This window comes from Rhinatrema bivittatum, chromosome 19 (assembly GCF_901001135.1).
Source record: "Rhinatrema bivittatum chromosome 19, aRhiBiv1.1, whole genome shotgun sequence".
Taxonomy (NCBI): Eukaryota; Metazoa; Chordata; class Amphibia; order Gymnophiona; family Rhinatrematidae; genus Rhinatrema; species Rhinatrema bivittatum.
Genome location: NC_042633.1, coordinates 21,241,680 through 21,370,977, shown reverse-complemented (window position 1 = coordinate 21,370,977; position 129,298 = coordinate 21,241,680). Strand labels below are relative to the sequence as shown.

The 129,298-nt window shown below is 51.5% G+C and overlaps 3 protein-coding genes across 9 annotated transcripts in view; 2 read left to right on the top strand and 1 right to left on the bottom strand.

Annotated features, from left to right (window-relative positions):
• The first annotated feature begins 12,624 nt into the window (after positions 1-12,624).
• On the top strand, positions 12,625-94,157 carry CCDC114 (coiled-coil domain containing 114). Of its 6 annotated transcripts, XM_029584371.1 has the most exons (17): positions 14,328-14,430; positions 14,750-14,823; positions 14,990-15,109; positions 15,657-15,756; positions 25,872-26,061; positions 26,385-26,507; positions 26,675-26,788; positions 27,096-27,163; positions 33,330-33,517; positions 33,624-33,758; positions 34,285-34,367; positions 34,531-34,699; positions 51,532-51,692; positions 52,084-52,187; positions 53,373-53,466; positions 79,825-79,845; positions 93,210-94,157. In XM_029584371.1, the coding sequence occupies exons 4-17, from the start codon at positions 15,725-15,727 to the stop codon at positions 93,231-93,233; spliced, it is 1,506 nt and encodes a 501-aa protein (XP_029440231.1). In that variant the 5' UTR covers positions 14,328-14,430; positions 14,750-14,823; positions 14,990-15,109; positions 15,657-15,724; the 3' UTR covers positions 93,234-94,157. The 6 variants fall into 6 exon arrangements, 5 of the variants coding, with proteins under 5 accessions (XP_029440227.1, XP_029440228.1, XP_029440229.1 ...); XR_003853541.1 differs by lacking the exons at positions 14,328-14,430; positions 14,990-15,109 and adding an exon at positions 12,625-12,710 and having other exon boundaries at positions 53,329-53,466; XM_029584367.1 differs by lacking the exons at positions 14,328-14,430; positions 14,990-15,109 and adding an exon at positions 12,625-12,710.
• Positions 94,158-110,813: 16,656 nt separating this feature from the next.
• Positions 110,814-118,573, top strand: MYADM (myeloid associated differentiation marker). Its single transcript, XM_029585387.1, is given in 9 exon segments — positions 110,814-110,961; positions 116,175-116,330; positions 116,333-116,421; positions 116,423-116,443; positions 116,445-116,753; positions 116,756-116,800; positions 116,802-116,834; positions 116,836-116,883; positions 116,885-118,573. Coding segments are annotated over 8 exon segments (993 nt in total). The 5' UTR covers positions 110,814-110,961; positions 116,175-116,185; the 3' UTR covers positions 117,188-118,573.
• A 5,010-nt stretch (positions 118,574-123,583) lies between these two features.
• Positions 123,584-129,298, bottom strand: part of LOC115081195 (beta-2-glycoprotein 1-like) — a 10,313-nt gene continuing 4,598 nt past the window's right edge. For both annotated transcript variants that reach the window (XM_029585719.1, XM_029585720.1), the window contains exons 5-8: positions 125,429-125,505; positions 124,591-124,770; positions 124,109-124,306; positions 123,584-123,761 (exon numbers count right to left, since the gene is read on the bottom strand). In XM_029585719.1, the coding sequence (XP_029441579.1) occupies positions 123,697-123,761; positions 124,109-124,306; positions 124,591-124,770; positions 125,429-125,505 (520 nt within the window). In that variant the 3' untranslated portion in view covers positions 123,584-123,696. The remainder of the gene's footprint in view (positions 123,762-124,108; positions 124,307-124,590; positions 124,771-125,428; positions 125,506-129,298) is intronic.

The following is a 129,298-nucleotide window of genomic DNA, read 5'->3' as shown; positions in this document are numbered from 1 at the left end:
TGGGATCAGTGTGTGTAAAGGAGACCTGCCTGTATCCTCAGGGCTGGGATCAGTGAGTGTAAAGGAGACCTGCCTGTATCCTCAGGGCTGGGATCAGTGAGTGTAAAGGAGACCTGCCTGTATCCTCAGGGCTGGGATCAGTGTGTGTAAAGGAGACCTGCCTGTATCCTCAGGGCTGGGATCAGTGTGTGTAAAGGAGACCTGCCTGTATCCTCAGGGCTGGGATCAGTGTGTGTAAAGGAGACCTGCCTGTATCCTCAGGGCTGGGATCAGTGAGTGTAAAGGAGACCTGCCTGTATCCTCAGGGCTGGGATCAGTGTGTGTAAAGGAGACCTGCCTGTATCCTCAGGGCTGGGATCAGTGTGTGTAAAGGAGACCTGCCTGTATCCTCAGGGCTGGGATCAGTGTGTGTAAAGGAGACCTGCCTGTATCCTCAGGGCTGGGATCAGTGAGTGTAAAGGAGACCTGCCTGTATCCTCAGGGCTGGGATCAGTGTGTGTAAAGGAGACCTGCCTGTATCCTCAGGGCTGGGATCAGTGTGTGTAAAGGAGACCTGCCTGTATCCTCAGGGCTGGGATCAGTGTGTGTAAAGGAGACCTGCCTGTATCCTCAGGGCTGGGATCAGTGAGTGTAAAGGAGACCTGCCTGTATCCTCAGGGCTGGGATCAGTGTGTGTAAAGGAGACCTGCCTGTATCCTCAGGGCTGGGATCAGTGTGTGTAAAGGAGACCTGCCTGTATCCTCAGGGCTGGGATCAGTGTGTGTAAAGGAGACCTGCCTGTATCCTCAGGGCTGGGATCAGTGTGTGTAAAGGAGACCTGCCTGTATCCTCAGGGCTGGGATCAGTGAGTGTAAAGGAGACCTGCCTGTATCCTCAGGGCTGGGATCAGTGTGTGTAAGGGAGACCTGCCTGTATCCTCAGGGCTGGGATCAGTGAGTGTAAAGGAGACCTGCCTGTATCCTCAGGGCTGGGATCAGTGAGTGTAAAGGAGACCTGCCTGTATCCTCAGGGCTGGGATCAGTGAGTGTAAAGGAGACCTGCCTGTATCCTCAGGGCTGGGATCAGTGAGTGTAAAGGAGCACCTGCCTGTATCCTCAGGGCTGGGATCAGTGAGTGTAAAGGAGACCTGCCTGTATCCTCAGGGCTGGGATCAGTGAGTGTAAAGGAGACCTGCCTGTATCCTCAGGGCTGGGATCAGTGTGTGTGAGGGAGACCTGCCTGTATCCTCAGGGCTGGGATCAGTGTGTGTAAAGGAGACCTGCCTGTATCCTCAGGGCTGGGATCAGTGTGTGTAAAGGAGACCTGCCTGTATCCTCAGGGCTGGGATCAGTGAGTGTAAAGGAGACCTGCCTGTATCCTCAGGGCTGGGATCAGTGTGTGTAAAGGAGACCTGCCTGTATCCTCAGGGCTGGGATCAGTGTGTGTGAAGGAGACCTGCCTGTATCCTCAGGGCTGGGATCAGTGTGTGTAAAGGAGACCTGCCTGTATCCTCAGGGCTGGGATCAGTGAGTGTAAAGGAGACCTGCCTGTATCCTCAGGGCTGGGATCAGTGTGTGTAAAGGAGACCTGCCTGTATCCTCAGGGCTGGGATCAGTGTGTGTAAAGGAGACCTGCCTGTATCCTCAGGGCTGGGATCAGTGTGTGTAAAGGAGACCTGCCTGTATCCTCAGGGCTGGGATCAGTGAGTGTAAAGGAGACCTGCCTGTATCCTCAGGGCTGGGATCAGTGTGTGTAAAGGAGACCTGCCTGTATCCTCAGGGCTGGGATCAGTGAGTGTAAAGGAGACCTGCCTGTATCCTCAGGGCTGGGATCAGTGTGTGTAAAGGAGACCTGCCTGTATCCTCAGGGCTGGGATCAGTGTGTGTAAAGGAGACCTGCCTGTATCCTCAGGGCTGGGATCAGTGAGTGTAAAGGAGACCTGCCTGTATCCTCAGGGCTGGGATCAGTGTGTGTAAAGGAGACCTGCCTGTATCCTCAGGGCTGGGATCAGTGAGTGTAAAGGAGACCTGCCTGTATCCTCAGGGCTGGGATCAGTGTGTGTAAAGGAGACCTGCCTGTATCCTCAGGGCTGGGATCAGTGTGTGTAAAGGAGACCTGCCTGTATCCTCAGGGCTGGGATCAGTGTGTGTAAAGGAGACCTGCCTGTATCCTCAGGGCTGGGATCAGTGAGTGTAAAGGAGACCTGCCTGTATCCTCAGGGCTGGGATCAGTGTGTGTAAAGGAGACCTGCCTGTATCCTCAGGGCTGGGATCAGTGAGTGTAAAGGAGACCTGCCTGTATCCTCAGGGCTGGGATCAGTGAGTGTAAAGGAGACCTGCCTGTATCCTCAGGGCTGGGATCAGTGAGTGTAAAGGAGACCTGCCTGTATCCTCAGGGCTGGGATCAGTGAGTGTAAAGGAGACCTGCCTGTATCCTCAGGGCTGGGATCAGTGAGTGTAAAGGAGACCTGCCTGTATCCTCAGGGCTGGGATCAGTGAGTGTAAAGGAGACCTGCCTGTATCCTCAGGGCTGGGATCAGTGAGTGTAAAGGAGACCTGCCTGTATCCTCAGGGCTGGGATCAGGGTGTGTAAAGGAGACCTGCCTGTATCCTCAGGGCTGGGATCAGTGAGTGTAAAGGAGACCTGCCTGTATCCTCAGGGCTGGGATCAGTGTGTGTAAAGGAGACCTGCCTGTATCCTCAGGGCTGGGATCAGTGTGTGTAAAGGAGACCTGCCTGTATCCTCAGGGCTGGGATCAGTGAGTGTAAAGGAGACCTGCCTGTATCCTCAGGGCTGGGATCAGTGTGTGTAAAGGAGACCTGCCTGTATCCTCAGGGCTGGGATCAGTGTGTGTAAGGAGACCTGCCTGTATCCTCAGGGCTGGGATCAGTGTGTGTAAAGGAGACCTGCCTGTATCCTCAGGGCTGGGATCAGTGTGTGTAAAGGAGACCTGCCTGTATCCTCAGGGCTGGGATCAGTGTGTGTAAAGGAGACCTGCCTGTATCCTCAGGGCTGGGATCAGTGGGTGTAAGGAGACCTGCCTGTATCCTCAGGGCTGGGATCAGTGTGTGTAAAGGAGACCTGCCTGTATCCTCAGGGCTGGGATCAGTGTGTGTAAAGGAGACCTGCCTGTATCCTCAGGGCTGGGATCAGTGTGTGTAAAGGAGACCTGCCTGTATCCTCAGGGCTGGGATCAGTGTGTGTAAAGGAGACCTGCCTGTATCCTCAGGGCTGGGATCAGTGTGTGTAAAGGAGACCTGCCTGTATCCTCAGGGCTGGGATCAGTGTAGTGTAAAGGAGACCTGCCTGTATCCTCAGGGCTGGGATCAGTGTGTGTAAAGGAGACCTGCCTGTATCCTCAGGGCTGGGATCAGTGTGTGTAAAGGAGACCTGCCTGTATCCTCAGGGCTGGGATCAGTGTGAGGGAGACCTGCCTGTATCCTCAGGGCTGGGATCAGTGTGTGTAAAGGAGACCTGCCTGTATCCTCAGGGCTGGGATCAGTGTGTGTAAAGGAGACCTGCCTGTATCCTCAGGGCTGGGATCAGTGAGTGTAAAGGAGACCTGCCTGTATCCTCAGGGCTGGGATCAGTGAGTGTAAAGGAGACCTGCCTGTATCCTCAGGGCTGGGATCAGTGTGTGTAAAGGAGACCTGCCTGTATCCTCAGGGCTGGGATCAGTGTGTGTAAAGGAGACCTGCCTGTATCCTCAGGGCTGGGATCAGTGATGTGTAAAGGAGACCTGCCTGTATCCTCAGGGCTGGGATCAGTGAGTGTAAAGGAGACCTGCCTGTATCCTCAGGGCTGGGATCAGTGAGTGTAAAGGAGACCTGCCTGTATCCTCAGGGCTGGGATCAGTGTGTGTAAAGGAGACCTGCCTGTATCCTCAGGGCTGGGATCAGTGTGTGTAAAGGAGACCTGCCTGTATCCTCAGGGCTGGGATCAGTGTAGTGTAAAGGAGACCTGCCTGTATCCTCAGGGCTGGGATCAGTGTGTGTAAAGGAGACCTGCCTGTATCCTCAGGGCTGGGATCAGTGTAGTGTAAAGGAGACCTGCCTGTATCCTCAGGGCTGGGATCAGTGAGTGTAAAGGAGACCTGCCCGTATCCTCAGGGCTGGGATCAGTGAGTGTAAGGAGACCTGCCTGTATCCTCAGGGCTGGGATCAGTGAGTGTAAAGGAGACCTGCCTGTATCCTCAGGGCTGGGATCAGTGAGTGTAAAGGAGACCTGCCTGTATCCTCAGGGCTGGGATCAGTGAGTGTGAAGGGAGACCTGCCTGTATCCTCAGGGCTGGGATCAGTGTGTGTAAAGGAGACCTGCCTGTATCCTCAGGGCTGGGATCAGTGTGTGTAAAGGAGACCTGCCTGTATCCTCAGGGCTGGGATCAGTGTGTGTGAGGAGACCTGCCTGTATCCTCAGGGCTGGGATCAGTGTGTGTGAGGGAGACCTGCCTGTATCCTCAGGGCTGGGATCAGTGTGTGTAAAGGAGACCTGCCTGTATCCTCAGGGCTGGGATCAGTGTGTGTAAAGGAGACCTGCCTGTATCCTCAGGGCTGGGATCAGTGTGTGTAAAGGAGACCTGCCTGTATCCTCAGGGCTGGGATCAGTGTGTGTAAGGAGACCTGCCTGTATCCTCAGGGCTGGGATCAGTGATGTGTAAAGGAGACCTGCCTGTATCCTCAGGGCTGGGATCAGTGAGTGTAAGGAGACCTGCCTGTATCCTCAGGGCTGGGATCAGTGAGTGTAAAGGAGACCTGCCTGTATCCTCAGGGCTGGGATCAGTGAGTGTAAAGGAGACCTGCCTGTATCCTCAGGGCTGGGATCAGTGTGTGTGAAGGAGACCTGCCTGTATCCTCAGGGCTGGGATCAGTGTGTGTAAAGGAGACCTGCCTGTATCCTCAGGGCTGGGATCAGTGTGTGTAAAGGAGACCTGCCTGTATCCTCAGGGCTGGGATCAGTGTGTGTGAAGGGAGACCTGCCTGTATCCTCAGGGCTGGGATCAGTGTGTGTAAAGGAGACCTGCCTGTATCCTCAGGGCTGGGATCAGTGTGTGTAAAGGAGACCTGCCTGTATCCTCAGGGCTGGGATCAGTGTGTGTAAAGGAGACCTGCCTGTATCCTCAGGGCTGGGATCAGTGTGTGTGAGGGAGACCTGCCTGTATCCTCAGGGCTGGGATCAGTGTGTGTGAGGGAGACCTGCCTGTATCCTCAGGGCTGGGATCAGTGTGTGTAAGGAGACCTGCCTGTATCCTCAGGGCTGGGATCAGTGTGTGTAAAGGAGACCTGCCTGTATCCTCAGGGCTGGGATCAGTGTGTGTGAAGGAGACCTGCCTGTATCCTCAGGGCTGGGATCAGTGAGTGTAAAGGAGACCTGCCTGTATCCTCAGGGCTGGGATCAGTGAGTGTAAAGGAGACCTGCCTGTATCCTCAGGGCTGGGATCAGTGAGTGTAAAGGAGACCTGCCTGTATCCTCAGGGCTGGGATCAGTGTGTGTAAAGGAGACCTGCCTGTATCCTCAGGGCTGGGATCAGTGTGTGTAAAGGAGACCTGCCTGTATCCTCAGGGCTGGGATCAGTGTGTGTAAAGGAGACCTGCCTGTATCCTCAGGGCTGGGATCAGTGTGTGTAAAGGAGACCTGCCTGTATCCTCAGGGCTGGGATCAGTGAGTGTAAAGGAGACCTGCCTGTATCCTCAGGGCTGGGATCAGTGAGTGTAAAGGAGACCTGCCTGTATCCTCAGGGCTGGGATCAGTGAGTGTAAAGGAGACCTGCCTGTATCCTCAGGGCTGGGATCAGTGTGTGTGAAGGAGACCTGCCTGTATCCTCAGGGCTGGGATCAGTGAGTGTAAAGGAGACCTGCCTGTATCCTCAGGGCTGGGATCAGTGAGTGTAAAGGAGACCTGCCTGTATCCTCAGGGCTGGGATCAGTGTGTGTAAAGGAGACCTGCCTGTATCCTCAGGGCTGGGATCAGTGAGTGTAAAGGAGACCTGCCTGTATCCTGTAAAGGAGACCTGCCTGTATCCTCAGGGCTGGGATCAGTGTGTGTAAAGGAGACCTGCCTGTATCCTCAGGGCTGGGATCAGTGTGTGTAAAGGAGACCTGCCTGTATCCTCAGGGCTGGGCATCAGTGAGTGTAAAGGAGACCTGCCTGTATCCTCAGGGCTGGGATCAGTGAGTGTAAAGGAGACCTGCCTGTATCCTCAGGGCTGGGATCAGTGTGTGTAAAGGAGACCTGCCTGTATCCTCAGGGCTGGGATCAGTGAGTGTAAAGGAGACCTGCCTGTATCCTCAGGGCTGGGATCAGTGAGTGTAAAGGAGACCTGCCTGTATCCTCAGGGCTGGGACCAGTGTGTGTGAGGGAGACCTGCCTGTATCCTCAGGGCTGGGATCAGTGAGTGTAAAGGAGACCTGCCTGTATCCTCAGGGCTGGGATCAGTGAGTGTAAAGGAGACCTGCCTGTATCCTCAGGGCTGGGATCAGTGTGTGAGGGAGACCTGCCTGTATCCTCAGGGCTGGGATCAGTGAGTGTAAAGGAGACCTGCCTGTATCCTCAGGGCTGGGATCAGTGAGTGTAAAGGAGACCTGCCTGTATCCTCAGGGCTGGGATCAGTGTGTGTAAAGGAGACCTGCCTGTATCCTCAGGGCTGGGATCAGTGAGTGTAAAGGAGACCTGCCTGTATCCTCAGGGCTGGGATCAGTGAGTGTAAAGGAGACCTGCCTGTATCCTCAGGGCTGGGATCAGTGTGTGTAAAGGAGACCTGCCTGTATCCTCAGGGCTGGGATCAGTGTGTGTAAAGGAGACCTGCCTGTATCCTCAGGGCTGGGATCAGTGTGTGTAAAGGAGACCTGCCTGTATCCTCAGGGCTGGGATCAGTGTGTGTAAAGGAGACCTGCCTGTATCCTCAGGGCTGGGATCAGTGAGTGTAAAGGAGACCTGCCTGTATCCTCAGGGCTGGGATCAGTGTGTGTAAAGGAGACCTGCCTGTATCCTCAGGGCTGGGATCAGTGAGTGTAAAGGAGACCTGCCTGTATCCTCAGGGCTGGGATCAGTGAGTGTAAAGGAGACCTGCCTGTATCCTCAGGGCTGGGATCAGTGAGTGTAAAGGAGACCTGCCTGTATCCTCAGGGCTGGGATCAGTGTGTGTAAAGGAGACCTGCCTGTATCCTCAGGGCTGGGATCAGTGTGTGTAAAGGAGACCTGCCTGTATCCTCAGGGCTGGGATCAGTGTGTGTAAAGGAGACCTGCCTGTATCCTCAGGGCTGGGATCAGTGTGTGTAAAGGAGACCTGCCTGTATCCTCAGGGCTGGGATCAGTGTGTGTAAAGGAGACCTGCCTGTATCCTCAGGGCTGGGATCAGTGAGTGTAAAGGAGACCTGCCTGTATCCTCAGGGCTGGGATCAGTGAGTGTAAAGGAGACCTGCCTGTATCCTCAGGGCTGGGATCAGTGTGTGTAAAGGAGACCTGCCTGTATCCTCAGGGCTGGGATCAGTGTGTGTAAGGAGACCTGCCTGTATCCTCAGGGCTGGGATCAGTGTGTGTAAAGGAGACCTGCCTGTATCCTCAGGGCTGGGATCAGTGAGTGTAAAGGAGACCTGCCTGTATCCTCAGGGCTGGGATCAGTGTGTGTAAAGGAGACCTGCCTGTATCCTCAGGGCTGGGATCAGTGAGTGTAAAGGAGACCTGCCTGTATCCTCAGGGCTGGGATCAGTGAGTGTAAAGGAGACCTGCCTGTATCCTCAGGGCTGGGATCAGTGAGTGTAAAGGAGACCTGCCTGTATCCTCAGGGCTGGGATCAGTGAGTGTAAAGGAGACCTGCCTGTATCCTCAGGGCTGGGATCAGTGTGTGTAAAGGAGACCTGCCTGTATCCTCAGGGCTGGGATCAGTGTGTGAGGGAGACCTGCCTGTATCCTCAGGGCTGGGATCAGTGAGTGTAAAGGAGACCTGCCTGTATCCTCAGGGCTGGGATCAGTGTGTGTAAAGGAGACCTGCCTGTATCCTCAGGGCTGGGATCAGTGAGTGTAAAGGAGACCTGCCTGTATCCTCAGGGCTGGGATCAGTGTGTGTAAAGGAGACCTGCCTGTATCCTCAGGGCTGGGATCAGTGTGTGTAAAGGAGACCTGCCTGTATCCTCAGGGCTGGGATCAGTGAGTGTGAGGGAGACCTGCCTGTATCCTCAGGGCTGGGATCAGTGAGTGTAAAGGAGACCTGCCTGTATCCTCAGGGCTGGGATCAGTGAGTGTAAAGGAGACCTGCCTGTATCCTCAGGGCTGGGATCAGTGAGTGTAAAGGAGACCTGCCTGTATCCTCAGGGCTGGGATCAGTGAGTGTGAAGGAGACCTGCCTGTATCCTCAGGGCTGGGATCAGTGAGTGTAAAGGAGACCTGCCTGTATCCTCAGGGCTGGGATCAGTGTGTGTAAAGGAGACCTGCCTGTATCCTCAGGGCTGGGATCAGTGAGTGTAAAGGAGACCTGCCTGTATCCTCAGGGCTGGGATCAGTGAGTGTAAAGGAGACCTGCCTGTATCCTCAGGGCTGGGATCAGTGAGTGTAAAGGAGACCTGCCTGTATCCTCAGGGCTGGGATCAGTGTGTGTAAAGGAGACCTGCCTGTATCCTCAGGGCTGGGATCAGTGAGTGTAAAGGAGACCTGCCTGTATCCTCAGGGCTGGGATCAGTGAGTGTAAAGGAGACCTGCCTGTATCCTCAGGGCTGGGATCAGTGAGTGTAAAGGAGACCTGCCTGTATCCTCAGGGCTGGGATCAGTGTGTGTAAAGGAGACCTGCCTGTATCCTCAGGGCTGGGATCAGTGAGTGTAAAGGAGACCTGCCTGTATCCTCAGGGCTGGGAACAGTGAGTGTAAAGGAGACCTGCCTGTATCCTCAGGGCTGGGATCAGTGAGTGTAAAGGAGACCTGCCTGTATCCTCAGGGCTGGGATCAGTGAGTGTAAAGGAGACCTGCCTGTATCCTCAGGGCTGGGATCAGTGTGTGTGTAAAGGAGACCTGCCTGTATCCTCAGGGCTGGGATCAGTGAGTGTAAAGGAGACCTGCCTGTATCCTCAGGGCTGGGATCAGTGAGTGTAAAGGAGACCTGCCTGTATCCTCAGGGCTGGGATCAGTGAGTGTAAAGGAGACCTGCCTGTATCCTCAGGGCTGGGATCAGTGAGTGTAAAGGAGACCTGCCTGTATCCTCAGGGCTGGGATCAGTGAGTGTAAAGGAGACCTGCCTGTATCCTCAGGGCTGGGATCAGGGTGTAAAGGAGACCTGCCTCTTCCTGAGGACTTGGTTCAGTGAGTGCATTACATAAAAGAGGTCTGCCTTTTTCCTCGGGCTGGGCTCAGGGTGTGCAGTGGGTAAAGGAGACCTGCCTGTATCCTCAGGGCTGGGATCAGTGTGTGTAAAGGAGACCTGCCTGTATCCTCAGGGCTGGGATCAGTGTGTGTAAAGGAGACCTGCCTGTATCCTCAGGGCTGGGATCAGTGTGTGTAAAGGAGACCTGCCTGTATCCTCAGGGCTGGGATCAGTGAGTGTAAAGGAGACCTGCCTGTATCCTCAGGGCTGGGATCAGTGTGTGTGAAGGAGACCTGCCTGTATCCTCAGGGCTGGGATCAGTGTGTGTAAAGGAGACCTGCCTGTATCCTCAGGGCTGGGATCAGTGTGTGTAAAGGAGACCTGCCTGTATCCTCAGGGCTGGGATCAGTGTGTGTAAAGGAGACCTGCCTGTATCCTCAGGGCTGGGATCAGTGAGTGTAAAGGAGACCTGCCTGTATCCTCAGGGCTGGGATCAGTGTGTGTAAAGGAGACCTGCCTGTATCCTCAGGGCTGGGATCAGTGAGTGTAAAGGAGACCTGCCTGTATCCTCAGGGCTGGGATCAGTGTAGTGTAAAGGAGACCTGCCTGTATCCTCAGGGCTGGGATCAGTGTGTGTAAAGGAGACCTGCCTGTATCCTCAGGGCTGGGATCAGTGTGTGTGAAGGAGACCTGCCTGTATCCTCAGGGCTGGGATCAGTGTGTGTAAAGGAGACCTGCCTGTATCCTCAGGGCTGGGATCAGTGTGTGTAAAGGAGACCTGCCTGTATCCTCAGGGCTGGGATCAGTGAGTGTAAAGGAGACCTGCCTGTATCCTCAGGGCTGGGATCAGTGTGTGTGTAAAGGAGACCTGCCTGTATCCTCAGGGCTGGGATCAGTGAGTGTAAAGGAGACCTGCCTGTATCCTCAGGGCTGGGATCAGTGAGTGTAAAGGAGACCTGCCTGTATCCTCAGGGCTGGGATCAGTGAGTGTAAAGGAGACCTGCCTGTATCCTCAGGGCTGGGATCAGTGAGTGTAAAGGAGACCTGCCTGTATCCTCAGGGCTGGGATCAGTGAGTGTAAAGGAGACCTGCCTGTATCCTCAGGGCTGGGAGCATTGAGTGTAAAGGAGACCTGCCTGTATCCTCAGGGCTGGGATCAGGGTGTAAAGGAGACCTGCCTCTTCCTGAGGACTTGGTTCAGTGAGTGCATTACATAAAAGAGGTCTGCCTTTTTCCTCGGGCTGGGCTCAGGGTGTGCAGTGGGTAAAGGAGACCAGCTCTCAGACTGCACGTATAGACCAACCAGCCAGGAAAGGGCTCACCAGGCTTCCCTTTCTCCATTCTCCAATCCTGCAGCCCCTTCCCTTGCCTCTGTGTGACCTCGGGTACAAAAGCAGGGAGTCTGTCTCTCAAGTTCTCCCCTTCCTTGAAACTTGCCTTTCCAATTGTCCTCCCTCTACCTTGGTGCTTTTCCTATATTTATTTGGATTCTCTGGATAAAAATAGTCATTAGTTCATTCAAGAGACGGGAGGGAGGGTTTAGGTTGTTTAATAGCAAGTGATGTGTTTGTGATATTCGCCAGCTTAACTATAAAAAATATCTTGTGAGTATGCAATATATATATTGCACATATATAGAAAAGCAGGGGGGATTGGGTGGCAAGCCTCTTCTAAACCTGTATCATTCCCTCTTAGACTTCAAACTGTACTAAGCCTACATTTGACATGCATAGAGCTGCTGCCACCATAGGTGAGTCTATAGAAGTGAAAAAAGTGACCATTTTCATATATAAGGGGGCAGCCTGGGACCTGGGATTTGCTCTAGGCAGGAGATCTGAAGAAAACCTAAATTGGCGAGGAGTGCTTCGCTCCTTTAAGAACATAAGAGCTACCATACTGAGTTAAACCAAAAGGGTCTCTCTGACCCAGCATCCAACAGCGGCCACAGGGGCAAGGAAAATGGGGTACACTTGGAGGTGTCCATTTTCTGTTTGATAAGAAGTGCTTTAAGCTAAGTTTAAGTGTTCTCATCTGTTATCTGTATAAGTTACCTGTTTTATACGACTAGTTCCCTGTAAAGCGCTACCATGCCAAGTTCATGTTTCATGTAAACCGATGTGATGCTCAGAGTGTATGTGGGTATAAAAAACTTCCAAACAAATAAAAAAATAAATAAAGTGCTGGGCTGGACCAATGGTCCATCAAACCCGGCGTCCTGTCTCCCACAGGGGCCAGGCCGGGTCACTTGAAAGTATCTGGCAGAGCCTAATGGGGAGATGCATTTCTTGTTTACTGCAACCCCACGCCTGCTTGGCTAATAACTGTTCAGGGACCTGTCCTCCAGACCCTTATCCAAAACTATTTTAAAACCAGCTATAGTAATAGCCTTGACCCCCATCCTCTAGCATTAGCACTAATCATGGTTGCAGGAGAGTACTGGAATACCCTTGACGGGTGTGTGCCATAGCCTAGGTCTTAACGTTCAAAAATGTATTTCAAATCTTTCCTGCTGCCTCGTTGAAGCCCGGTGTGCTCCAGTTTTCAGGATAATCAAGGTGCACTAATTGAACTTGGTTGTTACACTTGGTATCCCTGAAGTGACTCGTAGCCGTGTGCATCATTTACGAGCCAGCCTTAGGTCCTTGGCTACGACGGTGCTGCCTCTCGCCCGACCCTACCCTAGTGCATGTCTTCGTTTCTTGGCTTCTTCAAGCTCCCTTAGGGTGGCCAGCTCAACCCGGCCATCCCGAAGAGACTGATCCACTTTCCTGGTTTTGCCCCCACTTGCCTGCAGGAAGATGTTCTTCCCCCGCCCCCCACCCCCAAGGAATGCAGGCTTTGGAGGTGGTAACCCTAGTGACGCTTAACATGCAAACCCCATTAAAGGCATGGCTCAGGCAAATACATTATTATTATTATTATCATTATATTAAAGAAGTATTTAGCTGAGCTGCCCTTCCTGTACTTTTGGTTTTGCTTTTATTTAGTTTTTTATTTTGGTGTGTTATTTCTTTGAATAAATGGAAATAAATATGCAAAGGAAATTTCGTATAACAAAAAGAAATCTATACTATATATATATATAAAAAAGGGAAATAAATATCTAACAAATAAACACCACTATGTAACGTTGCCAAGGTAACTGGCCTCCACCCACCACCGTCTGACGTCATGACGCAGGCGCGCCGGGAACGAAGGCAGAGAGAAGGGGGCGGAGCTGGGGAAGCGGGCGGACAGGCGGGGGAGGGTGGAGCTATGAGCAATTCAGGCAGGCATAGGAGAGAAGGGGAAGGGGGAGGAGCTCGAGGAGGAGGTGGAAGAGGGGGAATGGAGGCGGGGCGGAGGAAGGGCGGAGGAAGGGGAGGGGGAGGGTGTGCGCACCGCACATGCGCAGTGAAGAGTAGCTAAAAATGAGTTACAGCAGGCCTTCAGCGGTCCCTAGGAGGTGAGGAAAGGGGTCAAAGGTCGTGGAGAGGATGAGGTTATAAGAGGGGGGCGCATGTCATAGGGAGGAGGAGAGGGGGGAGGTCAGCCAGGTATAGGAGGAAGGAACAGAGGACACTGAGGTACAGGAGGGAGAGAGGGAGGGGAGGCTGAGGTACAGAAGGGATGGAGAGAAGAGGGGAGACTGAGATACATGAGGGAAGGAGGGAGAGAGGGAAGGGACACTAAGTTACAGGAGAGGGGAGATAGCTACAGGAGGGATGGAGAGAGGGAAGGAGGAGGTACAGGAGAAAAGGAGAGAGGGAAAGGATACTGAGATAGGAAGGAGGAGAGACAAGTATAGGAGGGATTGAGAGAGAAGGAGATAGATATTGGGAAGAGGAAGGAGGAGGTATAGGAGGAAGGGAGAGTGATTGAGGTAGAGGAGAGAGGGAGGAGGAGGACACAGGTACAGGGAGAGGGTGGGGATACCGAGGTACAGGAGGGGAGAGAGGGAAGGGAACAGAAGTACAGGAGAGCTGGAGAGAGGAGATAGCTATGGGGGAGAGGAGAAGGAAGGAGAAGGTACAGGAGGAAGGGAGAGAGACTGATGTAGAGGGAGGAAGAGGACATAGGTACAAGAGGGAAGGAGGGAGAGAGGGAAGGGACACAGGTACAGGAAGGATGGGAGACAAGTATAGGAGGGATGGAGAGAGAAAAAGATATTGAGGGAGAAGGAGACTGAAGAAGGGAAGGAGAGAGGGAAGGGACACAGTTACAGGAGGGAGGGGAGACAGGTACAGGAGGGATGGAGAGAGAAAGAGAAAGATATTGAGGGGGAAGAGAGGGAGGAGGAGACTGAAGAAGGGAAGGGACACAGGTACAGGAAAGAAGAGAGTCAGGTACAGGAGGGATGGAGAGAGAAGGAGATAGATATGGGGGGAAGGGGAGAGGGAAAGAGGAGGCACCGGAGGAAGGGTGAGAGGGAAGCTAGACCGATGTACAGAAGAGGGGGAAGGAGGAGGAGATTGATGTGAAGGAGAGAGGTTGATATTCCTAGACTGGTTTTCGGAGCGAGGCACAGGAGGGAGAGGGGGAGGCCAGTATCTGGGCTGAGGCTCCAATGATGTTTGGGATGCAGTTCAGGAGGCAAGCAGTGTCCATAATGAGGTTCAGACTGAGGTACAGGAGGGAGGGTAGTGTGCATGGTGAGATACAGAGAGAATCTGACCACTGGTTTTTAAGCCAAGAGAGCAGAAGTCCTCTGAAGGAGGAGACAGGGAAGTCTCCCCTTTCTGTGACAGTGAGGGGGCCCTCTTTAATGCAGGCATGTGAACTGGGAATGTCAGAGACCTGTCAGATGGTACTGGCAGCGGCTGGTACCGCAGTGCATCTGTGGATCTGAACTTCCAAACTTCCTCCAGTATAGTAGGAAACTGGGGATGAATGGGGGGGGGAGAGAGCAGGCTGATGCCCTGGAGCTTGTTGAAAGGTCCTGCATGCCACTTTTTGCCTGTTGCTGGGCTAGTAACTGAGCAACCTGGGTCCCTCTGCTTGCTTGCTTCCTTCCCCTGGTTGCCCAGTGAAGGCAGAGGGAGGTGCTCTGTTTCCTGGAGATGGTTACTAACAACTGCAGTGCCAGCAGCGCTTCTAGCAGCCAGAGAGTGGTGAGGGAAGGGGAAGTGGCCTGCTGGGGCTCGGGCGGGCGGCTTGCACACCTCAGCTCTTCCCAGCACCTCAAGGTACCATTATTTTTAACCCAAAGTGTGTCAAACTATTACCCAGGGCTGCATCGATTCTTCCTGTTCTTAGCACAGGAGTTACCTCTATAGGAAGGGAGATACAAGTATGGGGAGGTGTGTGTGATGGGGAGGGGGGGGGGGGGGGGAGGGTTGGGAAAAGGCGATTTTATGAGGGGAGAGCTCTTGTAGCAGAGATTTCTGCCACGGGAAGGGACAGCGTGGGTGGCAGCTTCACACATGCACATAGGAAAGGTCCAGCAGGGCCAGAGAGCTGTATCTTCACGCCTAAATGTAAAATGTGTTTTATTTCTCGGCCCAGAGCGAAGATGCCTCACATCCGCCCTGGATCCAGCCTGCACTCCGAAGCAAGTGAAATGGACTTTGACAGCATGGGTACGCCTTTTCCTTTGTGATCCCGATAGTCTCCAGAAGACCCGGCGGGGCCCTATGGCACCATGGCACCCCATGTATCGTGAGGTTTCTCCAGGGGCACCCCCCCCCCCCCCGCCTCTCTCGTTCTGTTCCTGAATCCCTTGTCTACCGCCCTCTTTTATTTCAGCTGCCCCTGCCTCCTCGAAAAGAAATGTTTCCCCCCCTCAGCCTGGGAGCCGGATGGCGGAGGGCTTGTGAAAGTTTCCAGCCCGAGGGCTCCACCGGCAGCCGAGTTGCGCGGTAGAGGGTAATCTCATCCCTTTTAGGCTAGAGCCGAAGGAAGGGTTCACGAGCAAGTTGGCAGGAGAGCACTTTTTATTGGACTCGCCTCCCTCCCACCCTCCCCGCAGCTTATTTTGTGAATTTATTTCGTGCTTGCTTTTGCTTTTCCCACACTATATCTTAGCTTTCATTCCCTGCGAGGCTTTTCCCCGTCTCCTGACCGCCGCGAGACACGAAATCCTCAGGCGGAAGCCGCGCCAGCCTGCTGCTGGACTTGTGGAGTCTTTGGCGCTCTGGTGGGAGGGAGAAAGTCTCTGGATTTAATGCCCACCTGTTCCCCCCCCCCCCCCCATCCCGCCCTCCCCACCGTCCCGCGTCTCCACGCTTTTCTTGCTAGCCCTTTCAGTGGCACCTGCAGCATGCCCGGCCCACTGCCACACGTCTACCGTCCTTTCATTGGAAAGGCGTCGCATGATCAAACAGACACATGGAGTTTATAAACACCTCAGAGAGCGATTACAAATGTTCTTTCTTTGTTTTGTTTGCCCTCCTTTTGATTCACGCCGTGGTAGCGGAGACCGACCTGGCGAAGCTCCAGTGTAAGTTCCGGCTGAAAGAAGGGGACCGACAGGCGTACAGCATGGAGTCGCAAGACCTGATACGGAGGCAGCTGTGCGTAATGGACCCCCTTCCTCTCTCTTGTCATTCTCCCTTTCCCTCCCCCTCTGGGCCTTCTGTGCTGGTCAGGTGGCGTCCCATGAGTGGGCATGGAAGTCCCTTTAATGCACGCTCCCTCCCGCCCCTATTTCTGTCCAGCCCAGTCATCGTGGCGACAGGTCCCTGGGGCCCAGGGGATACCGATCACTCTGCAACCCTGAAGTACCTTGAGTCTGACCATTGGGTGCCACCATTGTTTCCCCCCCCCCCCCCCCCCACCTTTCTTTACCACTTTCTCCCTCCACCTCCTCAACTTTACATGTTCCTGTTCATACCCAGATCAGTCCAGACCAGTGGGTTTATGCATCCCTCCCAGCAGATGGAGGCAGAGAACAAAACTCTCAGGCACTGCTACATAACCTCGTGGGCCACCTGCAGTCCCTCAGTATTTCTCTGTCTCCAGCAGTTGGTAAAGGTGTAAAACCTGCAGTCTGAGAGAAAGAAAAAAAATGATATTAAGAAGGCTAGTAGAAGATTCAGAAGAAGCTCGCTGAGGTGTTAGGCTCCTTGGTGGACCATCCCTCAGGTCAAGCTGGGCGTCCGGGGGTTGGGAACCCCTGTCAGTTGCTCGCCCACATCGTGCCGGTGATCTTGATAGCCAGGGGACTGGCTCCCTTAAGACTGCCGAAGCCCCTGTCTGCCAGGCCCCGGATCCAGGAAAGTATTCCTGTTTGGATTTTGGCTGTTTTTGCCGGCAGGTAAAGTTTTTGGGGGGGGGGGGAAAAAGGAGGGGCAAACAGCTTGAGAGTTGGGGGGCAGGCAGCACGGCCTGCAGCGGTGCAGGAGCCTTTAAGCAGCGGGAGCTGCTGGCTGGGGCAGACAGTGGGACCTATTGGGGCAGGGGGAGGAGCTCGAGAAGGAGGCGGAGGGTGGGGCAAGGAGGCGGGGCGCAGAAAGGGGAGGGGGAGGGTGTGCGCACTGCACATGCGCAGTGAAGAATAGCTAAAAATGAGTTACAGCAGGCCTTCAGCGGCCCCTAGGAAGTTTGGTTTCCTGCACGCCACTGGGCCTGTGATTAGGTCTCCCTGCGGCGGCAGCCGACCTTTTCCCCGCATGTTGGTCGGCACGGAGGATATGAGAGGCGTGGCTCCGGTGAATGCTTAAGGTCAGCCATTTGGGAGACCGTGTAGCATTCGGCAGTGCAGGTGCACACGTGATGGCACCAGAACTGCTCGTGGAGACCTGCCATGCATGTGACCTGTGGGCAGTGTGATTAAAATCCTGCTCCCTCTGCGCGGACTGCGCTTCGGGAGAGGAGGGTTCCTCAGGGGGCACTAAGCGTCGGAGTCGTCTCCCCCCGACCTCCGGGGGTGGTGTTGGCGACGGCCACGGGAGTCGGGGGGGCCTCCGGGTCACGGCTGCGCCCGCGGGAGGCCATGGACAGGCGTCCGTTTCGGCGGAGGTGCCTAGAGACTCTCCCACCTCCTCTTCCTCCGGTGGATCAGGAGAGTCCGGATAGAGAGAAGGACTCTGACACAGTCTAAGACAGGGGCCTGATTGTATGATTTTTTGCCGGAATTTGTGCTTCTGATGCACAAAGCCTTCCTAGCAAGGAAGGGGGCGAAGGATGCGAGATGGGCTCCCCGCCCTCCCCTGTGCCAAAGAGGTCTAGGAGGGCCGTGGATTTGCTGCAGCGCTTGGGTCTGCCTCGTGCGGAGCCTGCATTGGACCTCAGTGATGGGGAGGAGTCGGATGATCCTCAGGATAACCCTTTGGCCCGTCGGGTGGATCCGGATGCTAACAGGGTGATGGCACCCGGGACAGATCCCGATGTGGTTAAGGATGATCTGGATCAGGATGATTGCCCGTTCCAGAGGGAGATGATCCCAGAGTGGTTTGTTTATTTAAGGAGGAACTGCGCCCTCTTAGTCCCCAGGTGTTGGAGGAATCGGGGGTTAAGGTGACTCAAGAGGAGTCGGATAATGAGGGCATTAATCCAGTCCTGGATGGACTACGGGGCCCTCTGAGTGCTTTTCCATTGCCTAAGAAGATCCAGACGTTGGTAAACTGGGACTTCCCAGAAGCGGGCCTCAAGGTGGACAGAGCTATGGTGAAGCTATACCCTCTGATGGAGGAGACTTTGGAGATCCTTTGGGTGCCGAAGGTGGACACTGCAGTTTCGGCGGTCATTAAGAAGACGACTAGCCCGGTGGTAGGTGCGGCCACTTTGAAGAATGTGCAGGACCACAAGTTGGAGATTCAACTCGAGCGCAATTTTGAGGTTTCTGCGCTAAGTCTACAGGCAGCGTTGTGTGCCAGCCTAGTGCAGAGGGCCTGCCTGTGTTGGGTGCAGAAGGCCCAAGAGCAGACTTCTGCAAGGGATAGCCCTTTGCAGGCAGCCCGCTTAGAGGCCGGAGTTGCGTATGTAGCGGATGCTCTGTACATTTTAGTTCGGACGTTGGCCAGGAGTATGGTTTCGATGGTGGCGGCCTACAGGCTTCTATGGTTGCACAATTGGTCAGCAGACATGTGGTCTAAGGCTCAGCTGTGTAACCTCCCCTTTAGAGGGAAGCTCCTGTTTGGGGGGGATTTGGATAAGTTGATGAAGACATTGAGAGAATCGAAGGGTAACAAGTTGCCTGAGGATAAGCGGACCAGTAAGAAGGCCCTTCCCCCTCAGTCGAGGTTTAGGGATTCGCGGAGGTTTCGCTCAGGCAGAACCAATTCCAATGCTTCTTCGAAGTCATCTGGCGGTTGCCAAATGTTCTTTTGTGGAGCTCGCAGAGGTTTCAGAGATGGTGCTGGTCAAGGGGCCAGTGCTAGAAGGTCAACGCAATGAAGCCAGGGGCCCCACTCCTGCGTAGAAGCCGTAGGGGGCAGATTGTCCAGCCTTTACGAGGACTGGGCCAACATTACGCTCTCAAGCTTTTTGTGGCCAGTCAGGGAGGCCTTTCTCGAGTCTCTTATGGTTTCTCGAAAAAAGCGGGAGGCTGTGTGGGGGATGCCTCAGAGACTACTGGATTTGCATGCCAAAGTGTCCGTGCCACGGGAGGACCACATTCAGAGATTTTAGGTGCTGGATGTTGAACGGATCCGGGCTTAAACACGCTAAAGGTGCAGGCAGGCTTTGCTTAGCCAAGTGGTAGGTTGTGGCAGTGATTCTTTTCCCGCGCGCATAGGCGTGTGCGCACATTCTCACCGCAAGGCAGTTGTGTGCGCAGGGACCTGTGCATGTAAAGCCGCGGCTTAGATTTGAGCGCGTATTTGCGTAGGTACTTGTGTGCGTATGAGCGTGGCCTAGGCGAGCGAGTATTTATGCAGGTACTTGTGCATTTATGACCGCAACCTAGCCTTTAGCACGTATTTGCGCACATCCTGGAGGGATGCGTGCATAAGCTTGGGTAGCGTTGGTGTGCACGCAGGAGGTCGCCTAGAGCCGAAGTTCAGGAGAGCTAGGTGTCGGGGACGAACAGGTCCACGTTGCCTTGCTGTCTGTGAGGCTTGCCATCTGAGAACAATTCAGTCCTCTCTCTCTCTCTCCGTTTGTGACAGCGCTGTTCAGATGCTCAAAGTGATTTGATTTCTACAACCTTTGCCCAGGTTGGGACATCCCCTCGGCCTATGGCGTCTCTGGAGGGGAGTAGAGTGGGAAGTGAGGAGCAGTCAGTTCTCCTCCTCCCTTGTTCTGGATGGCAGAAGCTTCCCTGAGAGAGAAAGGTTGGAGAGAGCAAGGTTGGGCCTATGGGCTCCAGTATAGATCCATCCTCCTCCTGGGTGGAATGTTTCCAGGGCCTGCAGACCTTTTCTGTAGGAGCGCCCAGCGAAGGCGAAGCAGCCTACTATGTAGGGATCGTGTGCTCGGGCCTCCCATTTGTCAGTTACAGCGGGCAAACACCGCAGGGGGGCTGTCCCTGGCAATGTTCAAGGGGATGTGGATCTTGAGACATCAGAGGATTTCGATGGGGATTTGGCTTTCTCACCTCTAGAAGAGGGAAATATTACATCTGACTGAGAGCTGCATCAGACTCTGCTGAGATTTTTTTTTTTCTTTTTTCATAGAGAAGGCTTACTGAGTTTGTTGACTCAGACCCTGAACACGCTCATTGTAGCCAGAGGTCAGTTTAGGTTAAGCATCCTATTTCTCCAAGGACAAGCAGGATAGTAGTCCTCACTCACAGGTGACATCATCAGATGGAACCCGGCACAGAAAACGTTTGTCAAAGTTTCTAGAAACTTTGACAGACACACTGAGTATGCCCAGCATGCCACTAACCATGCATCCACTGGGGTCCCTCTTCAGTCTCTCTTTTTCTGTGAAGCTGAAGCCTTGAGGCCATGGAGCTTGCACTTTTTCTCTGAGAAATCACATTTTTTCTTCCTTCTCGCGTTCCGCTGGGTCCCTCTGTGTTTTTGGGTTTCGTTTTTTTTCCCTCATTGCTCTCAGTAAGTTTTTCTGGTACTTTGCGGTCGATTACCGACTGTGTCACCTCCCGGTGGCTGCTGGCCATCGACTGCATATTGCGTTCTTTTTTTATCTGGTGTCCGGCTTTCGCCGATCCCCCCAGTGCCCCCGGACCATGTCCATTACAGACCCCCACGAGGTCTGTGTCCTCTGCCTGGAGGCATCACACTATGTCCATGGGTGCGATCTTTGTGCCCAGATGACCCCTATGGGCCGTCGGGCGCATTTAGACAAAATGGAAAAGCTGTTTGGTGCTAAGAAATCAGATCCGTCGTCAGCGTCCAGGACTTCTACACCGCAAGGGAAGGGAGTCTCGGCATCGATCCTCTCCGCTACTGATCCTCAATTCTGAAGTAGGAGCAGGGGACCAAGCGAGGTCAATCTCTTCTTGATCAAGGTCGGGTTCCTCCCTGTCTCTGTCGGGCCCAGGGAAGGACCGAGGTGAGCACCAATAGACGTCAAGGAAACACCGACACCGCTCATCCTCTTCGAAGTCAGACCACGGGAAGGTATTGACTGTGTCGGTGCCTCCCCCAAAGCGGTCTCGTGCGGAGGAGGTGCTACTCTCCGGACCTCCCAAGGGCTCATGGCAGTCCCCACCGATACTGGTGGAAAGTTCAGTTCCTTTCCTCCTCAAGCTGTTCAATCCTCGGCAGCTTTTGAGGAGGAGTTAGAGAGGCGCGTGCGGTTAGCGGTCAGCTGGGCCTTGCAGGGCATCGAGCGTCCAGTTCCTCCGGTACCGTCTCCAATGCAAGAGCTGACTCCATTGGTGCTTGTGCTTCTCTTGGAGCAGCTGGACCTGCTGCTTGGTGTCTTACCAACACAGCCAGCTCCGATGCCCTGAACCCCTTCGCTGTTGAAGGGAACATTGCTGCTGCCACCACTGGTCCCCATCCCAGTGAGCGACTCCTCAGATGAGGACGGTCCATCGGGGTTGACGGTGCCTTGGCCACGCACGGCACCCAGCAACGTCTAGCACTCCAGCCCCATTGGGACTGATGCTCTGGTGCCATCGATGTCTCTGACGCTCCCGAGGCCGATGGATCCGTCGGTGCCCATGCGATTTTGGATCCTGGCAGTGCCCTCTGTTCCGTCTTCGGTTCTGCCGGTGCCCCCGCGACACTCTGGCTTGAGGCTCAGGGTGCAGGTGGGAGCTCCACCCACCGTGTCTCTGGACGTTTAAAGTGAGGGGGAAGCCCCCTATGATCCCTGGGAAGGAGAGGCATCTTTTTCATCTACTGAAGAATTGAGGGACTTGCCTTCGGAACCCTCTCCACCGGAGGAGAGGCGGAAATCCCCTCCAGAAGATTTTTCTTTTGCTGGTTTTGTTAATACCATTGCAGAGTCGGTGCCTTTCCAGCTATTAACAAAACAGGATTCTTGTCACAAGATGTTGGAGATCCTGCAATTTCTTGATGCTCCTAAAGAAGTGATGGCTGTTCCAGTTCATGTCATCTTTAAGGAGCTAGTCGTCTGACTGGGAACACCCCCATTTCCATTCCTTCTGTGAACTGGAAGACGGATGCAGTCTATCTGGTCCAGCCCTCCACAGGGTTTGTGCGCCATCAGCTTCCTCACGACTTTGTGGGGTGGAATCGGCCTTAAAGAAGCAAAGAGACTTCGGACTGATGCCTCGCCCCCCCCCCACCCCCGGGCCAGGAGCACAGAGCTCCGGACACTCTCGGACACCGGGTATTCCAGGGCTCTATGTTAGCAGCTAGGATTGCTTGCTATCAACTCTATATGGGGCAGTACTCCAGAAACCTGTGGAAACAAGCCTAAGAGTTGGGGGAATGCCTTCCGCAACAATTTCAGGAGGACATCCAGAAAATAGTTCAGCAGGGCCTGGACTGTGATAAACACGAAGCCCGCTCTGCGCACGACGTGTTTGAGACAGCCATGATAGTTGCTGCAGCAGGCATTGGGGCTCGTCGCATGGCTTGGCTATGCGCTTCCAACCTGCGCCCTGAGGTGCAGGACCGTCTGGCAGATCTGCCCTGTACAGGGGAGAACCTGTTCGGGGACAAGATTAAAGAGGCGGTTGCCCAGCTGAAGGACTATCATGAAACCTTTCAACAGTTGTCAGTCAGCACTTTGAACACTCAGCCCTCCAGCAAAAAGCCTCCTAGGCAATATCCAAGACTGCCTTTGTACCGGCCATGCAAGTACTGCCCACTAGCCTCTAGATCGAGACCTCAGCGGGCACTGGCAAGACCGAGGGCATGGCAACCTCGTATGCCGATTCCAACTCCTGCTTTGCCGCAAAACCCAGTCCCGGAATTTTGACTGGCGGCCAGGGGATTTGAGCCAGCCAACCCTATCCCAGGGTGCTGACCCCCCAGAGGTGGATGCTTTTACTCCACACACGAGGGAGTTGGATGTACGCAGGGCGTTATTAAGATATCTGAAGGTTACTAATTAATTTCGAAGATGGATCATCTTTTTGTCCTATGGAGTGGTCCGAAAAGAGGTCTTCAGGCATCTAAGACTACCATTGCGTGGTTGCTTAAGGAGGCTATTGGGTCAGCCTACATTTCCAGGGGTCGTCTGGTTCCTGAGGGATTATGTGCTCATGCGACGTGCTCTCAGGCTGCTTCGTGGGTAGAGGCTCAGTTTCTCTGCAGGAGATATACAGGGCAGCAACTTGGAAGTCGCTGCATACTTTTGCAAGGCACTATCGTCTGGATGTGGGGGATACAGGTTCTCAATCCTTTGGTGAGAGTGTTTTGCGAGCGGGACTCTCCAGGTCCCACCCAGTATAAGGAGCTTTGTTACATCCCAGGAGACTGATCTGGGTATGTTCAGGGAAAGGAAAATTGGTTCTTACCTGCTAAGTTTTGTTCCTGTAGTACCACAGATCAGTCCAGAACCTGCCTGATCTTTGGAAGAGGAGAGTCATTCGCTCAGATTATTTTCTACTTTTATAAATGCAGACTGTTAAAAAAAAAAAGAAAAGTTATTTTGGAAGTTTTTTGGAGAGTTCCCACTGGAATCCGTGATTGGAAGAGTTTCATCTTCCTCTTCCGTTAGAGGGGGAGCTAGGGACAGTTTCATGGTGGCTTACTTGCAGAACCATCGATGCAAGCCTCTCTTGATGGAGGGGGTTGTGTCAAGATCAGTCGGCGCAGGGCTAGTGGTCAAAATGGAAGGCCTCATGGTCTGTCAATCGATTAGAGATCAGAGCGGTGCATTTCGCATTGCTTGCCTGTCTGCCAAGGTTATGCGGTCATCCAGTACAGATCCTATCGGACAATACGATGACAGTTGCCTTCATCAACCGTCAAGTTGGAACCAAGAATCAAGCGGTGGCTCGAGAGGCCTGTGAATTGATTCTCTGGGCAGAGCAGCACTTGGAGTGACTGGCAGTGTCCTACATCACCGGAGTGGACAACGTTCAGGCGGATTTTCTCATTCCCGAGGAAAGGGAGTTGTCGGAGGCAGCGATGCATCTCATTTATGGAAGATGGTGTTATCCCCATATGGACTTAATGGTGACCAAAGAGAACACCAAAGCATTGCTGTTTTACAGCCAGCAAAGAGAACATGGTACGCAAGGAATGGATACTCCGGTGCTGCCATGGACTCGAGGAATTCTTCTCTATGTCTTTCCTCCGTGGCCTCTGGTGGAAAGGGATTACGGTGGATGGAGAAACATCCAGGTTATGTGATCCTGGTAGCTCGAGAGTGGCCACGTTGACCAGATCTGATCAACCGCTGATGTTCGGACATCAGTCGATTCTTCTGTGCCAGGGCCCAATATTTTCAGGTCAAGCGACTCACTTCTGTCTTACGGCTTCGTTTCTGAGAGGAGACGACTGAGATGGAGAGGATACTCCAAAGCAGTTATTTCCAACTTAATGCAGGCTAGATTGACCTACATCCTTGATGTATGTGCAAATTTGGAGGGTTTTCGAATCCTGTTCGGCTCTTGATGGAGTGCAGCCTCAACCTGTTCAGGCTACGATGTTGCATATGTTGGTTTTTCTACAGGAAGGTTCTGGTCAAGGGACTGGCCTATAACTCTATGAGAATCCAGATAGTGACATTGGGTTGTCTCCGGGGTAAGGTGCATGGGTATTCTCTGTCCACACATCCGGATGTTATGCGTTTTCTTTGGGGAGCTAAGAACTTGTGTCCTCAGGTGTGGAACATTTGTCTGTCTTGGAATCTGAATCTAGTCCTTAGAAGATTGAGTGAGGCTTGGTTTGAACCACTAAAAACGGCTACAGTTAAAGCCTTGACTCTTAAAGTGGTTTTCTTGATGGCTATTTGTTCAGCCAAGAAAATTTCGGAGCTCCAGGTGTTGTCGTGTCGAGATCCCTTCCTACAAGATATCTGATTCGGGGGAATCTTTATGCCTGGTGCCTTCTTTTCTGCCTAAGGTAGTCTCTGTGTTCCATTTTAGACAGTGGAATTTCCAGCTTTTCCAGATTTGGATTCCCCTACGCCTCACGCGGGGGAGCTTAGGCTCCTAGATAGGAGGCATGCATTATTGAGGTATCTAAAGTTCACTAATGATTTCCGTAGATTGGATCACCTCTTTATAGATTGGATCACCTCCACAGAAGAGAGGTAAGGAGTCTGAGGCTACAATTGCACGATGGCTGAAGGAAGCCTTCAAGTTGACTTACATTTTTAAAGGGCTCCCACTGTCGGGGTTTAAGGGTGCACTCGATGTGTTCTCAGGTGACCTCCTGGGTTGAGTTACAACTGGTGTCTCCGCATGAAACTTGCAGGGCGGCTACTGGGAAATCGTTGCGCACTTTTGCTAGGCATTATCACTTGGATATCGGGGCTCCAGTTTCCATGTACTTTGGTGAATGTTCTTCGAGCGGAACTCTGCAGGTCCCACCCGAGTTAAGGGGAGCTTAGGTGCATCCCAGGAGTCTGGCCTGATCTGGGTATGTTCAGGGAAAGGAAAATTGGTTCTTACCTGTTAATTTTCCTGTAGTACCACAGATCAGTCCAGAGACCTGCCCATTTACTGGGGGGGGGGGGGGGGGGGGGGGGGCGGGGAGAGGCCGCCGCTCGTACTATTGCTTTGCATATAGTGCGGAGTTGTTGGAGGTTTTCAATGCTGATCGCTTATGTTAAATTTGGGAAATGAGTTTTCTATTGTCTTTTTGGGTAACTTCACCTTCTTCTGGCTCGTTGGAGGAGAGGGAATTTGCTTAGAGGTTTATGGTTATTGCTCTCATTTTGGCTTGGGCGCAGGTCAATACTGAGGGACTGCAGGTGGCACACTGGGTTATGTACAGTGTCCGTGAAACGTTCTCTGTCTCCATCTACTGGAAGGGAGGTGAAACCCAGGAGTCTGGACTGATCTGGGGTACTACAGGAACGAAAATTAGCAGGTAAGAACCGATTTTCCTTTAGGTGTGCTCCATCAATTTTGGACAATTTGAGCATCTGAAGCTCCCCTGGCTGTCACCCCCAAATATTTATGCAGCAAATAAGCCCATCTTCCCATCCCCCAATATGTATCCAATCCAATATTGATACGGCGGCTTAGATATCTAGAGCCAATTTGAAAACGTGTCTCGCTGTTTCCCCTGCACAAATGCTTTCCTTCCTCTCTTCCACTCCTGGGAGGTTGCTTTCCCTTCCCTCGTGCATGCTTGCGCAGACTCGCCTTTCCCATCATGAATCCTGGCCTCCTCTTTCCCAGGACAGAGATACAGGCGCTGGAGAAGGAACAGCGGGAACTGCAGAAGAACCTGGAGGTGGCAGGCAACCGGGGCAACCAGCTGAGGGACCAGGAGAGCCAGGACACCCTACGCTCCCTGCTGGAGCAGAAGGACAGAGTGGAGGAGCAGCTGAACAGGGAGATGAGGTTTATTTCGGACCTGGAGCGGGAGGTGAGGAGAGCTGCTGTCCGTCCTCCGACCCCCCCCCCCCCCCCATCCAATGCCATCTATCCACCCTCTTAGATACAGTAATAAAGCGCCAGAATTGGCATCCTCAGCAGAGGTCCTGAGGACAAGATAGGCACTGAGAGGGGGGGCAGATTCTCAACACTACATATTGACCAATTCCTCCCCCTCCCCCCATGGATTATAACCTCTGGGGATGTGAATATTGTACAAACCTTACCACAAAAACAAGAGAAGTCACGTTGATTAAAATAGTGGTATTTTTGCAAAGGGGTTTCTACTTTTGCCTTTTCTCCCTTATCTGTCAGATCCGGATCTGGGAGAAGAAGGTGATGGAGCAGCAGAAGCAGGCGGCAGGGTCTGGTGGGCCCCTGCGTCACACTGCCCACATGCGGAAGAACATTGAGGTCTCGGAGAACAGGTTAGACCGGGTAAGACTCGTGCGCGTCTCAGCCCTGGGTCCTCCCCCCCCCCCCCCCCCCCCCCCGCAGAGCTTCACGGTGTTCCGATGCATCCTCCGGGGCGCACGCTCCCCCACGGACCCAGCCCCTGTGTCTCCAGGCCCCCTAGCTCCTAATGCCGGTTTCTTGGGTTCCAGGCCACGACCAAATTCAACAGCCAGCTGGTAAAGAATGCAGCCCTGCGCAAGGAGATCGATGTCTTGAGGGTCGACCGTTCCCGCTTTGAGCAGCTGTACCGGAAGCTGGAGAAGGTGAGCGGAAGAATGAGGCAAAGGAAGGAGGTGGGGAGAGATAGGAAGGGGAGAGAGAGAGAGCGGGACGGCATAATGAGATGGAGTGAAGCCGTGGTAAATGAGAGAGATGTAGGACAAGAAGTGACGCAAGAGACGCAGAGGTAAAATGCAAGCAGTGGAGGAAGAGGACAAGAGCTGTTCCCTGTACGTACTCGGATCAGTCCAGACTCCTGTGTTTTGCCTCCCCTCCAGCAGATGGAGACAGAGAAAGCTTTGACAGACTCTGCCCTATATCCTCCTGCACAATTTTGCTTTTCTGTTGCAGGAGCTGCGCGACACACGGAAAGAGATAAGTGACGTTATTGATGACTCCACTGCGGCCTACACGGCCAGGTATGGGAGAAGGAAGGTTCTGGGTGAAGTGGAGCTGAAAATGCAATCTACACGTGTTACTTTCATCCTCCCTCCCAACCAAAATACGCCCCCCCCCTGCAATGCCACCTCTTAATGGGGAGGGCAGTTACCAGATGGCTCATTTTTACATACGTTAAGTGGCTTTGACAGTTGTTCTCCCCCATGCAGAGACGGCGGAAGGGTGGGATTTCCATTGTAGAGGTCATCGGGAGGCTTCAAGTTAGGGCAAAGAAGCCGAAAGCGAACTGGCTCCCGTTTCGGATGGCGGGGGCGTTGGCACCTTGTTTCCCGGCCCAGGTTCGCAAAGGGATCGTGGGAGTGCCAGAACTGGTGGGAAGCTGGTTCTGAGCCGGGAGGAGGAGAGAGGTGAGAGCACACAGAGCAGGATGGGGAAACAGGAGCAGAGAAGGTGGGGGCTGGGGAGGCTGTTTATTGAGAGAGGGGAGGGTCTAAGCAAGCGTGGCAGAGGAAGTGAGCATTGCGTCTTGAAGGCCAAGCTGACAGAGGGTGTGCCAGAGGCGGGGAGAAGCGGGGCTGAGTATCAGTTCCCCTCAGATGAACAATGGTTCCCTGTACGTACCCGCATCAGTCCAGACTCCTGGGTTTGGCCCCCCCCTAGCAGATGGAGGCAGAAGTTTACCAAACAAAACTCCGCCTCATATAGGCTGGTGCTACCTACAGTCTGGCAGTATTCTTCTGTCTCCAGCAGGTGGAGGACGTGCCAAACCTACAGTCTGAGTTAGGGCCTAGCTGTGGATTTAGGGTTAGGCAAAAGTAATCTTTTAAAAAAAAAAAAGGAAATAGGGACAGATTTTTTCTTCTAGAGAGACAGACCGCAGTGTATTCCTGCTGGTCAGGGTCTTCTGCCTCTCCTGAGGGGACCATCCCCCCTGGTTCCAGAGGCTGTACCTGTTGTGGGTTGAGGACCCAACAAACAACACTTATACTACTGGGGAGTGATACCGGGGAGCCCGGCTCACTCCCCCCAGTAGGTTCAGGACCCAGAGGCGTCGGCCAGGTACTTAAAAATAAATAAATAAATAAAAAGTTTATTATTTTCGCGCGGCTGTACTTCGGGGTTACTCCGATCGCGGGTGTGTGTGTGTGTGTTTTTCGCCGTTTTGCCGCGTTTTCAGGGAGCGGGGGGTTGTTTGATCAGGCCTCCATGCTACAGGCTGCGCATTGAGAGGAGGAACTTCCTCCCAGTTTGTCCCTGCAGCGCAGGGTCCCCGAGGGGGACAGGGTCGCGGAGGAGAACAGTGTTCAGCCTACAGATCCGGCTGTGGGGGATGGGGATGACACATCTTCGGATTCGTCATTCTCCGATTTTGTTCTTCTTATGCATAGGGCCTTTAAGGCCCGCAAGGCAGGAAAAAAGAGTCCTCTTCTACCAGACTCCCAGCCCCGGCCTCCTAAACGGGCTTGGATTTCGCAGGAAGCGAATCCTTCGCCGGGGCAGCAGCCGAAGCCCTTGAGAACCCCAGTGACTGATTCCGATTCGTCTTCGGAATCAGAGGACAAGGATGACGGGGACTTGCCCTCTCATCCACCGAGGGGGGTGGAGGGAGACTCCGAGAGACAACAGGGAGGACTACGGGGAGCCCACGGGCCAGACGGTGATGATCCAAAGGTGGTTCGGCTCTTTCGCAGGGATGAGCTAGGACCTCTTATTCCTGCTATCCTGGGGGAGCTAGGCATTCAGCTCCCTCAAGAGGAGTCTCGGCTGGGTGCTACGGACCCAGTGGTACTGGGGCTCCGGGGGCCTCCTTCATCCTTCCCTTTCCATTTTTCAGCCACGGACTTGCTTTTTAAAGAGTGGGACACTCCGGACTTGGGACTAAAGGTGGCTAAGGCTGTGGATAAGCTCTATCCCTTACCTGAGGAGGCCTTGGAGCTTTTGAGGGTTCCTAAGGTAGATGCCGCGGTGACAGCGGTCACAAAGAAGACCACCATTCCAGTTACGGGAGGTACAGCCCTTAAGGACCTACAGGATCGTAAGCTGGAGGTTCAGCTTAAAAAGATTTTTGAAGTCTCCGCCCTGGTGATTCGGGCAGCGATCTGTAGTAATTTTTTGTTGCGAGCAGGGCTACATTGGGCACAACAGTTCCTTGCCAACGAGTCATTATTCCAGGAAGAAGCGCTGCAGACGGGGCGTCTGGAGGCTGTCATTGCCTATAGTGCGGATGCCTTTTATGATTTACTTCGCACATCTGCCAGGACCATGCTGTCGGCAGTGTCCGCACGGCATCTCTTGTGGCTCCGTAACTGGGCGGCGGACGTGTCTTCAAAGGCTCAGCTGGGTTCCTTACCGTTCAAAGGTAAGCTCCTTTTCAGCAAGGAACTGGAGGATCTAGTCCAGTCATTAGGCGAGAATAAGGGGCATCGCCTACCGGAGGATAAGCCAAAGTCGAGGGGAGCTTGCCCCTCCCAGGTCTCGTTTTCGCGGAGGTTGGCGGACCTGGACTTCCAGAGGTTCGGTTTCTTCCTTTCGTCACAATGCCAGTAGGCAGCAGTCCTACACTCCGTCCTTTCGGGGGCGGCGTTTCGGTAGACCTGGTTCCAGCCAAACTGCGCCGGGTGGAAAGACTTCACAATGATGGGCTGCCTGCTTATTCCTCTGTTCCCGTAGTGGGTGGCAGATAAGATAAGATAAGACACGGTTACGCGTTAGATTTTGCACGTATGCCCCGCCAGCGGTACCTGATCTCCGCTTGCGCCCAGGCACCAAAGCGCGGGGTGGTACAAGAAACACTGCAGCGGCTGCTCGACCTCGGAGCCATCATTCCTGTGCCGTCGGAGGAGCGCCGAAAGGGCCGGTACTCCATTTATTTTGTGGTCCCCAAGAAGGAAGGAACTTTTCGACCCATTCTCGATCTCAAGAGGGTCAACCGGTGTCTGCGGATTCCTCGATTCCGGATGGAAACGCTAAGGTCAGTCATTGCATCGGTGAGACAAGGGGAGTTTCTGGCATCTCTGGATCTCACCGAAGCCTATCTCCATATCGGCATCCGAGCAGATCATCAGCAGTTTCTACATTTCTCCATTCTGGGGCATCACTATCAGTTCAAGGCACTTCCGTTCGGTCTGGCCACGGCACCCAGAACCTTCACCAAGATTATGGTTGTGGTGGCAGCACAGCTTCGCAAGGAGGGATATCTGGTCCACCCATACTTGGACGATTGGCTGATCCGAGCAAAGTCAGAGTTGCGTTGTCAGGAGACGATCCTTCGGGTACTGCAGTTACTACGAAACCTTGGTTGGGTAGTCAACCTGGCCAAAAGTCGACTGACTCCCTCACAGTCCCTGGAGTTTTTGGGGGCTTTGTTCGACACTCGTCAGGGTATGGTATCCCTCACGGAGGAGCGTGTGATCAAACTTCAAGGTCAGATTCGGGCCTTGCTAGCCAAGTCTCCTCCAATCGTTTGGGAGTACTTATAGGTTCTGGGTTCCATGACATCAACTTTGGAATTGGTTCCTTGGTCTTTCGCTCATATGAGGCCTTTGCAATCCGCGTTACTCTCCCGATGGAACCCGGTTTCAGAGCAGTTTTGTCTTCCTTTGCCTCTGATGGGATACGCTCGTTCCAGTCTGGCCTGGTGGCTCCACCCGGACAACTTGAGGCGGGGAGTGCCTTTGGTAATTCCGTATTGGACGGTAGTCACCACAGATGCCAGCCTTTATGGCTGGGGAGCGGTTTGTCCGCGGACGTCGGTGCAGGGCAGGTGGTCCTCACAGGAAGCTCGATGGTCCATCAGTCACCTGGAGACCAGAGCGGTGAGGTTAGCTCTGCAGGCGTTTCTTCCAATTCTCCGCGGCAAGTCGGTACGCATTCTCTCCGACAATGCGACCACGGTAGCTTATATCAACCGTCAGGGAGGAACACAGAGTCAACCAGTAGCATTGGAGGCTCGGTTGCTGATCTCTTGGGCGGAGAGGAACTTGTTCAGCATAGCGACCTCCCACATTGCCGGAGTCGACAACGTTCGGGCGGACTTTCTCAGCCGACATTGCCTAGATCCTGGAGAATGGGAGCTCGCGGACGAAGCCTTTCACCGCATTTGTGCCCGATGGGGAACACCCTATCTGGATCTGATGGCGCCGTTCAGAAACACCAAGGCTTCACGCTTCTTTGCCCGCTGCAGGGAACCGTGCGCGAGGGTGTGGACGCTCTGGTTCTCCCCTGGCCAGTGGATGTACTACTTTATGTGTTCCCTCCGTGGCCGCTCATCAGTCGAACTCTTCACAGAATAGAGGTGCATCCGTCGGAGGTAATTCTCGTCGCTCCCGAATGGCCGAGGCGTCCATGGTTTGTGGATCTGATAAATCTGGCCATCGACAGTCCTCTGAGATTTCTGGATCTGCCGGACCTTCTCCATCAGGTTCCGGTTTATTTCAATCAGGTCGAATACTTTTGTCTAGCGGCATGGCTTTTGAGAGGAAACATCTGAAGTCTCAGGGGTATTCGGATGCAGTGGTATCTACCATGTTGCAGTCCCGCACGGTCTCCACTTCCTTGTCTTATGTCAGGGTCTGGAAGGTTTTTTATGCATGGTGTGTCGCCAGGGGTGTTGTGTCTACAACACCCCTGGCGACATGTTGTGTCGCCAGGGAGTCTCGGACATTTTGGGTTTCCTTCAGGATGGTTTATCGAAGGGCTTGTCCTGGAGTTCCTTACGAGTGCAGGTAGCCGCGATCGATTCCTTGCGCGGTAACATACATGGGATGAGTCTGGCAACGCATTCTGATGTCTCCCGATTTTTACGGGGTGTGAAGCATTTGAGACCCCCGGTACGGGAACCGTGTCCGTCTTGGAGTTTGAATTTGGTTCTTAAGGCCTTGTGTTCAGCACCCTTTGAACCTTTGCGTAGGGCGACTTTGAAAGATCTCACGTTGAAGGTGGTATTTTTGGTGGCGATTGCCTCAGCGCACCGACTGTCGGAGCTTCAAGCATTGTCATGTAGAGAACCCTTTTTGAGGATTTCTGATTCGGGCGTTTCTCTGCATACGGTTCCATCCTTTCTTCCCAAGGTGGTGTCTTCTTTCCATTTGAATCAGTCAGTGGAACTCCCAGCTTTTTCTGATCAAGACCAGTCGGACCCCCATTATAAAGACTTGCGGAAGTTGGATGTTCGCCGAGCGTTGCTCTGCTACCTGGAATTTACCAATGAGTTCAGGGTGTCAGACCATCACTTTGTCCTCTGGAGTGGACCTCGTCGAGGACATATGGCTTCTAAAACCACAATCGCTCGTTGGTTAAAGAAGACCATCAATTCTGCTTATTTGTTAAGCGGGCGGCCATTGCCTGTGGGTCTTCGGGCTCACTCTACTCGGTCTCAAGCCGCTTCCTGGGCGGAAAGTCATCAGGTGTCACCCGAAGAAATTTGTAGAGTGGCTACGTGGAAGTCACTCCACACCTTTCTAAACATTATCGTTTGGATGTTCAGGCGTCGGGACATTCGGTGCAGGGGTTCTGCGTGCGGGCCTCTCCGGATCCCATCCCAAGTAAGTGAAGCTCTGGTACATCCCAGGAGTCTAGACTGATCTGGGTACGTACAGGGAAAGGAAAATTAGTATCCTTACCTGATAATTTTCGTTCTTGTAGTACCACGGATCAGTCCAGAGTCCCGCCCTATTTAGAGTCTTATCAGTTTGGAGAGTCCACGCTATTGTATTCTTGTCTAGTTTTTTGCAGACCGATTGTGTTATTCTGCAGCCCATGAGTGCTGATCCCATCTGGGGGTTCCATGAGCCAATTTTTTCTGGTTGTTCAGTTACTGTATATAGTTAGTTTGGGGTTTTTTTATAATCCATTCTGCTTTGACATTACGTAATACTGCCAGACTGTAGGTGGCACCAGCCTATATGAGGCGGAGTTTTGTTGGTAAACTTCTGTCTCCATCTACTAGAGGGGGGGCCAAACCCAGGAGTCTGGACTGATCCGTGGTACTACAGGAACGAAAATTATCAGGTAAGGATACTAATTTTCCTATAGCGGTTAACAGCACGGAAATACAGGTTAGGGACAAGATGTAAGAGCTGGGAACAGACAAATCCCTGCGAGTCAGTCTGCTTGCATAGTTCTGAGATGGCCGAAGACTTCAGCCCTTCCCCGCTCCCAACTCCGCCCCCTTTTCTTCCTGAGCAGGGACGAAGCTCAGAACAAGATGCTCCTGCTGAAGGAGAAAGTGGAGAAGGATGTGGCTCAGCATGGCGCGGAGGTCCGGGAGCTACAACGCGTCCTCGACCACGACCGCAAACTCAAAGAGTTCATGGGGATCAAGACACAGGAGCGTATCGTGAGCGCGGAGGTGCTGGAGGCTCGGCGTAAGCGAGGTAACGTTCGCCCAGCGCAGGTGATTGTGGCAGAAGAGCTGAGGGGGCTGCCATTTAATTTGTTCTCTCTCTCTCTCTCTCTCTCTCTTTTTGGGTGCGTCGGCAGAGCGAGTCGAGCTGGAAAGGAAAAAGAAAGACCCCAGGGCGGAGTCGATGGAAACCTATCAGGCCGCCTTCCAGCATATCCAGACCATCACAGGCGAGGACAACTTGGACATCCTGGTTGAGAGGTTCATCGAAGGTGAGATGAAGCCTGCTGTTGCGTCGTGGCAGCAGTAGTCAAGGGGAGATGGGGGTGGGGAACAAGAAAATTCCCAGGCTACAGCAGAGCGCCTGGCCTGGATGGATTCCCAACTGAATGGCTGAGAGAGGACTGGCTCTGGCCACCTTCTGGTGCCTCCCTCTGCAGCCGTCTGTCAAGTCCAGCAGTGGAGAAAAGAATTCTTTCCCTGACCCCCCCCCCCCCCAACCCCCAGATCTGTCCTTTTCCCTTAATCCTCAGGTCTGACTACATCAGACACACCGGTGAGAGTTGCCCCACTCTCTTTTGAAGGTAGTCAGTGGTTTAGACGTGTCCTGCCCCTCTTATCCCCACTTAAGCCAGAGACAGTGGGGTTTTATCGAGGTGCTAAGCCAACATTGCATCCTGGGAGACGGAGTTAATCCCAGGACCCGAGGTGAGCTGGGCCCCTTGTGTCTCAGGGGTGAGAAGCAGCGGTATGTCTGGTCCGGGTCTGACACCTGGCCACCCTTTTCCCCTTCTGCAGTGGAGGATCGGAACTTTGCCCTCTTCAATTACGTGAACGAACAGAATAACGAGACAGAGGTCCTGCAAGGGCATATCGCTGAGGTAGGAAATGGGAATTTGGCCAGCGAAAGGTGTCCTGGGGGGAGGTGGGGCTGGAATGCTTTATGAATGCGCAGAGACCTGTGGGCAGCCGCAGCAATAAAAACACGCACAGAGGGGAGGGCAGGAAGATGGGGCTACTGACAAAGGTTCCCGTTACTTCCAGATCAAAGGACAAATTGAAAATTTCAAGACCCAAGGAGCACGCTTGGACGAAGACCACAAAAGCATCCTGCTGGAGATCAAAGCAAGGGAGCAGGAGGCTAGGATGCTGGCAGATGGGTACGAAGAGCACCTGAAAGGCATGCTGAAGATTATAGAGCAGCTGAAGATAGGTAAGTGGGGGAAAAGGTGGCAGACGCAGAGAGAGGGAAGGTAACATCCAGATGGAGAGGGAAAGGATGGAGGAGAAACTGGTAGAGACTCGGGCACCTGTCTAGCCCAGTAAAAGGACTGTATGTTGTTTGCCTCAATGGCAGAGGGAGGTCTCAGTTCTGAGGCGGCAGCCATCTGGCTCCCCCCTTTTCCCCATCCTGTTATGACCCCCCCCCCCCCCCCCCCCCGGCTCAGTCTTATTGAGGGAAGCCCGGCTCTGTCCTTTCTCCCTTCACGGTAGATAGCACAGAGCCTGGGAACTTTGGTTTCCCTCTCCCTCCCCTGTCAGGAGAAGAAGCAGAGCTTCGGTTTCTCCAGCCCAGGTTGGCCTGCAAGATCTGTGATTGCTCCAGTGAAATCTTCCAGTGACCTTAGTAAGCCCAAGTGGCTTCTGAATCCCATCTCCATCACCAACAGTTTCTCCGATGTCTTCCCTAATTATGACTTTTCTGTTCTGTTTTTGATTCTCTTTTTAATTGTGAAGCATTGGGGAGAAAGGGTGCTTCATTTTCCCTGTTGCCTGTACGTACCCAGATCAGTCCAGACAAATGGGTTTTGTAACCCTACCGGCAGATGGCAGCAGAGAATAAAATCTTTCAGGCACTGCTACATAACCTCGTGTGCCACCTGCAATCCCTCAGTATTTCTCTGTCTCCAACAGATGGTAGAGGTGCAAACCTGCAGTCTGAACTTAATTAAAAAACAAAACAAAACATAGAATAGAGTTAGGAGAGAAGACAGAAAAAGCGAAGATGGTGCTCCCAGAGATGTTAGGTTTCTTCGTGGGCCATCCCTCTAGTTGAGCAGGGTGAGCGGGGGTTAGAAACCCCCAGCCAGGCTCAACCCTTGATTTCCAAGGATCCTGGTTTCCTCGCTCCCCCTGAGGCCTTCTCAATTAGTCCCACCATCTGCATCAGCCAGGAAAACTCAGAAGCAGGAAAGTATAACTTCCCTTTCCTTTTCATACCTGGATCAGTCCAGACAAGTGGGCTTGCCTCCCTTCCAGCAGATGGAGACAGAGAAGGTTTCACTGACACTGCTACTTAAACCAGTGTGCCACCTGCAGTCCCTCAGTATTTCTCTATCTCCAGCAGATGGCAGAGGCGCAAACCTGCAGTCTGGGGAAAAAAAGTGTGTTCCGAGCAGGTCTCTCACGGTCCCATCCACTGTAGGGAATCTTTGGTACATCCCAGGAATCTGGACTGATCTGGGTACGTACAGGGAAAGGAAAATTGGTTCTTACCTGCTAATTTTCGTATGCAGACTGATGGTGTCACAGAGGAATGCCAAGGCCCCCCGTTTCTTCAGTCACAGAAGAGAGTCCTGGTCCTACCTTGGCCCCGAGGGATCCTGCTTTATGTGTTTCCTCCGTGGCCTCTGGTGGGAAAAATGATATGGTGAATAGAAGGTCATCCCGGAAAAGTGATCCTGGTAGCATCAGAGTGGCCACGGTGCCCGTGGTTTGTGGACCTAGTCAACCTGGCAGTGGATGGTCTGCTGTGGTTCGCCCAGATGTCGAAGCTTCTTTGTCAGGCTCCAATATTTTTGGATCAAGCGGATCGCTTTTGTCTCACGGTTTGGCGTTTGAGAGAGAAAGGATATCCGGAGGATGTCATTTTCACTTTGTTGCAGGCTAGAAAGACTTCTACTTTCTTGTCCTATGTGAGGATCTGGAAAGTCTTTGATGCCTGGTGTACGGGTCAGGGAGTAAGATCTACTCAGGCCTCAATAGCTCACATTGTAGCCTTTTTGTAGAAAGGATTGGTGAAAGGAATGACCTTTAACTCTCTTAAGGTTCAGGTTGAGGCCTTGGGCTGTCTTCGTGGCAAGGTACATGGAATGTCTTTGGCTGCTCACCCGGATGTGGTTCACTTCCTTCGAAGGGCAAAACATCTACGGCCTCCAGTGCGGAAAATATGTACCTCATGGAATCTTAATTTAGTCTTAAGAGGGATGTGTGTGGCACCTTTTGAGCCTTCAAAAATGGCAACTGTAAAGGATCTAATTTTGAAGATGATTTTTCTGGTAGCAATTTGTTTGGCCAGAAGAATTTTGGAGCTACAAGAGTTGTCGTTGATCTTTTCTTACGATCTTGGATTCCGGGATCTCCTTGCAGATGGTGTCTTCTTTTCTCCCGAAGGTTGTGTCAGCGTTCCATCAGAATCAGATGGTAGAACTCCTGGCTTTCCCAGATTTGGATGTGTCGGCTCCACATGCTAGAGACCTGCGATGTTTGGATGTGAAGCGGGCTTTGTTGCATTACCTCAAGGTCACCAATAGCTTCAGGGTGTCTGACCATCTCTTTGTGCTATGGAGTGGGCCTAAGAGAGCAGAAGGCTTCTGTTACCACTGCGAATCGGGCTTAACCTTCAAAATCCCGGAGCAACACGAAGCAGCAGCAATGTCACGATCGTGCATCATTGGCCAACCCGTGCAGCATCTTGACTCCGCCCCCCTTGGCACATTGGCGTGCCTCCCGCAATAGCGCAGGAAACGGGGCTATATCTACCCAGCTTTCAGGCACAAACTTTGCCTTGGCTACAGGCTTGCTTGTGCTGGTGCTGTCTCTCTGTTGGATTTGCCTTTGTCATGACCCAGATTGTCTTGGATTCCTCTTGCCTGCTGCCTGCCTTTGACCCAGTCTGGATAGATTTCTCTTGCTTGCCGCTTACCAGTGACCCGGATTGTCTCGGACCCCATCTTTTCTAAGTCCTTGGACCAACACCTTCTCCACGTATGACAAGTCGTTCAGCGACTCCGGGAGAATAAGCTATTTGCCAAATTGGAAAAATGTATGTTTCATAAGCAAGAACGTCCCTTTCTGGGCTACATTATTTCTCAGACAGGATTACAAATGGATTTAAAGAAGCTCAAAGCAATCCTGGACTGGGCTCAGCCAATAGGCCTCAAAGCCTTACAGCGATTCTTTGGATTTTCAAATTATTATTGACAATTTATCTCCGGCTACTCAACCTTAGTGGCACCCCTCACCGCCATGATCAAAAAAGGGGCCAACGTTCGTAACTGGGGCCCAGAGGCCATCCAAGCCTTTCAAAGGCTAAAAGAGGAATTTATTAAAGATCCCTGTCTACGACGGCCAGACCCAACAAGACCCTTTATTTTAGAGGTAGATGCCTCCGCCCTATTTTTCTACAATGATTGGAGGAGGGGAACCTTGCTACTTGTGCATATTTTTCTAGAAACGTTTCTTCGACAGAAAAGGTTGCGCAGGAGGATTGGACAATGAGGGGGTAAACCTGGTGTTGGCCAGACTGCGTGGACCGCCAAAGGCTTTCCCTTTGCCGAAGAAGGTGAAGAAGCTGATTGACTGGGAATGGGATTTTCCTGAGGCAGGACTGAAAGTGGCCAGGGCTATGGTTAGGTTGCTGAAGGACGCTTTGGAAGCGGCGGTGTCGGCAGTGACGAAGTAGACAATCATCCCCGTATCAGGGTCGGCGGCAGTGAAAGTTGTCCAGGACCGGAAGACAAGAAGGACAAGAAGAGGCTGTTTGAAGTCTCGGCTCTGAGCCTTGGAGCTGCGATCTGTACTAGCCTAATGCAGAGAGGTTGTTTGTGCTGGGTGCAGAAAGCGCAGGAGAAGACATTGGGAACCTCTACTGATTCTAGCCAGGAAGCTCGCTTGGAGGCGGGGGTGGTCTATGTGGCAGATACCCTCTATGATATGCTTCAGACTTCGGCCAGGAATATAGTGTACGCCGTAGCTGCTCAAAGACTCCTGTGGTTGCGTAATTGGTTGGCAGATGTGTGATCAAAAGTGCAGCTTTGTAATCTCCCCGTCAAAGAAAAGCTGTTGTTTGGGGAGGATCTGGAGAAGCTGATGAAGCATTTGGCGTATTCTAAAGGGAATAGATTGCCCGAAGATAAGAAAGGGAGTAAGAAGACCTTTCCGCTGCACGCTGGCTTTCGTGAGATGAGATTTCGCTCCAACAGAAGTTCTTCCGGATCCACGCAGAAGCAGGGTTCAGGAAGGCAGCAGTCCTTTTGGAGGACCTGTAGGCCGGCCAGAGATAGCTCTGGATAGGGTTCCGGAGGTGCGAAATCCGTCCAATGAAGGCAGGTTGGTCCACTGCTCACTGGAAGCTATCGGAAGAAGGTTGTTCCATTTTTACAAGGAGTGGACTAGAGTCACTTCTGACCAGTGGGTTCTGGTCAGAAGTAATAAATAATAAGGGACGGCTATGCCTTAGAATTTTCACCCCCCCCCCCCTCAAAGAGGCCTTTGGTGGTGTCTTGTTGGCTTTGCCCGTCAAGCGGGCGGCGGTGCAGGACACCTTGCTATGGCAGACAAAACGAAGGATAGACCGTTCACCTTAGATGCAGGGATACTTTTATTCGCTGTGCAACTTTACAGGATAAAATAGTGGGCAGCAATGAAAACATTAGTGTAGTAGGGGAAGGCTGTGGAAGATTTGACTGGTTACTCTTGTAATAAAGGGATCTGTGGCCTGCCTTACTTCAGCTACCTATAAGAAATCCTTGGGCTATGCTCACACTTGATTGTTGATCTTACTGCATTTCCAATTGCTCACCAAGATACAAATCAGTTTAGCATTTCCAATTACTCCCTACATGTAAGGTTACCGGTCTATCCTTCATTTTGTCTGCTCACTAGCTTTGCTAGACCACCTTCCATGTTGTTTTCTGGGTCCACCTTTCTACGGCTGCAGCGATTGGAAGCCATCATCCCCGTGCCGCAGGAGGAGCAGGGTCAGGGAAGGTATTCTGTGTAATTCATGGTCCCCAAGAAGGAGGGCTCTTTTCGGCCCATTCTAAATCTACAAAAGATCAAGGCAGCCTTATGGGTGCTGTGTTTTCGGATGGAGATGTTGCTGGCGGTGATTGCAACGGTGCACATGGGGGAGTTTCCCGCCTCCTAGGATCTAATGGAGGCATATCTTCATATTCCTATCTGAGCACACCATCAGAGGTTTCTATGCTTCACAGTGCTGGGAAAGCATTTTCAGTTTTGAGCTCTTTCCTTCGGGCTGACTACTACACCAAGAAGGTTCACAAAGGTGATGGTGGTAGTAGCAGCAGCACTCAGACGGGAAGGGATACTAGTGTATCCGTACCTGGACGATTGGCTCATTGGGGCAAAGTCAGAGGTTAGTGTCACTGTTCCATTTGATGGGTGATGGAGCATCTAAGATCCCTGGGCTTGGTGATAAACCTGGTGAAGAGCCATCTGGAGCCGTCCCAGTCGGATTATCTGGGAGTGCGATTTGACACCCAGTTAGGCAGGGTTTTTTTTTACGCCAGAAAGGGTGTTTAAGTTGTAGTCGCAAGTAGTTCGTCTGCGGGATTTGGTGGTCCACAAAGTCTGGGATTATTTACAAGTGTTAAGTTCCATGGCCTCTATACTGGATTTAGTGCCATGGGCCTTTGCTCACATGCAACCTCTTCAGAGGTACTCCTGTCCCGTTGGAATCCATTGTCGGAGGAGTTTCAGCTACCATTACCGCTCCAGGAACAATCCAGATCCAGTCTCTCGTTGTGGCTGTCGTATCCCAGTTTGGAGAAAGGAGTGGACTTGGAAGTTCCGGATTGGGTGCTGGTGACCACAGATGCCAGCCTCAGCGTTTGGGGAGCGGTATGTTAGGGATCTACAGCCCAAGGGAAGTGGTTGGCAGTGAAGGCGTCCTGGAAACAAGAGCGATCTGTAACGCATTGCTGTTCTTTCTTCCTCGGATTCAGGGACGTGTGGTGCGTGTGCTCTTGGACAATGCAACAACAGTGGCCTATATCAATCAACAGGGTGGAACAAAGAGTCGTTTGGTGGCTTTGCCTGGGCGGAACTTCATCTAGCAGCACTAGCAGCTTCCCACATGGCAGGTGTGGACAATGTGCAGGCGGACTATCTCAGCAGATAACAGCTGGACCTGGGGGAATGGGAGCTGTTAGCGGAGGCCTTTGCCCTCATTCAGTGCAGGTGGGGTGAGCCCCAGTTCGATCTCATGACAACACAGAAGAATGCCAAGGCCAGAAGGATTTTTAGCCGCCAGAGGGAGTTCGGCTCTGCAGGGATCGACGCTCTGGTTCAGCCGTGGCCAGTGAGACTTCTGCTATATATGTTTCCCCTGTGGCCGCTTGTAGGTCGAGCGGTACGGCACATCGAGCAACATCCGGGAAGAGTAATCCTGGTAGCACTGGAGTGGCCATGCCGTCCTTGGTTTACGGATCTAGTTCAGCTGGTGGTAGTCGGGCCCATCCAGTTAAGCCACCTGAGGGGAGGGCTGCGTCAGGGACCCATCTTTTCGGAACAGGCAAATTGCTTCTGTCTAGCGGCCTGGCTTTTGAGAGGCGACATTTCCGCTTGAAGGGATATTCAGAGCCAGTGATTACTACTCTTCTTCAGGCTAGAAGATCCTCTACTTCTTTGGCATATATCCAAGTTTGGAGAGTGTTTGAGTCCTTATGTGTGGACCATAATGCTGATCCTTTGCAGGCGAACGTTGCACAGGTCTTGGCCTTTTTGCAAGATGGTTTGTCAAAAGGTTTAGCCTGTAATTCTCTCCGAGTCCAGGTAGCAGTCTTGGTTTGTTTCAGAGGGAAGTTGCAGGGACGCAAAGCTTTTGCATCCTCCAGTCCATAGACTTTGTCCGTCTTGGAATCTTAATTTGGTTTTTTGAGTATTGTGTGGACCTCCTTTTGAACTTTTGAGGAGGGCTTCTTTGAAGGACCTTACCCTGAAAACTGTATTCCTGGTGGCGATTTGTTTGGTGAGACGAATTTCGGAGCTTCAAGCCTTATTGTGCAGATTTCCGATAATGGAGTTTCATTGCGTGCTGTGCCTTCCTTTTTGCCCAAGGCCATGTCGGCATTTCATCTTAGCCAGTCAGTGGAATTACTGGGTTTTCCACACTTAACGTCTGATTCTCCCCATGCAAGGGAGCTTCACTTTTTAGATGTACATCGGGTTCTCTTGCGATATCTCAAGGTGACAAATGGATTTCAGAGGCCGGACCATCTTTGTGTTATTCGGTGGATCAAAGAAGGGTTGCGCATTCTATTAGGGCGCCGGCAGCCTCCTGGGCGGAGTGTCAATTGGTTTCTCCATAGGAGATTTGTCAAGCAGTGACTTGGTCCTCTTAGCACACTTTTACTAAACATTACCGTTTGGCATGCAGGTCTTTTGGATTCCCACCCAGTGTAGAGGGGCTTGGGTACATCCCACTTGTCTGGACAGGAAAGGAAAATTGATTCTTACCTGCTAATTTTCGTTCCTGGAATACCACAGATCAGTCCAGACTCCCATCCCCTTATTATTTCGAAAGACCTTTTCCTGCTTCTGGATGCTGCTGGTGATGTAGAATTTAATTGAGTGCTGCAGAATTTTGAACGAGATGGTACATAGTTCTCAGTTATTTTGAGATTGGAAGTTTTTTCATTACCTTGAGTTGAGTGTTCACTTTTGTTGTGGGTTCCAACTTATTCCTCGGCTCGCTCTAGAGGGAGAAATCCTTGGAGTTTGGGAAGAAGTCATCTTGGCTTGGATACAGGTCAATACTGAGGGACTGCAGGTGGCACTCTCGGTTATGTAGTAGTGTCAGAAAAATGTTTATTCTTTGCCTCCATCTGCTGGTAGGGATGCAAATCCCACTTGTCTGGAATGATCTGGGGTATTCCAGGAATGAAAATTAGCAGGTAAGAACCAGTTTTCCTGTTCTGATGGAGCTGTGTTCATTCATACATGTATATGCGCCAGATTGCATATTAACATGTTTCTCCGAAGACAAGCAGGATGTTAGTCCTCACACATGGGTGACATCATCAGATGGAGCCCAATACAGAAAATGTATGTCAAAGTTTTACTGAGCATGCTGACCTTTTCCCGGCTCTTCGTGCTGGGGCTCACGGGCCTGACGGAGGGTCTCCAGCCTCCAGTTTAGAAAGTCTGTGGGACTTCGTCTGGTGAGAAGTTGCCATGAATCAGCATGCCCTATATCATGTGTCCACATGGGGTCCCTCTTCAGTCTCTTTTTTTCCGCTGAGCTGTGAGCCTCGTGGTTTGATTGAGTGCAAAACTTGGCTTTTTGCCCTGTGGAAAACTTTTGTTTTGCATTTTTTTGCAATTTTTTCTCTTCAATCTGTCTCTGGTGCCTTCCCGTAGTGTCCCCAGTCAGGATTTTCGGTGTTTCGGTAAGTTTCTTTTCACGGTCGATTCCCCTGGTGGTAGCGGTGCCTCTGTGTCTGCTGGCCATCGATGCCTGCTGCCATCGTTTGACTTTCAGCCCTTTTGTTTCACCTCGTGATGGCCACAGCCAGTTTTCGCCTATAACCCAGAGCCCGAGGACCATGTCTATCAGTGATCCTCATGAGGTATGCATCCTATGCCTGGGGGCATCGCATGGCGTCCGGGGCTGCCGCTTGTGCGGCCAGATGACCAAGAAGGGACATCAGCTTCGACTCAACAGTATGGATCAGCTCTTCAGGTTGAGGAAGTCTGAGCAATCGGCATAGGCATCGAAGGACTTTTGAACCACACAATGGACACTTTACTATCCACATCGGCAGGCCCATCGCTTCAGTCGAGGTCGCTGATGGATAGGGGCGTTGGAAACCAACCGTTGTCGATCTCCTCCGGTCCGAGGATGCCGGGTTCGTCGTCTTCAACCTCTGCACTGGGGAAGGACTGGGTCGAGCATTGAGGGAAGCCTAAGTAACATCGGCACTGGTCCCCGTGGATGTATGATGTCGGGCACAGGGATGCACCGGCTTTTGCAGTGATGCCCCTGAAGTGACTCTCTGGAGAGGAGCGCCTGTCCTCCATTGATGCCCGGGGTCCATTCGGGTGCCAGTCTCTAATTCCCCTCATGGGTCCGAGGAAGATCTGGCTACCCCTCCTTCCTCCCACTCGGTGTTGGCATCGGCAACATTCGAGGAGGAGCTGGAATGCTGAGTCCAGCTGGCAGTGGAGTGGGCGCTGCAGGGCTTCAGTCCTGTGGTACCGACAGCAGCGGAGCCAGTGCCGCCTATCCTTGTTATGCTTCTGGAGAAGCTCAGTGTGCTCATTGGTGCATTACCGACCCAGCTGGTGTCGGTTCCTGGGACAGCACCGGTGCCTGGAGGGGTACCGAAGCCTCCCCTTAACGATACGGTGGTCATCGCCAGTTCCTCCAAGGAGGAAGCTCCACCGGGGCTGGCGGAGGTGCCAAGGCCTGTGGTCCCTCGTCCAGTTCCACTGGTGTTTGCTCCCCTGGACGTAGGCTGAGCACCTAGAGCCCCATCCCCTGTGGCATACAGTGAAAATGAAGGTTCCTATGACCCCTGGGGGGATAATCAGACAGAGTCCTCCTCTGAGGATTCAGATGGTCTCCTATCAGACCCTTCTCCTCCAGATGAGCAAAGGAAGTCTCTGCTTGAGGACTTAACCTTTGCAGGGTTTGTGAGGGTGATGTGGAGGCCATCCCATTCCAGCTTTTGACAGAGGAGGATGCCAGGCACAAAATGCTTGAGATCTTCCAGTTCGTGGAGCCTCCTAAGGAAACTGTGGCAGTCCCGGTACATGAAATCCTTGAGGAGTTGCTGCTAAGGATTTGGGAACACCCCCTCACAGTGCTTCCTATTAGTAAGAAGGTGGACTGGGTTTACCTCGTCCAGAAGGCTGCCGGATCCTGTAAGTGTCAGCTGCCTCACCAGTCGGTGGTGGTTGAATCCGCCCTCTCGGACCCATTCCTCAGTGCTGCCGGGAAAGGATCATAGAGGATTGGACGCTCTTGGGAGGAAGGTGTTCCAAGGTGCCATGCTTATTGCCTACATCGCTGCCTACCAGGTCTACATGAGCCAGTACTAGTGGGACATCTGGAAGCAGGTGCAGGAGGTGGCTGAGCAGCTGCCTCAACAGCAGCAATTCACCCTCATGTCATTGGTGCACAAGGATTTGACGTGTGGGAAACACAAGGTCCATGCCTCCTAGATGTTTTTGAGACGACATTGAGACTCTCTGCAGTGGGAATCGGTGCCTGCAGAGTGGCATAGCTGCGGGCCTCGGATCTCCAACCAGAGGTACAGGAACGACTCACTGACATGTCGTGTACGGGAGAGAATCTCTTTATAGATAGGGTGAGAGATGCTGTGGCCCAACTCCAGGACCATCACGCAACTTTCCGCCAGTACTCCGGACCCGTCCCCCTCTTCCAGGAGGCTGTCGAGGCAGGAAGTCTTTCGCCAAAGGAAGTACTGTCCTCCACCTCCTCACTCTCGTCAACACTATCAGAGCACCCGCGGCCATTCCAGGCAGCAGAGAGCTCTCAAGCCCCAGCCGGCTCCTCAGTCAAACCTGGGGATGGCATTTTTGTCTGGGCCGTAGGGAGCGTAAGCCAGTTGCCCGTACCCAGGACGATGGACCCTCCAGTCGGGGACAGGCTGCGGTTCTTTGCAAATCAGTGGCCCGGAGAAACCTCAGACCAGTGGGTTCTGTCCATCAAGGGTACCAATTGAATCTATTGGGTGTTCTGCCAAACTGCCCTCCGTGCCCATTTTTGGGGTTGGTAGTGCACCAGGAGGTACTTTCAGTGGAGCTCTCCTCCCTCTTAATGGCCAGAGGCAAAGAGGGTGGGGATTCTACTCCATGTACTTCTTAATTCCGAAGAGAACAGGAGGACTCCGTCCCATCCTAGACCTGAGGGCCTTGAACAAGTTTCTAAAAAAAAAGAAAAGTTCACGATGGTTTCCCTGGGCACCTTGCATCCCGCTTGTGAAAAAAAGGGACTGGCTATGCTCTCTCAACCTAAAGGACACATACACCCATATCGAGATCTTCCCCGGTCACAGGAAGTAGCTCTGGTTTGTAGTGAGAAAACAGCACTTCCAGGACTGCCGTTCAGGCTTGTGTCCGCCCCCAGGTCTTCACAAAATGCCTGGCAGTGGTGGTAGTGGCGCACCTCCGCAGACTGGGAGTGCATGACTTCCCATATGAGAACGATTGGCTGGCCAAAAGCACATCTCAGGCAGGGGCCTTCAGGTCCATTGCTTGACCATTCGGATGTTGGGGTCACTAGGGTTTGTTCTCAACTACCCAAAACCCCATCTCAGCCCATCACCTCAATTGGACTTCATAGGAGCCCTGTAGGACACGACTCAGGCTAAGGCCTTTCTGCATTGCCAGAGGGCCGTCGCCTTGACGCCTATTGCTGCAGAGGTTCAACAGACCCAGAAGGTGTCAACCTGGCACATTTTGAGGCCATTCCCTTGGCACGATGTCATATGCATAAAGCTCAATGGACCCTGAGGTCACAATGGCGCCAAGGCACTCATAGCCTCCAGGATTGCATCCAAGTCATCTCTCAGGGATTCATTGTCCTGGTGACGGGAACTTTCCAATCTGGAACAGGGAATCTCCTTTTGGAGTCTCCCCACTCAAATTGTGCTAACCACAGATGCGTCTACCCTGGGGTGGGGAGCTCATGTAGGTGGGCTCACCACCCAGGGTCTGTGGTCCACCCAGGAATGTTCTTGTCAAATCAACTTCCTGGAGCTCAGGGCGATCATGTATGCGCTATGGACTTTCACAGATTGGCTGTCCCACAAAGTTGTCCCGATCCAGACCGACAACCAATTAGCCATGTGATATGTCAACAAGCAAGGAGGCACAGGATCATACCCCCATGTCAGGAAGCAGTCCAGATCTGGTCGTGGGATGGTGCTCAGGGCCATGTACCTGGCGGGGATGGAGAACATGGTAACAGACAGGCTGAGTCGAGCTTTCAGACTCCACGAGTGGTCCCTGGACCAGGGTGTAGTGAATCGGATATTTCACCTCTGGGGGAGCCTTGTCGTAGATCTGTTTGCATCCCCCTGCAACAGGAAGGTGCCTCAATTCTGCTCCTTGTAGAGGTCAGAAGGCAAACCAGCCTCGGATGCCCTTGCCTGTCATTGAGGCGTCTTCTGTATGCATATCCTCTGATTCCCTTAGTGGTGAAGACTCTCTCAAAGCTTCGCGAGGACCTAGCCCCTCATTGGCCAAGACAGGTCTGGTTTCCAATCCTACAGGAGTTGTCCAACCAGAAACCGATCAGTCTGGGGACTTCCCCAGATCTCATCATGCAAGATCAGGGCAGGCTGCGGCATCCCAACCTCCAGGCCCTATCGCTCACAGCCTTGCTGTTGAGAGGTTAATCCTGCAGCCGCTTGATCTTTCAGAGGATGTGTCTCGCGTCCTGGTTGCTTCTAGAAAACCTTCCCCTAGAAAGTCCTATGGACTGAACAGGAGGAGGTTTTCTGTGTGTTGTCTGAGCAGATAACCGTTCTCCTGCCCCATACAAAAACTTCTTGATTACCTTCTACACCTATCGGATGCTGGCTTACAAACCAATTCCGTTAGAGTTTATCTTAGTGCAGTTAACGCTTACCACCACGGTGTAGATGGTACTTCCATTTCTGTACAGCCTATGTTGTACATTTCATGCTGGGCCTGCTTCAGTTGAAGCCTCCTCTAAGGCCTCCCGCTGTGTTTTGGGACCTCAACATGGTGCTACCTCAGCTGATGAAAGCTCCTTTTGAGCCGCTGCGCATCTGTGACCTGAAGTATCTGATCTGGAAGGTCATATTTTTGGTGGCGGTCACTTCAGCACACAGGGTCAGCAAGCTCCAGGCCTTAGTGACTTATCCATCTTATACTAAGTTTTATCGTGACAGGGTGGTCTTGGATACGCACCTTAAGTTCCTGCCTAAGGTGATGATGGGTTTCCATCTTAATCAGTCAATCATCCTGCCAATTTTCTTTCCCAGGTCCCATGGTGCTTTCAACAAGCCTATGGATCCGAGACTTAATATACTATTGAAAGCTGGAATCCACATGTCCTTTTCTATTTTATCTATTTATTTTCTTAACTATTTTAATTCCTTTTTAGCTTTTAGTTTTTTTAGTTTATCTTGATTAATATTAATTTAATTACCCTTATTTTATCTTTTTATTGTATTTTTCTGCTTCTTATTGGTATTTTAGTTATATTGTAAACCGTAAAGATAGAACCATGTGTTCTGACTCACGGTATGTAAGAATTGCATAAATAAAAATAAATAAATAAATAAATTCGCACCAAGGCGAATGAGCAGTGCACAGTTGGGGACTGTAAGTGAGCCTAGCTTTCTACCTGGAGCAGGCAGAAGCCCATAGACGGTCCACCCAACTTTTTATTTCTTTTGATAAGACTAGGTTGGACATTTCTGATGCCAAACAGACACTATCCAGTTGGCTAGCAGACTGCATCTCCGTCTGTTATGCATCTTGGGGTCTTGTCAAGGCTTATTCTGTCACAGCCATGGCAACGCTGGAGGCCCACTTGTGAGCAGTTCCCGTAGAGATCTGCAGGGCTGCGACATGGAGTTCTCTCCACACATTTGCAACTCACTTTGCAAGTTTGGCAAATGGCTCAACACATATTCAGAAAATGCAATTCACAATGAGCTAAAATTTCAAGAGCATTTCATTTTTAGATGTAATGATTGAGAAATCAGAGGAAGGGGAGATAAAGACGAGTGTGTTTAATAAGAAAATTGATAGAAATACTATTTTACATTATACCAGGGCACATCCGTTGCCATTGAAGAACAGTTTGACAGTGTCCCAGTTTTTGAGATACAGATGCAACTGCTCCAGTGTAGGAAGTTACAAAGAAGAGACTCAAAAACTGATGAAAAAATTCAGAATGAGAGGATATCCTGTTAAGTGCATTAGAAATGCTTTTTAGGAGAGTGCTTTATAATGACAGAGAAGTTTTGCTACATAAAACAGATAGAAAAGATGATTCAAAAGTGGCCACTTGTGTGGTCCAATATTCTCCGCTTTCAAGGTAAATTCTGAGAAGCAAACGCTCTCATTGGAATGTTGTTCAAATGATTCCAGGATTTGAAAACATAGATTTCAGGATGGCGTTTTCAAAATCCAAAAACTTGAAAGAATTTTTAGGTCCTGCTTTATTGTCTCAAGTGAATAAAGAAGATATTTCTATTGATACTGGAGAGAAGATCAGAGGACACTTTAAGTGCGGACATTGCTCTGTTTGTAGTCAGACTCTACAAATTAAAGAATACACTTGTCCCACCATTAATCAGGTTTATAAATTACAACACTTCACTACATGCATGTCTACTTTTGTTGTTTATATTATTCAATGTCCATGCAAGAAAATCTATGTGGGAAAAACAAAAAGGTCATTGCGTTTACGATTGAGTGAACATAAGAGATGTTTACGCAATGTTAGAGAAAAGGCTCCCATTGTGCAGCATTGTCTCATGAAAGAAACAACATAAGATTGAGGATCTGAGATGGTTCGCCTTAGACCAAATCATAAAGAATGTGAGAAGGGGCTATAGAGTGCGTGCACTATATTAGAGAGAACAGAAGTGGATGTGTAGATTAAAGGCTGAAGAACCACATGGATTCAATTGCCAAACAGAATGGACTACACTAATTTGATGTAAATAGAAGTTCGATGCTTGTGTTGGAGTAGATGGATATAAAAAAGCAATAATATTACATAAGAAGCTCAAATTACAATAGAAGATATTGATGGATATGCGGATGCCAGCATAAAAACTTATGGGATTAGATTAACTAATAAGGAGGGACCTCAATAATAAATAGTGTAAAAATTAGAAAATAAGTGAAAACACAAACAGTATTTTTTTTTTTTTAAATGAAGAAGTTATGACATTGGTGTTTGATATTTGAGATTCGATACAAATGCGCTGTGACAATGAGGATTAATGAAACTATATTAAATATCATAATTGGAATTGAAAATGCCAATATCATATTAATGAGAACAAATACATTGATGATGAATTTTTGATGCTAGGACGTCTGTGACATCGATGCGTATGGACGTCACCTCACCATGTAGAATCGTGGGATTAGATTGGTCAATTTAGAATTACTTGGGAGTGCTTTAAAAAGACGTTGTGGCCATGTTTGAGTTATTGAGCCCAAGGAAACAAGCAAAGATGTACGGACTATGGATCGACTAAAAGAATTTTTGTGAATGCCCTGACGCAACCTCATCTGCGAAATGTTGGCCATGTTAGCGTTTCCCTGTACGTACCCGGATCAGTCCAGACTGCATCTACCCTGGGGTGGGAAACTCATGTAGATGGGCTCGGCACACCCTCATTGGCCGATACAGGTCTGATTTCCACTTCTGTGGGAGTTGTCCAACCAATCAGTTGTGAAACCTCTCAGTCTGGGGACTTCCCCAGATCTCATCATGCAAGATCAGGGCAGGCTCTGGCATCCCAACCTCCAGGCCCTGTCCCTCACAGCCTGGGTGTTGAGAGGTTAATCCTGCAGCCGCTTGATCTTTCAGAGGATGTGTCTCGCGTCCTGGTGGCTTCCAGAAAGCCTTCCACTAGAAAGTCCTATGGACTGACGTGGAGGAGATTTTCCGTGTGGTATGAGCAGAAGGCCCTAGATACGTTCTCCTGCCCCACACAAAAACTGCTTGACTACCTTCTACACCTTTTGGATACTGGCTTAAAAACCAACTCCTTTAGAGTTCATCTTAGTGCAATGGCGCATAGCACCATGGTGTAGATGGTACGCCCATCTCTGTACAGCCTGTAATTGTACATTTCATGTTGGGCCTGCTTCAATTGAAGCCTCCCCTAAGGCCTCCTGCTGTGTCTTGGGACCTCACCGTGGTGCTAGCTCAGCTGATGAAAGCTCCTTTAGAGCAGCTGCACAACTGTGACCTGAAGTACCTGACCTGGAAGGTCATATTTTTGGTGGTGGTCACTTCAGCGTGCAGGGTCAGCGAGCTCCAGGCTTTAGTGGCTTATCCACTTTATACTAAGCTTTATCGTGACGGTGGTCTTGCGCATGCACCCTGAGTTCCTGCTTAAGGTGGTGACAGACTTCCATCTTAACCAGTCCATTGTCCTGCCAACTTTCTTTCCCAGGCCCTTTCGCACCAAGCCGAACGAGCACTGCACAGTTTGAACTTCAAGCGAATCTTAGCCTTCTATCTGAAGTGGACAGAAGCCCATAGACAGTCCACCCAACTTTTTATTTCTTTTGACAGGAATAGGTTGGGAGTTGCTGTTGCCAAACGGATACTATCCAATTGGTTAGCAGATTGCATCTCCTTCTGTTATGCCCACGTGGGATTGCATCTTGGGGTCATGTCAAGGCTCATTCTGTCAGAGCCTTGGCAGTGTCGGTGGCCTACTTATGAGCAGCTCCCATGGAGATGTGCAAGGCTGCCATGTGAAGTTCTCTCCACACATTAGCATCCCACTACTGTCTCGGTAGGGTTGGCCGACGCAACAATAGGTTCGGCCAGTCTGTCCTCCAGAACCTGGTTGAGGTGTAGAACCCAACTCTCCCCACCTAGGGCCCGTTGTTTGGGTACAGGCTGTCTCCCCCTCTGTTACCAACAGCACTGGTGTTGTGCCCGTTGGCACCTGGTTAGTTGTCTGTTGTTCCCCTTTTTGTGTTGGGCAGCAGCCTGTAGCTAGGGATTCACCCATATGTGAGGACTACCATCCTGCTTGTCCTCGGAGACCATCACATGTAAGCAATTCTGCTTTCTCTAGGGACCTATGCGTATGTGTTTCTGCGGCTGTGTGTGTTGATTGCATATTTGTGTGCTGCATGGATGGAATTGGATGTGTCTGCAGGTACAGCTTCTCCGTGTACCTGCATGTCCGGATGCTGTTCACGTGGCTGTTTTGCTCTGTTGGTTTATGTGTGTTCTCTAGACGTGGGACCGTGTATTCATGTGCTCTGACTATCTATATTCCTGCATCCCTGCCCTTGCTCTCCCCTCCGCAGGCATCGACTCCACATTTCGGAAGCTGCGCTGCAACCGTGCCTTGCTGGACGACATGTTGGGCACCGCTGCCATACGGGACAGCGGCATTGTTCAGTACCTGGGCCTCATTGAGTACAAGACCAACGAGCTCCTGGCAGCCAGGTCCTACCTCGACTCCAAGGTACCGCATGAGAGAGCGGGACAAGGGCAGGGATGGAGGGAGATGGAGCTGTGAGCTTGAGACATTTTTGCGGGTACTTGGACGGGTAAAAGCAAGGCGCGGAATTTTTTTGAGCATGCATGTCACTGCCGACCTAACCCTGCCTGCAGGAACGCCTCCAAACATGCCATGCGGTGTTGAGCAATATGCGTGGTTTTACTCACACAGAGGGAGGGCAGTATTCAACGGGCCCATTTCTCTGAGGATAGATGGCTGTTGCCATCTTGCCCAGCATAAATATGAGTGATGTCAATGCTGTAAGGGCTGATTTTTCACTTTGAAACCAGTCTCCCTTGAGTTGCTCTCCCATTTTTTTTTTTTTTTTAACTTCTCTCTCCCTGTCTTCCTGCAGAACTTTGACAAGCCATACAGCCCGGAGGAGACGGCCCTGATCCTATTGGGTCAGCTGAACAACTTATCCAGAGAATCTTCTGAGGTGCAGCCTCCGTCCACAGGGTGAGGAAGGGGGAGGAGGAGGAGCCAGACGGCAGCTTCCGACCCGTTCCGCTGCTCTCGCCGACCACACTACTACACATAAACTCTTTCTGCATCTCTCTATGGGTGGCCGTGTCCTTCAGGTGTCCTGGTCCCACTTCGAGGAGAGGGGGGGGGGTGTGTGTGTGTGTGTGTGTGTCTACCTCTTATCAAGCTAAGAGGTGTTGCTTCGCTTTCCCCTTTCCCTGGTGGGTTAATGGTGATTGGTGCAGTTATCAGTGAGGCTGGCCTTAGCTCCGGCAGCACCCTGCACAGGCCCAGTGGCTGGGGGGGATCCCCCAGAGATATGAAGAGTAAGAGAGGAATGGCGTTCATCCTTTGGGGTTTGTGGCAGTCACTGTGTGAGCGTACCACTCGCAGCCCGCCTGGCTACCATTTCTACTTTTGAGCAGGACTTTACCGTTACTGTACTGTGTGAAGAGGGGAAAATTGCCTGGTTCTGTTTTGACTTCTCGACACCTGAGGGCTGTCACGTGGGGAATGTGAGCGGCCTCGTGGCTGGGGGCCTCAGTTACTGATACATCCTGACACCACTTCTCACCCCCACAAATACACACACAAAGCCCTTCTCACCATCCACAATTCACGCACACCCTTAATAATCCTTCTCACTCCCACAGACACGCATACCCCCTAACAGCCCTTTTCACCCCATAAACACGCACACCCTCTGTCACCCCACAAATGCGCACACCCCTGACAGCCCTTCTCATCCCACAAACACACACACACTCCTCACCCCCACAAACATGCACACCCCCTTAACTCCTCTTCTCACCCCTCAACACCCCTTCTCACCCCCACAAATATGCACACTCCTAACAGCCCTTCTTACCCCCACAACTCACTCCCCCACACCCCCACAAATGCACACCCCCTAACACTTTTCCCTAGACCCATGAACACGCACCACGGACACACACATCCTTTCTCATTACCATAAACACCCACCACTAACACTCCTACCTACCCCCATCAAACACGCATACCCTAACACTCCTCCCTACCCACCTACACACCTGAGACCCCGTCTCCCAGACCCCCCCCCCCCCCCCCCCGCCATCCCCTGACACCCTTGGTTCCTCTGATGTTGTTTTAACAGAAATGTCACAGCGACATGCAGCTCTCCCTTCCTCCCTTTCCTAGGGAGGAGTGTGAAAACGAGTCAGAGTTCCTGGCAGCAGATGAGGTGGAACGACCCCTAACACATCTGGAGCTCCGCGAATTGATTCTTAGAGGGGTAAGTACATCCCCCCGGAGAGGACCCACGCAAAACAGATCTCCCTTGTCCTGTTAACAGCGGTGGGGGAGAGGGACTTACCTCTCCCACAGTCCCTTGGGTCAGAAGGTGGTTTCCTGTTCATACCCAGCTCAGTCCAGAGGCATGGGGTTTGCATCCCTGCCAGCAGAAGGAAACAGAGAAGAAAAGCTTTACCGAGCCTGTAGTAACTTAGGTAGTGTGCTACCTGCAGACCCTCAGTATTTTTCTGTCTCCAGCAGATGGTGGATGTGTTAAGCACCTGCAGTCTTGGACTTTGGGGAAAAAAGGAAACTGCTCTCGGGGGTGGTAGGGCCTCAAAAGGATCATCCCCTTGGTGGAGTAGGGCGAGCAGGTGTTTGGTAACCCTGTCTGTCTTGACCCGGAGTCGCTGGGGATTGAAAGCTGGTGGTCCGGTTCCTTCTCCTCCCATGGAGTCTCTTCTGGTGTCTCACAGAAGAGGACCAGTGCAGGGAAGTACTTGATTTTTTTTCTTAACGTTTCTTCCCTTGGGGCTGTGTTTTCCTCAGATGTGTTTTTCTTTGTTAAGGGGAAAAAAAAAAGAAAACAGGCAAAGGAGCCGCATGTTGGCACGTTCCAGGGTGACGGTGCATCATCGGGAGAGTAGCCCCCTAAGCATTTGGAGGGAGCACTGAGGGTGACCACTCCGTCTGAAGAGCCAGGGCACATCTCAGCAGGCTTGGGGCTGGACGGAAGGAAGCCCGGTAGAACATGGCGGCAGCCTCGGAACGCGGGAAGCGCTGCCATGTCTGCAGGCGGCAGTGATTACGCTTGTCCGTGGCGGGGCTGCGCCACAGCTGCGAGTCAGAAGGTGAAGGCAGTTCCAGCACTGACATTCCCACATCGGAGGGCAGACAAGCGACTCGATCTGCTACAACTGGCCTGGCTTCTCAGGTCAGCGCGGGAACGGAGGCTATTTTGAACACATATGCTGGGGGACAAGACAGATTAGTTGAAGATGAAGTATCACCTCTGGCCTTTTCCGTAGCCGTTCCAGATGCTGAGCAGATGGATGCGGACTCGGAGGGGCATGTGGACCTCTCCAAGGAGGATTCTGAAACCGTGGAGTCTTTTTCCACTGACTTTGTGCTTTTACTACACAAGGCTTTTTTGGCAAAGAAAAAGACGAGAAGGAAGCGCTCTCATTCCCATAGTCCCCCTCAAAGAGATAAGACTAAGGCCAAGGGGCAAGAAGAGGCCCATTCACAAGGCTGGTGCAGGAAGACAGCCAGTAAGTGCATTGGAGGAGTAGGAGGTTCCCAAAGCTGATGGCGGTCCCCGGATAGTGATGCTTATAGTGGGCCCTCTGATTCCGAGGAGGAAGGGGACATCCCTAAAGTGGTTAGGCTCTTTAGAAGACTGGAGCTGTTTCCTCTCATTCTCCAGGCTCTGAAGGAGCTAGGGATTAAGGTACTGAAGGAAGAATCGGATCATGAATGAGCAGATTCGGTCACGAATGGGCTTCGAGGGCCAGCAAAGGCTTTTCCTTTCCACAAGACGGTCAAGAAGCTGGTGATAAGGGAATGGGAGACCCCTGAAGCCGATCTTAAGGTAGGGAGAGCTCTGGCAATGTTGTATCCTCTGATGGAAGATGCGCTGGAACTGCTACAGCTGCCAAAAGTGGATGTGTCCATCTCGACTGTGACTAAGAGGACCGCCATACCGGTGGTAGGGTCTGCAGCTCTAAAGGACGCTCAGGACTGGAAGTTGAAGATTCACCTCAAAAGGATTTTTGAGGTTTCGTCGTTAGGAATATGTGCTGCAGTTTACAGCAGTTTTTCAGCACGTGACTGTTTGCGCTGGGCTCAACAGTGTTCGGTGAAGTGATCTTCATCATTATCATGATATGATAGAGGTGTTTAAAATCATGAGAGGTCTAGAACGGGTAGGTGTGAATCGGTTAGTTACTCTTTTGGATAATAGAAAGACTAGGGGGCATTCCATGAAGTTAGCATGTGGCACATTTAAGACTAATCGGAGAAAGTTCTTTTTCACTCAATGCACAATTAAGCTCAGGAATTTGTTGCCAGAGGATGTGGTTAGTGCAGTTAGTGTAGCTGGGTTTAAAAAAGGTTTGGATAAGTTCTTGGAGGAGAAGTCCATTAACGGCTATTAATCAAGTTTACTTAGGGAATAGCCTCTGCTATTATTGGCATCAGTAGCATGGGATCTTCTTAGTGTTTGGGTACTTGCCAGGTTCTTGTGGCCTGGTTTGGCCTCTGTTGGAAACAGGATGCTGGGCTTGATGGACCCTTGGTCTGACCCAGCATGGAAATTTCTTATGTTCTTAATCATATCGTCACATCCCCATCAGGGAAGATCATCAGAAGTTCCTTTGCTTCCAGGTGTTGGAGAATCATTGTCAGTTTTGAGCTCTTCCATTTGGCTTAGTGATGGCGCCTCAGACATTCACCAAGATGATGGTGGTGGTAGTCACGGTGTTATGAAAGGAAGGGGTTCTAGTGCACCCGTACTTGGACTGGCTTATCTGAGCGAAGACAGGCTCTGTGTCGGGAATCGGTACGAGTCATGCAGCTGCCCTGGGCTTAGTGGTAAATATGGCAAAGAGGCACCAGGGGCTTGTTTCAATACCAGTTTAGACAAGGATTTTCTAATGGAAGAGAAAGTGCGGAGGTGCAGATGTAGATTTACAGGTTATTGTGACAGTCCGCTCCCAGAATCTGTGAATATTTGCTGGTCCTGGGTTCTGTGTCGTCTACGCTAGAACATGTTCCCTGAGCACTCATGCATTTGAGGCCTCTCCAGAGGGCTCTTTTGTCTTGCTGGAACTCTGTCAGAGGAGTTTCAGCTACCACTGCCTGTGCAGGGGGAATCCAGGTCCAGTCTATACTGGTGGCTTTCCAGGGCCAACTTGGAGAAAGGGCATGGAGTTGGATACCCTAGATTGGGTGGTAGTTACCCCCGACGTCAGTTTCAAGGGCTAGGTGCCATTTGCCTGGGGCAAACAGCGCACGGGCAATGGTCAGCAAAGGAGATATCTTGGTCCATCAATCATTTGCTGAGGGATTGCTCGGTGAGAGCCTTGTCAGACAATGCAATAACGGTGGCTTATGTCAATAAACAAGGGGGAACTCGGAGTCTGATGGTGTCCTGCGAGGTGCAGCATCTATTCCACTGGGCAGAACAGCACATGAAGACTCTGATGGCGTCTCATGAGGCCGGGGTGGACAACATCCATGCAGATTTTCTCAGTCGGCAAGCTTTGGACCCCGGGGAATGGAAGCTAGTGGAAGAAGTGATGGCTCTCATTCGAGCCTGTGTGAAGTTCCTCTTTTGGATTTGATGGCATCGAGACACAGTGCCAAAGCCTGTCGCTTCTTCAGTTGCAGTCTGCTGTATGTCTTTCCTCCCTAGCCTCTCATAGGGAAAGTGCTCATATGTATTGAGGGAAGTGATCTTAGTGACTCCGGAGTGGCCCCATCGGCTGTGGTATGCAGACTTGATAAATCTGGCAATAGACAGACTGTTAAGGTTTGGGCATCTGCCCAGATTACTCCATCAAGGTCCCATTTTCTTGGATCAGGTGGATCGCGTCTGTCTCCCAGCCTAGCTTTTGAGAGGCACTGCTTGTGTTAGAAAGGCTACTTGGAGGAGGTCATTACTACCTTGTTGCAAGCTAGAAGGTCTTCCACTTCCTTGGCTTATATCCAGGTGGAAAGAGTGAGGCATGGTATCTTGCAGAGGGTGTAGTACCACTTCAGGTATCAGTGTCTTGCATCTTGGCCTTTTCGCAGAATGGCCTAATGAAGGGGCTATTTAATTCTTTAAAGGTTCAAGTGGCAATCCTAAGCTGTTTTAAGGGTAAGGTGCAAGGCATGGCCTTGTCCTCACATCCGGATGTAATCCAGTTTTTCCCGGGGGGGGGGGGAGAGGGGTAAAACATTTGCGCCCGCCAGTGCAACGAATTGTATATTCATGGAGTCTGAACTTGGTCTTGAGGGTCCTTTGTGGTCCACTGTTTGAGCTGTTAAGGAGGGCGTTAAAGGACTTAATGTTAAAGGTAGTCTATCTGGGGGCAGTTTGTTCTGCTAGACCGATTTCAGAACTTCAGGCTTTATTGTGTCGGGATCCTTTTCTCCAGTTTATGGAGGATGGGGTGTCATCATGCACTGTGCGTTCCTTCTTGCCTAAAGTGGTTTCTGCCTTTCTTCTTAGCCAGATGGCGGCGCTTCCCTCTTTTAGGGGACTGGATTTGGATCCACAAGTGAGGGAGTTATTGGATGTTCGCCGAGTGTGGTTGCGCTATTTGATGGTGACTAAAAGCTTTCATCGTTATGATCATCTCTTTGTTCTTTTTAGATGAACAATGAAAAGGAATAAAGCGTCTAAGGCAGGGGTCGGGAACCCATGGCTCGCGAGCCAGATATGGCTCTTTTGAGGGCTGCATCTGGCTCGCAGACACGTGTCGCCATACTTCGCGGTTCCCCGCTGACCCAGCTGCTCCCCGGTCCTCCGCCGCCCGGGCTTAAAATGCTGTCAGCCCGGGCGGAACGCGGCAGGACAACTGGAGTCAGCGGCACCGGCGTGCTCTCTTCTCCTCCCCCCCCCCCCCCCCCCCGCGGCCCGGAAGAGGAAGTGGAGAGCATCGGGTGCCTGCGCGGGAAGAAGAGACCACACTAGCGTGGTCTCTTCTTCCGCGCAGGCACCCGATGCTCACCACTTCCTCTTCCGGGCCGCGGGGGGGAGGAGAAGAGAGCACGCCGACTGGAGTCATCCGGGTGCCTGCGCGGGAGTCATCGGGTGTCAGCCGGGTGCCAGCGCTGGAGTCATCGGGTGCCTGCGCGGGTCTTCCCGCGCAGGCACCCGATGCTCTCCACTTCCTCTTCCGGGCCGCGGGAAGAAGAGAGCACGCCGGTACTCTCTTCTTCCCGCGGCCCGGAAGAGGAAGTGGAGAGCATCGGGTGCCTGCGCGGGAAGAAGACTGCAGCGCGGCTCGGAGGAAAATGAAAATCTTCAACCGCGGCCGATGGGACTCCGCCTTCGCCTCCGCGAGGGCTGAAAATGAAGGAGGTTAGCGTTGGGAGGTGGCTGCTGCTGCCGCAAGTTCCCGGGGGGGGGGAAAGGGGGAGAGAGAGAGTGAATGAGCGAGCAAGCATGTGTGTTTGAGATCCTGTGTGTGTGAGTGAGAGATTGCATGTATGTGAATGATTGAGAGCCTGTATATGTGAAAGAGAGTATGTCTGTGATTGAGATCCTGCCTGTGAGAGAGAGAGCATGAATGTAAGTTTACCATTGGGAACCTGTATGTGTAAGTTTGTAATTGAAAACCTGTTTGTTTGAAAGAGTATGTGTGTATGATTGAGATCCTTTGTGTGTGAGAGAGATCATGTGTATGTATGATTAAGAGCCTGTGTGTATAAGTAAGAGAGAGATCATGTGTGTCTGTGTCTGATTGACAGCTGGTTTAGGTGATGGAGCATGTGAGTATGTGATTGAGAGCCTGTGTTTAAATGAGAGAGAGAGACCATGTGTGTCTGTGTGATTGAGAGCTGATTTAGGTGAGGGAGCATGTGAGTATGTGATTGAGAGCCTGTGTTTAAATGAGAGAGAGAGACCATGTGTGTCTGTGTGTGATTGAGAGCTGATTTAGGTGAGGGAGCATGTGAGTATGTGATTGAGAGCCTGTGTGTAAATGAGAGAAAGAGAGGACATGTTTGTAAGCATGTGAATGAGAGTCTGTGTGTGAGAGAAAAAGACAGCATGTATTTATGTGATTGAAAGCCTGTGTGTGTGTAAGCGTGAAAAGATAGACAGCATGTGTGTAAATGTGTAATTAAGAGCCTATATAAGTGAGAGAGAAAAAAACATTTGTATATGTGAGTGACTGAGAGCATGTGTGTATAGGTGTGTCATTGAGAGCCAGTGTGAGAGAGAGCGCTGGTATGTGACTGAGAGAGGAGAAAGTTCCAAGCAAACCACCCCACCTCCTGCTAATTCAGAACAATCTCAGGACACCTGGATATCAAACGTTCCCAGGTATGCAGAGCAAAAAAAATTTTTGTATCCTTATTATTTTTCATTACTGGATCTTTGTGTCTGCTATTTTGAAATATTTTGTTGGTATCTGGAAATGTTTTATATGAGTTTTTTAATTATTGGATATTCCACTCATCAGCTGTTTCGAAATATGTTCTTTTTGTTAGTACAGTTTTACTGCTGATGATTTTATATTTCTTGATTTGTTTTATAAGGATGTGTGATGTTTCTTTTTTCCTTTGTTACACTGCATACAGAGACTCTGGCTTGTTGCAGTTTCCAATTCAGTTTTTGTCTGCATGCTTCTTGTTATGCGTTTTGGTCTCTTTATTCTATGTTAGGTGAGGGACAGCACGTGATTCAGGTGAGGTTTTCTGCTGGCGTGTAGTTTCTGTGTAGGACTCTATAGCAGCCTGACTTGGTCCGTTTTCCTAATAGGAGATGTATTGGTGTCTTAAGGCCTGGTGTAATATTTTCAGAGACTTATTGTACTTTAAAAGTGTGATCTTACATAAAATGCACACATTTACTTGTATTTAGTTTTAAACATATTGTATGGCTCTCATGGAATTACATTTTAAAATATGTGGCGTTTATGGCTCTCTCAGCCAAAAAGGTTCCTGACCCCTGGTCTAAGGCAACCATCACGAGGAGGCCATTGCTTTAGCTTATCTTTGCAAGGGATGTTTGGTTCCTGAGGGTCTACAAGCCCATTCTACCAGGGTTCAGGCAGCGCCCTGGGCAGAATGTCAGTTGGTGTCCCCACAAGAAATTTGTCGGGTGGCAATTTGGTCGTTTTTGCACACTTTCACAAGACATTACCGCCATGATGTGCATGCGTCACAAGAGGCGGGATTTGGAGAGCGTATATTGTGAGCAGGTCTTTCAGGGTCCCACCTAGTATAGGGGAGTTTGGGTACATCCCATGCATCTGAACTAATCTGGGTGTGGACAAGAAAGGAAAATTGGTTCTTACCTGTTGATTTTCATTCCTGGAATACCACAGATCAATCCAGAGTCCCACCCCCTCTGAAAAGACTGCTCGATTCTCGGCCATGGTTTTAAGTTTAGATTCTACCGTGCAGATATTTTAGTCGTTGAGTAAGTTGGTTGTATTTTGAAGCTCCAAGGTGGACAATGGGGCCCAGTGCTAGGGCTTAACATTTCCCCTGCTATTGAGAGGCATAACAAATAGTTTAGAATTTTTCTCATCTTGGCTTGGGTACAGCTTCAGTAAAGCTTTACTACTCTGTCTCTATCTGCTGGTAGGGATGCAGAACCCATGCATCTGGACTGATCTGTGGGATTCCAGGAACGAAAATTAACATGTAAGAACCAATTTTCCTTTGGAGATCATAGAGGCAAAATACCCAGACACATAAAATTGTTCCTGTTCGTACCCCAGATCAGTCCAGACAAGTGGGTTTTGCATCCCTACCAGCAGATGGAGGCAGAGAAGAAAACTTTGAGGCACTGCTACATAACCAAGAGTGCCCCCTGCAGTCCCTCAGTATTTCTCTGTCTCCAGTAGTTGGTAGAGGGGCAAACCTGCATTATGGAGTTTAAAAAAAAAAAAAAAGAGAAAGGAGATCTTGGCTCACCAAGGTGTTAGGTTCCTTCCTAGGCTATCCCTCGGGCAGAGCATGGTGAGCGGGGGATTGGTGATCCCTGTTCTGGCTCGGCCCTTGTCGGGGGGCAGGGGGGGGGGGTGAAAGCCGGGGGTCCTGGTTTTCTCATCCCTTCTGAGTCCCTGGCACCCTCAGCGCTCAGCCTCCTTCCAGAAGCAGGGAAGTATTTTGATTTTATTCCATTTCCTGGTCTCTATGAAGTGGTGTGTGTGTTTCTTTAAGTTTTAAAAAAAAAAAGGAAGACAGCGGCAGCAAGAGCAGGGCTGAGGCAGCGATTGAGCGGCTGACTTCTTTGTCTGCCGGGAGGCAGATAAGGGTGAGCAGGGCCGAATTCGTTTGTCCGATGGGGCCAGGTACCTTTTTAGCACCTGACAGCGCCGCTGTTAGTTTACGTCAGCAGGGGCTATTTTTAGGCCCAATCGCACCGGCATGCCACCTCCCGCACAGTGCGGGAAAGTTTGTCGCGGCTGCAGATCAAAACAGACTCTGCTCAATTCGACCATGTTTTGCCTGGAATGCGTCTCCAAAGGGACTGGGACCTCCGCGGGACCCCCGGGGGGGGGGGGGGGGGCAGCAGGAGCACAAGGTTGGCTGCACCGGTTCTGGAGGCCCGGGGGGGGGGGGGGGTCGGAGGAGCCGGCGTCCATTTTGTCTGCATGTGCTGGGAGTCAGGCTGCTGTTTCAGAGCCTTGGGACTCCCCTCCCACACTGTTTCCTGCTGAGCATGGCCCTGCTGCTGGCAGGGGAAGGGAAGAGACTCAGAGAGATGAGAGCCAGGACCACGTTCTTCAGAACGGGAGACTTTTTCAACAGAATTTGTCCTTCTCCTCCATAAGGTCTATTTAGCCAGGAAGGAAGCAGGGACCAAGAGGCCTTTACCCAAGAAGTCTCGGGCAGTCAAGAAGCCTAGGGATCGGAAGCATGCCGAATCAGGAGGGATCCTGCAGTCTTTGGGACTCAGTCAGTCCGCTGTGGAGGAAGACATGTCAGATGAGCCTGATCAGATGTAGAGAAGTCTGGTGGATCCGGACAAGGATCCTGTTAGCATGTTGGTGGATCTGATGCAGGATCCGGACCGGGATCCTGTTAGTGCATTGGGGGATCCAATGCAGGATCTGGACGAGGTTTCAATCGCGGACGGTGACAATCCTTGGGTGGTCCACCTGTTCCGTAGGGAAGAGCTGGGCCCGATAATTCCCTAGGTGCCGGATGAGCTGGGGATTAAGGTCACACAGGAAGATTCGGACCATGAGGGTTAAACTCTGTCCTGGAGGGGTTACGGGGCCTCCCTAAAGACTTTCTGTTGCTTAAGAAGGTGAAGAAGTTGGTGGATCGAAAATAGGAGTCTCCTGGACTGGACCTGAAGGTAGCCAGGGCTATGGCTAAGTTATATTCCTTGCCGGAACAGACCTTGGAGTCATGGAAGATTCCCAGGGTGGTGTCCACGGTTACCAAGAAGATGGCAGGTGTGGTCGCTCTGAAGGATATTCAGGTTCGGAAGCTGGAGATTCTACTTATTTTAGTTATTTATTTATTTAAACTGTTTTCTATATCGTTGCACAGAAAAAAAATTCCATCTCGACGGTTTACAATATTATACTCAAAAGGAAAATAGATGAAATAAATAACAAATGTTCATAATAAAATCATATAATATAAATTCTTATAAACACACTTAGCTAAAACTAATAAAACTCCATTAATGCAACATAAAAGATAAAGAATAAGATCATACAAGATAAAGATAAGATCATAAAAAGATAATAAACCACCTCCATCCCCTCCTTTGTTCCCTGTATCCACTTAAATTTCCAATTTGCTTCCCTGCCCCCCCCCCCCTAGTTATAATATCAGTTGCAATGTAAAGCCCAGTTGGCTGAATTTTTCTGTTTTCTGGAAACCGATGTGATGTCTCGCGCGAATGTCGGTATAGAAAAATGTTAAATAAATAAGTAGGATTCAGCTTAGGGCTTAGCTGTCACTCAAGTGTTGAGCTCAGGGGTGGACTCTTGTCCTGGGGCAAGGATGGAATGGCTCCTGAAAGGGAACAGGAGGTAACTGGCCCCAGGGGGCGGAGCACTGAAGGAGACAGAGGCTGGGTAGAGCTTCACCACTGGAAGCCCGAGGTCCCTCCGGGAGGAGCCCGTAGGGACCTGGGCCACTTGGACTTAGGTGGGCCTCGCAGGGTCTCCTGGGAGAAGGGAAGTCCGGCATGCCCACAGACACAGAAGGAGCATGGTCGGGTTCGAGCTGGAGCAGGGAGAACCAGAACAGAGTTGGTGATGACAAGGCGAGGGACAGAGCCAGAATCTGGAGGCAAGGTCAGGCAGGTGAAAGGTCAATGTCCGTAGGTCAGTCCGAGGAGTGGTCAACGAAGCAAGGAGATACCAGAGGTCAGATGTAGTCAGAGGCAAGCAGAGGTCTAGAGGCAGGTGGCAGTCAGGCGAGCAGGTCTGGAGCAGGCTGAGATCTTTGAGGCAGGCAGCAGACAGGCGAATAGGTCTGGAGCAGGCTGAGGTCTTAGAGGCAGGTGGCAGACAGATGAACAGGTCTGGAGCAGGCTGAGGTTTTTGAGGCAGGTGGCAGACAGACGAGTCAGGAACTAGCTGGGGTCATAGACAGGCGGCAGACAGGAAGGCAGGTCAGGAACAAGCCGAGGTCAGTACCAGAAGTCAGTCCAGGGGTACTACCTGGGAAGGCAGATAGACGAACACAGGAACAGGCAGGACTCAGGAACGAGGATGCAGGAACAAGTTGGACCGTTAGATGATCGAGGGGTTAAAGGGGCACTTAGAGAAGATAAAGCCATTGTGGAAAGATTAAATGATTTCTTTTCTTCGGTGTTTACTGAAGAGGATGTTGGGGAGGTACCCGTACTGGAGAAGGTTTTCATGGGTAATAATTCAGGTGGACTGAACCAAATCATGGTGAACCTAGAAGATGTGGTAGACCTGATTGACAAACTTAAAAGTAGTAAATCACCTGGACCGGATGGTATACACCCCAGAGTTCTGAAGGAACTAAAAAATGAAATTTCAGACATATTAGTAAAAATTTGTAACCTGTCATTAAAATCATCCATTGTATCTGAAGACTGGAGGATAGCTAATGTAACCCCCATATTTAAAAAGAGCTCCAGGGGCGATCCAGGAAACTACAGACCGGTTAGCCTGACTTCAGTGCCAGGAAAAATAGTGGAAAGTATTCTAAACATCAAAATCACAGAACATATAGAAAGACATGGTTTAATGGAACAAAGTCAGCAAGGCTTTACCCAAGGCAAGTCTTGCCTCACAAATCTGCTTCACTTTTTTGAAGGAGTTAATAAACATGTGGATAAAGGTGAACCTGTAGATGTAGTGTACTTGGATTTTCAGAAGGCATTTGACAAAGTTCCTCATGAGAGGCTTCTAGGAAAAATAAAAAGTCATGGGATAAGTGGCGATGTCCTTCCATGGATTACAAACTGGCTAAAAGACAGGAAACAGAGAGTAGGAATAAATGGACAATTTTCTCAGTGGAAGGGTGTGGGCAGTGGAGTGCCTCAGGGATCTGTATTGGGACCCTTACTTTTCAATATATTTATAAATGATTTGGAAAGAAATACGACAAGTGAGGTAATCAAATTTGCAGATGATACAAAATAGTTCAGAGTAGTTAAATCACAAACATTGTGATAAATTGCAGGAAGACCTTGTGAAGCTGGAAAATTGGGCATCAAAATGGCAGATGAAATTTAATGTGGACAAGTGCAAGGTGATGCATGTAGGGAAAAATAACCCATGCTATAGTTACACAATGTTAGGTTCCATATTAGGTGCTACTACCCAAGAAAGAGATCTAGGAGTCATAGTGGATAACACATTGAAATCGTCGGCTCAGTGTGCTGCGGCAGTCAAAAAAGCAAACAGAATGTTGGGAATTATTAGAAAGGGAATGGTGAATAAAACGGAAAATGTCATAATGCCTCTGTATCGCTCCATGGTGAGACCGCACCTTGAATACTGTGTACAATTCTGGTCGCTGCATCTCAAAAAAGACATAATTGCGATGGAGAAGGTACAGAGAAGGGCGACCAAAATGATAAAGGGAATGGAACAGCTCCCCTATGAGGAAAGTCTAAAGAGGTTAGGACTTTTCAGCTTGGAGAAGAGATGGCTGAGGGGGGATATGATAGAGGTGTTTAAAATCATGAGAGGTCTAGAACGGGTAGAAGTGAATCGGTTATTTACTCTTTCGGATAATAGAAAGACTAGGGGGCACTCCATGAAGTTAGCACGGGGCACATTTAAAACTAATCGGAGAAAGTTCTTTTTAACTCAACGCACAATTAAACTCTGGAATTTGTTGCCAGAAGATGTGGTTAGTGCAGTTAGTATAGCTGTGTTTAAAAAAGGATTGGATAAGTTCTTGGAGGAGAAGTCCATTACCAGCTATTAATTAAGTTGACTTAGATAATAACCACCGCTATTACTAGCAACGGTAACATGGAATAGACTTAGTTTTTGGGTACTTGCCAGGTTCTTATGGCCTGGATTGGGCACTGTTGGAAACAGGATGCTGGGCTTGATGGACCCTTGGTCTGACCCAGTATGGCATGTTCTTATGTTCTTAAGTCAGGAACAGAACTGGAACAGAAGGATCCTGGAACGAGACTAGGAACAAGCGCAGTGACAATCTAGCTTACAAGCTGACTCGATTGCCAAGGCAAGGAAGTCTGGAACTTCCTTATATTGTAGATCAATCAGGGTGTGCCACGGAGCCCAGACCCGCCCTCGGCCCTACAAGTGTCGGGCAGGCCGCACGCATGTATGGGTGTGGCTAGCATGGAGGAAGACGCTGAACCTTGGCGGGAGGCTTGGCATGCAGTGGAAGGCCCGGCGACCGCCGCCACGGGACGCTGGGGCCTAGCTGGGCTAGCAACTACCGCGAGGGAGGTCGTCCCGGGGCCCGCTGAGGAACTATGCAGGTGAACGGTTCCGTGCGCGAGACGGCCGCGGGCGGGGCGCGTAACAATACCCCCCTTCTAGGCCTCCCCCTACGCGGCTGTGGTTTCTCGGTGCATTCTATGGAAGATCTTCAGAAGATCCTTATCGAGAATATTTTGAGATGGTTCCCACGAATCTCCTCGGCCCCATAGCCCTCCCAGGCTAAGAGATATTCCCACTTGCCTCGGTGTCGCCGGACGTCGAGGACCTCTCTTACCTGGAGAGACGTGTCTGGTTTTGCAGAGACATGCTCCACTAGTACCTTAGGGCGCGCGTGACCCTCTCTCTTATTTCCTACTTGGCGCGAACCTCAGGGGCGTCCCCCTGTGATGATGTCACGCTGCCCGGATATTTAAAGTCTACATTGTTTGCTAGCCTTTGAGTTAGCAAGGGGATTCTTTACGGATGGGATTCACTCTCCGTACCCAGCTACTCTGCCTCCAATTCCATTGGACTCTTAACGCTAACGGGGTACCCGCTCCTCGGGGGCCTCACTTGCTTTTCAGGTCGCTATCAGGAAACCGGCACTCGCTCCTCGAGGGCCCATGTTCCCTGACTCGCTGCCTGCTCCTACCTTCTCTTCTGCCTGGAAGGATTCGCTATCTTCAACACCAGTGAGTACTACCATCTTCACCTCAGAGCTGTTCCCTGGAACCAGGTACTCGCTCCTCGGGGGCCTGCCTCCGTTCCAACACTGGTGCCATCTCCTAAGTGGAACCGCTGTGTGAGTACATCACCTTCAAGCCTCTCAGCTCTCAGGGATCAGGTACTCGCTCCTCGAGGGCCTGCTCTCCCTATCCTGGGTTTCTCCATACTGGGGCTTGTACATATTCCGCTGTACTCATTCTCAGTTCTTTCCACTACAGCACTGCTACCGGAGGAGTCGCTGTTCCAGCGCTTGAGGGATACTAGCCCAGCCAGGCTACTTCTACTGCTCACCACTGCCACCTCTGGTGGCTTCATTACATTGCTAATAAAAGATCAATCTCTGTGTTTGTGTGTCCTAAGCTGAGCCTGACTTGTGGTCCCTCACGGGACTTCCCCCCGTGGGCATGGTCAGCTGCCACAGTGTCCAAGGTTCCACCCAAACCTCACTAATTATAACAGATTGCTAACTCCATGGATCCGGCACAGCTCAAATGCCTTACAGGCCGTCCCTGGCCTGGCCCTGCGCATTGCTAAACAAAAAGACGCCTTGGAGAAACTCACTTCAGCGTTTCATCAGCTACAAGCACAGAAGACGCAAGGCGCTACTTCCAGTAATGAAGCTCAGTTACCTGTAGTAACTATAAAGACTATGGTACCTCTGGCTGCTCCAGTTCGTTTCTCTGGAGAGATTCAAAGAACTAGAGGTTTCCTAAACTAATGCTGCTGCATGCATTGACTTCCCAGACCAGGGCTATCTTTTCGTTTCATGTAAACCGGACTGATTTGTATTGTATACAGGAATTCCGGTATATAAAAATTAAAAATAAATAAATAAATAAATTTCGCATTGCAGCCTGCACACTTCCCTACAGCCTATGCCAAGACTACTTATATTCTATCTTATCTTGATGGAAGGGCCTTTCTTGGGCTTCAACGCTGTGGGAATGTAAGGATCCAATCCTGCAGGATATTGATAGATTTCTAGAATTATTTAAATCCGTTTTTGATGATCCTGCTCGAGTGACTGTTGCTGGTTCTGACCTGGTGGACCTGAAGCAAGGCAACCGACCAGTGGCTGATTTTGCAATAGAGTTCAAGACTCTTGCTACAGAATTATGCTGGGAACCTAGATGCCTGAAAACACTCTTCTTCAGAGGTCTGAATACCCACTTGAAGGACGAGCTGGCCGCTCGTGAGACACCTGACTCGCTGGATGAACTAGTGGCTTTGGCTACTAGAATTGACCACTGGCTTCATGATAAGGTGAAAGAATTCAAGCCTACTAAAGGACCGGTTCAAAAGGAGACTCTTGCTGGATCGGGTGGATCCAGCAGTACCTGTTGCCAGTGGAGAAGAACAGATGCAACTTGGTCACAGTCATTTGACTCCAAAAGAGAGAAGAGCTCGGAAGAGGCAAGGGTTATGTTTGTACTGTGCATAAGCTGGTCACGATGTCCCAACATGCCCTATTCATCCGGAAAACGGATGGACCTAAGTCCTGCAGGAGGACTGTTCGTAGGCCTTACCTCGCCTTCTCCTCCACTCTCTCTACCAGTCTCCCTGACTTGCGGACCGTCTACAATCCAAACTCTTGCCCTTGTGGATTCGGGGGCAGGAGGCAATTTTATACTTCGACGCCTAGTGGAACATTTGAGGATTCCCCTTGTCACCTTAGAAGCTCCACTACTCTTGTCTTCCATCCATGGAGATCCTTTGCCCGGTGATGTGACTCTTTGCACCGGAGCCCTCCATACGGAGACAATCTCCTTCTTTGTGTTAGAGAAGGCCATGCACCCTATCGTTCTGGGGTTACCCTGGTTGCAGTCGCATCAGCCCCAATTCAACTGGTCCTCCTTGGAACTCTCCCGCTGTTCTCTGCATGCCTACAACTCCAGTGATGGCAGGACTGTCGCCTCAATACGCTTCGTTCAGTGATGTGTTTTCCAAAGAAGCTGCTGACATCCTCCCTCCACACAGATCTTACGACTGTGCCATTCGGCTGAAACCAAACACTGAACCTCCTAAAGTACGTGTCTATCCATTCTCTGCAATAGAGAATAAGGCTATGTCCAAGTAAATCGAGGAGAATTTACAGAAAAGTTTCATTAGACCTTCAAAGTCGCCAGCCGGCACAGGATTCTTCTATGTGGGGAAGAAGGACAGAAACTTACGTCCTTGTATTGACTATCGAGGTCTGAACGAGATTACGATTAAAGACCGTTACCCCCTGTCTTTAATCTCAGAGCTGTTTGACCGGCTTCAGGGGGCCAAGATATTTTCAAAACTTGACCTGAAGGGGGCCTACAACTTAGTCCGGATTCGCAGTGGTGACGAGTGGAAAACGGCTTTCAACACTCGAGATGGTCATTTTTGAGTACTTAGTAATGCCCTTTGGCCTGTGCAGTGCACCCGCTGTGTTCCAGAACATGATGAATGACATTCTGTGGGATTTGTTGTACAAGAGTGTAGTAGTGTACCTAGATGACATCCTGATATTTTCTCAGAATCTGTCTACTCATCTAGATGATGTCAAGCAAGTTCTACTAAGACTCCGAGAACACCGACTCTATGCCAAGCTATCCAAGTGCGAAGTCCATAAAGACTCCGTGCCTTTTCTTGGCTACATTGTGTTTAAAGATGGCTTCCAGATATATTCCCAAAAATTAGAAAGTATCAAGAATTGATCCCAGCCTACCAGCCTGAAGGCCCTGAGACGTTTTTTGGGGTTCACCAATTACTATAGAAGCTTTATAAAGAACTATTCTTCTTTAATGGTGCCCTTGACTGCTATGACTGGAAAGGGGCCAATGCTTCTAAATGGTCTGCGGAGGCCATTTCCGCGTTCGAAGATTTAAAGACTGCCTTTTCCACGGAACCATGCTTACGTCATCCGGACCCCAACAAGCCATTTATCGTAGAGGTCGTCGCCTCTGACGTCGTTGTGGGGGCTGTTCTGAGCCAGACTGGAGTCTCCAAATCCTTACATCCGTGCTCTTTCTTCTCGTGACGTTTCTCTCCGGCAGAGAAGAATTATGGGATCGGTGACAAAGAGCTCCTGGCTATTAAGTTGGCATTCGAGGAATGGCGATCTTGGCTCGAAGGCGCTCAACATCAAATTACCGTGTTTACGGACCATAAGAATCTAGAGTATCTCCGCCTTGCGCAACGTCTTAACCATAGACAAGCTAGATGGTCTTTATTTTTCAACCGCTTTGACTTCGTGCTTAAATATCACCCCGGAGACAAGAATACCAGAGCTGATGCCCTATCACATTCCTTTCTCTCAGAGGATATTCCGGAAGAGCCACAGCACATAATCGACCCGAAGAAAGTTGTCTTAGCGGCTACTCATTCTGTGCCCGCTGTTAAGACTATCGTGCCAAAGCATCTCAGAAAGAAAGTGCTCTATTGGGTGCACAATTCCAAGCTGGCTGGCCATCCTGGTCAACGCTGTACCCTGCTGAAGCTGCAGAAGTATTATTGGTGGCCAACTATCAAGGAAGATACACTCTCCTATGTGGCATCTTGTGCAAACTGTGCCAAGCACAAACCTACTTCTGGCCAACCGTGGAGATTGCTGCAACCGCTTCCAGCTCCGGAACAACCCTGGACGCATATCGCTACTGATTTTGTAGTTGATCTACCCCTTTCTGGAGGTATAAATACCATCTGGGTCACAGTCAACCGCTTCAGCAAGATGGCCCACTTCGTGGCACTGCCTGGCTGACCCTCAGCCTCGGAACTTGCGAAACTCTTCATAGTCCATATCTTTCGCCTCCACAGCCTATCGAAGCACATAGTCTCGGATTGAGGATCACAGTTCACGGCAAGATTCTGGAAGGCCATGTGCAAACTCTTCGACATCTCTCTAGAATATACATCTGCCTATCATCCTCAATCGAATGGCCAAACAAAACGGATGAATAGGACCCTGAAACAGTTCATTTGGGCCTATGTGAGTTGCCGTCAGAATAACTGGGCCGAACTGTTACCATGGGCTGAATTCGCCATTAATTCTCATCCAGCAACATCAACTGGATCAACACCATTTGATCCAGTTGATGTTGCTGGATCAAATGGTGTTGATGGACTGAATCAAATCACGGTGAACCTAGAAGATGTGGTAGACCTGATTGACAAACTGAAGAGCAGTAAATCATCTGGACCGGATGGTATACACCCCAGAGTTGTGAAGGAACTAAAAAATGAAATTTCAGACCTATTAGTAAAAATTTGTAACCTATCATTAAAATCATCCATTGTACCTGAAGACTGGAGGATAGCAAATGTAACCCCAATATTTAAAAAGGGCTCTAGGGGCGATCCGGGAAACTACAGACCGGTTAGCCTGACTTCAGTGCCAGGAAAAATAGTGGAAAGTGTTCTAAACATCAAAATCACAGAACATATAGAAAGACATGGTTTAATGGAACAAAGTTAACATGGCTTTACCCAGGGCAAGTCTTGCCTCACAAATCTGCTTCACTTTTTTGAAGGAGTTAATAAACATGTGGATAAAGGTGAACCGGTAGATATAGTATACTTGGATTTTCAGAAGGCGTTTGACAAAGTTCCTCATGAGAGGCTTCTAGGAAAAGTAAAAAGTCATGGGATAGGTGGCGATGTCCTTTCGTGGATTGCAAACTGGCTAAAAGACAGGAAACAGAGAGTAGGATTAAATGGACAATTTTCTCAGTGGAAGGGAGTGGACAGTGGCATGCCTCAGGGATCTGTATTGGGACCCTTACTTTTCAATATATTTATAAATGATCTGGAAAGAAATACAATGAGTGAGATAATCAAATTTGCAGATGATACAAAATTATTCAGATTAGTTAAATCACAAGCAGATTGTGATAAATTGCAGGAAGACCTTGTAAGGCTGGAAAACTGGGCATCAAAATGGCAGATGAAATTTAATGTGGATAAGTGCAAGGTGATGCATATAGGGAAAACTAACCCATGCCTATAATTACACAATGTTGGGTTCCATATTAGGTGCTACAACCCAAGAAAGAGATCTAGGCGTCATAGTGGATAACACATTGAAATCATCGGTTCAGTGTGCTGCGGCAGTCAAAAAAGCAAACAGAATGTTGGGAATTATTAGAAAGGGAATGGTGAATAAAACGGAAAATGTCATAATGCCTCTGTATCGCTCCATGGTGAGACCGCACCTTGAATACTGTGTACAATTCTGGTCGCCACATCTCAAAAAAGATATAATTGCGATGGAGAAGGTACAGAGAAGGGCTACCAAAATGATAAGGGGAATGGAACAGCTCCCCTATGAGGAAAGACTAAAGAGGTTAGGACTTTTCAGCTTGGAGAAGAGACGGCTGAGGGGGGGATATGATAGAGATGTTTAAAATCATGAGAGGTCTAGAACGGGTAGATGTGAATCGGTTATTTACTCTTTCGGATAGTAGAAAGACTAGGGGTACTCCATGAAGTTAGCATGGGGCACATTTAAAACTAATCGGAGAAAGTTCTTTTTTACTCAACGCACAATTAAACTCTGGAATTTGTTGCCAGAGGATGTGGTTAGTGCAGTTAGTATAGCTGTGTTTAAAAAAGGATTGGATAAGTTCTTGGAGAAGTCCATTACCTGCTATTAAGTTCACTTAGAGAATAGCCACTGCCATTAGCAATGGTAACATGGAATAGACTTAGTTTTTGGATACTTGCCAGGTTCTTATGGCCTGGCTTGGCCACTGTTGGAAACAGGATGCTGGGCTTGATGGAACCTTGGTCTGACCCAGTATGGCATTTTCTTATGTTCTTATGAAGTGGTATATGGACGCTCACCATCACCGCCACTTCCACTGAAGCTCTCAGTGACGTCCCCAGCAGCTCAATCCACTGCTGAAGAAATCCATCAATTATGGACTCAGATGAAAGCTATGCTACTCAAAGCGAGTGATCGAGCCAAAAGGTTTTATGACACTCTTCATTCCAAAGCACCTGTCTTTCAACCTGGTGACAAAGTCTGGCTATCCACTAAGCACCTTAAACTAAAGATACCCTCCTCTCGATTTGCTCCTCGCTACGTTGGACCATTTCCAATCCTCCGACGTCTTGGCAATGTTACCTACAGTCTGAAGTTACCACCTGGATTGAACATCCATAACGCTTTTCATGTTTCACTTCTGAAACCACTCATCATCAGTGAATTCTTTTCCAAATCTCAGGAACTATCTCCTTTTAATGCAGAAGATGACCTAGAATACAAGGTCGAAGCCATTCTTGATGTCAGCAAACGAGGCAAAACCTGGGAAGGTTTTGCCCAGAAGAAAATTCTTGGGAGCCTCTGGCTAATATCCTTGACAAAGAGATGCTCCATCAGTTTCATCTCTCGCATCCTTGGAAACCTAAATCTGGTACCCGCAGAGGAGACCGCCCTTTGAAGGGGGGTACTGTTGCAACCGTCCCTTCCCGACGGCTTCACTACGCCTACCTTTCTTTCTTTGCTCCTCCTCTTGCTGAGGATGGACGCCTGGCTGCCGCAGCATCTGCCTGTCGCCCTCTCCGGCGTTCCCGGACTGGCTTGGGAGCTGCCTCCCGCCATGTTCGACTAGTACCTTAGGGCGCATGCGCCGCTCGACCCTCTGTCTTATTTCCTACTTGGTGCAAACCTCAGGGGCGTCCCCCTGTGATTACGTCACGCTGCCCGGATATTTAAAGCTTACATTGTTTGCTAGCCTTTGAGTTAGCAAGGGGATTCTTTATGGATGGGATTCACTCTCCGTACCCAGCTACTCTGCCTCCAATTCCATTGGACTCTTAACGCTAACGGGGTACCCGCTCCTCGGGGGCGTCACTTGCTTTTCAAGTCGCTATCAGGAAACCGGTACTCACTCCTCGAGGGCCCATGTTCCCTGACTCGCTGCCTGCTCCTACCTTCTCTTCTGCCTGGAAGGATTCGCTATCTTCAACACCAGTGAGTACTACCATCTTCACCTCAGAGCTGTTCCCTGGAACCAGGTACTCGCTCCTCGAGGGCCTGCCTCTGTTCCAGCCCTGGTGCCATCTCCTACGTGGAACCGCTGTGTGAGTACATCACCTTCAAGCCTCTCAGCTCTCAGGGATCAGGTACTCACTCCTCGAGGGCCTGCTCTTCCTATCCTGGGGTTCTCCATACTGGGCCTTGTGCATATTCCGCTGTACTCATTCTCAGTTATTTCCACTACAGCACTGCTAGCGGAGGAGTCGCTGTTCCAGCGCCTGAGGGATACTAGCCCAGCCGGGCTACTTCTACTGCTCACCACTGCCACTTCTGGTGGCTTCATCACATTGTCTAATAAAAGATCAATCTCTGTGTTTGTGTATCCTAAGCTGAGCCTGACCTGTGGCCCCTCATGGGACTTCCCCCCATGAGCATGGTCAGCTGCCACAGTGTCCAAGGGTCCACCCAAACCTCACTAATTATAACAGAGTTGAAGGGTAATAAGTTACTGGAGCACAGGAAAACCCCCAAGAAGGTCTTTCTGCCACAAGCTCAGTTCAGAGAGGCAAGGAGGTTTCGTACTGGCAGGAGCCCTGGGCTTGCGGCACAAAAGCAGAGTTTGGGCAGTCAACAGTCCTTTCGAACCCAACGCAGACCTTCGAGGGACGGTGGCCCCTCGGGGGAGGCGGACGTAAGATTGGTCAATGAAGGCGAGCTGGTCCGCTCCTCTCTGGAGGTTATCGGAGGGAGGCTGTCTCTCTTTTACAAGGAGTGAACCAGTGGGTCCTGTAAGTGGTATGAGATGGCTACGCCTTGGAATTTCTCATCTGCTTAAGGATGCCTTTGTAATCTCCAGTTGCGTCTCCTGGCTCAAGCAGGAAGTGGTGCGGGATACTTTGGAATGGTTCAGCTCCTGCGTGCCATTGTGTCGGTGCCTCCTCAAGAGAGGGGGCAGGGTCGGTACTCTGTGTACTTCGTGGTGCCCAAAAAGGAGGGGACCTTTTGGCCCATTCTCGATCTACAGGTCAATGCTGCCCTCCGGGTGCCATGGTTTCGGATGGAGACGTTGCGCATGGTGATAGCAGTAGTGCGCAAAGGGGATTTCTAGCATCATTAGACTTGACAGAGGACTATCTCCATTTGGGCCAAATACTGGAGGTTCCTGAAGTTCATGGTCCTGGGGGGAACATTTCCAGTTTCAGGCCCTACTCTTTAGATTGGCGACAGCGCCACAAACTTTCATGCAGGTGATTGAGGTAGTGGCTGCGGCGCTCAGGAAGAACTGCATCCTTGGGTTTTTGCTCACATGCGTCCTCTGCAGAGGGCTCTGCTATCCCGTTGAAATCTGCTTTTGGAGGAATTTCATCTTCCTTTGCCGTTGCCGGTGGATGCCAGGTCCAGTTTATCGTGGTGGCTGTCTTGGCACAATCTGAAGAAAGGGATGGATCTGGAAGTGCCTGATTGGGTGGTGGTGACAGATGGCAGCCTTTCTGGTTGGGGGGGGGGGGCGATTTGTCAAGGGAAATTGACCCAGGGTCAGGAGACCTGGTTTATCAATTGGCTTGAAACCAGGGCAGTGCGCAAAAGCCTTACTGGCGTTTCTCCCGCTCATTCAAGATAAGTTGGTGCAAGTGTTCTTGGACAATGTGACGACAGTGGCGTACATCAATTGTCAGGGCGGAACAAAGAGTCATCTGGTAGTGCTGGAGGCGCAAGAACTGTTTGGGCAGAGAAACATCTGGTGAGAATAATTGCATTCCCATGTGGCCAGAGTGGACAACATGCAAGCGGACTTCCTCAGCAGAAAGTGTCTGGATCTAGGGGAGTGGGAGTTGGAGGAGGCTTTCGCCTTGATTCAGGCCAAGTGGGGCAGACCAGCGGTGGATCTCATAGTGACTCCAGGAAATGTGAAGATGGATCGGTTTTTCAGTCGCAAAAGGGAGGTGAGATCGGAGGGCATCAACACTCTTGTTCAGCCGTGGCTGACACATCTGTTGCTGTATGTGTTTCCACCATGGCCTCTAATAGGTCAAGTGCTGCGGCGCATGAGCTTCATCTGGATAGAGTGATTCTGATGGCACCCGAGTAGCTGCGCTGGCCGTGGTTTGCGGACCTTCTTCGTCCAACGGTAGACGGTCCCGTTTGCTTGACCCATTTGTCAGGGTTGTTGTGGCAGGGACCCGTATTTTCAGACCTGGAGGATCACTTGTGTCTAGCAGCTTGGCTTTTTAGAGGCGACGGCTCCATTTGAAGGCTTATTCGGACCCTATGATTGCGACTTTGCTTCAGGCAAGGAGGTCTTCCACGTCGTTGGCTTATGTCCGAGTGTGGAATCGTGGTGTTTGCAGAACAAGGTGAAACCTTTGAAGGTAGACATTCTGCAGATTTTGGCGTTTTTGTTAAGCGACTTGGCTAAGGGTTTGATCTATAATTCCCTTCGGGTTCAGGTGGCAGCCTTAGGGTCCCTTTGAGGTAGGATTCAGGGAAGACCGTTGGCGTCTCATCCAGAGGTGGTTCGTTTCCTCAAGGGGGCAAAACACCTGCATCCTCTGGTCCAGAAGATTTGTCCAGCATGAAATCTTAATTTGGTTCTTCAGGTGCTGTGTGGTCCTCCCTTTGAACCGATTAGGAGGGCGTCTTTAAAGGATTTAAACCTGAAGACTGTTTTCCTGCTGCCTATCTGTTCAGCTAGAAGGATTTCTGAGCTGCAAGCTTTGTCGTTTTCTGCACTTTTCAGAGGAGGGCGTTGCTATATGTATGGTTCCTTCCTTTTTTCTTATGGTGGTTTCCTCCTTTCACTTTAAGCCAGGTGATCAAGGTACCGGCCTTTCCGAATTTGTCCAAAGATGCTCCAATGGCAAGGAAGTTAAACTTATTGGATGTGTGGCAAATTCTTTTGCGATATCTTAAGGTGATGAATGCCTTTTGGCGATCTGATCAGCTGTTTGTCCTGTTCAGTGGAACAAAGGGTAATAAGGCTTCCAAAGGTACTATAGCAAGATGGTTAAAGGAGATGATAGCTTCGGCTTACATCTGTAAGGGGTTGAGCGTGCATTCCTCTAGGGTGCAAGCAACCTTGTGGGCGGAGTGTCAACTGCTTTCTCTGCAGGAGATTTGTCAGGCGGCGACATGGTCTTCTCTTCATACTTTTACCAAACATTACTGCTTGGATGTGCGGGCGCCAGAGGAGGCGTCTTTTGGGGAAATTGTGTTGTGCGTGGGTCTTTCGGGTTCCCGCCCAGAATAGAGGGGCTTGGGTATATCCCACTTGTTTGGACTGATCTGGGGTACGAATAGGAAAGGGAAATTGGTTCTTACCTGCTAATTTTCGTTCCTGAAGTACCACGGATCAGTCCAGAGACCCATCCCTATCTTTCAAAAGACTTCCTCGCTTCTGCAAGTTGCTGAGCTGGTATGTGATATACTCAGAGTAATGAGAAGTGTACATAGTTTGGTATGTGCTATGTTTTAAGTCAAGGGGGGCCTAGTTTTCAGGGGGCTCCAACTGTTCACCCAAGGTTTATTGGGGTTTGCTAAGTTTGGGTACAGGTCAATACTGAGGGACTGCAGGTGGCACTCTTGGTTATGTAGCAGTGCCTCAAAACTTTGGTCTCTGCCTCCATCTTCTGGTGGGGATGCAAAACCCACTCATCTGGACTGATCTGTGGTACTTCAGGAACGAAAATTAGCAGGTAAGAACCAATTTTCCTTTAAGGACTGAGGCGGGGCAGCGCATACATTATCCTCCCATGTTGTACACACTTTTGGCACACAGGTGAAGGAGCAAGCAAACTCTCTCAGTTCTAATCCCCTGCTCTGTTGGACTTTGTTTGTGATCTCGGGCCGTGGGGAGTTGCTTTATCCCCCTGTGTGTCAACTCTGATCCCTGGATCTGCCCCTGATTCTGTATGTGTGACCCTGGGGGAGTCACTTTATCTCCCTGTGCCTCAGCTCTAATCCCAGGCTCTGTCACTGACTCTCTGTGTATGAGACCCTGGGGGAGTCACTTTATCTCCTTGTACCTCAGCTCTAATCCCAGGCTCTGTCACTGACTCTCTGTGTATGAGACCCTGGGGGGAGTCACTTTATCTCCCTGTGCCTCAGCTCTAATCCCTGGCTCTGTCACTGACTCTCTGTGTGTGACCCTGGGGGAGTCACTTTATCTCCCTGTGCCTCAGCTCTAATCCCTGGCTCTGTCACTGACTCTCTGTGTGTGACCCTGGGGGAGTCACTTTATCTCCCTGTGCCTCAGCTCTAATCCCTGGCTCTGTCACTGACTCTGTGTGTGTGACCCTGGGGGAGTCACTTTATCTCCCTGTGCCTCAGCTCTAATCCCCAGCTCTGTCACTGACTCTGTGTGTGACCCTGGGGGGGAGTCACTTTATCTCCTTGTACCTCAGCTCTAATCCCCGGCTCTGTCACTGACTCTCTGTGTGTGACCCTGGAGGAAGTCACTTTATCTCCTTGTACCTCAGCTCTAATCCCCGGCTCTGTCACTGACTCTCTGTGTGTGACCCTGGGGGAAGTCACTTTATCTCCTTGTACCTCAGCTCTAATCCCCGGCTCTGTCACTGACTCTCTGTGTGTGACGCTGGGGGAGTCACTTTATCTCCTTGTACCTCAGCTCTAATCCCCGGCTCTGTCACTGACTCTCTGTGTGTGACCCTGGGGGAAGTCACTTTATCTCCTTGTACCTCAGCTCTAATCCCCGGCTCTGTCACTGACTCTCTGTGTGTGACGCTGGGGGAGTCACTTTATCTCCCTGTGCCTCAGCTCTAATCCCCTGCTCTGTCACTGACTCTCTGTGTGTGACCCTGGGGGGAGTCACTTTATCTCCCTGTGCCTCAGCTCTAATCCCCGGCTCTGTCACTGACTCTCTGTGTGTGACCCTGGGGGGAGTCACTTTATCTCCTTGTACCTCAGCTCTAATCCCCGGCTCTGTCACTGACTCTCTGTGTGTGACGCTGGGGGAGTCACTTTATCTCCCTGTCCCTCAGCTCTAATCCCCTGCTCTGTCACTAACTCTCTGTGTGTGACCCTGGGGGGAGTCACTTTATCTCCTTGTACCTCAGCTCTAATCCCTGGCTCTGTCACTGACTCTCTGTGTGTGACCCTGGGGGAAGTCACTTTATCTCCTTGTACCTCAGCTCTAATCCCCGGCTCTGTCACTGACTCTCTGTGTGTTACGCTGGGGGAGTCACTTTATCTCCCTGTGCCTCAGCTCTGATCCCCTGCTCTGTCACTGACTCTCTGTGTGTGACCCTGGGGGGAGTCACTTTATCTCCTTGTACCTCAGCTCTAATCCCCGGCTCTGTCACTGACTCTCTGTGTGTGACCCTGGGGGAAGTCACTTTATCTCCTTGTACCTCAGCTCTAATCCCCGGCTCTGTCACTGACTCTCTGTGTGTTACGCTGGGGGAGTCACTTTATCTCCCTGTGCCTCAGCTCTAATCCCCGGCTCTGTCACTGACTCTCTGTGTGTGACGCTGGGGGAGTCACTTTATCTCCCTGTGCCTCAGCTCTAATCCCCAGTTCTGTCACTGAGTCTCTGTGTGTGACCCTGGGGGAGTCACTTTATCTCCCTGTGCCTCAGCTCTAATCCCCAGTTCTGTCACTGAGTCTCTGTATGTGACCCTGGGGGAGTCACTTTATCTCCCTGTGCCTCAGCTCTGATCCCCGGCTCTGTCACTGACTCTCTGTATGTGACCCTGGGGGAGTCACTTTATCTCCCTGTGCCTCAGCTCTAATCCCCGGCTCTGTCACTGACTCTCTGTATGTGACCCTGGGGGAGTCACTTTATCTCCCTGTGCCTCAGCTCTGATCCCCGGCTCTGTCACTGACTCTCTGTGTGTGACCCTGGGGGGAGTCACTTTATCTCCCTGTGCCTCAGCTCTGATCCCCGGCTCTGTCACTGACTCTCTGTGTGTGACCCTGGGGGAGTCACTTTATCTCCCTGTGCCTCAGCTCCAATCCCTGGATCTTGCACTCCAGAGATGGCTGCCTGCGAGATTTTGTAGGGTAACTCCTAAACTCCTGTGTCCAAACTCTCTGCATGATCCGTAGTCCTTCTGAAAACCCTTCCTAATTTATTTTCTCTTGCCTCCCCCCCCAGGTGCTGAAGAAGGAGGTGAAGGTGACTATGCTAGCAAACAGTACTGAGATAAGCCTGGTGAAGAATGCTATGGGCTTTCTGGCAAGGAAGCGGCCGCTGGATGCCTGATGGGAGGGAGGGGAAGACATTCACCCCCCCCCCCCCCAAAAACCTTATACGTATGTGCGAGGGGCAGGTCGCTCCCCAGTCTTCGCTTTGATTGGCACAGGCGGTAACTCGTACATAGCATTGCCAGGGCTACTGACAGCTGCAGCCCCTAAGGGCTATAATTTTAAGGATGGGAGGTTGCAAAGTCCCCCAGTCCCCCACCCATCCCCCAAAAGAATCATTTAGCTGGGCGATCGTGGGCCAGCAGATGGCGCAGTAAGACCAGGCGGGGTGGTGGGGGGCATGAAGCAAGCAGGGTTGTCCTTGCTTCTGTTTGCCTGCCTTTAAGGTGTAGAGTTTCCTCTTCCTGCGAAAAAAGCTCAGAATTTGGGTGTGGCTTCTGCTAGCTGCAGTACAGGGCTGGCCACTCCTGGGGAGGGGGCAATAGTACCACCCCCCCCTCCCCCCATCCTGGTTATAGGAAGGATGAGCGGCAAAGTCCACAGAAAGGTTCCATCTCCTCTCCCCCCCCCCCCCCCCCATCCCGTGATGATTCGGAGCGATGCAGGGTAGCAGGACCCCCTTCTTCTTTAGAACGTGTGTGTGTGTGAGCGTCGCAGCTCTCGCCCGCCCTGGTGGTAATCAGAATAAGAGGGAATTGTGCCAGATGTGGCTGCAAGGGTGTGGGGGGCAGAAGCTCCAGTCTCCAGATTCAAGTGCTTTTGGGGGAGGGGAGGGTGGCTCAGGATTGCACATGTGCCAGACCCCAGGGTCTTATTGCTCCAGAAGGACTGTGACATCGTGTAGACACGATGTGAGCCAGTCAGGTTCTGCCTTTGTGGGATGCCGCCACCCCGACCGAACATGGACCGGGGTCATCGGGCATGAAAGAGGAGTGGGGAGCCAAGAGGATCCTGGTTTTGCCTCCCACCCTTTTTCTAAATCTGGTTTGCTTACTGACCTTAAAAACTACAAACTCCTAGCATGCGTGTGGTGAGGTGTGTGTGTTTGGGGGTTAACCCTGAAGATATCCCCTGACCTGTGAGATGCAGGTGTGTGGGGGCTGGGGGGAATCCTTGCTCCTTTTGGGATTCCTGCAGGTCAACCCCCCCAGAATGATAGTGAAGTTGGACCAGAGGAACCCCACCCAAGGTCAGGCATCGCAGACATTAGCTAATGCTGCTGCTGCACGCACGGGGAGCTGTGGAAAGAGCTCATCACAGCCTCTGGAGGCTTGTTGCTGAGTATAGTATTCTTGTTTCCTGACTCACACCCAGAGAGAGAGAGAGAGAGAGATGGAGCTAGTCCTTCTCCGCCTGTTGCTGTACTCTTCCCTTCAGCCTCGCCTGGCTGTAAACACCTTGCGGGGCAGACTAGATGGGACGTCTGTGGTCTTTTACTACATTTCTGTGCTCTCTGCACTCCCACTACCATCACCTCTGGCCGGTTTCTCTGTGCTCCTGTCACCTCTTCAACGGCTCTCTCTCAGGCCGATGTCCCAAAAAGGTTTTTTAAAAAGTGTGCAGGCAGTCAGGTTAGGAAAATGGACACCCTAAAATTGAGCGCCCGTTTTCCTAACTGGCTGACAGCCACCTCTCTCTCGGGCACCCGCTGCCGAGGTGGAGCTAGGGGCGCGCAATTTCCCCTAGCGCTTTCTTTTTACCTCGGTAGCCATTTTGCATTGGGCGTCCCGGAGAGGTGGATCGGTGCGCGTTAAGCAAGTGGGAACTCAATCATGAGCACCCTTCAACGCATGCCAATATTGCATCGGCCTGTCTGTGCTTCTGCAGTCACCTCTTCTACTTTTCCCCCCTCTCCCTACTCTCTCTCTGAGCTGCTGCAGTCATCTCGTCAGGCTCCTCTGGTTCTGGCTGCTCTCTCTGCTGCTGTAGTCATCTCGTCAGCCTCCCCTGGCTGCTCTCTCTGCTGCTGTAGTCATCTCTTCAGCCTCCCTTGGCTCTGGCTTCTCTCTCTGTGCTGCTGCAGTCATCTCTTCAGCCTCCCCTGGCTCTGGCTGCTCTCTCTGTGCTGCTGCAGTCATCTCTTCAGCCTCCCCTGGCTCTGGCTTCTCTCTCTGTGCTGCTGCAGTCATCTCTTCAGCCTCCCCTGGCTCTGGCTGCTCTCTCTGTGCTGCTGCAGTCATCTCTTCAGCCTCCCCTGGCTCTGGCTGCTCTCTCTGTGCTGCTGCAGTCATCTCTTCAGCCTCCCCTGGATCTGGCTGCTCTCTCTGTGCTGCTGCAGTCATCTCTTCAGCCTCCCCTGGCTCTGGCTGCTCTCTCTGTGCTGCTGCAGTCATCTCTTCAGCCTCCCCTGGCTCTGGCTGCTCTCTCTGTGCTGCTGCAGTCATCTCTTCAGCCTCCCCTGGCTCTGGCTGCTCTCTCTGTGCTGCTGCAGTCATCTCTTCAGCCTCCCCTGGCTCTGGCTGCTCTCTCTGTGCTGCTGCAGTCATCTCGTCAGCCTCCCCTGGCTGCTCTCTCTGTGCTGCTGCAGTCATCTCTTCAGCGTCCCCTGGCTCTGGCTGCTCTCTCTGTGCTGCTGCAGTCACCTCTTCAGCCTCCCCTGGATCTGGCTGCTCTCTCTGTGCTGCTGCAGTCACCTCTTCAGCCTCTCCTGGCTCTGGCTGCACTCTGTGTGCTGCTGCAGTCATCTCTTCAGCCTCCCCTGGCTCTGGCTGCTCTCTCTGTGCTGCTGCAGTCACCTCTTCGGCCACCCCTGGCTCTAGCTTCTCTCTGTGTGCTGCTGCAGTCATCTCTTCATCTGCCCCTGGCTCTGGCTGCTCTCTCTGTGCTGCTGCAGTCATCTCTTCAGCCTCCCCTGGCTCTGGCTGCTCTCTCTGTGCAGCTGCAGTCATCTCGTCAGCCTCCCTTGGCTCTGGCTGCTCTCTCTGTGCTGCTGCAGTCATCTCTTCAGCCTCCCCTGGCTCTGGCTGCTCTCTCTGTGCAGCTGCAGTCATCTCGTCAGCCTCCCCTGGCTCTGGCTGCTCTCTCTGTGCTGCTGCAGTCATCTCTTCAGCCTCCCCTGGCTCTGGCTGCTCTCTCTGTGCTGCTGTAGTCATCTCTTCAGCCTCCCCTGGCTCTGGCTGCTCTCTCTGTGCTGCCGCAGTCATCTCTTCAGCCTCCCCTGGCTCTGGCTGCTCTCTCTGTGCAGCTGCAGTCATTCTTCAGCCTCTCCTGGCTCTGGCTGCACTCTGTGTGCTGCTGCAGTCATCTCTTCAGCCTCCCCTGGCTCTGGCTGCTCTCTCTGTGCTGCTGCAGTCATCTCTTCAGCCTCCCTTGGCTCTGGCTGCTCTCTCTGTGCAGCTGCAGTCATCTCGTCAGCCTCCCTTGGCTCTGGCTGCTCTCTCTGTGCTGCTGCAGTCATCTCTTCAGCCTCCCCTGGCTCTGGCTGCTCTCTCTGTGCTGCTGTAGTCATCTCTTCAGCCTCCCCTGGCTCTGGCTGCTCTCTCTGTGCAGCTGCAGTCATTCTTCAGCCTCCCCTGGCTCTGGCTGCTCTCTCTGTGCTGCCGCAGTCACCTCTTCAGCCTCCCCTGGCTCTGGCTGCTCTCTCTGTGCTGCTGCAGTCACCTCTTCATTGCCCCTGGCTCTGGCTGCTCTCTCTGTGCTGCTGCAGTCACCTCTTCAGCCTCCCCTGGCTCTGGCTGCTCTCTCTGTGCTGCTGCAATCATCTCTTCAGCCTCCCCTAGCTCTGGCTGCTCTCTCTGTGCTGCTGCAGTCACTTCTTCAGTTTTCCCTTGCTCTGGCTGCGCTCTCTGTGCTTCTGCTGTCATCCTTTGGCCTCCCCTGGCTCTGGCTGCTCTCTCATAAGAACATAAGAAATTGCCATACTGGGTCAGACCAAGGGTCCATCAAGCCCAGCATCCTGTTTCCAACAGTGGCCAATCCAAGTCACAAGTACCTGGCAAGTACCCAAACATTAGATAGCTCACAAGCTACTATTACTTATTAATTACCGTCATAGCAGTTTATGAATTTATCCTCTAGGAACTTATCCAAACCTTTCTCTGTAGTACCCAGAGCAGATTGCTATATCAACCACAGGCCAAACATGTTCTAATATTGCTCACTAATTCACTGTGTTAATTAAAAAATGCATCTTTTTAATGAAATTTTAATCATTTATTCATATTATTTATTCATTTAACAACATTTTTAAATATATATATATATATATATATATGTTATTCAAAATTGTATCCTTTATATAAACCCTTTAAATACATATCAAAAGTATTACATCAATACTCATTCAATCACCACACATACCATTCACAACTCCATTCCAATCACACACTCCCCCATAAAAAAAAACTTGTGCAAATCACAATCTATAACACGACAGCCTTTTCTGCAATAGACAATGCTTTTCCAATGACTACTCCTGCAACATCAGTGAATCTCACACTTGTTCTTCAACTAGAAGTGTTTCTCAAATATCTCTTCCACCGGAAGTCATTTTCACCTCCATGGTCCTCTAGTGCTGGAGTCTTAGCCAATACAATTGTATATCATTAACTTCACATATGTTGTTTGTACTTATTTCATCCCAAACAACTTTTATGACACCAGAATAAAGCCTCCCTTTCGAATTAAAACTCGATGCAGCTTGTCACATGATCTGTTGCCAAATGCCCGGATCAAAATGTGTCCTTTGAAAATTAAAAGACAGTGACTCCACTTGTCAGGTTCATGAAGGCCGCACTGATAATCACATGTCAAAAGTTCTTCAACTCGTGTACTTTACAACATAGCCCAAATTCATGGACGCCGCGCTGATGATCACATCTTAAAAGTTCTTCAAAAGAGTATGCTTTACAACATGCCCGACGCCATGGCGTTTCAGTGGCCATCCTGCCGCCTGCATCAGGGGATTCTTTGAACTTTGTCCTGGACTCAGCTTCCAAAGCTGTACTTTCACCCAACTTTCGGATTTATACCGGCTCGTTGGTGCTAGCGGGCTTTTTTGTGTGTGTCTTCCAACTGCTAATATTAAAAAGACAAATATTCATTCAAAAGCTCCTTAACCCTATGTCACCACTCACGGTGTATCAATATCACAGTGTTTCTATGCATTCAAACAATTCTGTTATAAACCTCAACAAACAACCACCCCACAACATATACAAAAAACAACTTACCCCAGTTACCATGAACAACTTCCTTTTGCGGCTGTGAGCTTTACCACAAATATCCTGGGTTTAAAACCCCCACAGACCACTCCTCTTCCCCACCCCCTACATTATGACATCACCGATGCGCAGCAACTTTTTAAAATTCCTCTATTCATTCGCATATGATTTATAAATTTCTACCTCTCCCATTATTTCTGCAATTCCCAAGGTAACCAACCCTTTGTCAAATAAGGACTCTAAACCAGTTTATAAACCTTTCCCGCTATGCCATTGCCTACAACCGGGGTCAGCTCGAACTGGTTGAAGACTATCACATTGCCTAGATCGTACCCACGTACCCAGATCAGTCCAGACTCCTGGGTTTTGCCTCCTCCACAGCAGATGGAGACAGAGAAAGTTTTACTGATACTGACATTTAACATGAGGTGCCACCTGCAGTCCCTTAGTATTTCTCTGTCTCCAGCAGATGGTGGAGGTGCAAAACCTGCAGTCTGAGTTACAAAAAGAAATCATATATGCTAAAAGGAAACTGCTGGCCTCCCAGAGGGTTGCTAGGTCCTGGTGGGGCCATCCCCTCTGTGCTGTACTTGAGGTGGACGAGCAGGGGGTCAGGGAGCCTTATGTAGCTCGCTCTTTTTTTTTCTTGCCACACAGGGCTGAAACCTGGGGGGCCTGGATCACTTGCCCTAAGGGACCAACGGAGCCTGCAGCCATTCTAAGGGACGTGCTTTCTTTGTTAAATTTTATGATTTAAAAAAAAAAAAAAGAAAAACAAAGAAAGTGCAAGGAGGAGAGTTTTCAGAGCATTCGGGGGTTGCTGTGAGTCAGTGTGCGTCCGGTCCCAGCGTTGCTATTTCCTCATTTGGCTCTAGTTATTTAGTCCCTTCTCTCCGGCGCCGCTTTCTCTCCCTGCCCAGCACCGTTTTCACCTTCGTGCCCGTCATCCTTTTCAATGCCATGTGGTACAGCTCGTTCCGCTTGTGGAGACGCGCACAACGGTCTATGTGCCCGATGCCTCCCCATACAGCAGGGGAAAGGTCGGGCAGGCACCGAGAGCCTGGGAGGCTCTTGCCTGCACGGTAGGTCTCTGATGATCCCTTCCTGCTGAGTGTGGGAATGGCAGCCATTTTGGCGAAGTTCAGCACCCTCATGCAGGCCGCAGAGGGGGGCAGGGATTTCCTTCCTCCTTTGTCTCCGGAGGTAGGGACCTCTGGGGCTCCGCTAGGAAGGACCCCGTGGGAGACTCTGAGGATTCTTCTTCCTTCCTTCTCGAATTTTGTGCTATTACTGCACAAAGCCTATAAGGCCAGCAAGTCTGCGCAATGCAAGACCATGAAGGAGGCGCTGGGGAGGCAGGCAAAGAGAGCCAGGACTAGGGTCAGGTGACTCCTGAGGGCCTCGGCGCCACCGTCCACGGCGGATAGCTCTTCGGACGTTTCTGACAAGGACCAGGACCCTCTGGAGTTGGTTCTGGGGGTGGTTGAACAGGACCCGGATCAAGCGCGGGTCCTGTTCAACAACCGCACCACCGGATCCTAAGGTGGTGCGGTTGTTCCACAAGGAGGAACTGAGTCCCCGCAGTTCTGGAGGAACTGGGCATAGAAGTCCCTCACAAGGATTTCGAATTGGGAACAGTGGACCCGGTCATGGTTGGCCTCCGGGGTCCAACCAGATCCTTTCTTTTCCATAAGTCGGTTAGCACTTTACTGTTCAGGGAGTGGGATACTCCAGACACAGGCTTAAAGGTCAGCAGGGCAATGATAGGTTGTATCCATTGCTGGAAGATGTGCTTGACCTTCTCAAGGTCCCGAACGGAGAATGCCTCAGTCTTGGCAGTTACCAAGAAGGACCTTCAGGACAGGTAGCTGGAAGTGCACCTCAAAAAAGATTTTTGAGGTGTCTGCTCTTGGTGCTCGGGCGGCTATGTGTAGCAGTTTTATATTGAGAGCGGGTCTTTGCTGGGTGCAGCAGTTACAAATGGACAAGTCTTTGTCTGAATTTGAGTCTCTACAGGCAGAACGGCTGGAAGCTGTTGTGATGTACAGTATGGATGCATTGTATGATCTTCTCAGAACCTCTTCCAGAACCAAGATGTCAGCGGTTTTGGCCCAGAGAGTCCTCTGGCTGAGGAATTGGTTGGCCAATGTTTCCTCCAAGTTGCAGTTGGCTATTTGGTAGAGACCTGGAGGAGATGATCAAATCCCTTGGGAAGAATAAGGTTCATAAGTTGCCGGAAGATAAGCCCAAAGGAAAAGGCTCCTTTTCTTCTCGGTCCCGCTTCAAAGGGAGTTGAAGATTTCAGGCGTCCAGACCGTCAGGATCTACTCTGAGGCAGTTCTTGGGTAGACAACAGTCCTGGAGTCAGTCCTTTCGAGGCCGTCGGCCTGGCAGAGATGGCTCTTCCCAGGGAGGAAGTAGTGCCAAATCTTCCCAATGATGCCAGGCTGGCCCACTCCTTGGTTCCAGTGATAGGGAGCCGTCTGGCTCTATTTTATGAGGAGTGGACCAAGATCACATCAGACCAGTGGGTCCTAAATGTGATAAAACACGGTTACACTTTAGAATTTGTTCGGCCCCTAAGAGACTGGTATTTGGTATCCCCATGCTCTTACCAGGAAAAGAAGCTGGTTGTACAAAACACTCTTCGTCGCCTGCACCAGTTGGGAGCCATTGTCCCTGTGTCCCTGGACGAGCAAAGGACAGGTCGCTATTCCATGTATTTCATAGTTCCCAAGGAGGGAACGTTCTGTACGATTATCGATGTAAAGGTGAACGTATCTCTGAAGGTTCCTCAATTCCGGATGGAGACCCTACGTTCAGTGATTGCGGGGGTGCACAAGGGGGAGTACCTAGCATCCATGGATTTAACCGAAGCATACTTGCACACAGAAATCCAGTCCGATCATCAGAGATATCTGAGATTCATGATTCTGAGGGAACACTTTCAATTTTGCACCCTACCCTTCGGTCTAGCAACTGCACCCGGAACCTTAACCAAGGTAATGGTCATGGTGGCTGCAACTCTCCAGAGAGAGGGAGTCCTGGTCTACCCCTATCTGAACGACTGGCTGATCCATGCAAAGTTGGAATCCCTTTGTTGGAGGGCTGTGGATTTGGTCCTCCAGCGCCTGAGATCCTTGGGGTGGATAGTCAGTCTGCCCAAGCATCATCTTGTTCCTTCCCAGAGTTTGGAATTCCTGGGGGCACATTTCAACATGAAGGTGGGAAAGGTGTTCCTCACTGAGGAGCAGATTTCCAAATTACAGGCTCAAGTTTGCGGATTGTTCGACAAGCGAGTACCCAAGGCCTGGGATTACTTACAAGTGCTCGTGTCTATGGTTTCTACTTTGGAATTGGTTCCATGAGCATTTGCTCACATGAGGCCTCTTGAATCGGCCTTACTGTCTCACTGGGACCCGTTATCGGAGCGTTTTCAGCTGCCTCTTCCTCTCCTGGAGTTTGTGCAGTCGAGTCTCTCATGGTGGCTCCTCTGGGACAAGTTGAATCGAGGCATGGATCTCGACATTCCGATCTGGACTATCATTACCACTGATGCCAGTCTCTTCGGCTGGGGAGCGGTATGTCAGAACCAGTCGGTGCAAGGCCAGTGGTCGCCAGAGGAAGCCTTCTGGTCCATCAATCGTCTAGAGACGAGGGCGGTGCATTTGGCTCTGCTGGCGTTTCTACCCTTGGTGAGGGGAAGGCTGGTGAGAGTCTTGTCAGACAATATGACAATGGTGGCTTACATCAATCAACGGGGGTACCAAGAGTCGAGCAGTAGCCCAGGAGGCCTGGCTTTTGGTCGATTGGGCAGAACATCATCTGAAGCGCTTAGCAGCCTCGCACAGCAGGCTCGGACAACATGCAAGCGGATTTTCTAAGCCGGCAGCAGCTGGATCCCGGGGAGTGGGAGCTGTCAGAAGAGGTGATGAGTCTCATCAGTCGCAGGTGGGGCTCGCCGTATGTAGACTTGATGGTGACCTCTCGAAATGCCAAGGCCCCACACTTCTTCAGTCGACAAAGAGAAAGAGGAGTGGAAGGGGTAGATGCATTGGTTCTGCCTTGGTCGACGGGCGTTCTACATATGTTTTTCCTCCTTGGCCATTGGTAGGCAAGATCTTAGGGTGCATAGAGATTCATCCAGGCAACGTAATTCTCATAGCACCAGAGTGGCTGAGACATCCGTGGTTTGCGGACTTAGTCACCCTAGCAGTGGATGGTCCATTGCACCTCACCCACGTGCCGAATTTTCTGCATCAAGGGCCCATTTGTTTAGATCAGGCAGATTGATTTTGCCTAGCTGCTTGGCTTTTGAAAGACAGCGTTTGAAAGACAAAGGTTATTCAGACGTAGTCATCGCTACCCTCTTGCAGTCTAGGAAGACCTCCATTTCCCTTCCCTATGCGAGGGTATGGAGAAATTTTGAGACCTGGTGTTCTGATCAGCGAGTGGATCCTAGGCGAGCCTCAGTGGAGCATATTTTGGCCTTCTTGCAGGATGGTTTGGTCAAAGGGTTGTCCTTTGACCAAACCATCAGGGCGGCGTTAGGATGTCTACAAGGCAAGGTTTGAGGATTTTCACTATCGGCTCATCTGGACATTGTGCGTTTTCTTCGAGGAGTGAAACATTTATGCCCTCCAGTTCGGCAGCCATGTCCTTCCTGGAGCCTTAATGTGGTCTTAACGAGCATGTGTGCACCCCACGTTGAACCTCTGAGATGTACGACTATGAAGGATCTCACTTTGAAATGGTTTTCTTAGTGGCTATCATTTCAGCTCGTAGAATTTCCGAACTTCAAGCTTTATCCTGCAGGGAGCCTTTTTTGAGAATTTCGGACGAGAGAGTTTCCTTGAAGGCAGTCCCTTCTTTTTTACCCAAGGTAGTGTCATCTTTTCACTTAAATCAGTCAGTAGAACTCTCATCCTTCTTACATTTGAAATCTTTGGCGCCGCACACTAGAGATTTACGACGATTAGACGTAAAGTAAAACGCGCTTTGATGCAGTACCTTGAGGTAACCAATGGTTTCCGCATGTCAGATATCCTTTTTGTGCTGTGGAGTGGTGCCAAAAAGGGCATAAGGCGTCAAAAGCCACCATTAGGTGGTTGAAAGAAGCCATTAGTTCGGCTTACATCTGTCAGTCGCCCGGTTCCGGGGGGGCTTCGGGCGCATTCTACTCGTTCTCAGTCGGCCTCCTGGGCCGAGGGTCAGCTAGTTTCTCCAAAAGAGATCTTTAGAGCAGCTACTTGTAAGTCATTCCACTCTTTTGCCAGGCAAAAGTCCAGGATCCAGAGGCAAGGGGATTTGGTTAAAGTGTGCTTCGAGCGGGACTCTCAGTCCCACCCTATTTAGGGAAGCTTTGGTAGATTGGAGAGTCCGCTCGATTTGCCTTTCTTTTTTCTCTACTTACTCTGAAGAATGGCAGAGGATTTGTTAGTCCTACACAGGGGTTTGTGTGGTGCAGTTCGCTTTAAGGGTTTCCTCTTCCCACTGCTTGTTTGGGGGGGAGTCTACTTGGTTTTGTTTGTTGCTTTTCTAGCATGGGTACAGATTAATACTGAGGGAGTGCAGGCGGCACCTCGTTTTAAGTGTCAGTGTCAGTAAAGCTTTGTCTCCATCTGCTGAAGGGAAGGCATAACCCGAGAATCTGGACTGATCTGTGGTACTACAGGAACGAAAGTTAGCAGGTAAGAACCAATTTTCCTTTTTAAACCCAGTTACACTAACTGCTGTAACCACATCCTCTGGTAATGAATCCCAGAGCTTAACTATGCACTAAGTGAAAAAAAAGTTTCTTTGATTTGTTTTAAATGAGCTACTTGCTAACTTCATGGAGTGCCGCCTGGCCCTTCTATTATCTGAGAGAGTAAATAAACGATTTACGTTAACTTGTTCAAGTCCTTTCATGATTTTGTAGACTTTTATCATATCCCCCTCAGTCGTCTCTTCTCCAAGCTGAACAGCCCTAACCTCTTTAGCCATTCCTCATAGGGGAGCTGTTCCATGCCCCTTACCATTTTGGTCGCCCTTCTCTGCATTTTCTCCAGTGCAGCTATATCCTTTTTGAAATGCGCTGACAAGAACTGCACACGCTATTCAAGGTGCAGTCTCACCATGGAGCGATAGAGAGGCATTATGACCTCCGTTTTATTTTCCATTCCCTGCTGCAGTCATCTCTTTGGCCTCCCCTGGCTCTGGCTGCTCTCTCTGTACTGCTGCAGTCTTCTCCCCAGCCTCCTCAATTTCTGATTGCCCTCCCTGTGCCACTGCAGTTACCTTTCTAGGCTCTCCTGGTTTTGGCCACCCGCCCGCCCGCCACAGCCTGACAAAGAGAGCAGTGTAGAGCAAGGCAGAGGCCCAGCCATCGAGGCAGGAAGTAAACAGGGAGATTGCAGCCGCAGGTGCCAAAAGACGGTCTATGCCACTGGTGTGATAGCTGCAGTTACCAACTCTGGTGCAGAGAAAATGTTCATCTGGGTACCATTTCCATCAGGTTCACTTTTGTTCTGGTTTGTTCCACTGCCGAATCCTTTCACACCTTGGACTGCAGTGCCTTTATCTAGCTTGCTCTTAAATGTGGACCCCTGAGAACTGTATAATATAGTTTTTATTTTGTATAACTCTGATAGTGTTTCCCTTGGTTGCATACTGCTCGCTGTAAGCCTTTGATTCACACATTTTGCTAGGCACCCCCATAATGTCTCCTCTCTGTGGGATATAGTCTGTTTACCCTGACGGTCATCTTGCAGGTGCTTAGGTGTTCTCGGCTGTAACGTTTCCAGTTCTGATGCATCGCTCGGAGCTCAGGGAAATCAAAATGAGATTATACTCCAGGCGCGGTCTTGTTCGGGCCGTGTATAGCTAGGCACTGGGCTTCTGGTGCGGTCTCACTCAGGCCAGGTACAGCTGTGACCCGTGCTCTTGGTATGACCTTGCTAGGGCTGTGTACAGCTAGGCCTAGTGCTCCCGGTGCGGTCTTGCTTGGACCTTGTTCAGCTAGGCCTAGTGCTCCCGGCGTGGTCTCGCTTGGACCTTGTTCAGCTATGCCTAGTGCTCCCGGCGTGGTCTCGCTTGGACCTTGTTCAGCTCTGCCTAGTGCTCCCGGCGTGGTCTCGCTTGGACCTTGTTCAGCTCTGCCTAGTGCTCCCGGCGTGGTCTCGCTTGGACCTTGTTCAGCTCTGCCTAGTGCTCCCGGCGTGGTCTCGCTTGGACCTTGTTCAGCTATGCCTAGTGCTCCCGGCGTGGTCTCGCTTGGACCTTGTTCAGCTCTGCCTAGTGCTCCCGGCGTGGTCTCGCTTGGACCTTGTTCAGCTCTGCCTAGTGCTCCCGGCGTGGTCTCGCTTGGACCTTGTTCAGCTATGCCTAGTGCTCCCGGCGTGGTCTCGCTTGGACCTTGTTCAGCTCTGCCTAGTGCTCCCGGCGTGGTCTCGCTTGGACCTTGTTCAGCTATGCCTAGTGCTCCCGGCGTGGTCTCGCTTGGACCTTGTTCAGCTATGCCTAGTGCTCCCGGCGTGGTCTCGCTTGGACCTTGTTCAGCTCTGCCTAGTGCTCCCGGCGTGGTCTCGCTTGGACCTTGTTCAGCTCTGCCTAGTGCTCCCGGCGTGGTCTCGCTTGGACCTTGTTCAGCTCTGCCTAGTGCTCTCGGCGTGGTCTCGCTTGGACCTTGTTCAGCTCTGCCTAGTGCTCTCGGCGTGGTCTCGCTTGGACCTTGTTCAGCTATGCCTAGTGCTCCCGGCGTGGTCTCGCTTGGACCTTGTTCAGCTCTGCCTAGTGCTCCCGGCGTGGTCTCGCTTGGACCTTGTTCAGCTATGCCTAGTGCTCCCGGCGTGGTCTCGCTTGGACCTTGTTCAGCTCTGCCTAGTGCTCTCGGCGTGGTCTCGCTTGGACCTTGTTCAGCTCTGCCTAGTGCTCCCGGCGTGGTCTCGCTTGGACCTTGTTCAGCTCTGCCTAGTGCTCCCGGCGTGGTCTCGCTTGGACCTTGTTCAGCTATGCCTAGTGCTCCCGGCGTGGTCTCGCTTGGACCTTGTTCAGCTCTGCCTAGTGCTCTCGGCGTGGTCTCACTTGGACCTTGTATAACTAGGCCTAGTGCTCCAGGCACGGTCTTGCTTGCATTTATGAATATCCTCTCCATTCTTGTATCTGACTCCTTTTCTCTCTGCTCTTGTTCTAGGGACGCCAGCAGCAGACCCATTAACAGCCCGGAGAACAGACTGTCTGCCAGGAATATGTCCGGCGCACGAGATGATTCCTTGCTAGCAGCCATCTCTCTGACGGGAAGGAAGCCGGGACTTGAACCCTCTAGTCTGAGCCTCCCTCCTCCTCTGCCCAGCCCTTTGCCTCAGCCCCGCCACTCTCTGCTGGTCCCAGGACTAAGTAACAGCTGGAGCCACACGCATTGCTGACCGGGACGTGAGGAGGACCAAGCTGCAGTTAGAAGCGAGTGATAACGGCGGAGCCGCCGCCCCCATTCCCCCCCCCCCCCCCCCCCCCAAACTCTGGCGGCCTCCAGTTCTCCTCAGCTTCTCATTGACAGGGTGACTGGTGGAGGATTGCCCAGCCTGAGGCAGCCTCCATGGTTCAGTCCCATCTTAAAACACGCCTGGTATCCCGCCTTCAGCACACGCCCCGGTCCCACAGAGGCAGAGAGCCATTCTTGCTCCGCGCCTCCGGCCCTGAATAGCACGGGCTTTGCAGCTCAAATTCGCTTGGGAACTTGTCGTCCTGCTCAAGTGCTGCAGCTCCCTGAGTGCAATTCTCTTCCCCCTTTGAAAACGCTTTCTGTTCTGATTTTGTTGGGTTCTGTGTTTTTGTTACCTCAGAAAAGCAGGGACAGTAAAGGTCGCCTTGCCCCATCCCCTCCACTCCCCAGGATCGGAAAACATATTCCTGGGGGTGGAGGAGGGGGCAGGATACTGGAGCGTCCCAGCTCCCTGCATGGTTGATATTGCCCCCCCCCCCCCCCTCCCTCCATCTGGAGCAAGTCTGGTTTTGGCCAAGGAAGTCACGCCAACCCCTGCATCCCCCCCCCCCAACCCTTAATTGGCTTCCTGCAGTGTTCCAAACTAGACTGTTCTGTGATCATTTGTTGGGTTTTGTTTTGGCTGTTTTTTTTTTTTTTTTTTTTTTTTTTTTTAAATAATAAATCTTTATAAATGACTGGAATGATCAAAGGCTGATGTGTCCTGTGTACTGGGGAGGGGGGCGGAATGCATGTCCAGAATCTTTGCTGGCCATCCCGAACACAGATTGGGGGGGAGAGGGGGCTCGGGACGAAGCCTCTTTTAATGCCCCTTGGGAACTCATCGGACACCAGCACCCAGGGTGGTCCCGTCAGGTCGGTTTAGCTTCTCCGTCACTGAAGCCACAGAAAGTCGAAGGGGGCCTTCGCCTGCGGCCTGTGCCTCACGCCAACTCCTCGATGTTGGTTCTCTCCGGCAAGGGAACGGTTTTCCAGCGGTGAGAGCTATGGAGCATACTCTACCGAGACTGGCGTTGCGCGATCCTCTTTCCTGGTTATTTGCTTGATACCACAGCACTCAGGACGTTTACATATCCCTTAGGTGTGATGGTAAAATGTGGCTGTTTCTGCATTGTTATATTTTATCTGTTAAAATGTGGCAATTTGCACTGGACCTGGAAGTTTGCTGAGGCCTTAATCTTGGTATTTTGTTACAGTTTTATCTCTCTGCTTTTTTTATGGATGGGAGTTTAATGCTTTGTGGTCATTTGTCCTTTGCTTAGCTCACAAGAGATAACCTTCTTTGCTCGGCGATCATGTGTTGTATTCTGTTGTGCAGGAGATTTTCCAGATGCCTTATGGTCGTTTTTGTCTTGTGACATTATTAAATTAAACTTCAGCAAATGCAGTTAAAATCGACCAGGCCTTCCTGGTCATAGAAATGATGGCAGAAAAGGACCAAATGGTCCATCCAGTCTGCCCTGCAAGCTTCTTAAAGGAAATGAAGAAAGCGTGCGGTGGGGTAACTTGCTGGTGCGGCAGTTACTGCCCTGAGCAGAAAACATGCCGATCACTACCGTTAACCAATGAGCCTTGATGATTCCAATGCAACTGTAACATTGCTCCCCATTTCAGCGGCGGGGGGAAAAGGGGAATTGAAGTCAGACCACAGCCAAGAGGGCCCTGACTTCTACAGTCTGGGGTACTGATTCGCAGACATAAGGGAAGAAGCACAGGACTGCGTCTACGGCCAAGTCCATAAGCAAAGCACATCAAGCAACGCGATACATTTTCCAAAAGCCACACCAGCAAGTTACCCCTATGAACTCTTTTCTTCATTTCTAGCCTTTAGGGACCCACAGTGTTTATCCTTTGCCCCTTTGAATTCTTGTTTTTGTCGTCATCTCCTCCGGAAGGGCATTCCAGGCATCCACCACCCTCTTCCTGACGTTGGTTCTGATTCGTCCTCCCTGGAGTTTCATTTCATGACCCCCTAGTTCTACTGATTTCTTTCCAACGGAAAAGGTGTGTCGAATGTGCATCATTAAAACCTTTCAGGTATCTGAAGATCTGTATTTGACCAGTCCAGTTGGCTTCTTTTCGTCTGTGTCTTTCTCCTTCATTCTTTTAAAATAAATATGGTTTAACGAAAAACTAATGTGAGGGGAACGACAGCCCTTAAGGGTGAGGGGTAGCCAAGCAGCAGGGAAAGAGCGCTGGGCGGTGCCACCGGGGGATCTTGCGCTTCAAAACAGATTTATTTATTTAAAATTATGGGGCGGATTTTAAAAGCCCTGCTCGCGTAAATCCGCCCGGATTTATGCGAGCAGGGCCTTGCGCGCCGGTGCGTCTATTTTCCATAGGCCTGCCGGCGCGCGCAGAGCCCCAGGACTCGCGTAAGTCCCGGGGTTTTTTGACGGGGGCGTGTCGGGGGCGGGCCGATCGACGCGGTGTTTTGGGGGCGGGATGCGGCGGGCCGGGGGGCGGGCCCGGGGGCGTGGTTTCAGCCAGGGGCGGTCCGGGGGCGTGGCTGCGCCCTCCGGAACCACCCCCGGGTCGCGTCTCGGCGCGTATCTACTAAAATCCAGCGTACTTTTGTTTGCGACTGGTGCGCCAACAAAAGTACGCGAACGCGCAGTTTTTGAAAATCTACCCCATTGTGTAGTCCGTGCCCTCCAATATCAGAACATACATACAATATCAGAACATACATACAAATTTAAACAATGTAGTAGGACTAAACAGAATAAAACTACATTAATGACAGGCTGCAACAATCAGGTGCCGGTGTAGCAACGAGTCAAGGCGATATTTAAAGGTGAAGGCTGCGCTGTGGAGGAGTCTGGCTGAAAACCAATGTACTGTGGAAGGGAGATCCAAAGGGTCAGACCAGCTGAAGAGCAGGCTCTTTCTCGCATGCTTGATAATCTCACGGCTCAGAGGGAGGGGGAAAACTGAGCGGAGAGTCCTTGTCTTAACATAAAATTTACGGATGCTACTGATCCATGGAGATGTAACATGATGCCATAAATTTGGAGTTAAGGATGCAAGTTTATACTGAATGCGGAACTGAATGGGAAGCCAGTGTGGAGATTGGAGAATTGGAGTGATATGTTCATGCTTGCTTGTGTCATTAAAGAAGCACGTGGCAGGGGTTTGAGGGTGGAATATAGAAGTCCGGTATATAAGGCGTGTGTACCACAGTCTTTCCCTGTACGTACCCAGATCAGTCCAGACTCTTGCCTCCCTGCCAGCAGATGGAGACAGAGAAAGTCTGGCTGACGCTGGCATTTAACCTGGTGTGCCACCTGCAGTCCGCCAGTGTTTCTCTGTCTCCAGCAGATAGATGATGGTGATGCAAAACCTGCAGTCTGAAGAGTTTAAAAAAAAAAAAAAAGATTTATATTACAAGAAATAGAAAGATTAGGTGAAGAGTTTCTTCCAGAAGGTTGGTAGGTCCTGGTGGGACCATCCTTTCTGGTAGAGGAGTGGACGAGCGAGGGGTTGGAAGCTCTTTTCAGTCTCTGTCCTTTTCACCGCTGAGGGGGGAGATAATTGGTGGTGCAGTTCCCTCTCTCCCCCCCCCCCCCCCCCCCTCCAGGAGAACAACTGGAGTCGACAGCTTGCTGCAGGGAAGTGTTTTCTTAGCTTTGTTCCTTTCTTTAAAGTTTATATTAAAAAAAGGGGGGGTTGCTTTTTGTTTTTTCCTTCCTTTCTGTGTGCTGGTGTCAAGCGGTGATTGTTGGTGTGGCACGGCAATTTGCAGGCTGTTCGGCAGGGATCTGCTTGTCGTGCCGACTCCACCTTGTAGCGGCGGTCATTCACACACTTGTGGCCTGATAGCGGCCATGCCACGCGGCAGTCAGTGCATGGTTTGTGGAGAGGAGCGTGAGTGTCTCTCACACAATGGTACTTGCTCCTGATACCTCTCTGGGGGAGAGGGTACTTCAGGGAGGCTGGCGTTGGGCAGGCATCGGATGTCCGCGGAGACCGAGGGAAGTGCCAATACAGCTGAGGGATCCCTTCCTGGTTTCAGCGAGAACAGCGGCCATTTTAGTTTCTGTTGCTGCTTCAGCTGAAAAGATGGGAAAGGAAGGAGCCCTTCCCCCACTGCTATCTCCGGCCGACAGGAGGTCCGCAGAGGCCTGGGGGTCCCGGGAACCTCTGTTTGAGGAGGATGAAGACCTCCAGGGTCAGGATTCAGACGATCTGGCTGAAGTTTCCCCAGATTTTGTGCTGCTTTTACACAAGGCGCATCTTGCCAGGAAGGCTGCGGGACACTGCCCTTTAAGGCCCAAGGGTTCACAGGATCCGTGCCCTATTAAGAGGTCCAGAAGGACATGGGCTAGGGGGTCAGCCAGGGTTCAGCGAGTCCTGGATCAGGTCCCTCATTCAGTGGATGCAGATGAGCCTTCGGAGGACTCGGAAGGTGGAGACCCTCAGGCAGAGGATCCTCCGGTGATAGATCCTTCTCCGGACCTTCAGGATCCAGATGAGGAGTGGGTCCAGCCCTCTACGGTTGAATGGGATGATCCAAAACTGGTTCATCTATTCCAAAGGGAAGAATTATGGCCCCTGATTCCCTGCGTTCTTAAGGACCTGGGTATCAAAGAACCGAGAGATGAATTGGATCATGAAGAAGTGGACCCAGTCATGGAGGGCTTAAGAGGTCCGGCGATGGCTTTTCCGTTTCACAAATCCGTAAAGAAGCTAGTGCTCGAGAGTAGAACACTCCAGACACAGGTTTGAAGGTTGGCAGAGCTATGGAAAAATTATATTGGTTGCCGGAGGACACGTTGGAGTTGTTGCGGATGCCGAAGGTGGATGCCTCGGTATCAGCAGTGATGAAGAAGACGTCTGTCCCTGTGATGGGGTCTGACGCACTGAAGGATATGCAGGATAGAAAATTGGAGGTCCATCTCAAAAAGAATTTTGAGATGTCCGCTCTGGGCATTCGCGCTGCGGGGTGCAACAATTTTATACTTTGGTTCGGTTTATGCTGGGTACAGGAATTGCAGTTGATAAGGCATGTCAGCATCAGAGGCCAAGCAGGCCGAGCGACTGGAAGCTATAGTGGCCTATGGAGCGGATGCATTATATGACCTTATCCATATGTCCTCCTGGACTATGGTGTCTGCAGTCTCAGCCAGGCGGATCCTTTGCTTGTGGAACTGGTCAGCAGATGTTTGGTCTAAGTCTCAATTAGGGGCGTTACCTTTTAAAGGGAAACTTATTTTTGGAGACGATTTAGAGGAACTTGTGAAGCAGCTGGGCGAGAATAAAGGACACAAGCTGCTGGAGGATAAGCTGAAGATCGGCAGAGGTTCCTTGTCTATACGGCCACGTTTTCGGGAAAACCAGTGTTTTCAACAATCTCGAGCTTCAGCAGGAGGTCAGAGACAAGGAACTGGGAGACAATAGTTCTGGAATCAGTCCTTTTGAGGCCAGAGACTAAACAGAAATGGTTCCAGCCAGGGGCTTCAGGTACCAAGTCCGCCCAATGAATCGAGGCCGGCCCACTCCTCAGTGCCAGTCATAGGGGGTCGGTTGACCTTTTTCTTTGAGGAGTGGGCCAGGATCATGTCGGACCAATGGGTTCTAAACGTGATAGAACACAATTTTGCTTTAGAGTTTGCTCGCCCGTTAAAAGATTTGTTCATGGTATCTCCTTGTGCCTATTCAAAGAAAAGGCGGGTGGTTAGAGAGACCGTTGCCCGTTTATGGTTGTTAGGGACCATCGTGCCCGTTCCCGTAGAAGAGCAAGGTACGGGGAGGTATTCCATTTATTTTGTGGTCCCAAAAAAGGAAGGGACATTCCAACCAATCTTGGATATGAAAAGAGTGAATGTGGCACTCAGAGTTCCTCATTTTCGGATGGAGACCTTGCAGTCCATAATCGCAGAGGCGCGAAAGAGAGTTTTTGGCCTCTCTATATTTGATCGAAGCTTATGTGAACATTCCAATCCAGCCAGATTATCAAAGGTTTCTGAGGTTCATGATCCTCGGGTCTCATTTCCAATTTCACGCCCTGCCCAAGAGGACGTGTCATTGGCTGTCCTGATTTGCTGTGTTCTGTCTATGAGATAGGATCTAAATCACTAAAGATCAATTCCCAAGAGCCCAATATATGAGAGACGAGTGACAGTATCGAAAGCGGAGCTGATATCCAGAAAAATTAGCAAATAAGAAGTACCAGATTCAAAGCCTTTATGGATAACATCCTGTACTAGAAAGTAATAGTGTTTCGGTATTATGCAGTTTTCTAAATCCAAACTGATATTGGTCCAAATTGAGTGATCATCAATGAGTGAGCTGTTTGAGAATTACTGACTCAGTTATCTTTGTCAAAAAAAAGTAAGAAAGAGACTGTGGAAATTCTGAAAATCAGTAGAATTGGCAGTTTTGGGGTTTTTTTTTTCAGATTGAACATATAGAAGCCCTTTTTAATGCTGGTGGGAAGATTCCGGAGGAAAGGGATGAGTTTACAATTTAAGATACTTGTGATATGTATGCGCGAGAGATAACTTTCAGGGGATTGGTGAAACATGGGTTCAGTGGGCAGTTCGTTGAATTTAATGATGAACGTGTGTGTATAATCTCAGGGTGTGAAGTAAAGTCAAATTCTGACCAATGAGTAAGCTGAGGATTGGGGGCATGAGCGGGTGGAGCAGTATATGATAGAAACTTGGCGCAAAGGTCAGTGATTTTCAGTTGAAAGTAATTTGCAAAGGATTCGCACAGTGCAGTGCCAGTTTGTTTTGATGGGTCAAGAATTGAGGGATGAGAGGTGAGACGTTTGACAGCAGTCAATAATTCTTTGGGTTTCTTAATTGATGCTTCAATCTATTTAGTAAAATAACAGTGCTATGATTTGTTCATTGTGGATCTGTATTGATCGAGGATGTTGGGGAGGTACCCGTAATGGAGAAGGTTTTCATGGGTAAAGATTCAGATGGACTGAATCAAATCACAGTGAACCTAGAAGATGTGGTAGGCCTGATTGACAAACTGAAGAGTAGTAAATCACCTGGACCGGATGGTATACACCCCAGAGTTCTGAAGGAACTAAAAAATGAAATTTCAGACCTATTAGTAAAAATTTGTAACTTATCACTAAAATCATCCATTGTACCTGAAGACTGGAGGATAGCAAATGTAACCCCAATATTTAAAAAGGGCTCCAGGGGTGATCCGGGAAACTACAGACCGGTTAGCCTCACTTCAGTGCCAGGAAAAATAGTGGAAAGTGTTCTAAACATCAAAATCATAGAACATATAGAAAGACATGGTTTAATGGAACAAAGTCAGCATGGCTTTACCCAAGGCAAGTCTTGCCTCACAAATCTGCTTCACTTTTTTGAAGGAGTTAATAAACATGTGGATAAAGGTGAAACGGTAGATGTAGTATACTTGGATTTTCAGAAGGCGTTTGACAAAGTTCCTCATGAGAGGCTTCTAGGAAAAGTAAAAAGTCATGGGATAGGTGGCGATGTCCTTTCGTGGATTGCAAACTGGCTAAAAGACAGGAAACAGAGAGTAGGATTAAATGGACAATTTTCTCAGTGGAAGGGAGTGGACAGTGGAGTGCCTCAGGGATCTGTATTGGGACCCTTACTTTTCAATATATTTATAAATGATCTGGAAAGAAATACAACGAGTGAGATAATCAAATTTGCAGATGACACAAAATTGTTCAGAGTAGTTAAAGCACAAGCAGATTGTGATAAATTGCAGGAAGACCTTGTAAGGCTGGAAAATTGGGCATCCAAATGGCAGATGAAATTTAATGTGGATAAGTGCAAGGTGATGCATATAGGGAAAAATAACCCATGCTATAATTACACAATGTTAGGTTCCATATTAGGTGCTACAACCCAAGAAAGAGATCTAGGTGTCATAGTGGATAACACATTGAAATCGTCGGTTCAGTGTGCTGCGGCAGTCAAAAAAGCAAACAGAATGTTGGGAATTATTAGGAAGGGAATGGTGAATAAAACGGAAAATGTCATAATGCCTCTGTATCGCTCCATGGTGAGACCACACCTTGAATACTGTGTACAGTTCTGGTCGCCGCATCTCAAAAAAGATATAATTGCGATGGAGAAGGTACAGAGAAGGGCTACCAAAATGTTAAGGGGAATGGAACAGCTTCCCTACGAGGAAAGACTAAAGAGGTTAGGACTTTTCAGCTTGGAGAAGAGACGACTGAGGGGGGATATGATAGAGGTGTTTAAATCATGAGAGGTCTAGAACGGGTAGATGTGAATCGGTTATTTACTCTTTCGGATAGTAGAAAGACTAGGGGGCACTCCATGAAGTTAGCATGGGGCACATTTAAAACTAATCGGAGAAAGTTCTTTTTTACTCAACGCACAATTAAACTCTGGAATTTGTTACCAGGGGATGTGGTCAGTGCAGTTAGTATAGCTGTGTTTAAAAAAGGATTGGATAAGTTCTTGGAGGAGAAGTCCATTACCTGCTATTAAGTTCACTTAGAGAATAGCCACTGCCATTAGCAATGGTTACATGGAATAGACTTAGTGTTTGGGTACTTGCCAGGTTCTTATGACCTGGATTGGCCACTGTTGGAAACAGGATGCTGGGCTTGATGGACCCTTGGTCTGACCCAGTATGGCATTTTCTTATGTTCTTATGTTCTTATGAGTGTCGTCCGATAACATTGTAGCTCCCTTGGGGAGGTGGTCTTGTTTCGGCTCTACGTAAGGCGCATTTGAGTTCTAAAGTCTGCGAGAACCAGGGGGTGTTCCTGGGCTGTCTTGACAGTTCTAGGTCATAACGAGGTTGGCTGATCGAGGGATGAAATACTATCGGGCGGATTTTAAATGCCCTGCCTGCGTAAATCCGGCCGGATTTACGCGAGCAGGGCCCTCACGCGCCGGCGCGCCTATTTTGCATAGGCCACCGGCGCGCGCAGAGCCCCGGGACGCGTGTAAGTCCCGGGGCTTTTAAAAAGGGGCGTGTCGGGGGCATCGCCAAATGACGCGGCGTTTCGGGGGCATGACGCGGCGTTTGGGGGCGGGCCCGGGGGCGTGGTGCTGGCCCGGGGGCGTTCCAGGGGCGTGGCCGCGCCCTCCGGAACAGCCCCTGGGTTGGGTCTTGGCGTGCCAGCAGCCCGCTGGCGCGCGCGGATTTACATCTGCCTCCGGTAGGCGTAAATCCATGGATAAAGGTAGGGGGGGGGGTTAGGTAGGGGAAGGGAGGGGAAGGTGAGGGGAGGGCGAAAGAAAGTTCCCTCCGAGGCCGCTCCGATTTCGGAATGGAGGCAGGATGCGCGGCTCGGCGCGCGCAGGCTGCCCAAAATCAGCAGCCTTGCGCGCGCCGATCCCGGATTTTATAAGATACGTGCGGGTACGCGCGTATCTTATAAAATCCAGCGTACTTTTGTTTGCGCCTGGTGCGCGAACAAAAGTACGCGATCGCGCAATTTTTTTAAATCTACCCCTATGAGAATTCCATGTATTGATCATATTTTCAGTGGTATCTTTGGGAAAAGCAGACACAGATGGAGCCAACTCGTCTAATAATGCTTTTATCTCAAAATGTGGTCTTTTGAAGACCTAGTGAAAAGTAGGTTTAAATGACAAAACAGTGGAAACCAGGTGGTGGTCTGACCAGGGAACAGGAATGATACTCCTGCTTTTGGGGTTATGTGAGAAGAAGGAAGTCTTTATAAACATTCATTCCAGTGTGTGATTAGCTCTTCTTGGATTTATATTCCGCCTTCCAAGTACTTCAGAACAGATTACATTCAAGAGACTGGAGGAGCCCATGGCAGGCACACCTCGGCTGTCGTCTGCTGCTGCTGTTGCCCAACACTGGCACGGCAGAACCCCTGCTTCTGCCCCGCCTTTGTTTCTGTACCGTAGCTTGCCCCCCCCCCCCCCCCCTTGATTCTTTTCCTTCTCCCCATGTTTCTATGTACTGGGAGGCAGGTACTTCAGCAAATAGACGTATTGGCTGGACATCACTATACACTGGGACCGTCCCCACCATATTCCAGAAATCAGAAGCAGGAGAACAAGGATTTTACAGCAAAATATTCCACAAATCCCTCCAGGCTGTCCCTTTCCAGTGGCAGATCAGCAAGGAGCAACAGAGCCAGTTCTGGATTTTAACTCACCCAGTGCATCCTGGGGCTTGTAGTTCCTCTGTATGTAATAGGAGGAGTGGGGGGACGCAAAGCCCAGTGCTGGCAGAGTCCGGCCTTTTTAAGAGAGTGTCCTTGACCCTCTCCATATCAGGCCGGTGACTCATCCAAGGGCCTGCTTAAGGGAGAGGAGAGGAAATGAAACAGCAGCACCCGGAGCCTGGTGATCTCACCCGGAACAACAGACAGTGTCGGAAGCCCTGGACACCCCCCAGCACCACCACCCAAACATTGGATCCGCGCCTCACACCCCAAAACACGCTGTCCATGCAACTTCAGGGGCAACTGCAGGGCACTACCAGGGCAGGGAATCCCACTGCTGAAATACAGGGCACTGTGGGAGGAAGCTGTGACAGGGCATTGCTGGGGAGAGGCTCACACCCTTGACTCAAGCACACATGCCCAAGGAAACACGGGGTAGAAGAAGCCGGGGCCGGATCTCCATTAAGCCTGTGCCATGCAGGGCACTGTGGGTTAAAAGTGGGCAGTAAAACTTATCTTAAAAATGAAAAACAAACCAGCAATTGAACCCATTGTAATGTGTGGGGGTAGCCTGCTCCCTCCCACCAATGCAGGTGGGGGCGGGGGGCAAGGTGCGGAAGATCCAGTGCCCGGGGGGGGGGCACGTGCTATAAATGCAAGCCCTGGCAGCGGCTGCACGCTGGCAGATGAAAAGTCAAAACCAGGCTCTGAAAGAGAACAGGAAATAAACCGACTTCTGGAGCAGCGGATGTGCTGGCAGGAAGGTTTCAGCATCGCCCAGGCCCAAAGGTTCATCTTTGCTGCACACCCCACCCCACCCCCACAGCAACCTGCGCACCGAGATGCCCGGATGAATTTGCATACATTGGAAAGCCCCTATCTGCCAATTTATCTCATGCATATTCATTGTGGCAACCCCCAAAAAAATGGCCCAGAGGGGGTCCCTTCCCCCCCCCCCCCCCGAGGGGGGGCCTTATCAGGAACTGCAGTTCCCTGCATGCAGTGGGGCAAAGCCAGGACTGAATCCCAATGTATCCAGATGACGAGGGTGCAAAGCTTCGTAAACCAGCGGTGGCGGGGGACTGGGGTTGTTTCAGCATTCCTGCCCACCCGTGCAGGTCAAAACTAGCAGAGCCGGGAGCTGGAAACCATTTCAAAAGCCCAAAATAAATACTAAAAGTCAAAATTGGATGGCGTTTTAAAAAAATATATATTTTTACAGTTTGGCTTTCTTCCCTGATCTGGTCCTCGCCTCCTCTCCTCCCCACCCCAGGGCTCCCCCTCTTCTCCCCACAATTTTGGCTTGGGTTTCTGCCGATGGGGTGGCAAGGGGGCGGCGTGAAGGATGGCGTAAAAGGTTCCTCCACCGCCCCGCTCCGTGGCTCTGCCCAGTGGCTTTATGTTGTTTTCCTGAACTGGTTGCTATAGGAAAAGAAAAAAGCAAAAGGGCTTTTTTTTTCTGCCATGACTCAAGGTATTGGCTCCTTTCTGCCGCTTTTTCACTTCCTCTTTTTTAAAGCAAGATCAGCAATTGACGTATTTATAGCTGTGCAGTTTTTACTATAACCCCACCCAGTCCCCATGCCCTGAGTCCTGTTCTTCAGCTGTCTGTGCTGTATTCATGCTTTATGTGTATCAGTGTGACACCTGCATGGGGCTCTGATGAAGATCTGCTCTTCAGCTGTCTGTGCTGTGTTCATGCTTTATGTGTATCAGTGTGACGCCTGCATGGGGCTCTGATGAAGATCTGCTCTTCAGCTGTCTGTGCTGTGTTCATGCTTTATGTGTATCAGTGTGACTCCTGCATGGGGCTCTGATGAAGATCTGCTCTTCAGCTGTCTGTGCTGTATTCATGCTTTATGTGTATCAGTGTGACACCTGTATGGGGCTCTGATGAAGATCTGCTCTTCAGCTGTCTGTGCTGTATTCATACTTTACGTGTATCAGTGTGACACCTGCATGGGGCTCTGATGAAGATCTGCTCTTCAGCTGTCTGTGCTGTATTCATACTTTACGTGTATCAGTGTGACACCTTCATGGAGCTCTGATGAAGATCTGCTTTTAGCTGTCTGTGCTGTGTTCATGCTTTATGTGTATCAGTGTGACACCTGTATGGGGCTCTGATGAAGATCTACTCTTCAGCTGTCTGTGCTGTATTCATGCTTTATGTGTATCAGTGTGACACCTGCATGGGGCTCTGATGAAGATCTGCTCTTCAGCTGTCCATGCTGTATTCATACTTTACGTGTATCAGTGTGACACCTTCATGGAGCTCTGATGAAGATCTGCTTTTAGCTGTCTGTGCTGTGTTCATGCTTTATGTGTATCAGTGTGACACCTGTATGGGGCTCTGATGAAGATCTACTCTTCAGCTGTCTGTGCTGTATTCATGCTTTATGTGTATCAGTGTGACACCTGCATGGGGCTCTGATGAAGATCTGCTCTTCAGCTGTCTGTGCTGTATTCATTCTTTATGTATATCAGTGTGACGCCTGCATGGGACTCTTCAGCCGTCTAGGGGGCACTCCATGAAGTTAGCATGTGGCACATTTAAAATGAATCAGAGAAAGTTCTTTTTCACTCAACGCACAATTAAACTCTGGAATTTCTTGCCAGAAGATGTGGTTAGTGCAGTTAGTGTAGCTGGGTTTAAAAAAGGATTGGATAAGTTCTTGGAGGAGAAGTCCATTACCTGCTATTAATTAAGTTGACTTAGATAATAACCACCGCTATTACTAGCAACGGTAACATGGAATAGACTTAGTGTTACGGAATGTCAGTTTAGTGGACCCTTGGGCCGACCTGCAAGAGACTGGGAAAGGTATTCAAAGTCTCTAGTATACCACAGGCCGGGAGGCAGATGTTCAGGCTGGACATAGAGGTGCTCTTCACCCTGGAAGCTGGTACTCCCCTGGGAGGAGCCCAACTGCTGGGACTTAGGTGCTCTTCACCCTTGGAAGCCGAAGCCCCCCCGGGAGGAGCCCGTAGGGGCCCGGCCGCTGGGACTTAGGTGGTAGTGGATCAGGACTGGGAACTGGAACCAGACTAGGACAGTAGGTCACTACTGTAACGGGGCTTGGGTTCTGGAACCAGGCAGGAACTGTAGCAAGACTCGGGTACTGGAACTAGGCAGGAACTGTAGCAGGACTCGGGTACTGGAACCAGGCAGGAACTGTAGCAAGACTCGGGTACTGGAACCAGGCAGGAACTGTAGCAAGACTCGGGTACTGGAACCAGGCAGGAACTGTAGCAGGCTCGGGTTCTGGAACCAGGCAGGAACTGTAGCAGGACTCGGGTACTGGAACTAGGCAGGAACTGTAGCAGGACTCGGGTACTGGAACCAGGCAGGAACTGTAGCAGGACTCGGGTACTGGAACCAGGCAGGAACTGTAGCAGGACTCGGGTACTGGAACTAGGCAGGAACTGTAGCAGGACTCGGGTTCTGGAACCAGGCAGGAACTGTAGCAGGACTCGGGTACTGGAACCAGGCAGGAACTGTAGCAGGACTCGGGTACTGGAACCAGGCAGGAACTGTAGCAGGACTCGGGTTCTGGAACCAGGCAGGAACTGTAGCAGGACTTGGGTACTGGAACTAGGCAGGAACTGTAGCAGGTTAGTGTACTGGAACCAGGCAGGAACTGTAGCAAGACTCGGGTACTGGAACCAGGCAGGAACTGTAGCAGGCTCGGGTTCTGGAACCAGGCAGGAACTGTAGCAAGACTCGGGTACTGGAACTAGGCAGGAACTGTAGCAGGACTCGGGTACTGGAACCAGGCAGGAACTGTAGCAAGACTCGGGTACTGGAAACCAGGCAGGAACTGTAGCAGGACTCGGGTACTGGAACCAGGCAGGAACTGTAGCAAGACTCGGGTACTGAAACCAGGCAGGAACTGTAGCAGGACTCGGGTACTGGAACCAGGCAGGAACTGTAGCAAGACTCGGGTACTGGAACCAGGCAGGAACTGTAGCAGGACTCGGGTACTGGAGCTAGGCAGGAACTGTAGCAGGTTAGTGTACTGGAACCAGGCAGGAACTGTAGCAAGACTCGGGTACTGGAACCAGGCAGGAACTGTAGCAGGCTCGGGTTCTGGAACCAGGCAGGAACTGCAGCAAGACTCGGGTACTGGAACTAGGCAGGAACTGTAGCAGGACTCGGGTACTGGAGCTAGGCAGGAACTGTAGCAAGACTCGGGTACTGGAGCCAGGCAGGAACTGTAGCAGGACTCGGGTACTGGAACTAGGCAGGAACTGTAGCAGGACTCGGGTACTGGAACCAGGCAGGAACTGTAGCAGGACTCGGGTACTTCCATAGCTGGCCCTAAGCTATGGAACACTATGCCCACTGACTTGCGCCTTGAACTGTCCGCTAAGACTTTCAAACATAAGCTTAAGACATGGCTTTTTACTAAGCCTATACTTGATTCTTACCTGTTTCCTGCTAACTCATTTTATCACATCTGATCTTTCTTAACCTTTATCTCTTTCCCCTCCCATTTTTAGTCTGTCAACTTATCTATCTACTCTCTCAACTAATACCCTTCCCTTAAATTTTCTTTACCGCATTCTATTATTCCTCTCTACTTTATATATCACTCTGTCTTTTTACTAATCTTTTACCTTCAACCCTTACTTTATCTTTGCCCCTCTCTACTCATTCCTTTTACCCGTTTATCTGTTTTTAACCTCTGATTTTGCCCTCTATATATTTGTATATAACCCATTCCTTCCTGACCCTCCTTTTTTCTGACCCTTCCTTTCCCTCCCCATTTCCTCTATCTCCCCTCCCCACTTTCCCCCTTAGATTACTTTTTGATTTTAGATTAAGTTATGCTGCTATAGTTATCTATATTATATTGTTTTACATTATCTTTTTATTAGCTAAATAATTCGTTCTTGTTACTGTTTTATATTGTTTAATGTAATTTAGAATTCATCTATTATTATCCTGTTATATGTACACGCAATTGCGTATTTTTGTTCCTTGTACACCGACGTGATATCTTTGATGAGCGGCGGTATAGAAAAACCATTAAATAAATAAATAAATAAATAAATAAATAACTAACTAACTAACTAACTAACTGTAGCAGGACTCGGGTACTGGAACCAGGCAGAAACTGTAGCAAGACTCGGGTACTGGAACCAGGCAGGAACTGTAGCAGGACTCGGGTACTGGAACCAGGCAGGAACTGTAGCAAGACTCGGGTACTGAAACCAGGCAGGAACTGTAGCAGGTAAGCAGGAATCAAGCAAGTACTGTAGCAGGCAAGCAGGAACGGAGCGATTAGCAAAGCAGGACGCTCCGGGGCACAGCGCAACAGGGATCTGGTAGGTAAGCCCTTTGCAAGGCTGAGACTGGGTGGCCGCGGCCGGCTTATCAAGGCCGCGGCGTCTGATGTCAGGATTTGGGCGGAGTCACCACTGGCGGGAAACGGCCTAGAAAAGTGCCCAAGTGGTGCACGTGCGCGCCTAGAGACAGGGCGCCCTTGGAAGGCTTCCCGGCGGCGCGGCCCTCGCCGGTACGCCACCGAACAAGACAGGTGAAATCGGGAACAGGTCCAGAAACACGGAGGTAAGGGTCTGGTCGCGGCGCTCGCGGCCAGAACCGCAACACTTAGTTTTTGGATACGTGCCAGGTTCTTATGGCCTGGATTGGCCACTGTTGGAAACAGGATGCTGGGCTTCATGGACCCTTGGTCTGACCCAGTATGGCATGTTCTTATGTTCTTATGCTTTACTTGGATCAGTGTGACTCCTGCATGGGGATCTGAGGAAGACCTGCTCTTCAGCTGTCTGTGCTGTATTCATGCTTTAAGTGTATCAGTGTGACTCCTGCATTGGGATCTGAGGAAGATCTGCTCTTCATCTCTCTGAGCTGTATTCATACTTTATTTGGATCAGTGTGAGTCCTGCATGGAGCTCTGATGAAGATCACTCTTCAGCTGTCCGTGCTGTATTCATGTTTTACGTGTATCGGTGTGACACCTGCATGGGGCTCTGATGAAGATCTGCTCTTCAGCTGTCTGTGCTGTATTCATGTTTTACCTGTATCATTGTGACTCCTGCATGGAGCTCTGATGAAGACCTGCTCTTCAGCTGTCTGTGCTGTATTCATGCTTTATGTGTATCAGTGTGACTCCTGCATGGAGCTCTGATGAAGATCTGCTCTTCAGCTGTCTGTGCTGTATTCATGCTTTACGTGTATCAGTGTGACTCCTGCATGGAGCTCTGATGAAGATCTGCTCTTCAGCTGTCTGTGCTGTATTCATGCTTTACGTGTATCAGTGTGACGCCTGCATAGGGCTTTGATGGAGATCTGCTCTTCAGCTGTCTGTGCTGTATTCCTGCTTTATGTGTATCAGTGTGACTCCTGCATGGGGCTCTGATGAAGACCTGCTCTTCAGCTGTCTGTGCTGTATTCATGCTTTACATGTATCAGTGCGACACCTGCATGGAGCTCTGATGAAGATCTGCTCTTCAGCTGTCTGTGCTGTATTCATGCTTTACGTGTATCATTGTGACTCCTGCATGGAGCTCTGATGAAGACCTGCTCTTCGGCTGTCTGTGCTGTATTCATGCTTTATGTGTATCAGTGTGACTCCTGCATGGAGCTCTGATGAAGATCTGCTCTTCAGCTGTCTGTGCTGTATTCATGCTTTACGTGTATCAGTGTGACGCCTGCATAGGGCTTTGATGGAGATCTGCTCTTCAGCTGTCTGTGCTGTATTCCTGCTTTATGTGTATCAGTGTGACTCCTGCATGGAGCTCTGATGGAGATCTGCTCTTCAGCTGTCTGTGCTGTATTCATGCTTTACATGTATCAGTGCGACACCTGCATGGAGCTCTGATGAAGATCTGCTCTTCAGCTGTCTGTGCTGTATTCATGCTTTACGTGTATCATTGTGACTCCTGCATGGAGCTCTGATGAAGACCTGCTCTTCGGCTGTCTGTGCTGTATTCATGCTTTATGTGTATCAGTGTGACTCCTGCATGGGGCTGTGATGAAGATCGCTCTTCAGCTGTCTGTGCTGTATTCATGCTTTAGGTGGGTCATCCTCCTTTTCCATCCCTTTCCTCCACATACTCCCCTAAACTCCAGCCTATGCTGCAGAGCTGGGCTGCCTGAAGCCCCGCCCGCCCAGCCTGAAGCCCCGCCCGTGTTCGTCGACAAGGCGAACTCGAGCAGGATCCCTTGTGCCTGGCTCGCCTCTGACAGCGCCCCACCCTCCCTTGCTTGTATCTGGCTGCAGCTCTGAGACCGTCTCACTTCTCCACTCCCAGCCCGGCTGAGACAGCTCTGCTCTCCAGACCCAGGTACCGCTCCGCTTCTTTCTCTTGGAGGGCTGCTGTAAGAAGTGTTCCCTGCCTCCCCCCCGGGCTTTTAAAGGGAGGGCTCCTTCTGGACTGAGAGAAGGTGGCGTCCTATGCCAGGCACGGAAAAACGGGTTGGAAGGGAGGATGGGAGGGAAGCTAGAAGCAGCCCCTTCTCTGATCGAGACGACCCCCTCCCCTTTCTCTGAACGGGGCTGAGCGAGACCTCAGGGAGGTTCATCTCGAATCAGTCACAGGTGGGGCTGGGGGAACTCTGGAAGTAAGGGTGGGGTGCTGATCCCGAACTAGATGGGAGAGTGGGGAGCATCTAGAAGCAGAGAAAGATGGGAGACTTGGGGATGGGTAGGGTAGAGGGAGCATCTAGAAGCAGAAAAAGTTGGGATTGGGAGGGGGCGGAGCCGCTAGATTCTAGAAGCAAATAACAGTGGGGCGTGGAGGGGGACATCTAGAAGCAGAGAAAGGTGGGGCTGAGAGGGACCTGGGTGGTGGTGGAGGAGGAGAGGAAAGCATCTAGAAGCAGAGAGAGGCAGGGCTGGGATGGTCCTGGCGGGGAGTGCAACCCGTGTCTTCAGGAAGGGTCCCTCATTCAGGTGCCCTTCCAATACAGATAGCTTTGAAGGTTTTCTGTACTAAAGCTTCAGAGATGAGGCTCATCAGATTTCAAGTTTGGGGGTTTTTTTTTGGTTAACAGGTGGGAAAGAAATTTGAAAATCTTGTTTAATTGCATCAAATGTTGTGCCGGCCTTTCAAGGACCAGCCTGATCGAGTTTCCACCCCAAGTGGAAACTAAAGGTGCTTTGGAATTCGATGTTTCTGACGCGCACATGGGGGCAACCTTTCTAGGGTGCAGGACAGAGGCAAACCATTTCTGATGCCAGCGGTGCCTGATACGGGGGGGGGGGGGGGAGAGAAACGCGAAAAATGAACACACACACCCAACCCCCCTCCCTGGGTCACGCACAGGCGCGGCTCTTCTATCGGTTCACGTAGAAGCTCGATTTGAACTCGGATCTCCAAACTTTGTACGTGCTTAAAACTATACCGCGCACGGCCCTGCCCCTTTCTGCCCCGCCCACCCGGTACACGTAGCAAGGAAAGTGAAGCTCGGCGACGTACCACATGCATGAGACAATGCAAAGCCACGTGAGCCAGGAGCCCCCCCCCCCCTCCAGTCTATCCCGAGGGGGAGGCCTGGTATGCAGAGGCTGGGGTCAGGGCTGAATCCTCTCAAGGCTTAGCGCCAGCAGAAGGAATCCGAGTCCGAGTGACCTGAGCTGACCCGGACGGTTGTCTGGCTAGGGCACCACCCAGGGCTGAAAGGATCACTCTGATGCGCCCCGTGTCCAGAAAACATGTGGAGGAGAGATGGGGATCCCTTCCGATAGCAGCCCTGCCAGCTTGGAGTTCTGTTTTGTTTTTTGTTTTGGGGGGTTCTTTCCTCTCTGTTTTGTATTGTGACTTTAAAAAGGCTTCTTCTGTTGCACTCTTCAGCTGTCTATACTGTATTCATACTTTACATACAGTGATGTGATACTTGCATAGGGATCTGATCTGCTCTTCATCTGTCTGTGCTGTACTCATACTTTAGGAGTATCCTTGTGACTACGCCTATATGGGGCTCTGATGAAGATCACCTCTTCAGCTGTCTGTGCTGTATTCATGCTTTACGGGTATCAGTGTGATGTCTGCATGAGGCTCTGATGACGTTCTCTTCAGCTGTCCGTGCTGTATTCATGCTTTACGTGTATCAGTGTGATGCCTGTATGGGGCTCTGATGGAGATCTGCTCTTCAGCTGTCTGTGCTGTATTCCTGCTTTATGTGTATCAGTGTGATTCTTGCATGGGGCTCTGATGGTGATCTGCTCTTCAGCTGTCTGTGCTGTATTCCTGCTTTATGTGTATCAGTGTGATTCTTGCATGGGGCTCTGATGGTGATCTGCTCTTCAGCTGTGTCTGTGCTGTATTCCTGCTTTAGGTGTATCATTGTGAATCTTGCATGGGGCTCTGATGGAGATCTGCTCTTCAGCTGTCTGTGCTGTATTCATGCTTTACGTGTATCAGTGTGATGCCTGTATGGGGCTCTGATGGAGATCTGCTCTTCAGCTGTCTGTGCTGTATTCCTGCTTTATGTGTATCAGTGTGATTCTTGCATGGGGCTCTGATGGTGATCTGCTCTTCAGCTGTGTCTGTGCTGTATTCCTGCTTTAGGTGTATCATTGTGAATCTTGCATGGGGCTCTGATGGAGATCTGCTCTTCAGCTGTCCGTGCTGTATTCTTGCTTTATGTGTATTGATGTGATGCCTGAGCGGGAGGCACAGCACTACCTCTACCTGACACCCTCATCCCTTTCTGGCTGACTTAAGATTCATCTTGGCGAGCACAGCCATGATAGGAGCATCTGAGAACAGCTCCACAAAATATTTTTTTCTGACGTTTTAAATGCAGAGGTCAGATGTGAAGGGTGGAAGATGTGTTTTGGTTGTCTATTCAGAGGCATTAATTGGGGCTGAGCTTAGGGAGTGGGTGGGAAAGGCCCATCTCGTTCTACCCTCTCTGGGGCTGTTCTTCACTGCAGTGCTCCTTTCTGCTGGAACTGGACTGAGGATTATTCTGTGCTAGACTCTCATCGCCCCCTCCCCCCTCCCCTCCCTGTCCAGATATCCAGGTTGAGGGGCCCATATCAGAAGATATGGCCTCAGCTCACAGGACCAGGAGGATGCACAGCGGACCCCTGCAGTTGCCTTGTGTCCGGGCCTGCTTGGCACCTCTGGCAGCGTCGTTCGGTGATCCGAGAAAGCCAAGACCAGCCCGTAGTCTGGGCTCCAGGTCATCGCAGTGGGGTCGGGGGGGGGGGGGGAGAGTGAAGGGGCAGTGACTCAGGGTATCCTTCCTTCTGTCAGATGAGCCTGAAACCGTTTCAAAGTTGCTTGATGGAACTTCTCCCCTTGCCCCTGAAGTGGTTCGGGGGGGCTGGCCGATGGGGCGGGTCTCTAGCCTCCTGCCCTGCTCCTGAAAGTGGTTTGAAGTCATCTTGGCCTGTGGCCCGAGAGGAGCCCTGGCTGACTCATTGCCGCCCTTCTCTGAGCAGGAAAGAGTTTGTCACTTTTTTTTTTTTGTGTTTGGAGGGCCTGAGAGCGGGAGAGCATCTCCTCGAGTCATATACGGACTTGAGGCACTAATCCCTGCCCCGCCTCCGCCCTCCCCCTTCCCTTTATAAGGGCCGCCCGCTCGTTCCAGGCTGTGCCTGGGGTCCCTGTTTTCCTGTCCTTTTTACTTCCTAATGGAAATCTGGCTCCTTTCCGTTGGGACAAACTGTCCCCCCCTCCTACCAGTCTCTTTCTCTCTCTGTCCAGGCAACATCTGGCCAGAGCCCTTCCCCCCCCCCCCCCCCCCCCCAAGCCTCTCTCCCCTCCCCAGCAGACGCAGCCCATCTGGACTGGCCAGGGGCCAAATCCCCCTCCGTTCTGTTGGTTGGCTCAGCTTTAGGAAGCCTGCAGCGTTGAAAAAGCCCAGGGCAGATGGGAATGGAAGGGGGTGGGGGGGGTCAGGTGAAGGGGCAGCTGGGGGTGGGGGGAGGGGCTGATCTCTTCTGAATCTTTCCCCTCTCCTCATCCGGTATCTGTATCTGCCTCTCACATGGGTTGGGGGCAAGGGGTATTGGGGAATGAGCCTATCCCCCCCCCCCCCCCCCCCACACACACACTTCTGTGCCTGAGGGTAGACATCCAGGATTTGCCCCATTGGCTGTGGAATCTGCCCAGTCCCATGCTAGCGCTATCGGATGACCCCCACCTTGCCCCCCCCCCCCCCCCCCCCCCTTCTCCGGTCTGCTCTGCTCACCCCACTCCCTCCTTCCTTACGTACATTTTTCCAGCTTTGCTGGGAGCGTTTCAAGCTGGTTTTGATTTACCTGGAAGGCGGCCAATGGTGGTTAGAGAAGGGGGAGGGGGAGGAGGTGCTGGGCATGGGGAGTACAGGAGGCCCCAGTTTGGGCAAGCTTGGACTGAGACACAAGGCCTCTTTCCGTTCTCTGGATAATGGAGACAGACCGGGATGGGCCTGCAGAGACAGACTGCCAGGCCCATCCAGTCTCTGCTTCCTCCTACACATCCACAAACTCTGTCTGATCCTCCCCCATCCCACTAATCCTATCCCAGGCTTTACCCTCACTTCCCCACCCCTGAGGATCCTCTGTGCCCCTCCCGGGCTTTACCCCTCACTCCCCCACCCCTGAGGATCCTCTGTGCCCCTCCCGGGCTTTACCCCTCACTCCCCCACCCCTGAGGATCCTCTGTGCCCCTCCCGGGCTTTACCCCTCACTCCCCCACCCCTGAGGATCCTCTGTGCCCCTCCCGGCTTTAACCCTCACTCCCCCCACCCCTGAGGATCCTCTGTGCCCCTCCCCGGGCTTTACCCCCCACTCCCCCCACCCCCCAGGATCCTCTGTGCCCCTCCCGGGCTTTACCCCCTCACTCCCCCACACCCTGAGGATCCTCTGTGGCCTCTCCCGGGCTTTACCCCTCACTCCCCCACCCCTGAGGATCCTCTGTGCCCCTCCCGGGCTTTACCCCCTCACTCCCCCACCCCTGAGGATCCTCTGTGCCCCTCCCGGGCTTTACCCCTCACTCCCCCACCCCTGAGGATCCTCTGTGCTCCTCCCGGCTTTAACCCCTCACTCCCCCACCCCTGAGGATCCTCTGTGCCCCTCCCGGGCTTTACCCCTCACTCCCCCCACCCCTGAGGATCCTCTGTGCCTCTCACTCACACTGCTGGAATCTTAAGAAGTTGCTCTCGGCATCCACCACCCTTTCCATGAAATATTTCTAGTGTTGCTCCTGAGTCTACCCACCTGGAGCTTTTCCGTGCCCTCCTGGTCTCTTCCTCTGCAAAAGTTGAGCCTCTTGTGTACCTTGTGAAAAATCTAAGTGTCTCCATCATATCCCCCTGGTCTGTCCTCCCCTCTGGGTATTCCTATTTGGGTCCTTAAGTCTCAGCTCATGGGCCTCTTGGTGTAGCCTCCACCCTGTCTAAATTCTTCCATACAGAGGGATTCTTGTCTCTTTTTTTTTTTTTTTTACGTTTGCTGGTTCTGCCTCTCTGTGAACTGTGGCATCAGATTTGACAATGGTTTTGGTTTTTTTGTTTTACTGCTGTATTAAACCCAACCCCACCCTGCCTCTCCCCACCCCTCTAGGTACTGCCACCATGCCTGTCCAGCGTACCAACCGTGACGGTGACCAACACCAGCGCCCTGATCGGATCCCGGTGGGGATCGTCCGTTTCCCTGCCGTGCTCTCTTCACCTGCATCGCACTTCAGCCTGGTGGCGCACAAGAACATCTGGTGGGGCCGGGCGGGGACTGGTGCATGTTCTCCTGGTGCTTCTGCTTTGCCGTCACCCTCCTGATCCTGGGGGTGGAGTTTGCCGGCCTGCAGACCCGCATTGCCCGTCTCCTGGAAGAACTTTCCCTATCACCTTTGCCATGTTCGCCGTGCTCATGTGGCTCTCGGCCACCGTCATCTACCCCCTCTACTTCCTGCAGGAGAGCCGGGGGCGAGCAGCGTGGACTACCAGGATAGCGGCCATCACCTTCTCCTGCCTGGCCACGGTGGCCTACATCTGCGAGGTGTCCATGACCCGGGCCAAGCCTGGCGAGTCACCGGCTACATGGCCACCCGTGCCGGGCCTGCTGAAGGTGGTGGAGACCTTTGCGGCCTGCGTCCATCTTTGTCTTCATTAGTTGACCCGGTCTCACTACGATAGGCACGCAGCACCCTCAAGTACTGCCTGGCGGTCTACTGCATCTGCTTCATCCTCTCGGGTGGTGGTGATCATTCTCTGTGTGGGCGAGTGTCACCGGCTGGCTGCCCTGTGCCTTCAACAAGTTCCTCAGCGCCTACGCCTCTGCTGGCCATTCTGCTCTACGCCTCCGCCATGATCCTCTGGCCCCTCTACCAGTTTGACCGCCAGCACGGGGGCCAGCCCAACCGGCCCGGGAGCTGCGGCCGGGCCCGTCACTTGTGTGACTGGGACAAGCTGCTGGGCATTGCCATCCTGACCGCCATCAACCTCATCATGTACATTATGGACCTGGTGTACTCCGCCAGGCTCATATTTATTCGGGTGTACGCTGCGCGGGATGGAAGCCAGGAGGGCAGGAGTGCCACCAAATCCCAGGACCTGGGTCCCCACAATGTTACGCCTTGATATGTGTGTGTGTGGGGGGGTGTCACATCCCTCTCCCCCCCCCCCCCCCCAATCTGTCCTTGTCTCCACTGCATGGCTGCTGCTTCCCTCCTTGTGTCCTTTTGCTGTAACTGTAGGGCTCCTCTGGTACAAGCCATCGAATAGCGAGACATGCCCAGGCCCGGCTGAAACTGAGGCTGCCATTGTCCCGGACCTCTTATGTCCATAAGAGATGTCATCCGGCTTGGTTCTGGGAGAACCTCTTCCCTGCTGCCGCCCATGCTGTACCTACGGAGGGCTGGGGCAGTCCGGGCGTGTGTGTGAGGGAAGCCTGCACTGCTGCCGTACCTGTGCTTTCACCTTTCCTCCCTCCTCAGACCACCGGTCCGTAAATAATCAATCCTAGTATGTCACTATAAGAGAAACTAGCAAGGTCTCTGTCAGTGTTAATGCAAAGCTTTTTGTCAAGGTGTAAACATTTCAGGTTTCTGTGTTTTTAGGGTAGTGATGGAGGAAGAACTGAGGCAACGTAGGGGAGCAGTTATGTCTCCAGTAAAGCTAGCAAGGTCCAGTTTTTGTTTTTTTTTGAAGAGCTCATTTGCCCCACCCCCCCCCCCCCACGTGTTGCCTTTCCATGTCCCTTTCCCCCCCCCCCCCCCCCCCCCGTCCCCCCCCCCAGGACTGCTAACGTATGTCCCAGTGGCATCGTGGGCCCTGGCTGGGTGGAAAATTATTTTGAAGATGCGATGGAACCAAAGATATCTGGGATGGGAGTTGCGCATGCCCGAGTCTGGGGAGAGGTCTCCCGGTGATGTGGTGCTATGGTTGCCATTCCCCTCTTTAATAATAAAAAAAAATCACAGGAGAGCCACAGAATTAATGACGATGCTTTATCGTCCCTCCCCCCCCCCTCCCCTTTAAGGAATGCATTTGCATATATAAAAGAGGAAAAGCGAATTTTGCCAGCCCAAAAGCCACAAGACAGGTCATGCCTCTGGGCAAAGAAGCAAAAGGGGAAAGTGGGTGCACTTTTCAGTATTTGTCTGGGGGTAAAAAATTCTTGGCGGCCATGTTTTTAAAGGTAATGCTTGAATTCCCATTTTTGTGTTGATTCATACTCTTTAAGTGTTAGTTGCTTTCACTGCCAATTGTTATATATAAATATATACTTTTTTTAAAATTTTGGTCTCTTATTGCAAGACTCTTTGCAACTTTATAGCTTTCACTTGAAAAAAAATGTATAAAAGTCTTTTTTTTTTTTTTTCTTACATATGAAATGGAAAGTAATTTGTATATTCGTGGTACCTCTTTTTTTTTTTTGCAGAGATTGTTTTCAGTAATCTAGTAACTTTTTGCTTTATCAAACACGGTAAAAGTTTTATATATAAATATATTAATTACACGGTTTAAGAGCCTGATTTGTCTCATTGAGTAATTGAGGGACTGTGAATGACGTGGCTGTGTCTTTTTTTTTTTTTTGTTTTTTTTTACTTTTGGGCCTCTCTCTGACCAGGGTGTGGCTGTCTCCTCCCCTGAGGTCTGTCTTTTAAGCCATTCATGCTTTTGGGTGTCTTGGGGGTGCTACCTCCCATGGTGGCGGGTCCCTCGATGCAGTTGGTGGGGGAGGGGGAGTGGGTACTAGTAAGGAGAGAGTGGGGTTAGGAGGAGCTACTACCCCATATTCCTCCAGGCGTGGGCCATCCGGGCTTGGCTGGTTAAAATTGCAAGCAGTGGGCATGGTGGGGGGGGATAGAGAAGGTGGGTACAGGAAGGGGGAAGGCTGGTCGTTACCTGGTGTCTCGTAACACTTTGCTGTTCAGGACAGGGTAGGTGGCTTGGCACTGGAGATGCCTGAAGGATGGAAGGAGACTATTTAGAGGCATGTATTTGGGCTTCCACAGGGGTAGGAGAGACAGCGCTTGGCTCTGCTTTAAAGTGCAATGTGTGAGCCCCCATTCTCAGCAAGCGATAAACGGAGGCGCACAAACAGCAATTGCTGTTTTATCATTTCTGTATTCCCACTAGATGAATGTAGCACTATATAGCACTATACACACATAAGAGACCGTCCCTTCGCTGTGGAGCTTACAATCCAGTGCTAGAACAGAGGGGAGCCAGCGTTTAAGAAATATTTCCCCCCCCCCCCTCCCTCAAGATTTCCAGGCTTGAGGGAGGGAGGGGCCCTTGGACGACTCTTTTGCCCCAGAGGGCAGGGTGCAAGGGGGCAAGGATATGTACTGGGCCGTGTGTGTGCCAAACCCCTGAGTCACCAGTGATGGCCGGCAGGTCCTGGGCTTTCTCAGGCCCGAAGTAAACAAGAGCCATCCCTGGCCCTGTGCCCAGAGGACTCTGTGCGTCTGCCAGGGGCTTTAGCTCAGAGCGAGCTGGAAGGAGGAAGCTTGCTCCTCTCCAATCCTCCTTCACTTCTAACCCTCGCTCCCCCCTCAGTCTCGCCCTATCCCGGTTTTTCTTTCTCATCTGTTTTATGGCTCTCCCCACCTTGCCATCCTGTCCCCTGTCCTATCAATGGGTTTTTGTTTTGTTTTTTGCAGTCTCTGACATCTCTGCCACCTTCTTTTTCTCTTTCCCTCTTTTGCCTGTCTCTCCTCTCTACCCACCACATCTCACTCTACCCCCCCCCCCCCCCCCTGTCTCAGGGTCAGGAAACTTTCCTGGCCAAGCAGTCTGTCCCAAAATCCAGAAAGTGGAAAAAGGGGAAAGAATTTAACCCTGTGCAGGCAGGACAGGCAGGAGGGCAGGCCCTGGCTTCTGGGGCTGGCCCAGATTGTCCCTGCTCAGATCCGAGGCGGCTGCTCTGGCTGCTCTTTCTCCTCCTTCCCCCAGGCTCAGATGCAGTTTTTCCTACTCCTTGGTGGGGGGTGGGGGAACCTTGGATTTTCTCTCTCGCCTAGTTTTGGGGAAATATGCTTCTCTTTGGGATCCATTCCTAGGGTTTTATCGCCATCTGCTGGTCAAATGGTGGCACCCCCCCTCACAAACACCCCCCCCCCCCACACACACATACACACTTGGTAGCCAGCTCTGGAGTTGCTGGTGCCTTTGTCAATGTTTCCCATGTTGGCTGTTAATACAGAAATCCTTCCCCCATCTAGTTCTGCAGCTAATTCTCTGCATCCAGCTGCTCTTAGAAACCCTGGATTGGTCACAGGGCAAGCTCGTCATCTTCCCTTTCTCATGGGGGGGGGGGGGGCAGGTTGAAAACCAAGCGACTCATGGGCCACTCCACGTTGCATCCATTATGCATTTTGGATTTGGATTTCATAGCTCACCTCTGCAAAAGGCAGCTTAAAGCGTTGGTAGTATCCAGGTACCATAAGTCCCCGCCCCAGAGAGCTTATGCTCTAAGTAGGTACCTGAAGCAAGGGCAGATAGTGACTCGCCCGAGGAGGGGAGAAGGATGCGGAGATGCAGCTCTGCTGAGGCAAGGAATTACGGAGACTTGAAACCCACTGCAGTTCAAAGGAGTTCGCCGCCCCCAAAAGGAAACTGCAGCTTGAGTGAACCACCCCCGTGCTTCATCGCTAATCCTGAGAGCTGCTTGTGGGTTAGCCAATAAGCTCACTTAGCCCCAGGTCCACCAACCAGTGTGATCTACTCCTGAGGTTGCCCCCGGCATGGAGGCAGTTGTTGGGTCTCCATTGTCCCATAGCTTTGCCCTGAGAACAGCAACTTCCGGCATACAAAAGGCCCAAAATCAGGCTTGGAGCGGTGTGCTGGGATGACCTTGAACGTGCCCCGCTGCGATGGTCCTGGCTCACACAGGACGTCATCGGCTGCCTGAGCAAGGTAGTGCAACAATCTAGTGCTATAGTCTAGTAGCACTAGATTGTAGTGCTACAATCTAGATTGTAGCACTACCTCTTCAGGGAGGTGGGGATCTCATACAGGAGTAGAGAGCAGCGGTAGCGTGGATGAGAGAGGCAAGCAGAGGCTCGGGGGGGACTCTGCGATGCTCCCCAAATGTTGGAGAGGATGTTTTGGGCTGAAAGACTGTGCTCCTCAGCCTGTAGCACTCGACAGCCCTTTATTTAGAGGGAAGACTTCCTAGCGATGAGGAAGATATTTTAGACCATGTATTTCATAGACTAAAGAGAACAGAGCCTTAAAAAAAAAAAATTAAAGAGCAGTTTAAATCAATGTTAGGAGGCCCTGTGCTTGGCCCCATACACCCCCCCCCCTGTATATTTATCTGCACGCTGCTGTAGCACTATATGTGCCTGCCTCACTTCTCCTGCCACGGAAGCCCCCTAGTGCTTGGGCGAGGCTGCCTGTTTCTGGGGTAGGATGGGCATTGGGCTGCAACGAGAGAGGGTCATGGGGGTGGGAATGTAATCGGGGTCTGCCCTGTGCGTGGCAGCAGCCGGCCCTCATTAACCGGGGAGCCTGTCCAGGCAGAGGACTTGGAGCTGGGGGCCGCGGAGAGGAAGGGAAGCAAAATTGCACACGCTTTTTGGGGAGGGGGTGGAGAGTGGGGGAGCAAATGCATCCTTCCCCTCCCTCCCCAAGCCTGGCAGATGCGTGAGCCGGCTAGTTGTGCCCCCCCCCATAAGAGTCTAAGGGAATAGGGGCCAGGGGGATCATTATAGAATCGGAGAAGGAGGGAGCGCGGGAGGGCATCTGCAGTCAGAAAGATGGGACAGGGAAGGACCTTGGGGGGGTGTCATTGAGAGCGAAAAGCAACCTCGTAGTCCAGCCCCTGGCCTCCATGTAGGATCCCACTGTCCCCGAAGCCTCCCAGCCAGAGGTGAGTCCAGCTTGCTCTTAATCCCCTCCAGTCCAGGACCTCCCCCCTCCCTTGTTCATCCGAGGGTCTCGCCTTGGTCTGCCCAACGGCGCTTCCGGAGCCAGCCGTGCCTCTGTCGCCCCCGGAGCTTCTCCTCACCCCCTGGATGGAGCCGAGGACCACTCCACCCGCCCCTTGACCTTCCCCCCCCCCACCCATCTCTCCTGGGGAAGGGTGATCTGACCTCCCATCGCTGGCCCAGTGCCTCCTTGTCCTCCCCGCCCGGCACCCTGGTACCAGGATCCCTCTCTGCCACTACTGGGAGAGAGCAGGAGAAAGGCCTTGCAGGCAATTTTGGTAGCGACCAGAAGAACCATTTTCTTTTAAGGTATTTGTGGGGTAGGGAGCTGGCGGATCTCCTCTTCTCCCAGGGAAAGGGGGGTGGAGTGCTTTCTGCAATGGATTGCAAACTAAGGAGATCCAGAGTAGCTGTGGGTTTTAATGAATGATTCATATTTTTTTTAAATAAAAATTACAATCCATAGTAACCGAGAGCCAATATTTACATTCTTTGAAAGTCTCCATCCATGGCGTGTTCCATCTTACCCCTCGTTTCCAGGGAGGGTACGGCCCGCTGTCTCCTCCAGATTAGTGAGGGGGGGGGGGGGGGGAGGTGGCGGAAGAGGACATAGCAGAGAAACCACAGACTGGATCCCAGAGTGCAGGCCCAGACTCTGGGTCTGGCTCCCGGGATAAGAAGGCTCTGGATGGGATTTCTGTGTTCAGTGTTCAGCGGGGTCACCAATGCCTGGCTGAGTGGTCCTTAGGTGGGCTCTGTATTAAAATATCTCTCACGCCTCCAGCATCTAATGGTTAGGCCAAAGCGATGACCAGTAAAATGGGTCAGCAGCTGATTCTCAGGAGTTCTACTCTCCAGCTCTGCCTCTTCCTCTTTGCGTGTGACCCTGGGGAGTCACTTTATCTCCCTGTGCCTCAGCTCTAATCCCCGGCTCTGTCGCTGACTCTCTGTGTGTGACCCTGGGGGAGTCACTTTATCTCCCTGTGCCTCAGCTCTAATCCCCGGCTCTGTCACTGACTCTGTATGACCCTGGGGGAGTCACTTTATCTCCCTGTGCCTCAGCTCTAATCCCCGGCTCTGTCGCTGACTCTCTGTGTGTGACCCTGGGGGAATCACTTTATCTCCCTGTGCCTCAGCTCTAATCCCCGGCTCTGCCTCTTCCTCTTTGCGTGTGACCCTGGGGGAGACACTTTATCTCCCTGTACCTCAGCTCTAATCCCCGGCTCTGTCACTGACTCTCTGTGTGTGACCCTGGGGGGAGTCACTTTATCTCCCTGTACCTCAGCTCTAATCCCCGGCTCTGTCACTGACTCTCTGTGTGTGACCCTGGGTGGAGTCACTTTATCTCCCTGTGCCTCAGCTCTAATCCCCGGCTCTGTCGCTGACTCTGTGTGTGTGACCCTGGGGGAGTCACTTTATCTCCCTGTGCCTCAGCTCTAATCCCTGGCTCTGTCGCTGACTCTTGTGTCACTGAGCAAACAGCAGCACAGGTAAATCTGATGATAAGACTTTTTTGTAATCCAGCTCGGGTGGGGTCAGATACAGCAGCTCTGACCATCTCCATCTCCCATTCCCCCTCCCATATACAGGTACCTTTTTTTTTTTTTTTAAATTTCATATGTACAGCTGAATGTCTAGGTGATGAAGAAGGGGGTGGGGAATCTCCCCTCTCCCCTAGCCCCCCAGCACTCCTGGAGGGATCTCGTCTCAGCAGGACCGAATCTCGGACACCACCTTCTTGGGGAAGAGGGTGTACTGCAGCCAGGTTGGTTCTGGGGAAAAAAAAAAAAAAAAAGAGAGCAGGGGGTATTAGTCGAGGGTGGTCCTTGTGGTATAGAGGTGGGGGGGGGGGGGGGGGGAGTGTGATTTGCCTCTCTTTCTCCTCCACCACTCTGCCATTTCTCACCCAGACCCAGAATGGCATCCGGCAGAGCGGTCACTCCTCCGTCAAACGCCCCATCATGGAAGTCGTGCCTCGCTGGAGGCCGCTCCAGCTTGGTCACGCCTTCCTCCAGTGCCAGCCGGTTATCATCCCTTTGGCTTGACGCTGCCCTGGGAATGGTTTTTTGGGGGTTTTTTTTGGAGGGGGGGGAGGGAGAAGGTGACGGTGGTCACTCACCGTTGTAGCAGTCGGGCAGGGCCAGCTCTCCGTCGAAGCAGCGGCTGACGGCCTGGTAGCTGCAGCTCTGGTTCTGGTTGCGGCAGAAGAAGGCGACCGTGTGCAGGTGCTGCACCTGTCCTTCGGGGACCTCACCGATCCACAGCTTCTTGCCCTGGTACACGACGCGGCTGCGCTGGACTGGGATCTTACACTGGGCTGCGGCAGGCGATGGGGGAAGAGATGCAGAGAGAGAGATGGAAAGGCAGAGAGAATTAAAGAGGGAGCGAGGAGGAAGGGGTCACGTTCAGATCTGATGAACTGGGGACTGGTGGTGGAGTGGGGATATCCGGGAAATACTTTAAAGTGAGTAAACTGGAGTATGGCAGGGAAGAGAGGATAGCAGAAAGCCTTTTTGTCTGTAGTCTCTCTCTCTCTCTTTCCAGGCCGAGGGCTTCCCTGGGGTAGATCAGTGCCCCCCGCCCTCTCCCCTGACCCTGTACCTCTGCAGGCAGGTGTCTCCGACCAGCTGCCATTCCTCTGGCACGTCACCCGGTTGGGCCCATCCAGGAAGAAGCTCCTTTTGCACAGATAATAGATCACTTCTGAGACCTTATACTGAGTTCTCTCCACAGCCACCAGATGACCGTTCTCAATCTCCCCTGGAGGGGGACAGAAGACCTCTGGGGAGGGCGGGCGAGATGAAAAGAGCTGCTTACAATTTTTAAGCCCAGGCCCCTAATGATTAACCCTAATCTTGACCCCCCCCCTAGCCTGACATCTACCTGAGATCCCCAGCCCCTACCACCAGTCCTAATCCCTCCTGTCAGTCTCTTTCCAGCAGCCCCAAGCCTTTAACCCAAGTCTCTCATAGACCCCAACCTAACTCCTAACCCCTGAGCTTAACCTTATCTCTTCTCCTCTACCCCTAAACTTCAATCCTAACCCTGCATCTCAGCCTCTGTCCCCCTATCTCCAAGCCTGTCACTCGCTACCTTGAACTCAAGTCATCTGTCTAATCTTCGTCTAGGCCTGGGTCTTCTTGATGCCCTTCTCTTAGGGCATTCTGGGACTTGTAGTCCTAGTTTTCTTTAAGCAGGATGCCAATTCACGAAAAGAGAAGCCATCATTCTGTTTTATGTTATCCTGCTGTACACCACTCGTCTGCTTTAAGAGGAGCGGGATAAGATGTAAATGAATTATACATAAATACTATGACTAGTTTTTTGGTGGCCATGCAGAGAAAATCTGCCTTGGGTAAAGCGACTCCCCCTTGCCTTGCAGTGCAGCAATAGCATCCAAAGCTCAGGATGTGTTCCTTTGAACATCAGGTTGACTTACCCCGGCATGTTGGAGCTGGGTCCGACCATTGCAGGTTCTCCAGACACAAGTTGACTGATTTTCCCTCCAGCTGATACCTGTGGAAACCAGAGCAAGAGAGAGAGAGAGAGAGACAAAAAAAAGGTTAGCCAGGAGTGAGGTGCATTGGCAGAGCTGTGTGTGAGGGTCTCAGGACTGGAATAGCAGGAGGTGCTGCAGGGCAGGAGTGAGGTGCATTGGCAGAGCTGTGTGTGAGGGTCTCAGTACTGGAATAGCAGGAGGTGCTGCAGGGCAGGAGTGAGGTGCATTGGCAGAGCTGTGTGTGTGAGGGTCCTCAGTGCTGGAATAGCAGGGGGTGCTGCAGGGCAGGAGTGAGGTGCATTGTCAGAGCTGTGTGTGAGGGTCTCAGTACTGGAACAGCAGGGGCTGCTGCAGGGCAGGAGTGAGGTGCATTGGCAGAGCTGTGTGTGAGGGTCTCAGTAGTGGAATAGCAGGAGGTGCTGCAGGGCAGGAGTGAGGTGCATTGGCAGAGCTGTGTGTGAGGGTCTCAGGACTGGAATAGCAGGAGGTGCTGCAGGGCAGGAGTGAGGTGCATTGGCAGAGCTGTGTGTGTGAGAGTCTCAGTACTGGAATAGCAGGAGGTGCTGCAGGGCAGGAGTGAGGTGCATTGGCAGAGCTGTGTGTGTGAGGGTCTCAGTGCTGGAATAGCAGGGGGTGCTGCAGGGCAGGAGGGAGGTGCATTGTCAGAGCTGTGTGTGAGGGTCTCAGTACTGGAACAGCAGGGGCTGCTGCAGGGCAGGAGTGAGGTGCATTGGCAGAGCTGTGTGTGAGGGTCTCAGTAGTGGAATAGCAGGAGGTGCTGCAGGGCAGGAGTGAGGTGCATTGGCAGAGCTGTGTGTGTGAGGGTCTCAGTGCTGGAATAGCAGGGGGTGCTGCAGGGCAGGAGGGAGGTGCATTGTCAGAGCAGTGTGTGAGGGTCTCAGTACTGGAATAGCAGGAGGTGCTGCAGGGCAGGAGTGAGGAGCATTGGCAGAGCTGTGTGTGAGGGTCTCAGTAGTGGAATAGCAGGAAGTGCTGCAGGGCAGGAGTGAGGTGCATTGGCAGAGCTGTGTGTGTGAGGGTCTCAGTGCTGGAATAGCAGGGGGTGCTGCAGGGCAGGAGGGAGGTGCATTGTCAGAGCTGTGTGTGAGGGTCTCAGTACTGGAATAGCAGGAGGTGCTGCAGGGCAGGAGTGAGGAGCATTGGCAGAGCTGTGTGTGAGGGTCTCAGTAGTGGAATAGCAGGAAGTGCTGCAGGGCAGGAGTGAGGTGCATTGGCAGAGCTGTGTGTGAGGGTCTCAGGACTGGAATAGCAGGAGGTGCTGCAGGGCAGGAGTGAGGTGCATTGGCAGAGCTGTGTGTGAGGGTCTCAGTACTGGAATAGCAGGAGGTGCTGCAGGGCAGGAGTGAGGTGCATTGGCAGAGCTGTGTGTGTGAGGGTCTCAGTGCTGGAATAGCAGGGGGTGCTGCAGGGCAGGAGTGAGGTGCATTGTCAGAGCTGTGTGTGAGGGTCTCAGTACTGGATCAGCAGGGGCTGCTGCAGGGCAGGAGTGAGGTGCATTGGCAGAGCTGTGTGTGAGGGTCTCAGTAGTGGAATAGCAGGAGGTGCTGCAGGGCAGGAGTGAGGTGCATTGGCAGAGCTGTGTGTGAGGGTCTCAGGACTGGAATAGCAGGAGGTGCTGCAGGGCAGGAGTGAGGTGCATTGGCAGAGCTGTGTGTGTGAGAGTCTCAGTACTGGAATAGCAGGAGTTGCTGCAGGGCAGGAGTGAGGTGCATTGGCAGAGCTGTGTGTGTGAGGGTCTCAGTGCTGGAATAGCAGGGGGTGCTGCAGGGCAGGAGTGAGGTGCATTGGCAGAGCTGTGTGTGAGGGTCTCAGCACTGGAATAGCAGGAGGTGCTGCAGGGCAGGAGTGAGGTGCATTGGCAGAGCTGTGTGTGAGGGTCTCAGCACTGGAATAGCAGGAGGTGCTGCAGGGCAGGAGTGAGGCGCATTGGCAGAGCTGTGTGTGAGGGTCTCAGTACTGGAATAGCAGGAGGTGCTGCAGGGCAGGAGTGAGGTGCATTGGCAGAGCTGTGTGTGTGAGGGTCTCCGTGCTGGAATAGCAGGGGGTGCTGCAGGGCAGGAGGGAGGTGCATTGTCAGAGCTGTGTGTGAGGGTCTCAGTACTGGAACAGCAGGGGCTGCTGCAGGGCAGGAGTGAGGTGCATTGGCAGAGCTGTGTGTGAGGGTCTCAGTAGTGGAATAGCAGGAGGTGCTGCAGGGCAGGAGTGAGGTGCATTGGCAGAGCTGTGTGTGTGAGGGTCTCAGTGCTGGAATAGCAGGGGGTGCTGCAGGGCAGGAGGGAGGTGCATTGTCAGAGCAGTGTGTGAGGGTCTCAGTACTGGAATAGCAGGAGGTGCTGCAGGGCAGGAGTGAGGAGCATTGGCAGAGCTGTGTGTGAGGGTCTCAGTAGTGGAATAGCAGGAAGTGCTGCAGGGCAGGAGTGAGGTGCATTGGCAGAGCTGTGTGTGTGAGGGTCTCAGTGCTGGAATAGCAGGGGGTGCTGCAGGGCAGGAGGGAGGTGCATTGTCAGAGCAGTGTGTGAGGGTCTCAGTACTGGAATAGCAGGAGGTGCTGCAGGGCAGGAGTGAGGAGCATTGGCAGAGCTGTGTGTGAGGGTCTCAGTAGTGGAATAGCAGGAAGTGCTGCAGGGCAGGAGTGAGGTGCATTGGCAGAGCTGTGTGTGAGGGTCTCAGGACTGGAATAGCAGGAGGTGCTGCAGGGCAGGAGTGAGGTGCATTGGCAGAGCTGTGTGTGAGGGTCTCAGTACTGGAATAGCAGGAGGTGCTGCAGGGCAGGAGTGAGGTGCATTGGCAGAGCTGTGTGTGTGAGGGTCTCAGTGCTGGAATAGCAGGGGGTGCTGCAGGGCAGGAGTGAGGTGCATTGTCAGAGCTGTGTGTGAGGGTCTCAGTACTGGAACAGCAGGGGCTGCTGCAGGGCAGGAGTGAGGTGCATTGGCAGAGCTGTGTGTGAGGGTCTCAGTAGTGGAATAGCAGGAGGTGCTGCAGGGCAGGAGTGAGGTGCATTGGCAGAGCTGTGTGTGAGGGTCTCAGGACTGGAATAGCAGGAGGTGCTGCAGGGCAGGAGTGAGGTGCATTGGCAGAGCTGTGTGTGTGAGAGTCTCAGTACTGGAATAGCAGGAGTTGCTGCAGGGCAGGAGTGAGGTGCATTGGCAGAGCTGTGTGTGTGAGGGTCTCAGTGCTGGAATAGCAGGGGGTGCTGCAGGGCAGGAGGGAGGTGCATTGTCAGAGCTGTGTGTGAGGGTCTCAGTACTGGAACAGCAGGGGCTGCTGCAGGGCAGGAGTGAGGTGCATTGGCAGAGCTGTGTGTGAGGGTCTCAGTAGTGGAATAGCAGGAGGTGCTGCAGGGCAGGAGTGAGGTGCATTGGCAGAGCTGTGTGTGTGAGGGTCTCAGTGCTGGAATAGCAGGGGGTGCTGCAGGGCAGGAGGGAGGTGCATTGTCAGAGCAGTGTGTGAGGGTCTCAGTACTGGAATAGCAGGAGGTGCTGCAGGGCAGGAGTGAGGAGCATTGGCAGAGCTGTGTGTGAGGGTCTCAGTAGTGGAATAGCAGGAACTGCTGCAGGGCAGGAGTGAGGTGCATTGGCAGAGCTGTGTGTGTGAGGGTCTCAGTGCTGGAATAGCAGGGGGTGCTGCAGGGCAGGAGTGAGGTGCATTGGCAGAGCTGTGTGTGAGGGTCTCAGTACTGGAATAGCAGGAGGTGCTGCAGGGCAGGAGTGAGGAGCATTGGCAGAGCTGTGTGTGAGGGTCTCAGCACTGGAATAGCAGGAGGTGCTGCAGGGCAGGAGTGAGGTGCAT

Coding starts and splice junctions, on each gene's coding strand:
- CCDC114 (XM_029584367.1), top strand. CDS start 12,676: ATGAGTTACAGCAGGCCTTCAGCGGTCCCTAGGAG. Junction 26,789..27,095: donor TGTACCGGAAGCTGGAGAAG/GTGAGCGGAAGA, acceptor TTTCTGTTGCAG/GAGCTGCGCGACACACGGAA. Junction 33,759..34,284: donor GGTTGAGAGGTTCATCGAAG/GTGAGATGAAGC, acceptor CCCCTTCTGCAG/TGGAGGATCGGAACTTTGCC.